At 45.6% G+C, this 132,863-nt stretch overlaps 1 protein-coding gene across 1 annotated transcript; it reads left to right on the forward strand.

Annotated features, from left to right (window-relative positions):
* The first annotated feature begins 26,296 nt into the window (after nucleotides 1-26,296).
* On the forward strand, nucleotides 26,297-102,213 carry LOC136617347 (oocyte zinc finger protein XlCOF22-like). Its single transcript, XM_066594250.1, has 9 exons — nucleotides 26,297-26,353; nucleotides 39,418-39,544; nucleotides 58,194-58,301; nucleotides 58,373-58,496; nucleotides 74,459-74,550; nucleotides 74,634-74,709; nucleotides 74,788-74,879; nucleotides 75,028-75,118; nucleotides 99,564-102,213. The coding sequence occupies exons 2-9, from the start codon at nucleotides 39,473-39,475 to the stop codon at nucleotides 100,790-100,792; spliced, it is 1,884 nt and encodes a 627-aa protein (XP_066450347.1). The 5' UTR covers nucleotides 26,297-26,353; nucleotides 39,418-39,472; the 3' UTR covers nucleotides 100,793-102,213.
* The last annotated feature ends 30,650 nt before the right edge of the window (nucleotides 102,214-132,863 follow it).

Here is a 132,863-nt window from a genome sequence, read left to right on the forward strand (position 1 = left end):
TGCTCGCACCTCATGTCTGGCCACTTGCGAAGACATACAACACAAGTCTCTGTTCCCACCAACATACAACAGGTAGTGCATACAACACGGACCCCAACCAGAGCTCACATGCATACCAATGGCAAACCATAGCCAGCCCAAGTGTCATCACTCCAGCGGAATAGGGAGAGTCAGCCACCATGCTGACATAGGGAGCAGTGTCAGGCATCTCCCATCTGACACACACATAGGACATTAAAAGTCTGAGGGACACCTGCCCAGGGATAGGAAGAAACCTGCAGGTCGCCGGCACCTGTGTGGTCACCATACCATACACTACACAATGCACGCACCCCAGAAACCGCAAGGATGGGAGGGACAGCAGGTGCCTAGACCGTCTTCAGGGGAGGAGAGAGGGACACTTCAAACAAGCATGCAACCACCAGCTCTGAGTGGGATAAACAGTGATACATAAGGTACTAAAATGACCAGCAGTCTCTCCCAAGAGTTTGCTGGTATTTATCTGCTGCAGACCAGGGGGATTGGCTGCAGGAGAATACCACACCCAGCCAGCTCAATTAACCTTTACCTGTGAAGGTGTGCACAAGGAAGCCTGTAGAACCGCAAGTTCCAGATACACAACCTTAACAACCAGTATTGGTGCAGAAGGGAAAAGTGTCTTCAGTTTCTCAAAAGTGACCTGCGTCTGTGAGGACCAGGAAAACGACTGTGCTTATTTTGTGAGGGAGGTGATAGGTAAGATGATCTTGGAGACCTCTTCTATTAATATTTTGTAGAAGTTTGCAAATCTGATAAGGCATTGTTCATCCTTTAAATTTCTCAGAATGGGCCAATCAGTGATGGCTTTAATCTTGCTTGGATCCATCTGTCCGGAGGGATGATATATCCCAGAAATTGCATCTGGGTTTGTTCAAACTGACATTTCTCCAGTTTGATATAGAGAATATTCTTTTGGAGTTGCTCCAAGACCAGCTGGATGTGCCTGTGATGTTTCTCCAAATGGTCAGAGAAGATAAGGATGTCATCAAGATACGCCACCACAAAATGATCCAACAGGTCTTGAAATACATCTGTTGCCTCCTTACCGGATGTGCGGCATTCACAAACAAAAGAATAAGCACAACTGTGCATAACATAGCAATCAAGCATGACTGTGCAACGTAAATACAAAAAGGAACTAAGTGAAAACCTTTCCCTACTAACCCCTACACCGGGAGGGAGCCATGCCTACTCGGCGGGCCGATCGCTTCCAACAGATGCAGACCCACACTCGCACCTAGGCCACTAATAAATCCCTATGAGGTAGGCCAGATACAAAAGGGAACAATAAACGGTAACCAGCAGGGGTACTTAGCTGAAGCAGCAACTGCAGGAAGCAACTGAAAATTGACCAGCACTGGGCAGGGCCACTCAGAGACCAGTGAGAACTGACATCACTCACCTGACACCACGCCCCTCAGCCCCAGGAAAGGGAGAGACACTGCTAAACCCTGGTCTGGTCTGAAAGCAAGGTGAAGGCTTCAGAATGACTGCAACAATATCGTTAATAAAGTATTAAAAGGTGGCAGGAGCATTGCAAAGGCTGAAAGGCATAACCAAATATTCAAAATGTCCATATCTCGTTCTAAAAGCGATTTTCCATTCATCCCTTGGATTGATCCGTATAATATTGTAAGGGCTTCTTAGATTCAGTTTGGTAAAGATTCTGCCAGAACTGAGTCTCTCCAGCAATTCCGGAATAAAGGGAAGATGGTAATGATTTTTAATCACAATTTTATTTAGTTTCCTGTAGTCAATACATGGCCGCAGGGTTGAGTCTTTTTTCTCTACAAAGAATATGGGTGCCCCAGCCAGGAAAAAAGAATGCCAAATCAAAACATTCTTTAAGTTTTTATCCAGGTATTCTCTGAGGACCTTCAATTCTTGTTCAGAAAGATTGTAGATTCTCCCAAACTGAATAATTGCTCCAGGGAGCAAGTCTACTGGACAATCATGAGCTGATAGGAGTGGTAGTTGGTCAGCTTTCTTATTGCAGACAACACTGAATAGCTGGTACTGAGATGGTAACTTTTCACAAGTCTGATGACAGTCCTCGCAGTCTTGCACATGTTTGGGGGTGGACGGCATCATCTGACAATTCTGACTACAATATTCTGAAGGGAAGGTAATAGTTGATTGAAGGACTATGAACAGAAAACCAAGGGATCCTGAGAAAACCCGGGAATTTCAGAGAAGAGATGAAATGAAAACTAATCATTTCTTGGTGATCAGGTTTAATGCAGATTTGCAGTTCGATTGTCTCCTGAGTGGCCCTGACGATAAAGGTGATCCATTCATAGTTTCCATCTCAATTGGCATGGGCTTAGTTCTGCTTGCAATGCTATTAGCAAGAGCGTGTTCTAAGTCCATGAAATTCCCTCCTGCTCCTGAATCTAGCATCGCAGAGCATAGTATTTTATGGTTCTCAATTAAGACCTCAATGGGAATGACAAAAGGGAGGGACGAAGGGTGCATCTCAGAGCCCTCTTGAGTTACAGGTGTAGTAGCTTGCATGGTGGTAACTGACTGTTTAGAAATGTCAGGGTTAGTTATTATCTTGACATTGGCAAAGGTCCCTAGCCCCCACAATAAAAGTGTAAGTTCTCAGTATGGCCCCTCTTTTTCTTTGCTGTGGAGAGAGGTTTGTGTATGATATCGATCTGCATTGGTTCAGGTGTGGTTTCTTACCTTTTCTGGATTTCTAATGCTGGTTAACTAAAGGAATAAGTAGGGTTGTTTCCAAAAACCTTTAGCTTCTTCTTTCATTGTTCAATAAGCCTCTGATCAATTCGAAAACATAGCTGAATGAAGTCTTCCAAATTACCAGAGGTCTCCACTCTGGAATACTCATCCTTAACACATTCTCTGTAGTTTTCCTTCTGCAGTGGTACAGCGATTTGGGTCATCAAAAACTTGATCCATGGCTGTAATGAAGGTGTTGAGATCATTGAGATGGTTACTACTGTTTTCCTCATATGGTGAGGCCTATGCAAGTGCTTCATCCGTCAGGAGGTTGACAATAAACAGCACCTTCTTTCTATCGCTGGTAAATTGAGAAGGTTTCATCTGAAAATAGATGCGACTTTGGTTCAGGAATCCTCGATACTAGTGGCAGTCACAACTGTACTTTGATGGTAGTGGTATGGGGATATCAGCATCGGAACTGTGCAACTCCAGTAGTTGTCTCTGTAAAATATCCACCTCTTTTTGCAAGGCTGTAACTTTCTTCTGATAGGTGAAAAAGAACTCTTGCAGTTCAGTGACCTATTTTTTCAGGGTACCTACTATGGGCTCCATGTTTGGGTGTGTTTATTTTGTCACGTTCTGCCACTAAATTACAGTCTCAGTTCGTAGCCAGCAAGGGCAGGCAATGTGGTCAGGCAAGCCGGCTTTTGGTACATGGAGATGGCGATGCAGTACAGTGGATTCAGTACACGGATAGGGCGATGCAGTGCAAAGGAGTTCACCAGAGACGTAGTCAGGAAACAAGCCAGTGGTAGGTACATTCCCTTCTTTCAGAGGGAGCAGGTATAGGAAGGAGCTGGTTTAAAGGCTGAGGGCTCAGCAGGTAGAGCTGCTGTCTGAAGTACAGGAACTCCTGGGTTCGAGTGTCTGAAAGCCGATGTCTTTGGATCCTACAACATTCCTGGCCGATCGGTGGGATTTAGAGGTTCTGAAAAGGGTGATTTCACCTTCTAATATCTTGTAGGTTGCAAGCCTGATTGGCTGGGAGAGAAGATCCACTTGGGCCCAAGAAGCAATTGCTTCAAAGTGAGAAAAAATTCTACCAGAGATTCAGTTTGTAACCTCGACGATAGGAACCTATTAGAGACACAGGAGTCATAGACGAGACAGTCGGTCAACTGAACAGCTGAGAATTTGAATTCTAAGGTAGGGGATCTGCTGCTTAGTACGGCAAAGTACATATATGTGTGTATCACTGGCATAGACATCGCATTTGTAATATGGCAGTGTAGTGTTGTTTTTGCTATATCGTTTCTGTGTCCTCTTTAATATCTTAGACAGATACAGAGGTCCTTGAGAGGGGGGTGTCCTTCGTCCCGACGACTCGGTATGATCCGTTCGTCTGGACGAAGGACGTCTCCCTCTTTCTCAGAAAATTGAGATGGAAAAAGTTTTTTGTCCAAAAAGATACAACACGCACTCAGGAATTGGGCCTGTCACTTGAAGATATAGAGGGGCTCGATATTCTTGAAGCCTTGGAGAATGAGAATCCCGGTATAGGTCCATTTACAGACCTAAAGCCCGCCAGCAAAGCGTCACCACCAAAATCTATTCCCCAGAACTAGATATGTTCGAAATGCTAGTCCTAAGAGATTTAAAAGCACTACAGATGAAATCCGCACAACCTTCCAACATGACCAAAAAAGAATTTCAGGCTCTGAATTCATTAAAAAACAACGCTAACCTTGTCATAAAACCTTCTGACAAAGGGGGAAACATCGTGCTAATGAACGTTTCCCAATATATACAAATGTGTCATGATATCCTAAAAGACACTAACACGTATGAGATCCTGAGAAAAGATCCTACTGTGGCATTCATGACTGATCTGAAAAATCTTTTGGCACATGCTAAGGACAGACAGCGAATCCGAATTTGAATTTATGTACAATAAATCACCCAGAGTCTCCACCTTCTACGCGCTTCCCAAGGTGCATAAGGGCATCAAACCCTTTAAGGGGAGGCCAATTGTTTCAGGTGTAAACAATCTCACACAAAACGCGAGCCTCTATCTGGATAAGATGTTAAGGCCCTTCGTGTCCCAATTACCATCTTATACAAGGGACACCATGGACCTTAGGCCCTTCGTGTCCCAATTACCATCTTATACAAGGGACACCATGGACCTTTTACGCCAGATCCAGAATATTCATGTTGAACCGGGCACCCTCATCGCGACCCTTGATGTGGAGGTGCTTTACAGCTCCATCCCACACAAGGGTGGATTGAAAGCCACGGAACATTTCCTCTCTCAAAGAGGCCTACAACTGTCGGATCACAATACTTTTGTCCTATCTTTGCTGGATTTCACTCTGTCACAGAATTTCTTCATATTCGATCGCGAGTACTTCCACCAGCTCAGGGGGACTGCGATGGGGACGCCCTGTGCCCCATCGTTTGCCAATCTCTACCTGGGCTGGTGGGAGGAAAGGATCGTCTTCTCAGATGCTTATCAACAGTGGACACAGTTCATCCTGTTCTGGATAAGATACATCGATGAGATCTTCATCCTCTGGACCGGTGACATACCCCAATTTGATCAGTTTGTGACACACCTCAATATCAATGACCTAAATCTAAGATTCACGTCGTCAATTGATGCCAAGGCAATTGAATTTCTGGACCTAACGATTAAAATTAACAATGATGGCGCAATCTCAACAAACTTATATCGCAAACCATCAGCCACCAACAATTTGCTATGTTGGGATAGCTTTCACCCTTTGAATTTGAAACAAGGCATACCAAAAGGCCAATATTTAAGATTAAAGGGGTTGTCCCGCGGCAGCAAGTGGGTCTATACACTTCTGTATGGCCATATTAATGCACTTTGTAATGTACATTGTGCATTAATTATGAGCCATACAGTTGCTGAGCGTCCTCGTCTCCATGGTGCCGACTAATTTTCGGCCTCCGATGGCCAAATTAGCCGCGCTTGCGCAGTCCGGGTCTTCTGCTTTCTTCAATGGAGCCTCTCGTGCAGGATGCAGGCTCCGTGTAGCTCCACCCCGTCACGTGCTGATTCCAGCCAATCAGGAGGCTGGAATCGGCAATGGACCGCACAGAAGAGCTGCGGTCCACGGAGGAAGAAGATCCCGGCGGCCATCTTCACCGGTAAGTATAGAAGTCACCGGAGCGCGGGGATTCAGGTAAGCGCTGTGCTGTTTTTTTTTTTAAGTCCCTGCATCGGGGTTGTCTCGCGCCGAACGGGGGGGGGGGGGGGGTTTGAAAAAAAAAAAAAAAACGTTTCGGCGCGGGACAACCCCTTTAAGGAGGAACTGCTCCGACCTGGCCTCTTATGACAATGAGAGTCACAAATTACACCAAAGATTTCAACAACGAAAATACCCAAAAAATCTGCTGGACCAATCCTTTCTATCTGTGAGACAGGAAAATCGTGAGTCTCTACTTACACCTCGTAAGCGTGAAACACAATCAATTACTAGGGTTATTGGCACTTTTGATACAGCAAGTAAAGAAGTACGCAACCTCTTGTCAAGGTATTGGGATATTTTATTAAAAGACAAAGACATAAATAAATGTATCGCTAAATCACCTTCCATCACTTACCGTCGTGGTATGAATCTACGCGATCATCTGATTAAGAGTCATTTTGTGAATAAGAGATCAGAGAACTGGCTAACGAAAAGCATTCCAGACGCTACATTTCCTTGTTCCAGATGTGCAGCCTGTTCATTTGTACTAAAATCCAATCAGTTCACGTCCACGACCACGAACCAAAGGTACATCATGAAGAATTTCATCAATTGCATTACTCGCAATATCGTTTATCTGATTACATGTTCGTGCCGCACACAATATGTTGGAAAAACCGTCCGCGAATTTAGAAGACGCATTCTGGAACATATCGGAAACATCAGAAGAAAGGAAAGTACCCCAGTGGCTGATCACGTCTGGGAATTCTATGACGGTGATCCAAGCTGCCTTAAAGGGGTTGTCCCGCGCCGAAACGGGTTTTTTTTTTTTCAATAGCCCCCCCGTTCGGCGCGAGACAAACCCGATGCAGGGGTTTAAAAAAAAAAACGGATAGTACTTACCCGAATCCCCGCGCTCCGGTGACTTCTTACTTACCTTGCGAAGATGGCCGCCGGGATCTTCACCCTCGGTGGACCGCAGGTCTTCTGTGCGGTCCATTGCCGATTCCAGCCTCCTGATTGGCTGGAATCGGCACACGTGACGGGGCGGAGCTACGAGGGGCCGCTCTCCGGCACGAGCGGCCCCATTCAGAAGGGAGAAGACCGGACTGCGCAAGCGCGTCTAATCGGGCGATTAGACGCTGAAAATTAGACGGCACCATGGAGACGAGGACGCTAGCAACAGAACAGGTAAGTGAATAACTTCTGTATGGCTCATAATTAATGCACGATGTACATTACAAAGTGCATTAATATGGCCATACAGAAGTGTATACCCAAACTTTGTTTCGCGGAACAACCCCTTTAAAGGAGATGTCCCGAGGCAGCAAGTGGGGTTATACACTTCTGTATGGCCATAATAATGCACTTTGTAATATACATTGTGCATTAATTATGAGCCATACAGAAGTTATCAAAAGTTTTTTACTTACCTGCTCCGTTGCTAGCGTCCTCGTTCCCATGGAGCCGACTAATTTTTGGCCTCCGATGGCCAAATTAGCCGCGCTTGCGCAGTCCGGGTCTTCTGCAGTCTTCTATGGAGCCGCTCGTGCCAGAGAGCGGCTCCGTGTAGCTCCGCCCCGTCACGTGCCGATTCCAGCCAATCAGGAGGCTGGAATCGGCAGTGGACCGCACAGAAGAGCTGCGGTCCACGGAGGCAGAGGATCCCGGCGGCCATCTTCAGAAGGTGAGTATGAAGACGCCGGACCGCCGGGATTCAGGTAAGCGCTGTGCGGGTGGTTTTTTTAACCCCTGCATCGGGGTTGTCTCGCGCCGAACGGGGGGGGGTTTAAAAAAAAAAAAACCCGTTTCGGCGCGGGACATCTCCTTTAAGTTTCAAGGTATAGAACTAGTGAGACGGGATGCAAGAGGCGGTAATATCGAACAGCTTCTTTTACAGAAGAAGGCTGGCTGGATATACTGCCTCGAAACCGTAAAACCTAAAGGACTGAACGATCACCTTGTGTTCAACTGCTTCCTATAAGTTCCGCTTAATAGGATTGGAAGACACATTGACGAAATACATGTCCAACTTTGAATTCCAACTATACGGCTCTATGTCCAGCACAATCAGCGACTGTCAATAACCTATCACGTAGTATGATTTTTAATTCCGTACGGCATCACCAACTAGGGATTTCATCCACACATGGTTAGGAGATACTTATGGGGTCAGTATATACTTGCCTATGCTGGGTATCGATATTCTGCCTATTCTTTCCCTGGTAGATGGGCCTCAACTACCCGGAACAGATGCTCTTTAGAGAAGTCTATCCCCATCTATTTTTCTTCTATTTTTGGTAGGGCATTCCCTCAACCAAGATGGCTACGGGCGTCTCATAATCAAGCGATCCGGTCTACAAGCTGCGCTGAACAGCCATCCCTATCATTTTTCTCTGTGGACTGCATTTCTACTACCCAAGCTAACTGGAGGGCATTCCCTTAATCAAGATGGCTGCGGGTGTACTGGTGTCACGTGACTGGCTTGGGACTATCAGCCGGCAGTAGACTATGATAATGATATTCCCTTATCCAAGATGGCCGTGGGCGTCCCAGAATCACATGACCACATGGGGACAATCCCACTGTCTAACCATTCCTAACCATGTTGTAATTCTTCATGTGAACTTCATTGTCACCAACTATGCCTCATAAGGGCATCCTATTCGCCTCCCCACAACACCTTTGACCCTATTTCTCTAATCCCCGAGACTCCCTTATGGCTCCGCCCCCTTACGAGTCTGACGCTTATGTCATCACGTTAGGGCGCATCTCACTATTGCCATAGCACAACAGCTCCTCCCACTGGCCCCACTAGCGCCTCCGCTACGTCACGCTTGGGGGCGTGACTGCATGCTTCATCAGCGCTAGTGCGATGTCCGGCAGGCATATTACCACATTCTGCCGCAGTTCTCCGGCGCGGCCGATTCACCCAATCAGCTGGCTGGAATCGGCACCACGTGACTACACAGCGTGCACGCGGATTGCCTGCAGCAGCCGTGTGCACTACACAGTACAGTTAAGCAGCCGTGCACTAAACACTCACGCGGAGGGGCGGGTCCACCTGCTCTATCAGAGCCGTTTCTACGACACAATAAGGGGCGGACTCACAGCCACGCTATACATGGGGGCGTGACTACTATTAAAGGAGATGTCCCGCGCCGAAACGGGTTTTTTTTTTTTTAAACCCCCCCCCCGTTCGGCGCGAGACAACCCCGATGCAGGGGTTAAAAAAACAAACAGCACAGCGCTTACCTGAATCCCGGCGGTCCGGCGTCTTCATACTCACCTGCTGAAGATGGCCGCCGGGATCCTCTGCATCCGTGGACCGCAGCTCTTCTGTGCGGTCCACTGCCGATTCCAGCCTCCTGATTGGCTGGAATCGGCACGTGACGGGGCGGAGCTACACGGAGCTACACGGAGCCCCATAGAGAAGAGGAGAAGACCCGGACTGCGCAAGCGCGGCTAATTTGGCCATCGGAGGGCGAAAATTAGTCGGCACCATGGAGACGAGGACGCCAGCAACGGAGCAGGTAAGTATAAAACTTTTTATAACTTCTGTATGGCTCATAATTAATGCACAATGTACATTACAAAGTGCATTAATATGGCCATACAGAAGTGTATAGACCCACTTGCTGCCTCGGGACATCTCCTTTAAGCCATAGACAGGGGCGCTCCTTCCATGTTGTAGGTCTAATAAGCCTTCTTTTATGAACGTATCTGTGTACAGAGCGATCGTCTGCGGCCATCTGAGTATGTACGTTCTACATTGACATTTGATGGTAACTGACAGAATCATTCACATGGATACTAAATAATTTGACAGCTCACTACGATGCGGTGATTGGTGGCAACCAGAACACTCCCCCGGAGGGGAGGGGTTCCAGATACTACTCATTATGCCCCTGCCTACCATCCAGGCCGGAGGCTCTGCTTCATGCTCTAATACTTGCTACAATAGACTCCTTGAGACTAACATCTATGGTCTTGGGCTGATGCAAGATTTGTAGAGCGACTAAAGATTGGATCTTACTGCTCGTCCTAATATAGCTTCATATTGCCCACTGAGGGTCTGACCAAACTCTGAGCCGATTAGCCATATTGTACACATCCATACCACTCTGAGATGTTTACAATTCAGGCTTCAGCCATATACATCTCCTTGTGCCACTTTCCACGCGTACCTTAGTGGCGAATTTGGCCAACAGAGTTTTTCTATTTACTAACTACATACACTCCCCTTGGAGGTATTAGAAACAAGAATTGTGCTGTTATCTAAGCCACAGGGCAGTGGGTCAAAGGTCCACATTTTGTCCTCTGCCCTAACAGCGATATATCCAGAGGCACTATTCCTCATGCACATCTTTGACCAAAATAATCAAAGGAATACTTACCTCTTACCCCTGGCTCACAATTACTGGGTCGTTCCCCATCAGTACTCTACACTGACATGATCTAAGGTTCAGTTTAGCCATTAGATATATGCTGATCCGATACATGATCTAGTAAGGACGACTAGACGGGCTATGTCATTAACCAACAATTGTCCAGTCTATACTATCAAAGAACCAACTAATAGACTTGTAACGGTTCCCTCTAATTCTTGAAGTGTTTGACACCATACTCCTGACAAACCGCTGCCATCCAGCGGAGAAACGTGTTGAGTCTAATACAACTAAAGTCAAAACAACAACTGTACTAAGTGATTACGCTCTGAGGAGGAAACTCTTGTAATAATAATAATAATAATAAAAACTAACGATTTAGCAACCCATATCATACAAACATCATATGCATTTTCCAAAAAGCTATTAGGCTCATCTCCAGAGCGATAGGACTGATTACAGCTCTGAGAGATATTACAAACAGAAATGCATCACTGTAAGTTTGTATGTCCAATATGGAGAGCTTCAATATTTAGAAACAGTTCTTATGAATAACTCCACATCGCTGTGTCAACAAACATATAATATATATCTTGACACCATTACGTGTGCAACAAAACCATACGATTACTATCAGGATCTACAGGACGACGCAGATACAACGTCCTTTATATCTCTGACACACAAGCCGTGTCCTGTGTTCAAATTGATGTCTTTATCGATTTCCCTATCCAGTGAGATATTGGAAATCAACTATTTGTTGTTGCCCTATTAGTGTCTTGGTTTTAGAATTTTACAATAAAGTTTGCATGTTTTAAGTAATCCTAACTGTGAAGGGCATTATAATTTAGATTCTGGGATTTTCCTGTCTCTGTGAAAAATAACTTAGACAGATATAAGCAGTGTTGAAAAAGGGTTATTGTATAGTTATTATTAACACTTTCTTCAGTGTACTCCCCCTCCCCTGCCACTCACAATCCTATGGGGAAAAAAAAGATATCCTGAAGGGAGGGGCTGTCAGCCTCAGAGTTGTGTAAGCATGTGTAATGTGTGAGCCTGTGAGGCTGATTGGGAAAACTGAAAATAGCACTGTTTGCTTAAGCTGAATAGAACTGTCCAGCGTATTGAGTTAATTGTGGTGTTCTATGTTTAAACACTAATGTAATATAAGACTATCATTTTTATGTAAAAAAAGATGTGTTTGACTCCCCATTCTTTGCCAGGTGTGTTCTCATTGCAATGAGGAACATCTGTTGTTTTTAGGTACTAACAAAGGCATTCTGTCTTTACAATGTGTCTGGTTGTTGGATATGTATTCTCTCTGGACCCCCTGTCACTGCAAACTGTCTTACCTTATTTCTATAACCTCACTCTAATCTTTGTCTCTATCCGAGTCATAACTAGGGAGGGGGGGGGGGTTAACCAGTCTAAATGTACTTTACAATGTATACATAAAATCTATAAAGAAAGGCATACTCAGGAGATTCTGCTGTACAATTAATCAGAGAAATGAGTATGTGAGAAAAGATTAAAGTGTCTCAGCAAGTGTATGATCAAGGTAACAAGGAAGGTGATTTGGACGGATGTTTATGTACAGTAATTAAGTTGTCTGCATATAAAGGATGGAAATTGAAAATCTGTGCCTTTTGCTGCACAAGACAATTATGATGTAATACTCGTTGGGTCAATGTGAATCTGTTACTTTTAGGGTGTATTTTTATGTGTATGCGAGTGTGAATGTGTTTTATATATGATTAGATGTGTACTGTCCCAGCATTTGATCTGCAGTGTGAAAGAAATACTTAACCCCTTAATGACATGGCCTTTTTGGGCTTACGGACGCAATGATTTTTGGCAGATTTTCTTCTCCATTTATCAAAAGTCATAACTTCTTTTTTTTTTCAGTCGACGCGGCTGTATAAGGGCTTGTTTTTTGTGTGGCGAACTGTCGTTTTTGTCGGTGCCACTTTTGGGTACGTTGACTATATTGTAAAACTTTTATTTTTTTTTATGATAGCAGGGAGAGAAAACGCATCAATTCTGCCATAGATTTTTTTTTTTACAGCGTTAATCATGCAGTATAAATGACACAATCATTTTTTCTGCGGGTCGGTACGGTTACAGCGATACCAAAATTCTTACATTTGTTTTAGGTTTTTCCACTTTTCTGCAATAAAAAACCCTTTTTTTGGAAATCTTTGGAAAGCTCTGTGAGGGCTTATTATTTGCGAGATAAGCTGTACTTTTTATTGGTACCATTTTGGGGTACATACGGCCTTTTTGATCACTTTTATTGCATTTTTAGGGAGGCAAAATGCTAAAAATTAACATTTTGCCTCGTTTGTTTAGCGTTTTTTTAACGCTTTTATCCGTGCACAATCAAAAGCATGTGCAACGTATTGTACGCGTCATTACGGACGCGACAATACCAAATATGTGGGGTTAAGGGTACCTAATATGAGAAAAGGGTTTTTTTAAATATTTTTTTTTTAAATTCATTTTTTTAAATCTTTTTTTTTTATACAACTTGTGTCCCTCTGGGGGACTTTGACCACAGTAATGCCCATCGCAGTGATAAGGCATGGCAGGGCTACTGCCCTGCATGCCTTATCGCTTATACAGCGATAATAGGCATTGGCAATACAGGATGCCAGTGTCTGGCATCCTGTTGCCATGGTGACAGGCTGGGCTCTCGCGATAACATCGCAAGAGCCAGCCGAAGACACAGAGGGAGCGCGCTCCCTCTGTGAACTCTTTCCCTGCCTCGATCTACTTAGATCGCGGCAGGGAAGGGGTTAACAGCGGGGGGGCACATCTCCGATGACCCCCCACTGTTGCAGCGGGACGCTGGCTGTGACTGACAGCCGGCTCCTGCTGCGGGATAGCGCGGGATAGCACAGGATCATATTCAATCCCGCGCTATCCCCAGGACGTAAGTTTACGCCCTGTTGCGGGAAGTACCCCGCTGCCAGGATGTAAACTTACGCCCTGGAGCGGGAATGGGTTAAACAGGTAGGCGAACTCCAAGGGGTGGAGCTAGGTGATGTAAGGAAAGGGAGGAAAGGAGAGCATGTAATGGCTTTATCCCCTTTAGGCCGCCTGTAGACGGGCGGAAATTCCGCGGCGGGATGCTCTAATTCTGTGCGTCACTCACCAGCCGCCGGCTCCACTCTGCGCATGCGCCAGCTGCCAGGCAACCGGCACATGAAGAGCCAGAGCTGCGGGAGCGGGTGAGTCCGCGGTGCTCTCTGCAGGCGCTCGGTTCGGGTCCTGCTGCGAGAATTCTCGCAACCGGATCTGGCCCGGTCATCTGCAGGCGGCCTTAATCTAGCAGAATATATTTGTGTGTGTTCTTTATGTGTATGCAACCCAAATATATATATATATATATATATATATATATATATATATATATATATATATATATATATATATAAAATGCATTTCATACATCAGCCTAGGCTTTTATATATATATATATATATATATATATATATATATATATATATATATATATATATAATAGCAGGGCATTGTCAGACTGACCTGCAGAGGGTGGTAGTCAGGCAGTCTGATACCTGCAAGAGGTAAAGAGAGGGTTAACAGGAAGTGGCTACAAAAGGGCCAGTTCCTGACAGTAATAGGGGAAGTTACAGTTTGGCAGTGCAAGACAGGCTGCAAGCTGAGGTCCAGCAAAGGCCCTGAGGTTGACAAGGACGACAACCCTAACCTCACACCCAGGTGGGGTGTTTATGGCAGTTGCATTGGACCAGCTGGGTTTCTCATCCTGTCTGACAGAGGAAGACGCCCTCCAGACGCCCAAAGAGGGGTTAGTGACAGGACCCTATGGGTTGTAAACCCTAAAAACGATATGGACTGTGTATGATGTTTTGATGTGCTGTGAATTAAGGCTGGCAGGAGGCAGGTCTAAAGAAAGTTCAGACTGCTGAGCATATTTTTGTGCTAGGTGCGCCCCTTCCTGACCATGTGGATGGCGATCCAGAGGCGAGTGAACCCCGACTTGTCACTATATATATATATATATATGAATATATCTACCTTCATAGGAAATAGCTAGCAGTTAAATAGTTAACTGGTTCAATATTGTACACTGGTGTGTGTGTTGGACTCTCTGCTGTAAACCCCTACACATGGTTCCCAGCACTGGCTCACAAGGGGAGGGGGGACTACTTATCATCTCCTACTGCATTCCTTTCGTCCAGGCAGGGATATTAATAAAGTCTATGCTACTTGGGTATATAGGAATTATGTGTTTAGTAGTGGCATACACCTGGGGCATTGACATATGTTAATCATAGTGTCACTACATACTAAGCCAATCATGAGTTGGGGGGGGGGCATGCATGTAATTGGTGCATCATGTTCAACTATATCTGTACCGTGATGTTAACAATAAACCAGAAGGGTATTAGAGAATGACTAACAATGGGCTCAAACTTAAAGACATCTCCCTGCATGCAAACGTCTCTTTATAACCAATTTGGAGCAGACCGATGAACTGTTCTGGAATATGATAATATTCCCATAACAACTGGCTTCTACTTATTTGAATATTATTGAATTAGGATGCTAAAATAAGATAATTATGTCCTTGACAAGCCCGAAAGGTATGTTATAAACAGAATTAAATTAATAACAAGGGTTTACTTAAAGTGTGTCACATTTAAAATTTGAGTAGATTTTTGATGTCAGAGACCTGCCCAGTCAATATATTAGGGGCAAACATACTTACAGCAATACAAGCAGTAATTGCATATACCCAAAATGTTATTAGGCCCTTAATAAATGTGTGCAATTCTTATGGTTGCAGATTGAAATGACAATTCTTAATCCTATTTGCATCAAATTTTTGCACAGGTCCCAGAGGTGTTATGAGCCCTCTTATTGTCACATAGTAACATAGTATGATAGACAGAATGGAGACAATGTCCATCTAGTTTAGCCTGTTTCCACCCCTCCTGGTTGATCCAGAGGAAGGCAAAAAAAAACAAACAATGAGGCAGAAGCCAATTTAGCCCATTGGGGGAAAAAAAAATCCTTCCAGACTACAAAATGGCAGTCAGAATAAGTCATGCTGCCAGATTCACTAAATATAAGAGCACCCTAATCTAACAATCATAATAGTTCTAAATACAGCATCATTCCTTTATTCTTCTTCTAAAAGGTAAAAGAGAAAACAAGGGGATCTGCTATCTTGGACCTAATTCTTACCAACAGGGAGGTAATGGTTGAGGAAAGTACGAGTGGCTGGGACCTTAGAAGGCAGTGATTATGCTATTCTTGAATTTTGGATAAAAAGGGGAGGAAGACCTGAGAAAACTCAGACCTCAAGGTTGGATTTCAGAATGGCAGATTTTAATGGACTCAGAAAGAGGAGAGAAAGAATCCAATGGCTGGATGTTCTTAAAGAAAGAAATGTCCAAGAAGGTTGGGAAATATTGCAAAATGAGATTCTCAAAGCACAATCGTTACCAATCCCTAAAAGAAGGAAGAATGGGAAGCATTTAAAGAGACCAGGATGGATGAACACAGAACTTGTACACATGTTAAAGAGGAAGAAAAATATGTTTATCAAATGGAAAGGGGAGGAATATCTAAAGAAGAATATAATGCGGTCTGCAAAAACTATAGGGAGAGTGTCAGAAAAGCTAAAGCTAATAATGAATTGTGGCTTGTAAGAGAGGCCAAAAGCAATAAAAAAGGATTTGGGGGGGTATGTCAAAAGCAAAAAAAATTCAAAGATGCTATAGGATGCTTACAGGACAAAAATTGGTTAAGAATGATGTGGAGAAGGTCGAACTTTTAAATTCCTATTTTGTATTTGTTTTCTCTCAGAAAGTAGATGGAACATCAGCTGATCCTCCCTGTGCTATTGGGGGAATAAAAGAATGCAGGCTATTTATAAGCAGAGAGACGGTGAGGGAACACTTAGCTTACTTAAAGGAGATGTCCCGCGCCGAAACGGGTTTTTTTTTTTTTCAACCCCCCCCCCGTTCGGCGCGAGACAACCCCGATGCAGGGAGGTAAAGAAAGCTCACCGGAGCGCTTACCTTAATCCCCGCGCTCCGGTGACTTCTCTACTCACCGCTGAAGATGGCCTCTTCCTCCGTGGACCGCAGCTCTTCTGTGCGGTCCACTGCCGATTCCAGCCTCCTGATTGGCTGGAATCGGCACGTGACGGGGCGGAGCTACACGGAGCTACACGGAGCCCCATAGAAGACTGCAGAAGACCCGGACTGCGCAAGCGCGGCTAATTTGGCCATCGGAGGGCGAAAATTAGTCGGCACCATGGAGACGAGGACGCCAGCAACGGAGCAGGTAAGTATAAAACTTTTTATAACTTCTGCATGGCTCATAATTAATGCACAATGTACATTACAAAGTGCATTATTATGGCCATACAGAAGTGTATAGACCCACTTGCTGCCTCGGGACAACCCCTTTAAATGAATTCAAGTCTCAAGGTCCAGATGAATTACATTCTAGGATACTAAAGGAAGCAGTGGAGGTAATTGCTGAACCACTCGCCATAATCTTTGAAAATTCCTTGTGAACAGAAGATTGGAAAAAGGTAAATGTTGTCCTCCCCATCTTCAAAAAAAGGGAAGAACGTGGATTCAGGAAACTACGGGCCTGTGAGCCTGACTTCTATACCAGGAAAGACCTACTGATCCTCCTTGACCTCTCTGCAGCATTCGACACTGTGGACCACAAACTTCTCCTCAGTATGCTTCCCTCCATTGGACTAAAGGACACTGCCCTCTCCTGGTTCTCCTCCTACCTATCCGACTCCTCCTTCAGTGTCTGCTTTGCTGGCTGTACCTGCCCTCTTCTTCCCCCTGCTGTTGGGGTCCCCCAGGGCTCGGTCCTCGGCCCCCTCCTCTTCTCTATCTACACAGCCCCTATTGGACAGACCATCAGGAGATTTGGTTTCCAGTACCATCTCTATGCTGATGATACCCAGCCATACACCTCCTCCCGGGACATCACAACAACATTCCTCCAGAACACCACCGACTGACTGTCTGTTGTCTTTAACACTATGTCCTCTCAAAAACGGACCTTCTTCTGTTTATGCCCTTTACTATCCGACCTCATCCTGACATCTCCATCTCAGTGTGTGGCGCTACCATAACTCCCAGACACCACGCCCACTGCCTTGGGGTCATATTCAATTCCACTCTCTCCTTCATCCCCTACATCCAATCTCTCGCCCGAACATGTCAGCTGCACCTCAAGAACATTGCTAGAATACGCACTTTTCTCATCGTGGACACGCTAAAAACGCTTACTGTTGCCCTCATCCACTGTCGGCTCGATTATTGCAATTTGCTGCTGATAGGCCTCCCCTGCTCCAGACTCTACCCTCTTCAATCCATCCTGAATGTGGCAGCCAGGCTCATCTTCCTGTCCAGCCGCTACTCGGACACCTCTGCCCTGTGCCAGTCACTGGACTGGCTGCCCGTTAAATACAGAATTCAATTTAAACTTACTACCCTCATCCACAAAGTTCTCCGCAGCACTGCCCTGCCCTACATTGCTTCCCTCATCTCAATTCACCACCCAGCTGCGCCCTCCACTCTGCTAATGAAATCAGACCGAGTGCCCCTTTAATTCGAACCTCTCATTCCCGCCTCCAAGACTTCTCAAGAGCAGCACCTGCCATCTGGAATGCGCTACCAAAAAATATCTGGGCAATCACTGACACACTAAACTTCAAGCATGCTCTAAAAACGCACATTTTCAGGGAGGCATACCATATCCCCTAAACCAAACCCCTCTGTACTCTGCCTGATACCATGCTCCCTGTCCGACAGACTGTAATCCCTGCTAGACGTTATCAACCGGCACCTGCAGTCATCTCGATTACGCGACTATAGGGCCTGACCATTGTCTGTGTGTATAGCATCCCTCACTCTCCACCTCCCCATACCGTGCACATCTCTAGCCCCTGTACCTTCTGTATCCCCCCATTATCTGTAGTATGTAAGCTCATTGGAGAAGGACCCTCACCCTGACTGTTTCCATCAATTGATTACTTTATGTAACCGTTGTCTTATTTTATTTCCCCTGTATTGTAAGCGCTGCGGAATATGTTGGCGCTATATAAATAAAGATTATTATTATTATCTTTGAACAAATTATTAAACAGCATATATACAAGTACTTGGATAAAAATTTAGTAATTAACCAGAGCCAGCATGGGTTTGTAACAAACAAGTCATGCCAGACTGATCTAATTTCCTTTTATGACAGAATCACCGAATGGATTGATCAGGGAAATGCAGTGGATATAGTATATCTTGACTTGACAAAGCTGGCAGTGATAGCCCAGCACACGGAGATCCCCGGGCTGGAGTTGGCAGCTAGGAGAGTGCCAGGTATAGACCAGGAAAACTGCAGTGGTAGCCCGACACACAGAGATCCCTGGGTTCGGAGGTGGCAGTGAGGAGAGTGTCAGGAATAGACCAGGAAGACTGCAGTAATAGCCCAGCACACAGAGATCCCCAGGCTGGAGGAGGCAGCTAGAAGAGTGCCAGGTATAGAACAGGAAGAACCCGACAGTAATAGCCCAGCACACAGAAATTCCCCGGGTCCGGAGGTGCAGCTAGGAGAGTGACAGTGTAAGGATTGTGGAAGTGGAACCACTTTCTCAACTTACAAGGTAAGTGATGATCCAGTCTAGCACGGTTAACAGCCGACCCCAGAGTGGAAGGTAAGATACCAGATGTACGAACGCCCTATGCAGGTAGAAACTAGGGAAGGTATCTTGCCCTGAACTAATAACCAGAATGGGAGACCCCTGTCTATAAGCAGAGCACTCGTCCCGATAAGGACGACCCCATGGTCTTCTTCTAGGCTCTGACTTATCTTGACGCCCATTTCTGCCAGACACTGAGGCAGAAGATTGTGTCTGAACAGTGTACCTAACAGCCAGGTATAGACCAGGAAGACTGCAGTGATAGCCCGGCAAGCAGAGATCCCCGAGGCTGGGGGTGGCAGCTGGGAGAGTGCCAGGTATAGAACAGGAAGAACCCGGCAGGGATAGCCCGACATCAGAGATTCCCAGGGCTGGAGGTAGCAGCTAGGAGAGTGCCGGGTATAGACCAGGAAGAACCCAACAGTGATAGCCCAACACACAAAGAGTCCCAGGTCTGGAGGTGGCAGCAAGGAGAGTACCAGGTATAGACGAGTAAGACTGCAGTGATAGCCCAGCACACAGAGATGCCCGAGTCTGGAGGTGGCTCTAGGAGAGTGCCAGGTATAGAATAGGAAGAACTCGGCAGTGATAGCCCAGTACACAGAAAACCCTCGGTCTAGAGGTAGCAGCTAGGAGAGTGCCAGCTATAGACCAGAAGACTGCAGTGATGGCTCAGCACACAGAGATCCCCGAGGCTGGAGGTGGCAGTCAGGAGAGTGCCAGGTATAGAACAAGAAGAACCTGGCTGTGATAGCCCGACACACAGAGATCCCCCGGTCCAGAGGTAGCAGCTAGTAGAGTGACAGCTATAGACCAGGAAGACTGCAGTGATGGTTCGGCACACAGAGATGCCCGTGGCTGGAGTTGGCAGCTAGGAGAGTGCCAGGTATAGACCAGGAAAACTGCAGTGGTAGCCCGACACACAGAGATCCCTGGGTTCGGAGGTGGCAGTGAGGAGAGTGTCAGGAATAGACCAGGAAGACTGCAGTAATAGCCCAGCACACAGAGATCCCCGGGCTGGAGGAGGCAGCTAGAAGAGTGCCAGGTATAGAACAGGAAGAACCCGACAGTAATAGCCCAGCACACAGAAATTCCCCGGGTCCGGAGGTGCAGCTAGGAGAGTGACAGTGTAAGGATTGTGGAAGTGGAACCACTTTCTCAACTTACAAGGTAAGTGATGATCCAGTCTAGCACGCTTAACAGCCGACCCCAGAGTGGAAGGTAAGATACCAGATGTATGAACGCCCTATGCAGGTAGAAACTAGGGAAGGTATCTTGCCCTGAACTAATAACCAGAATGGGAGACCCCTGTCTATAAGCAGAGCACTCGTCCCGATAAGGACGACCCCATGGTCTTCTTCTAGGCTCTGACTTATCTTGACGCCCATTTCTGCCAGACACTGAGGCAGAAGATTGTGTCTGAACAGTGTACCTAACAGCCAGGTATAGACCAGGAAGACTGCAGTGATAGCCCGGCAAGCAGAGATCCCCGAGGCTGGGGGTGGCAGCTGGGAGAGTGCCAGGTATAGAACAGGAAGAACCCGGCAGGGATAGCCCGACATCAGAGATTCCCAGGGCTGGAGGTAGCAGCTAGGAGAGTGCCGGGTATAGACCAGGAAGAACCCAACAGTGATAGCCCAACACACAAAGAGTCCCAGGTCTGGAGGTGGCAGCAAGGAGAGTACCAGGTATAGACGAGTAAGACTGCAGTGATAGCCCAGCACACAGAGATGCCCGAGTCTGGAGGTGGCTCTAGGAGAGTGCCAGGTATAGAATAGGAAGAACTCGGCAGTGATAGCCCAGTACACAGAAAACCCTCGGTCTAGAGGTAGCAGCTAGGAGAGTGCCAGCTATAGACCAGAAGACTGCAGTGATGGCTCAGCACACAGAGATCCCCGAGGCTGGAGGTGGCAGTCAGGAGAGTGCCAGGTATAGAACAAGAAGAACCTGGCTGTGATAGCCCGACACACAGAGATCCCCCGGTCCAGAGGTAGCAGCTAGTAGAGTGACAGCTATAGACCAGGAAGACTGCAGTGATGGCTTGGCACACAGAGATGCCCGTGGCTGGAGGTGGCAGCTAGGAGAGTGCCAGGTATAGACGAGGAAGACTGCAGTGATAGCCCATCACACAGAGATGCCCGAGTCTGGAGGTGGCTCTAGGAGAGTGCCAGGTATAGACCAGGAAGAACCCAGCAGTGATAGCCCGACACACAGAGAGTCCCGGCGTGGCCTGGCGGTGGCAGCTAGGAGAGTGCCAGGTATAGAATAGTAAGAACTTGGCAGTGATAGCCCAATACACAGAAAACCCCCGGTCTAGAGGTAGCAGCTAGGAGATTGCCAGCTATAGACCAGAAGACAGCAGTGATGGCTCGGCACACAGAGATCCTCGAGGCTGAAGGTGGCATCCAGGAGAGTGCCAGGTATAGAACAGGAAGAACCCGGCTGTGATAGCCCAACACACAGAGATCCCCAGGTCCAGAGGTGGCAGCTAGGAGAGTGCCAAGTATAGAATAGAAAGAACTCGGCAGTGATAGCCCAGCACACAGAGCTCCTCCAGTCTAGAGGTAGCAGCTAGGAGATTGCCAGCTATAGACCAGAAGACTGCAGTGATGGCTCGGCACACAGAGATCCTCGAGGCTGAAGGTGGCAGTCAGGAGAGTGCCAGGTGTAGAACAGGAAGAACCCGGCTGTGATAGCCCGACACACAGAGATCCGCAGGTCCAGAGATGGCAGCTAGGAGAGTGCCAGGTATAGAATAGAAAGAACTCGGCAGTGATAGCCCAGCACACAGAGATCCTCCGGTCCAGAGGTAGCAGCTAGGAGAGTGACAGCTATAGACCAGGAAGACTGCAGTGATGGCTCGGCACACAGAGATCCCCGGGGCTGGAGGTGGCAGCTAGGAGAGTGCCAGGTATAGATGAGGAAGACTGCAGTGATAGCCCAGCACACAGAGATGGCCGAGTCTGGAGGTGGCTCTAGGTGAGTGCCAGGTATAGACCAGTAAGAACCCAGCAGTGATAGCCCGACACACAGAGAGTCCCGGCGTGGCCTAGAGGTGGCAGCTAGGAGAGTGCCAGGTATAGAATAAGAAGAAGATCCCCCAGTGCAGAGGTAGCAGCTAGGAGAGTGACAGCTATAGACCAGGAAGACTGCAGTGATGGCTCGGCACACAGAGATCCCCGGGGCTGGAGCTGGCAGCTAGGAGAGTGCCAGGTATAGATGAGGAAGACTGCAGTGATAGCCCAGCACACAGAGATGGCTGAGTCTGGAGGTGGCTCTAGGTGAGTGCCAGGTATAGACCAGTAAGAACCCAGCAGTGATAGCCCGACACACAGAGAGTCCCGGCGTGGCCTAGAGGTGGCAGCTAGGAGAGTGCCAGGTATAGAATAGGAAGAAGATCCCCCAGTGCAGAGGTAGCAGCTAGGAGAGTGACAGCTATAGACCAGGAAGACTGCAGTGATGGCTCGGCACACAGAGATCCCCGGGGCTGGAGGTGGCAGCTAGGAGAGTGCCAAGTATAGAACAGGAAAACTGCAGTGATAGCCTGACAAACAGATCCCCGAGGCTGGACGTTGCAGCTAGGAGAGTGCCATGTATAGTCTAGGAAGAACCCGGCAGTGATAGCCCGGCCCACAGAGATCCCCACGACCAGAGGTGGCTGCTAGGAGAGAGTCAGGTATAGACCAGGAAGACTGCAGTGATAGTTCGACACACAGAGAGTCCCGGGGCTGGAGGTGCCAGCTTGGGTTAGATTACCTGAAGGAGGCAAATGTGGAGGATGTGATCTTACAGACTGATGATGATGGAAGTGATAGAAGAAGTTACAGACAGGATGTAAGTTGTAACACAAGTCCCGGGTCAGAGCTGGAGTGGATGGAAACCTAACGTTCTGTAGGTTCTGCAGGTATATTGACCATCACAGGGGAAAACGTGTATGGGAGGAGTCACTGGTCACATTATCAGCAGGCGCTCATCTGGTATTAGTGTATCTTGACTCCACCGGAAGCTAGGGGTTTGACAGGAGGAACGCCCCTGTCACACCCCTAGCTTCTGATAGGGTGAAGGGACAAGGTCCTATAAAAGAAGTAACCGGCAGCATGCATGGATGTAAGAAGCACAAAGACTTTTATTGCCCCATCACACAGACAATGACGTTTCGGCCGTAATGGCCTTCCTCAAGCTATTTACATCCATGCATGCTGCCGGTTACTTCTTTTATTGGATCACTACGTGGAGTCTATCTGGTTTGGACTCCGTCCTGGCTTTGCATTTCACCAGCCTGACCCTGAAGCGGGATTATCTGAGTGCTGCTAGTGGAACTTTTGCATATTTTGGGACGAAGGTCCTAGTCGCACAGTGTGGGTTTTTTACTGACAGTGCTGCAGGATTATGCTGAGGGTTACTATTCTGCTTAGCCTTACATTATGACATTGAAATGCTGGCATGTTACAGTGATAACGTGGCAGCATTTACATGTCATATGTTAAGCCTAAACAGAAAAGGAACTCTCCGCGTAAGCCTGCAGCGCTGCCATTAACGTGTGTGCTTGCTCGTGGGCGGCATTTCAGCCATCGCCTCATAGGCGGCCGGCGGCTCACCACTCAGTCCTGGCCGCAGGCTCCCGCTGCGTTTCACCGACAGCATCACTGCTCGCTGTGGCTCGCTCCCGCAAAACCACTGTGAGTACGGCCGGCCGCCGGCTCTCCGCTCACCTCCGGCGCCCGCATCACTGGTCCCTGGCTGCCGCTTCCGCCAAAGTCACTAGCCTGAAGTGGCGCTGCGCTTGTGCAGTCAGGGGGGGTACCGCCTTGTGGTCCGCTGGCAGGGAACCCACTTGCTGCTGGAGGTGCACGGCAGCAGCGGCGCCGGCCGCTGTATGGCTTCTCTGCAGATCTAAACACGCGTTCCAGGACCTGCTGCCGAGAACACTGTTCAGCCAATCAGCTGCAGGGGGCGTCACCCCCTGTCAATCTTGACTCCACCAGGAATTCCTGGTGGCGTCAAGATACACTAATACCCGCTCATCCTTCATCTATGTAAAAGAAACGCAATAACCTGGTAGACCTTCTGGCGGGGTGACATCACACAGCCGAGGGGTCTCTTGTATGATGTCACACAGCCAAGGGGTCTCTTGCATGATATTAGGAACTCGTGGTTTCCTATCTACAAGGTGTAGGAGATCACTGTTATTAATGTTATTATGGGCCTGCCCAACACCACCCTGGTTATTCGCAGTTGGTTTCTTCATAGCCCCTGCTTTGGGGTTAATGAGGAAACCCCATATATGTAATGGGGCCAGTATATAAGAGTGAAACCTGCCCACTCCGGGCAGATCTGGACCGCATAGGAAGTGAGCTTCTCCCAGCTTCCTAAATATTCCCTGCAGAAAGCCAAAGACCGGCCTCAGACTGTAACCAAGTAGGTATCAGATTTCAGCTGTACCTATAGTGGGGCTGAAATACCATTTTACTAAAACAGTTCGGCACTGAACGGAGTGTTACTTTTAGTTCCCTCAGCAGACCTGACACAATTAGCTCTGCTGCATCATTGCTGCTATCAGTTCTAGTTTTCCATACTTGGAGTAGTGTATTTCTAGTGCGGCCTGCTTGGCGATTGCTGGAGTCTGAAGCAACTTTGGCTGATCCTCTGTGGTTAGGTCATAGCCCCAGTCTGATTGTTCCTAGTTAGTATTATAGATAGGGATTGGTGAGCAGTTTAGGCACCAGTGGAAGATTAGGTGACCGACGGCCCACAGGGAGATTAGTGGTCCGGTCACACGGATAGGATGGACTAAGCTAGGGACTAGTATAGTGTGGTCAGGCACTAGTGGAAGGTTAGGTGACCGACGGCCCACAGGGAGATTAGTGGTCCAGTCACACGGATAGGATGGACTAAGCTAGGGACTAGTATAGTGTGGTCAGGCACTAGTGGAAGGTTAGGTGACCAACGGCCCACAGGGAGATTAGTGGTCCAGTCACACGGATAGGATGGACTAAGCTAGGGACTAGTATAGTGTGGTCAGGCACTAGTGGAAGGTTAGGTGACCGACGGCCCACAGGGAGATTAGTGGTACGGTCACACGGATAGGATGGACTAAGCTAGGGACTAGTATAGTGTGGTCAGGCACTAGTGGAAGGTTAGGTGACCAACGGCCCACAGGGAGATTAGTGGTCCGGTCACACCGATAGGGATTGGTGCATAGTTCAGACACCAGTGGAAGGTTAGGTGACCGACGGCCCACAGGGAGATTAGTGGTCCAGTCACACGGATAGGGATTGGTGGATAGTTCAGACACTAGTGGAAGGTTAGGTGACCGACGCCCAGAGGGAGATTAGTGGTCTGGTCACACGGATGGACTAAGCTAGGGACTAGCATAGTGCAGTCAGACACTAGTGGAAGGTTAGGTGACCGATGGCCCACAGGGAGATTAGTGGTCCGGTCACACAGATAGGGATTGGTGCATAGTTCAGGCACTAGTAGAAGGTTAGGTGACCGACGGCCCACAGGCAGATTAGTGGTTTGGTCACACGGATAGGATGGACTAAGCTAGGGACTAGTATAGTGTGGTCAGGCTTGTTCCTGGATTTAACTGCTGTATGGAATGGTTGGACTAGAAGAGCTGCTGCACTACTTATCATCCTTCCTATCCGGACCTCCATCAGATCGCTGTTCACACCCTGCAGATTTCTGTATCTACCATCAACCACAGAGGGGCCCCCTGCAATGGGACTCTTCTTCAGCTCTGAGGTCTGAGGTATCACGCATGGGATGCCATGTACATTTGTATATACACATACCCACATATATGGGGACTGCGGTTAGATGCTGCTAAAGTATTTGATGTACTATATATATATATATATATATCTGTTGTAACTCTGATCCCCATATTATACAGTGTTATTCCTTTACCGCCATCTTGGTATAATTCCGTGTTCGCAGACAAGTAGTATGTCACATGTATGTTATCCATATGTGTATGTACAGGGGATTCCCAGGAAGAGAACCTTGTCTCATTAAAGACTCTATACTGGGTGGAGGCACTGATTAAAAAAACTCAGTATTACGCCCAGTCTGCCAGTAAGCGAAGGTACCCGATCCCCCTGTCCCATACAGGTTGGCACCAGATACTCCTCCCCTCCCCCAACCAGGGTTACATAGTTATTATTATGTTTCTCTGACTGAGAAAGGACCTGGATGATGTCACTGTCATGTGATCAGTCACGTGCATGGGCGGAGTCAGGAGAGTCACATGACCAGCTATGCTCTGCTCAGTGTACGGCTGCTGGAGAGCCTGAAAGCAGGTAGGTGACTGCGGTGGGTAAGTGGCCATCCGACCCAGTGGAGTCAAATGTAATGAGTGCGATGCCATGTAGTCTGGGGGGTTATGTAGTAGAACCATCTGTGTGATGCCATGTAGTCTGGATGGGTTATGTAGTAGAACCGTCTGTGTGATGCCATGTAGTCTGGGAAGTTATGTAGTAAAACCCTCTGTGTGATGCCATGTAGTCCGGATGGTTATGTAGTAGAACCGTCTGTGTGATGCCATGTAGTCCGGATGGTTATGTAGTAGAACCGTCTGTGTGATGCCATGTAGTCTGGGGGGTTATGTAGTAGAATCGTCTGTGTGATGCCATGTAGTCCGGGGGGGTTATGTAGTAGAACCGTCTGTGTGATGCCATGTAGTCTGGATGGGTTATGTAGTAGAACCGTCTGTGTGATGCCATGTAGTCCGGATGGTTATGTAGTAAAACCCTCTGTGTGATGCCATGTAGTCTGGATGGTTATGTAGTAGAACCGTCTGTGTGATGCCCTGTAGTCCGGACGGTTATGTAGTAGAACCGTCTGTGTGATGCCATGTAGTCTGGATGGGTTATGTAGTAGAACAGTCTGTGTGATGCCATGTAGTCCGGATGGTTATGTAGTAGAACCGTCTGTGTGATGCCATGTAGTCCGGATGGGTTATGTAGTAGAACCGTCTGTGTGATGCCATGTAGTCCGGATGGTTATGTAGTAGAACAGTCTGTGGGATGCCATGTAGTCCGGATGGTTATGTAGTAGAACCGTCTGTGTGATGCCATGTAGTCTGGGGGGTTATGTAGTAGAACAGTCTGTGTAATGCCATGTAGTCCGGATGGGTAAAGTAGTAGAACCGTCTGTGTGATGCCATGTAGTCCCGATGGGTTATGTAGTAGAACCCTCTGTGTGATGCCATGTAGTCCGGATGGTTATGTAGTAGAACCGTCTGTGGGATGCCATGTAGTCCGGATGTGTTATGTAGTAGAACCGTCTGTGTGATGCCATGTAGTCCGGACGGTTATGTAGTAGAACCGTCTGTGTGATGCCATGTAGTCTGGATGGGTTATGTAGTAGAACAGTCTGTGTGATGCCATGTAGTCCGGATGGTTATGTAGTAGAACCGTCTGTGTGATGCCATGTAGTCCGGATGGGTTATGTAGTAGAACCGTCTGTGTGATGCCATGTAGTCCGGATGGTTATGTAGTAGAACAGTCTGTGGGATGCCATGTAGTCCGGATGGTTATGTAGTAGAACCGTCTGTGTGATGCCATGTAGTCTGGGGGGTTATGTAGTAGAACAGTCTGTGTAATGCCATGTAGTCCGGATGGGTAAAGTAGTAGAACCGTCTGTGTGATGCCATGTAGTCCCGATGGGTTATGTAGTAGAACCCTCTGTGTGATGCCATGTAGTCCGGATGGTTATGTAGTAGAACCGTCTGTGGGATGCCATGTAGTCCGGATGTGTTATGTAGTAGAACCGTCTGTGTGATGCCATGTAGTCCCGATGGGTTATGTAGTAGAACCCTCTGTGTGATGCCATGTAGTCCGGATGGTTATGTAGTAGAACCTTCTGTGTGATGCCATGTAGTCCGGGGGGGTTATGTAGTAGAACCGTCTGTGTGATGCCATGTAGTCTGGGGGGTTATGTAGTAGAACCGTCTGTGTGATGCCATGTAGTCTGGGGGGTTATGTAGTAGAACCGTCTGTGTGATGCCATGTAGTCTGGGGGGTTATGTAGTAGAACCGTCTGTGTGATGCCATGTAGTCTGGGGGGTTATGTAGTAGAACCGTCTGTGTGATGCCATGTAGTCCGGATGTGTTATGTAGTAGAACCGGCTGTGTGATGCCATGTAGTCTGGATGGGTTATGTAGTAGAACCGTCTGTGTGATGCCATGTAGTCTGGATGGGTTATGTAGTAGAACCCTCTGTGTGATGCCATGTAGTCCGGATGGGTTATGTAGTAGAACCCTCTGTGTGATGCCATGTAGTCCGGATGGGTTATGTAGTAGAACCCTCTGTGTGATGCCATGTAGTCCGGATGGGTTATGTAGTAGAACCGTCTGTGTGATGCCATGTAGTCCGGATGGTTATGTAGTAGAACCGTCTGTGTGATGCCATGTAGTCCGGATGGGTTATGTAGTAGAACCGTCTGTGTGATGCCATGTAGTCTGGATGGTTATGTAGTAGAACCGTCTGTGTGATGCCATGTAGTCCGGATGGGTTATGTAGTAGAACCGTCTGTGTGATGCCATGTAGTCTGGATGGTTATGTAGTAGAACCGTCTGTGTGATGCCATGTAGTCCGGATGGTTATGTAGTAGAACCGTCTGTGTGATGCCATGTAGTCCGGATGGGTTATGTAGTAGAACCGTCTGTGTGATGCCATGTAGTCTGGATGGGTTATGTAGTAGAACCGTCTGTGGGATGCCATGTAGTCTGGATGGGTTATGTAGTAGAACCGTCTGTGGGATGCCATGTAGTCTGGATGGGTTATGTAGTAGAACCGTCTGTGGGATGCCATGTAGTCTGGATGGGTTATGTAGTAGAACCGTCTGTGTGATGCCATGTAGTCCGGGGGGGTTATGTAGTAGATGTGTCTGTGGGATGGCATGTAGTCTGGATGGGTTATGTAGTAGAACCGTCTGTGGGATGGCATGTAGTCCGGGGGGATTATGTAGTAGAACCGTCTGTGTGATGCCATGTAGTCCGGATGGGTTATGTAGTAGAACCGTCTGTGGGATGGCATGTAGTCCGGGGGGTTATGTAGTAGAACCGTCTGTGGGATGGCATGTAGTCCGGGGGGGTTATGTAGTAGAACCGTCTGTGGGATGGCATGTAGTCTGGATGGTTATGTAGTAGAACCGTCTGTGTGATGCCATGTAGTCCGGATGGGTTATGTAGTAGAACCGTCTGTGTGATGCCATGTAGTCCGGGGGGGTTATGTAGTAGAACCGTCTGTGTGATGTTATGTAGTAGAACCGTCTGTGTGATGCCATGTAGTCCGGATGGTTATGTAGTAGAACCTTCTGTGTGATGCCATGTAGTCCGGGGGGGTTATGTAGTAGAACCGTCTGTGTGATGCCATGTAGTCTGGGGGGTTATGTAGTAGAACCGTCTGTGTGATGCCATGTAGTCTGGATGGTTATGTAGTAGAACCGTCTGCGTGATGCCATGTAGTCCGGATGGTTATGTAGTAGAACCGTCTGTGTGATGCCATGTAGTCCGGATGGTTATGTAGTAGAACCGTCTGTGTGATGCCATGTAGTCCGGATGGGTTATGTAGTAGAACCGTCTGTGTGATGCCATGTAGTCCGGATGGGTTATGTAGTAGAACCGTCTGTGTGATGCCATGTAGTCTGGATGGTTATGTAGTAGAACCGTCTGTGTGATGCCATGTAGTCCGGATGGGTTATGTAGTAGAACCGTCTGTGGGATGCCATGTAGTCTGGATGGGTTATGTAGTAGAACCGTCTGTGGGATGCCATGTAGTCTGGATGGGTTATGTAGTAGAACCGTCTGTGGGATGCCATGTAGTCTGGATGGGTTATGTAGTAGAACCGTCTGTGTGATGCCATGTAGTCCGGGGGGGTTATGTAGTAGATGTGTCTGTGGGATGGCATGTAGTCTGGATGGGTTATGTAGTAGAACCGTCTGTGGGATGGCATGTAGTCCGGGGGGATTATGTAGTAGAACCGTCTGTGTGATGCCATGTAGTCCGGATGGGTTATGTAGTAGAACCGTCTGTGGGATGGCATGTAGTCCGGGGGGATTATGTAGTAGAACCGTCTGTGTGATGCCATGTAGTCCGGATGGGTTATGTAGTAGAACCGTCTGTGGGATGGCATGTAGTCCGGGGGGTTATGTAGTAGAACCGTCTGTGTGATGCCATGTAGTCCGGATGGGTTATGTAGTAGAACCGTCTGTGGGATGGCATGTAGTCCGGGGGGTTATGTAGTAGAACCGTCTGTGGGATGGCATGTAGTCCGGGGGGGTTATGTAGTAGAACCGTCTGTGGGATGGCATGTAGTCTGGATGGTTATGTAGTAGAACCGTCTGTGTGATGCCATGTAGTCCGGATGGGTTATGTAGTAGAACCGTCTGTGTGATGCCATGTAGTCCGGATGGGTTATGTAGTAGAACCGTCTGTGTGATGCCATGTAGTCCGGATGGGTTATGTAGTAGAACCGTCTGTGTGATGCCATGTAGTCTGGGGGGTTATGTAGTAGAACTGTCTGTGTGATGCCATGTAGTTCTGGGGGGTTATGTAGTAGAACCGTCTGTGTGATGCCATGTAGTCCGGATGGATTATGTAGTAGAACCGTCTGTGTGATGCCATGTAGTCTGGGGGGTTATGTAGTAGAACCGTCTGTGTGATGCCATATAGTCCGGATGGTTATGTAGTAGAACCCTCTGTGTGATGCCATGTAGTCCGGATGGTTATGTAGTAGAACCCTCTGTGTGATGCCATGTAGTCTGGGGGGTTATGTAGTAGAACCGTCTGTGTGATGCCATGTAGTTCTGGGGGGTTATGTAGTAGAACCGTCTGTGTGATGCCATGTAGTCCGGATGGATTATGTAGTAGAACCGTCTGTGTGATGCCATGTAGTCTGGGGGGTTATGTAGTAGAACCGTCTGTGTGATGCCATATAGTCCGGATGGTTATGTAGTAGAACCGTCTGTGGGATGCCATATAGTCCGGATGGTTATGTAGTAGAACCGTCTGTGTGATGCCATGTAGTCCCGATGGGTTATGTAGTAGAACCCTCTGTGTGATGCCATGTAGTCCGGATGGTTATGTAGTAGAACCCTCTGTGTGATGCCATGTAGTCTGGGGGGTTATGTAGTAGAACCGTCTGTGTGATGCCATATAGTCCGGATGGTTATGTAGTAGAACCGTCTGTGTGATGCCATGTAGTCCGGATGGTTATGTAGTAGAACCGTCTGTGTGATGCCATGTAGTCCGGATGGGTTATGTAGTAGAACCATCTGTGTGATGCCATGTAGTCTGGGGGGTTATGTAGTAGAACCATCTGTGTGATGCCATGTAGTCTGGGGGGTTATGTAGTAGAACCATCTGTGTGATGCCATGTAGTCTGGGGGGTCATGTAGTAGAACCGTCTGTGTGATGCCATGTAGTCCGGGGGGGTTATGTAGTAGAACCGTCTGTGTGATGCCATGTAGTCTGGGGGGTTATGTAGTAGAACCCTCTGTGTGATGCCATGTAGTCCGGGAGGGTTATGTAGTAGAACGGTCTGTGGGATGCCATGTAGTCCGGATGGGTTATGTAGTAGAACCGTCTGTGTGATGCCATGTAGTCTAGATGGTTATGTAGTAGAACCGTCTGTGTGATGCCATGTAGTCCGGATGGTTATGTAGTAGAACCGTCTGATGCCATGTAGTCTGGATGGGTTATGTAGTAGAACCGTCTGTGTGATGCCATGTAGTCCGGGGGGGTTATGTAGTAGAACCGTCTGTGTGATGCCATGTAGTCCGGATGGTTATGTAGTAGAACAGTCTGTGTTATGCCATGTAGTCTGGATGGTTATGTAGTAGAACCCTCTGTGTGATGCCATGTAGTCTGGATGGTTATGTAGTAGAACAGTCTGTGTGATGCCATGTAGTCTGGATGGTAATGTAGTAGAACCGTTTGTGTGATGCCATGTAGTCTGGATGGTTATGTAGTAGAACCGTCTGTGTGATGCCATGTAGTCCGGATGGGTTATGTAGTGGAACCCTCTGTGTGATGCCATGTAGTCTGGATGGTTATGTAGTAGAACCGTCTGTGTGATGCCATGTAGTCCGGGGGGGTTATGTAGTAGATGTGTCTGTGTGATGCCATGTAGTCTGGATGGGTTATGTAGTAGAACCGTCTGTGTGATGCCATGTAGTCCGGATGGGTTATGTAGTAGAACCGTCTGTGTGATGCCATGTAGTCCGGATGGGTTATGTACCCTGTTTCCCTGAAAATAAGACAGCATGATTTTCCAGTATTTTTGAGGATGCAAAATGATTTTTCAGGCTTTTTGAGGATGCTTGAAATATAAGCCCTACTCCAAAATTAAGCCCTGCTAACAGTTAATTTAAAAAGTCAATTTAAATAGTATCCAGGCAGCTATACATGTAAAAAAGTTAAACCTTTTTGAACAAAAATTAATATAAGATACTGTCTTATTATCGGGGAAACACGGTAGTAGAACCGTCTGCATGATGCCATGTAGTCCGGATGGTTATGTAGTAGAACTGTCTGTGTGATGCCATGTAGTCCGGATGGTTATTTAGTAGAACAGTCTGTTTGATGCCATGTAGTCCGGATGGGTTATGTAGTAGAACAGTCTGTGTGATGCCATCTAGTCCGGATGGGTTATGTAGTAGAACCGTCTGTGTAATGCCATGTAGTCCGGATGGTTATGTAGTAGAACCGTCTGTGTGATGCCATGTAGTCCGGATGGGTTATGTAGTAGAACCGTCTGTGTGATGCCATGTAGTCCGGATGGGTTATGTAGTAGAACCGTCTGTGTGATGCCATGTAGTCCGGATGGGTTATGTAGTAGAACCCTCTGTGTGATGCCATGTAGTCCGGGGGGGTTATGTAGTAGAACCGTCTGTGTGATGCCATGTAGTCTGGGGGGTTATGTAGTAGAACCGTCTGTGTGATGCCATGTAGTCCGGATGGTTATGTAGTAGAACCGTCTGTGTGATGCCATGTAGTCCGGGGGGGTTATGTAGTAGAACCGTCTGTGTGATGCCATGTAGTCTGGATGGTTATGTAGTAGAACCCTCTGTGTGATGCCATGTAGTGTGGGGGGTTATGTAGTAGAACCGTCTGTGTGATGCCATGTAGTCCGGATGGTTATGTAGTAAAACAGTCTGTGTGATACCATGTAGTCTGGATGGGTTATGTAGTAGAACCGTATGTGTGATGCCATGTAGTCCGGGGGGGTTATGTAGTAGAACCGTCTGTGTGATGCCATGTAGTCCGGATGTGTTATGTAGTAGAACCGTCTGTGTGATGCCATGTAGTCCGGATGTGTTATGTAGTAGAACCGTCTGTGTGATGCCATGTAGTCCGGATGGGTTATGTAGTAGAACCGTCTGTGTGATGCCATGTAGTCCGGATGGGTTATGTAGTAGAACCGTCTGTGTGATGCCATGTAGTCCGGATGGGTTATGTAGTAGAACCCTCTGTGTGATGCCATGTAGTCCGGGGGGGTTATGTAGTAGAACCGTCTGTGTGATGCCATGTAGTCTGGGGGGTTATGTAGTAGAACCGTCTGTGTGATGCCATGTAGTCCGGATGGTTATGTAGTAGAACCGTCTGTGTGATGCCATGTAGTCCGGGGGGGTTATGTAGTAGAACCGTCTGTGTGATGCCATGTAGTCTGGATGGTTATGTAGTAGAACCCTCTGTGTGATGCCATGTAGTGTGGGGGGTTATGTAGTAGAACCGTCTGTGTGATGCCATGTAGTCCGGATGGTTATGTAGTAAAACAGTCTGTGTGATACCATGTAGTCTGGATGGGTTATGTAGTAGAACCGTATGTGTGATGCCATGTAGTCCGGGGGGGTTATGTAGTAGAACCGTCTGTGTGATGCCATGTAGTCCGGATGTGTTATGTAGTAGAACCGTCTGTGTGATGCCATGTAGTCCGGATGGGTTATGTAGTAGAACCGTCTGTGTGATGCCATGTAGTTCGGGGGGGTTATGTAGTAGAACAGTCTGTGTGATGCCATGTAGTTTGGATGGTTTTATAGTAGAACCGTCTGTGTGATGCCATGTAGTCCGGATGGGTTATGTAGTAGAACCGTCTGTGTGATGCCATGTAGTCCGGATGGGTTATGTAGTAGAACCGTCTGTGTGATGCCATGTAGTCCGGATGTGTTATGTAGTAGAACCGTCTGTGTGATGCCATGTAGTCCGGATGGGTTATGTAGTAGAACCGTCTGTGTGATGCCATGTAGTTCGGCGGGGTTATGTAGTAGAACAGTCTGTGTGATGCCATGTAGTTTGGATGGTTTTATAGTAGAACCGTCTGTGTGATGCCATGTAGTCCGGATGGGTTATGTAGTAGAACCCTCTGTGTGATGCCATGTAGTCCGGGGGGGTTATGTAGTAGAACCGTCTGTGTGATGCCATGTAGTCTGGGGGGTTATGTAGTAGAACCGTCTGTGTGATGCCATGTAGTCCGGATGGTTATGTAGTAGAACCGTCTGTGTGATGCCATGTAGTCCGGGGGGGTTATGTAGTAGAACCGTCTGTGTGATGCCATGTAGTCTGGATGGTTATGTAGTAGAACCCTCTGTGTGATGCCATGTAGTGTGGGGGGTTATGTAGTAGAACCGTCTGTGTGATGCCATGTAGTCCGGATGGTTATGTAGTAAAACAGTCTGTGTGATACCATGTAGTCTGGATGGGTTATGTAGTAGAACCGTATGTGTGATGCCATGTAGTCCGGGGGGGTTATGTAGTAGAACCGTCTGTGTGATGCCATGTAGTCCGGATGTGTTATGTAGTAGAACCGTCTGTGTGATGCCATGTAGTCCGGATGTGTTATGTAGTAGAACCGTCTGTGTGATGCCATGTAGTCCGGATGGGTTATGTAGTAGAACCGTCTGTGTGATGCCATGTAGTCCGGATGGGTTATGTAGTAGAACCGTCTGTGTGATGCCATGTAGTCCGGATGGGTTATGTAGTAGAACCCTCTGTGTGATGCCATGTAGTCCGGGGGGGTTATGTAGTAGAACCGTCTGTGTGATGCCATGTAGTCTGGGGGGTTATGTAGTAGAACCGTCTGTGTGATGCCATGTAGTCCGGGGGGATTATGTAGTAGAACCGTCTGTGTGATGCCATGTAGTCCGGATGTGTTATGTAGTAGAACCGTCTGTGTGATGCCATGTAGTCCGGATGGGTTATGTAGTAGAACCGTCTGTGTGATGCCATGTAGTCCGGGGGGGTTATGTAGTAGATGTGTCTGTGTGATGCCATGTAGTCTGGATGGGTTATGTAGTAGAACAGTCTGTGTAATGCCATGTAGACTGGATGGTTATGTAGTAGAACCGTCTGTGTGATGCCATGTAGTCTGGATGGGTTATGTAGTAGAACCGTCTGTGTGATGCCATGTGGTCTGGATGGGTTATGTAGTAGAACCGTCTGTCTGATGCCCTGTAGTCCGGACGGTTATATAGTAGAACGGTCTGTGTGATGCCATGTAGTCCGGTTGGGTTATGTAGTAGAACCGTCTGTGTGATGCCATGTAGTCCGGATGGGTTATGTAGTAGAACAGTCTGTGTGATGCCATGTAGTCCGGATGGGTTATGTAGTAGAACCGTCTGTGTGATGCCCTGTAGTCCAGGCGGGGTGTTATGTATAGAACCGTTGTGCTGGATCATATTTTCCTCCAGCAGGCTTCGGGGTATTATGTAGCTTCCAAATTGTATAGTGTGCACACATCATCGACCAGATCAGACACACGTGCTGGTCTAAAACTGGGAGAGTCTCTACCTAAATGTGTAGAGTCTCAGGCTTTTATTATAACACATGATAACCGCCCTTTAATGGGCGTACAACAGATTACATCAGTAACATATAAGATTCTCATTTGTCGGATCATATAGAATCTCCCGCCTCTCTGCCCACCCTTCCTCAAGTCTTCATGTAGCTTGGACTTTGTCCTAGCTGAAGGAATTTCTGTGTTCGTGACAAAGTCATTGTTTGAGAGGTCTCTGTGTTATTTAAGAAGTTTCTGTGTGGGGGCAGGGCTGGGGAAACATCCAAGATGAACACAAGCAATAACATATAACACTGTGATTTAACTCTTTCCTTATGCAGTAGAGTTCCACATTAGGCTGAAGTCATTACAATAGCATAATACATTTGGTTTAGACATTTTACACTGACTAATCATCATGTCTATCACACCGTCTGTGTGATACCATGTAGTCCGGGGGGGTTATGTAGTAGAACAGTCTGTGTGATGCCATGTAGTTTGGATGGTTATATAGTAGAACCGTCTGTGTGATGCCATGTAGTCTGGATGGTTATGTAGTAGAACCGTCTGTCTGATGCCATGTAGTCCGGATGTGTTATGTAGTAGAACCGTCTGTCTGATGCCATGTAGCCCGGGGGGGGGGGTTATGTAGTAGAACAGTCTGTGTGATACCCTGTAGTCCGGGGGGGTTATGTAGTAGGACCGGCTGTGTGATGCCATGTAGTCCGGATGGTTATGTAGTAGAACCGTCTGTGTGATGCCATGTAGTCCGGATGGGTTATGTAGTAGAACAGTCTGTGGGATGCCATGTAGTCTGGATGGTTATGTAGTAGAACCGTCTGTGTGATGCCATGTAGTCTGGATGGTTATATAGTAGAACCGTCTGTGTGATACCATGTAGTCCGGGAGGGTTATGTAGTAGAACAGTCTGTGTGATGCCATGTAGTTTAGATGGTTATATAGTAGAACCGTCTGTGTGATACCATGTAGTCCGGGGGGGTTATGTAGTAGAACAGTCTGTGTGATGCCATGTAGTCTGGATGGTTATGTAGTAGAACCGTCTGTGTGATGGCATGTAGTCTGGATGGTTATGTAGTAGAACCGTCTGTGTGATGCCATGTAGTCCGGATGGTTATGTAGTAGAACAGTCTGTGTGATGCCATGTAGTTTGGATGGTTATATGGTAGAACCGTCTGTGTGATGCCATGTAGTCTGGATGGTTATGTAGTAGAACAGTCTGTGGGATGCCATGTAGTCCGGATGGGTTATGTAGTAGAACCCTCTGTGTGATGCCATGTAGTCCGGATGGTTATGTAGTAGAACCGTCTGTGTGATGCCATGTAGTCTGGATGGGTTATGTAGTAGAACCCTCTGTCTGATGCCATGTAGTCCGGATGGTTATGTAGTAGATCCGTTTGTGTGATGCCATGTAGTCCTGATGGGTTATGTAGTAGAACCGTCTGTGTGATGCCATGTGGTCCGGATGGGTTATGTAGTAGAACCGTCTGTGTGATGCCATGTGGTCCGGATGGGTTATGTAGTAGACCCGACTGTGTGATGCCATGTAGTCCTTCCTAGGAGCACTCAGGTAGGTACTAGCTACAAGGTGAACCCATTGAAATTTCCTTGATTTCTGCTTTGATTACTGATTACATGCGGTCTGATTGTCTATAATGGATTTAGACTTACAATGTAACTAATAACGGGCATTGCTGCTGGCCTTGTACTTTATTGTAATCATTCCCTGTGCAGGGAGAAAAGGTAAGTGAACCCGTAGCAGTGATCCAGTGATCTTTGCCAACAAATTTCGTTTTTTCTGGTGCTGTAAATACAATTTTTTAACAAAATTGATAAGATATTTTGGATCATTTCACACATACTAGCTTTGGTATGAGCATGTATTCAATAATAGTTGCCAATCACTGATTGATTCCACCCACTGGATTCTGTAGCCCAAAATGTGTAGTAATTTACCTTCCTAAAGGCATTTTTTTTTTCTTCTCGCTGTATTTGGAAAGTTCTAACTCGTTTATTTTACCATTTATACCAAAATTTACGCTGAAAAGTATGGGAACGGGTTCCTCATTTTTTTAGATCGTTTTGATATATAATATGTATGGTTTTGGTTTACAGGGCGCATACGGCGTCGGCTTTGGGTTATTTTCTTTCTTATGTATATATTGCTGTATGTAAATATGTTTTTTACCATCTATGTCCCCCATGACGTCATATAAAACCTCCTGGGGGACATTCACGTGTATTTTATTTGACATTTTTTCACTGTAGCTGTGGTATCCATAGGAGTCACATCCATAGGAGCCCCCAGTTACAGGGAAAAACATCCGCTGTAGGGACATTAGTCACTGGCAGAGGTGATCAGGGTCTTCTGGGACCCCGCAGCTCTGCTATAGCAGTGAATCCCGGCGGTCACATGATCCCCGTGCTCCTGTAATGGAAGTTACACTTCTTTTTTCACTTTTCAGTACAAAACTCTCATTGAGCGCTGTGTACTTCAGGAAGGAGAAGACAAAAAGGGTTAAAAACCCCTCCTGCCTTCTCCTCTGGGTTATCAGCTGTCACTAACCGCTCACAACCCAGTCCTGTCTCTGATTGCAGAACAGGTGGCTTAAATCCCTGTCCTAATTTTACATATGGCTGGACTTTAAGCCCGGGACAAGGCGCCGTAAAATTTACTGTGCTTGGTCCTAAATGGGTTAATAGTACTTTGGAAGGGGGATCAGGGTTTCAATAATTGTTGTTTTTTATAGGGATTTATTCTTACATTATTTTATACTAGTTATTGTATTTCTGTGTCCTAGAATAGCTTTATTGTATTACTGGCGTATTTTTCCCCGTTTTCTATCTCTTTTTGCTCTTTTACCTACTCTTTATGCACTATAATTATTTTACACGCATTATCTGTTACCTGTTATCGTGTATCTCCAGCTATAACCAAGGAAGCCGTGCTACGCTGAGAAGCTGAGCTTACTGTATTGTACTGAACTTTATATTTCGGCCAGCTGCGCCTACACCAATCACACTTAACTAAAGCATCTTCTGAGATGACAGCGAGTGTACCCCCAAAAGCCTCCCCAGTATCAGGCATGTGTCAGGCCTTTATTGACTGAGAAATGGTTCATGTAATGCACCAAGTTAGGGTCTCATCGAGAGGATATGCCATGAATGTCTGATAGATGTCAGTCCCAGCTTTGGGGGTCCATCTATGTGGAGAGTGGGGGTCCTCCACCTGCCTGGTGAGGTGGCTGCCAGTACAGGGTGAATGAAGAGATGGCAGTGCTTATATGATGCCGTCTGTACTTAACAGCTGATTACTAGAGAGACCCACAGGTCTCTGGGCACTACTCCTTGCATTCTCCTTCACCTCACCAAGCTGGGTGTCCCATATTTCTCATAGGTATGCATTTCAGCAATGGTGCCACATTTATCCCAAATTTATGTAATTTCCTGTGGATGCACCATACATGTAAGTGTTGAGTCCCCTAACATGATGACGGCTCTGAGGAGTGGCTTCTCTCAATCACTGAGTTTCTGGATGTCACTAATCATCTTCTCCTTCTCTCATAGGGGCGTCTGCAGGGGTACATCTTCCATCGTCTATCTTCTGAATGACCCCTGAAGAATGGATGGGGCGGAGATGAGTGGAAGGATATTAGACGTCACCTGGGAGATCATCTACCTGCTGACTGGAGAGGTGAACTTTTCTCATTTTCTCTCTTTCTTATATTATTTACTAGTCAGGCAATCTGTAATGGGAAGAGTCCAGCATCTTGTATAAGAGCTTCCCAACCTTCCAACTGAATAGCAGAAAATGTAAAAATCAGCCATGAATAGTAATAATGTAGGATCAATGTGAACGGAAAGTAGGTCTATAGTTACGAGAAAGAAAGGGCTGAGAACAAGCAGGCCCATGGTTAGAGTGTGGCCGGGAGGAGAGGATATCTGCCATCCATATAGAGACATAGTAGATGATGGCAGGAGGAGAGCACATGGTCCATCTAGTCTGCCCTCTATATAAAGACATGGAAGATGATGGCAGGAGGAGAGCACATGGTCCATCTAGTCTGACCTCTATATAGTGACATAGTTGATGATGGCAGGAGGAGAGCACATGGTCCATCTAGTCTGATCTATATAGAGACATAGAAGATGCTGGCTGGAGGCGAGCACAAGATCCATCTAGTCTGCCCTCTATATAGTGACATAGAAGATGCTGGCTGGAGGCGAGCACAAGGTCCATCTAGTCTGCCCTCTATATAAAGACATGGAAGATGATGGCAGGAGGAGAGCACATGGTCCATCTAGTCTGCCCTCTATATAGTGACATAGAAGATGCTGGCTGGAGGAGAGCACATGATACATCTAGTCTGACCTCTATATAGAGACATAGAAGATGCTGGCTGGAGGCGAGCACAAGATCCATCTAGTCTGCCCTCTATATAGTGACATAGAAGATGCTGGCTGGAGGCGAGCACAAGGTCCATCTAGTCTGATATCTATATAGAGACATAGTAGATGATGGCAGGGGCAGAGCACATGGTCCATCTAGTCTGCCCTCTATATAGTGACATAGAAGATTATAACAGGAGGAGAGCACATGGTCCATCTAGTCTGACCTCTATTTGGTGACATAGAAGATGATGGCAGGGGGAGAGCACATGGTCCATCTAGTCTGCCCTCTATATAAAGACATGGAAGATGATGGCAGGAGGCGAGCACATGGTCCATCTAGTCTGATATCTATATAGAGACATAGAAGATGCTGGCTGGAGGAGAGCACATGGTCCATCTAGTCTGACCTCTATATAGAGACATAGAAGATGATGGTGTTAAGTCTGCAAATGACGTGCTGGATCTGCACCTGCAGACATGCACAATAATTGCTCACTGTGCAGCAGCCAAAACAAATCATGAAATAATAAACGGGAAGTCTTTCCCTAAATACGTACCGACGAGAGAGAAAGGGCGCTGCCTAACATGGCAGACTGATTGCTTCGATAGCTGCGGGCCTGCACTCATTCCTGGGACCTAAGTAGCCCTACTTGGCCAACAAAGTAAAGGACAAAACAAAATAAAACACTGCACTAAGCTGGTAGTAAAGCCTCAACACATTATTCCAGACTTTGGTTACATCTCTCAGTTTGTCCATTAGTCTGCGGATGATAGGCCAAAGAAAACGAGAGCTCAATACCCAACCGAGAGCAAACAAATGCCAGAATTTGAACACAAACTGGACCCCCTCGATCAGAGACCATATTAGCTGGTAAACCGTGTAATCTCACAATATGAGTGACGCACAATTTGGACAACGTTTTGGCATTGGGAAGACCAGGAAGCGCCACAAAATGGCACGTCTTGCTAAACTGATCTACCATCACCCAGATGACCATATTACCTTCAGAAAGAGGCAAGTCCACAATGAAATCCATCGACAAGTGAGTCCAAGGTTTACTGGGTATCTGCAAAGGCATCAACCTTCCTGCCGGAGAATTATGAGGCAACTTGGCACAAAGTCTTGGCACAAACCTCACAGGATGACGTAAAACTGAAAACATCACGTTGCAAAGATAGCCACTAAAACCTTTTCATGAGTAACTTCCGGGTATTATTGATTCCTGGATACCCAGCCAACACGGAATTGTGTACTTAAGATAGTACTTGCAGCCTCAAATGAACAGGAACAAACCGCTTTCCTAATGGCAACCCTGCCGGTGACAAGTCCTGTGCATTTTGGACCTGCTCCTCCAACTGCAGGGAAACCGCGGATTCCACTACCCCCTCTGAAAGAATGGGTGCGGGGAGGTTCATCTGAAATTACGGCAATGAAACTCCTAGAAAGAGCATCAGCTTTAACGTTTTTACTGCCCGGATGATATGTAATCAGAAAGTCGAAGCATAAAAAAAAAACCAATGACCACCGTGCCTGTTTTGGGTTAAGTATCTTGGCTGACTCCAGGTGGATTTAGGTTTTTGTGAACCATAAAAACAGTCACCTTCCAACAAGTGTTGCCATTCCTCAAACGCCCACTTAATCGCCAACAGTTCTTTGTCACCAATGTCATAATTGCGCTTGGCTGAAGAAAACTTTCGTGAAAAAAAGCGCAAGGTTGAAGATCTTGCACTGTATTAGTACCTTGGGATAGCACCGTACCTACAACCACTTGCGAGGCATCCACTACAAACGGTCTGGACGAGTCTGGCTGTACCAAAACCGAAGCTGTTGCAAAACACTTCTTCAATGCCTGAAAGGATTGTAACGCTCCTGAAGACCATTTAGAAGAAAAAACGCCCTTCCTTGTCATATCTGTCAATGGTTTAACCAAAACCGAAAATCCTTTGATAAACTTTCGATAATAATTTGCGAACCCCAAAAATGTTGGGGCGCCTTCACATTCTCAGGTAACACCAGGTGTCCATCCTGAAACTGAACTGGATCATATTTTCCTCCAGCAGGTTTCGAGGTATTCTGTAGCTTCCAAATTGTATAGTGTGCACACATCATCGACCAGATCAGACACAAGTTATCAGTCTCATATCCAAAATGGCTCTCTGGGCAGAAACACCCAGACAGCTCCTTTTATTGTAAAGCATAACACCTGCCCTTTAATGGGCGTGCAACAGATTACATCAGTAACATATAGGATTCTCATTTGTCGGATCATATAGAATCCCCCCTCCTTCCTGCCCACTTTCTCTCAAGTCCAATGTATAAGCAAGTCTTTGTCTTACAAACATGTGCCCAAAACTGAAACTGAAAGTAAGTATCTCTTTGTTGAAGAAGATTCTGTGTGGAGGATGGGGAAGGACTGGGAAAACACTCAAGATGAACACAAGCAATAACATATAACACTGTGATTTAACTATTTCCTTATGCAGCAGAGTTCCACATTAGGCTGAAGTCCCAAAACACACATCTTTTCACCATGCCATTGTCCAGCAATTACTATAATGAAATTATGCAGTCGTTAGCCTCTTAAAGAGTTAGTCACTACAGCTGCGTAATACATCTAGTTTAGTACAAATCGATAGACATTTTACACTGACTAATCATCATGTCTATCACAATCCCACCTTAAAATGTCTATCCTCTAACTCTCCATCTAATTTTCACAGTTCTCTGCGCGTGAGCCTATAATCGGAGCGAGTTGAAGGTTCGATTTAGGGTCTTCAAGGGGGTGTAGGACTTGTCCACTCCTTCTGGGGATGCATCCAGCGAACTCATTGTGGGAGCGGCTTTTCCAGCATCAGTTTCACAGGTCTCTCTGACACAGGGGATAACACAGCAGACTGGAACGAAAAAGATAATCAGTTCACATACAACAGCGACGCCCGTCTGTGCCAGGATCCTTTACCACCCGCTCATCCGTGGCGAGTACTGGTCCCAAAGGTTAGCTCTTTTTAGTTAGTGCGGTCAGCTTCTTTAATGGCAACTGCGTCTTTACCCGCGGGTCACGTGTCGTCTGGGATGTAGGTACAACAAGTCTGCCCTATCATCTTACAGACACTCCCCTTTTTAGCTAAAATCATATCTAAGGCCATTCTATTTTGAAAAGTCATAGTCGAGGTAGGTCCTATTGGTCGACTAGTCCCTATAAGGCGTCTCTAGTATAATTTATAAACCACTGCTTATTATAATAAACATAATTAATCCAGTCAACATTTATTTTACCATAATGATCAGAAAAATGGACTCAAATCTAGTTTTAACTTGGTCTCTAATTTTTAAAACTCGTCAGGTACCAAGGCGTCTGTAGTATAATTTATAAACCACTGCTAATTATAATAAACATAATTAATCCAGTCAACATTTATTTTACCATAATGATCAGAAAAATGGACTCTAATCTAGTTTTAACTTGGTCTCTAATTTTTAAAACTCGTCAGGTACCTCCCTTGGCTATCCTATGACGTCAATGTACACGTGTAGATCAAAACTACCACCAGGAGTCTCTCTTCTCGCACTAGTATAATGTTACAATACTAGTAGTGTGCACAGGTACGCACGGCCTGGGACTCCGTAATCTTCACCCACACCAATGTCCCTCCTGGAGATAGCCCAGATGGTGGGCACGTCCAGGCCGCCGACACTGACCCTACACTACCTAGTGACAAGACTGGAAGGAACCTCCGTACCTATGCGGAAAACAAAGATAGACCAACATGACAGGATAACCACAAAACACAGACTGAGTTGGATCGAGATAAATTAACTATTGGGGGTAACCTCATTATCCTCAATGCTGTCTGACAGGATGTGGAGGAGCATAAGGGCTTTACTAAGGCACACTCCCCTGTCCAATTACCCTCCAGGCGGGTCCTCTACCTCATGTCTCCACAAAGCCAGTAAACGTCTCCTAAGGACTGGACCTGATTCTGCATCTATTCCCCTCCTATCGTACCGTAGGAGGAGCAATATCTGTTAGTGAGTTCCCCAAAAATCTCCCTCCACCCTGCCCGTTTGCATGGCAGGTGTAGTTTCCAGGGTAGTCAGTAATACTCTCTCCGGTGCAAAACACTTAAGTAGTTATAGAGTATTCCTTTTTCCACTTCTCACAAGCAGTGTAATTAGTGGAAATGTTCGTGAAGAGACTAAGAAACCACTCTTCAGCATCTACCGGGAGATTTAGGGGGACCATCCCCGAGTGTAAGTCGGGCACTACCGCACACGCAACAGTTAGACTTGTTGCTCCTGTTAGCATTGTACCTCATCAACTCCAACCAGAGATTCTGGACAGAGTAGCCAGTCGCTACTGTCAAGGTGTCCACAAAGGTAGGGTCGGCTATGATCATCATGTTCGTCAAGGTCTTTATCTTACGGCGGAGGGGGTTAATTATGGGCACGGGACTAAGTGAAGGCTTCCATTCGGGTGCATCTACCATACCCCTTATTTTGAACTTCCCTAAGGGATCTGTCCTCCCGTCCCCCGGTATGTCCCCAGACTGTAAGTCCCCCCCCCCCGTCTTGGATCTCCCATGGTTAGTGTAAAAACCGCATTAAAACCAAGCAACATACTAAGTTCAGCCTTCCAATACCTGCTGTCCTTATTATTCTCAAGGAGGGTTATACGACTAATTAGGGATTTCCCGCTCTTATCTTTCTTATTTAAGGCACTTCGCGGTTTATAGGACTAGTCTGTTCCTGTGTTCCATCCCACTAATCCCCAATAACGGCAGTCTTCTCCCCAGACGTTATCAGTGGCGCAAACCTATTGTATTCCCCGGGTATATAAGTCATATAACCAGCCGGACTGGGCTGAAACTGGCCTGCGGTGAGATCTTGCGCCTAGACACGGGACCACAGTACAATAGTCGAAGGAATATGCGGCTACTTGAACATTGACCGAGTTATACCAGAAGGTAACCATACCCTCATATTCTTCCGACTAAGGATTACAGTTGCCACCCTCCTCTCTCACTAGCCCTAACCAGAGTAACGTCCTCGGCACAACTAAGACTGGTCTCCCGGATCTGAGGCTTTCTTACAGTATGAAGCGTGGATCCATGTAAGTCTTTCGGCTAGTTTCACAGCTGTGGCAGTAGACAGAAGCACCTGGTAGGGGCCATCAAATCGGGGCTTAAGAGGGTGCTTCCTGAGGAACTTCTTGACGCACACCCAATCCCCAGGCTGCAAGATATGTGTCCCAGTGTCTGCCTTTGAGTCTGAAAGAGAACACCTGTGCATAGGCTTTGGTTAGTGCTTTTACAATGGAAATCACATACTTAGTCAACACATCAGACTGCAATTGTAACTGCTGAGGATAGTGGCAACCTAGCCTTGGGGCTAGCCCAAACAATCTCGTAGGGAGATAATGCATGATCCCCCCCTGGGTTCATATCTAACACTGTATAAGGCTATTGGATGACAGTCTTTTCAGAGTGGCGTCATTTTAAGTATCTTACTTTTTAGCGTGCCACTACGTCTCTCCACCTTTCCACTACTCTAAAGATGGTACAGTATGTAAAAGGCCTGGGATACACCCAGAGCAGACATGACATGTTACATTCACCTGCGAAGTTTATACCTCTGTCTGACTCTGAATCACTTCTGGTACCCCATATTCACAGTTTACCTCGTTCATGAGCTTCTTTGCGGTTACCTACTTGTTTGTCTTGGTAACCGGGTCGGCCTCCTACCTGCAAAGACATCAACAACAACCAGCACGTATTCATACTTCCCAACAAGTGGGAGCTGAACGTAGTCAATTTGCAATCCCTGAAATGGGTAGAGTGGTCCCGGCAAGTGTGATGTGGCAAATTTACTTCTGCCCTGACACACCTATGGCATAGATCATGCTAAACTGGACAAATGATGCAGCAGCTACAGAGAACCCAGAAGTCGCCCGTCCTCTTTCAAGCGTCGACATCATTGCTGCTTTACTAGGTGGGTCTTTCCGTCCATCAGCTGGGCCATCATGGGATACAGGAACTGTGGTGGGCAAGTGCTGTTGACTGTTCACCATACGCTGTCCTGTTTCTGCTGCTCCCATATTAGTCCATTTATTCTTTCCTTCCTTGCTGGCTTGTAACTGTAAAAGTCTTTAGCATATCAAAGTCCAAATTTTGTCAATGTCCAAAGTTTTTACCACTGACTCATGCTGTCAGTATCGTTCTTCTTTCTTCCACGGCTTGAGGGCCGCTGCCTTTGCTGTGCTGTAGGCGAGGGTGTCGTCTCTCGCTTCTCCAGTGTAGGAATCGGTGCGAACTCTCAACTTTGTCAGGTAGAAGTAGGGCCTCCATGAGACTCTGCACCGCTGCACCATTCTCAATTGGTTGTCCTGCTAAGGTAAAAACTGTCTGGCCTTCCATATTGGGCCGTAATCATGACCAAATGCATACCAGGAGTCAGTGTAAAGGGTTGTCGTCTTACCTCTCGCCACTCTACTCGCCTCAGTGAGGGCCTTCAGTTCCACTTCTTGTGCTGAGACATGCGGATGCAGAGCTTCTGCTTCTAGGACATCTTGTTGTGTGACCACTGCATATCCGATGTGGAGTCGTCAATCCTCACCCTGGTACCATCTGCAAAAAGCTCAACATATGCGTTATCAACAGAGGTTCCGGTAACTGTTTGCATACCTGCAGTTTACTGTATTAGTACTAAATAATCGTGTTGATATTCTATTTCATGTGGCTCGGAATCTTGTAGCACAAAATCATTTATTTCCTTTTTAAAAAAAAACAATAGCTGATCTACAACACCTAGATCATCTATGACCCAGATCACCTATGCCTCCCCCCCTTTTGAACCGGAATACTCAATGGAAAAAAAGTAATCGCGTTCAAACTAGTACAACGTTGAAAAAGGAAACCAAGAGGCACAAAAACAAGCACTTTGTAGGTCAAGGTGACATTGTACGCAGCGAAGTCTGAGCGAAAATTTCCTTTAGATTTTTTTTCAGGTCGCAGTTAGCATTTTTAACACAAGGGGGCGCAACACAAGTAAAATTTTACGTCACCCAGTGTAATAGTATTTCAGGGAACGTCCAGCGTTTAACTTTCACTCTCCTGTCGGAATATAATTATAGCTTCAGTGTTGACTGACACTAGACTATACAAAAGACTTAAGGAAAAAACTAAAGAATACGGATGAATTAACATCCTACTCTGGGCAATTTAGTCCCTCTTTCTCACATAAAAAGTAAAATTACTTCATCAAATTGCGTGAAAAAGTTTGCTGGGTGACTATAGGGAAATTATTCCATCTGTAGGAGCCTTCCGTAACATCATCTGTCTGAACATCCATTGGAGAAGCGGGCAGTGGAAAACAGAGCCCCTGGGAACACACCATGAGAGAGCGTCCCCTTTCATGGATCCCTGGCCTCTGTCCCCCATGCATCAACTCCAATCTTCCATGCACTATAAACCAGCTTAGTCATCTACTATGTCCCAAGCTGCATCTTCACAAAGGTTTGTTTCCCTGAACTTATCACACTTCTAAAGTGGCCACATCTTGGAGTGTAACAAAGTCCGGTCAAACAAAACCTTACTTCAGACAATCATGAGGTTAGCACTGAATACAGTGGCATTGGGGAATGTAGGCCTCCCAAGTGCAGCAAAATGGCCGCCAGAGGCAGAAAGGGGCGGGGCTACAAATCTCCCAGGTGAGGCAAGATGGCTGCTGGAGGAAGGGGCGGGGCCAGGGGCGGCAGCACTTCCAGGTGAGGCAAAATGGCCGCTGGAGGAGGAAGGGGCGGGGCCAGGTCCTGTCCCGGATGGGGAGGGACCGGAAGTAACATCACACACCCTGAAAGTGAGCACATGGGGGGGAAGTAATTTCAGGGTGGGGGCAGAGCTCACCACCCTTGCAGTAGAAACATTGCAAGTGCGGCCGCCATTATAGGGAGGGGCTGTAGTCAACACAAAGGCATTACAGTGTTCATAATACAGGCAATACACATCTTCCACTATACTTTCTCATCTTGAATCGCTTTCCTACATTTATACCTCCTCCTAGCAATCTAAAAACACCTTTCTTTCTGCTTATCTGTCCATAACCCAACTTTTCTTTCTGCAACTTTTCCTGATCCTTTTCTTTGTAAAACGTTTCTACATGTTTTGCATATTCCAAAACATCCTGCACTGATCCCGTATTCTATTCTGCCTGCTTATTCTATCCTATTTGAAGTTTCTGGACACAGTAGTGTTCCTCTTGTAAAATCTGCTTTCTTCAAATCCTTCCAATATAACCCCTCTTTCCCACTCAGATCACAATGCACATTAATTCTATAACACCGAACAGACGGTACAGACGGGATTACTGGAGAATATCCACAACGGCTCAAGGTATATGGCTCGCCTACCTTCGCCACAGCCCACCCTCCACTAGTAATCCCCAACAGCACTCCCTGCACACAGTTGGGACAGGACATTTAGCTATACACAGAGACTGACGATTATATTCACTGACCAAAGACCTCAATAATATCCGGAGACGTCAGCCGTCACACCACGGCTATAATTCCCGCGTATATACCTTTCCACATATGAGAACATAACACGCTCAATCATACAGGTGCATACGCGTATCATAAAATTTCCTAACCTCACACTAGTTACCTAGGAGTAAGTGTCTCTGACGTGCTCCCTCAGACTTAAACAGCCAAGTCCGCCCTTTTGACACATTAACCCTCACAGAATTTGTCTCTTGGTCTTGTATACACAATCTTTAACCGTCTCAGACATATCCTACCCAGCATACAGAATACCCCTTAGGCAGGTTAAAACGGTGGTTTTCGGGTAGACAGATCTATATTACCTGCCTTTCGGTGATTTATTACTCTGGCCGTAGAGGCAGACAGATAAACCGACAGAAGTCATCACGGAGATAGATTAACATAAAGCAATCTTACCGTGTTCTGTAGATTTTCGGGCCCATGAGTTCTGCGTGTTATCTGCCAGTCTCTGTATCTTTCCAGAATAAAAAAAAATCACACATCTACCCGCCCACCCAGGGACGCCAAATTGAACTGGATCATATTTTCCTCCGGCAGGTTTCGAGGTATTCTGTAGCTTCCAAATTGTATAGTGTGCACACATCATCGACCAGATCAGACACAAGTTATCAGTCTCATATCCAAAATGGCTCTCTGGGCAGAAACACCCAGACAGCCCCTTTTATTGTAAAGCATAACACCTGCCCTTGAATGGGCGTGCAACAGATTACCTCAGTAACATATAGGATTTTATCTCATTTGTCGGATCATATAGAATCCCCCCCCCCCCTCCTTCCTGCCCACTTTCTCTCAAGTCCAATGTATAAGCAAGTCTTTGTCTTACAAACATGTGCTCAAAACTGAAACTGAAAGTAAGTATCTCTTTGTTGAAGAAGATTCTGTGGGGAGGATGGGGAAGGACTGGGAAAACACTCAAGATGAACACAAGCAATAACATATAACACTGTGATTTAACTATTTCCTTATGCAGCAGAGTTCCACATTAGGCTGAAGTCCCAAAACACACATCTTTTCACCATGCCATTGTCCAGCAATTACTATAATGAAATTATGCAGTCGTTAGCCTCTTAAAGAGTTAGTCACTACAGCTGCGTAATACATCTAGTTTAGTACAAATCGATAGACATTTTACACTGACTAATCATCATGTCTATCACAAAACCTCTCGGGGTAATAATGTGTCCCAGAAAGGCGATCTCCTAAACGGAAAAAACACATTTTCCCTTTTTGCAAACAAACAGTTATCACGTAAAGCCTGAAGGACCTGACGAACATGAACAATGTGTGTCTCAAAATCTGACAAAAAGATTAAAATATCGTCAAAATATACTAGGACAAAGTGGCCAATAAATTCATACAGGACTTCATTAATGAAAGACTGAAAAACTGCGGGCGCATTTGTTAACCCAAATGGCATCATCAAACTTTCAAAATGCCCCTCTGGATTGTTAAATGCTGTTTTCCATGAATCGCCCTTCTTGATCTAAATTAGGTTATATGCACTTCGTAGATCCAATTGGCCAAATTCAACTTGGCAAACAGATCAGGAATGAGAGGCAATGGATACGGATTACGCTTAGTGATCTTGTTTTTAGCTCTCTGAAATCCAGACAGGGTTGCATCACTTTTCGTAACAAAGAAAAACCCAGCGGCTAACGGAGAGTTTGAGGGACGAATGTGTCTTTTTTTTTTTTTTCTTTAGACTGTCCTGAATATAACCCTTTACAGACTGTCTCTCAGGCGCGGTTAGGCTGTACATGCGACTTTTGGACAATTTATAGTCCGGAATGAGTTCAATAGAACAGTCCCCTGCTCTGTGAGGCGGTAGTTTGTCTGCCCCTTCTTGTGAAAACACATCAGCAGGGACAGACCAATCATCAGGTAACTCTGCTTGTACAAAACACACTTCTACCGAAATACAGCACTCATTACAGTAGGGGCTCCACTTAACAACGTCTTCCTTCTCCCAATCTACCACAGGATTATGCAACCGCAGCCAGGGCAAACCCAAGACTATTCGTGCCGGAAGGGATTCCATTACATACAAGTTGATAACTTCAGTGTGAAATAATCCAATTTTTTTGACAAGGGTTTGGAACACAAAACCTCAGACGCCTCTGGGACAACAGAGCGGCATCAATAGCGGAGACGTGGATGGGGTAATCCAGAGGTTTTACCTCTAACCCACACTGCTTGACTGTCTCTTGGTGGATAAGATTGACACCAGCTCCACAATCCAAGAAGATCGAGATTGGATCAATACCACCATCAGTGAGTATCTCAGCGGGAAGAACCAGCCTGGAGGATGACATCCAAGCAATCAGTGGACCTAGAGGAGTCTTCCCTCTATCCTCCAGACTACCTAGTTTTTTTGGCTGGGAGTTATGACGAGGACAATTTAGCAGGAAATGTCCCGTCTGGTTGCAGTGGAAACGCCACCCTCTGCCTTGACCCCTTTTCCTCCTATGGGCATTGCCAACCAATGAACCCAGTTGCAAGGGTTCCTCCCCATCCATAGGCCGGGAAGCAAGGATATGGGAAAGATCCTCATGCCTTTCCTTAATCCGTCTTCCTACTCTAATGGCTAAAGACGTTGGCGCATCAAGGCTCTGAGGCACGGGATACACCAGCAAAAGGTCCTTAATCTTATCCACTATGCTGCGATAAAAGTGACTTTGCAACACAGGGTCGTGCCAATTAGTTTCTGTCTCCCAGCGGTGAAATTTGGCGCAGAACTCCCCAATAGGAGAATCTCCCTGATGCAAGCCTCTGAGCTTCCCCTCTGCCACTGAGACCCTATCAGGGTCGTCATAGATTAAAGCCAAGGCCTCAAAAATCTGATCTCTGCGGTGCCTGGGGGGGGGCACCCTGTAACCTGAAATAATGATTCCCACCCTCTTGAGCTCGCCACCAGAGGAAAGGGGGCGAACCTGAAATAAAGTTTGCAGGGCTCTTTGAAGCAAACAACTTTTATCCTATCACCAGAAACGATCCGGAAGGTCGATCTTAGGCTCCATAATCGAAGACCCAAGGATGAGTTGCTGCTGTTTGATTTCAGCAACTTCCAGTGTCGGCACCCTCAGCTGACTAGATAACACCTCAACGGGATTCATCCTCACAAAGGTGAACAATATCCCACAAAGTATGTATGGCTTTGTATTCTGTTACATCTGCAAATGACATGGTGGACCTACATCTGCAAACATGCACAATAATTGCTCACCGTGCAGCTGCCAAAACAAATCATGAAATAATAAACAGGAAGTCTTTCCCTAAATATGTACCGACGAGGGAGAGGGTCCTACCTAACACGGCAGACTAATCGCGTCGATCGATGCGGGCCTGCACTCGTTCCTGGGACCTAAGTAACCCTACTTGGCCAACAAAATAAAGGACACAACAAAATAAAACACTGCACTAAGCTGGTAGTAAAGCCACAGCACACGGATCTGTCCGGAGCAAGGAAACAACGCTGTCCACGGGAGCCACTAACTGCCAGCTTAGACAGTGAGCAAACTGACAATACACAGCACCTTAGCTCAGTATCCAGCCCAGGGAGATGGCCAGCTAATACCCACAGATGTGAGCACATTACGTCACACCTACAGAGCTTAGAAGGTGCACCACCATAACTAAAACCCGTACTGGACTTCATCAATCCGGCAGCAATCTCAGCACTGCTGCAACAGATGGCATGGGGAGTGCACATGGTCCATCTAGTCTTACCTCCATATAGAGATATAGTAGATGATGGCAGGAGAAGAGCACCTAGTCTGCCATCTATATAGAGAAATTAGAAGATGATGGCAGGGGAGAGCACATGATTCATCTAGTCTAATGTCTATATAGAGACCTAGAGGATGATGGCAGGAGGAGAGCACATAGTCTATCTAGTCTGATATCTACTGTTTTCCCCCCAAAATAAGCCCTACCCCTATTTTTGGACTTGGAAGGGCTTGAAATGTAAGCCCTTTCCAGAAAATAAGCCCTATCAAGTTGAAAAAAAATTAAACTTCAATACTCACCTAACTGGCGGCGTCTGAGTTTCTCTCCAGTCCCCGGGGCTGCGGCAGGCTACCATGTCCTCTGCACTGACACAGAGCTCTCCTTCTGGTGGCGGGACTTTGAATACCCTGCCTCCAGCAAGCGTGTGCTGTGATTGGATCGAGTGCCAGCCAATTGGATCCGGCGCTCAATCATTCACAGCCATTTAGTGAATGACATCACTGAATGGCTATGATTGGCTCATCGAGCACCGACTCTGGCTGAGCCACAGCGCTTGTGAGCCAGTCACAGCACTCGCTTGCTGGAGGCGGGGTATTCAAAGCCCCGTCACTAGAAGGAGAGTTCTGGTTGAACGCCGAGGACACTGCCACATTGCCGGCGGAGATCAGCACCAGGTACTCAGATGCCCCGAACCATGGGAGTATAAGCCCTAAATAATGTACCATGGTACATGTAACAGGAATCTGTTGTTGTTCGGGTGACACCAGTACTCCTTTCTGGGTCTCTCAGGATGGAATGCCGAAGAAATAAATGATACAAGCTACCGGACTCGTAATAGTAAAACTTGAAGCTCTCGGGTTTACGAAGCTGTTTCACAAGTACAATTACAATGTACACTTGTAGATCGCAGTGATGCAGAGGTTTCAATACAATGGAGATAACAGTACTGCTGAAATTGTGAAGGAAGGACTTCAAAGTTCTCTCACTTTTCTTACTTTCACTGACTTGAGACAAGTCCTCACTAGCTTGATTTAACTGACTGTGAGCAGGGGGGGGGATGAAGGGAGATTTAAGGTGATCTATAGAGCGCTGTATATTGGGGCTTCACCGGGTATATTGAAACTCACTGTTACAGTGGATGATCAACCTCCGAGATTTCTTCTCCCTACTATCACGGAAGCACCATGGGATGATGAAGGGGAACTCCTTTCTCTCTCCTGTCTGGATCTCCTCCTCTGCCAACACGACTGACTGCACTCTCTGACACTCTGACTGTCTGGAAGCCTCTAACTGCTCACTCACTGCTGCTTTTATCTTCTCTTCTCATTCCTGCACTTTTCCTCCTCCAACTCTGCATAGGGACTTATGTTGCCGTTTTCCCGCCCTTGGACTATGCACCAATGGCTATGAAAGCTGACTGCCAGGCAGTAGGGCACCATCTGATGTCAGAGCTAAACTGTAGGCTTAGTAGAAAAAAGGGGAGAAACGGGATTTCTTCTACGGATGGCACCTTCTATGTCCAAGGACAGCACATAGACAGGTAGCAGCAATAAAGTGGCAGCATCAGTGATCAAGACTCACCTAGTCGAAACATCGCCATTTTTGTGGAGCAATAAACCTCTTTTTTGCTTATTACACCACTGATGCTGCCACTTTATTGCTGCTAACGGAACATACCTGAGGCTGAAGCTGCATTTTTCCTCACTGGAACCTCTGCATGTGCTGTGCATTACTAAGGAGTGCTACGGGACTTTCTCTATATGATATTGATGACAGCACATAGACATGTGTGACAGGACAGGTGTTGTGTAAGACCTGCTAGCCCCCCCCCCCCCCTCCCACACACACACACACACACACTTAAAAACACAGCTGCCCTCGGCTGTACTGAGCTGCGAGGAGCGGAAAGGTGTGCCTACCAGGTATTTATGACAGTACATGGTTTTAGAGTTTTGTACACTTACACATTATTTTAGTAGTCTCGTTGGATTAGGACAGAATCCTGGCTCCCAGCTATCTATGGGGCACTACATAGTTCTTCTCCCCACAGGCACAGCGAAAAATGCATAAACATTTAATGCAAATAAGACCTGAAAGAAATGTACCTTAAGGTAGGTCAGCTGTTAGGAATGGAACAATCACAGCATGACATGACTTTAGAGTCCTGTACAAAGTTTGCATGTATACACTGGAAGAAAAACATGCAGTAGTAACAACCCCTTGATTCCTAGCAAACCTTCTGTTTGGTGGTGGAATGGCACAGAGGATGTGCGAGAGTCCATGGAAACATGTAAAGTCCACAATGTAATACAAGCATCCCTGAAAAGGGGGTAAAGTAAGCATGAGCATAAACAACAAACAAAAACTGGTAATCTTCAAGTATTCTCTTGAGGCACATGACTTAAGCGTTGCAATAACTTATAAACTTGAGAACTTTAGGACACACTGAGTAGTCTCTCAGGGCACTGAGCTTGGTTGCAGCAAATGTTGCAATAAATAAGGTATTTTCTGAATCCATGGGATTAATAAAATGACGTTTATATAACAAAGTCTATTCAAGTAATCTTGGAGGTGGTTGACCACGTGGATCTGGTAGATCTTCTGAGGATGGTGGGCAATGTTGGTAATCTTAACATTGGTGATAATACTGGTGAAGTTAGTACAGAGCTGGATGGAGTAATTGAAGTAGAAGAGCTTGATGTTGAAGGATTTGGTGATGTTCCTGGAGCATTAGATGATGGTGGTTGATATACTAGGTGGGAAAAGGTTTTGATACCAAAGCAATTGATTTTCTAAGGTAAATGGAGAAAGATATTCTGTGACTGGTTAGGGATTAGATTTGGTGATTTCCTCTTCTTGGTCTGATTCGATTTCCTCTGTTCCAGAGTCTGTAGATGAAGCTGGTTGGGCAAGGCAAATTTTAAGGTGATTGCAGTGGACGACTTGGATCTTTTCTTCAGGATGGGCGATGCGGTAGAGTCCATTTTCTGGGGATATTTCAGTGATGACTGTATAGGGGGTAAGTTCCCATCTGGTGCCTAACTTTCCACTACTATGTTCCTTTCTTAACCAGACTTGGTCTCCAATTTGTAGATCTGATGTGTGGGCTTTCTTGTCAAAATCACGGGCTTGTTTCTCTCTTACTCCTAAGTGTGTGTCAATGATTTCTTGGGCTTCCTTGAGTCCTCTTTGGTGGTCTTGTATCCAGTGTGTTTTGGGCAATGTGTTTTTGTCATCTGCTACTTGAATCCTTAATTTGAGGTCTGCGGGCAACTTTCCTTGACGGCCAATGTGGGCTGCTGTTGTAGGTGTAGATAAATTTGGGCAGTAGAGTGGGCAAATAAGCTTTCTGTTTGGGTAGAATGGTTCTGAGTAATTCTAGGAGGGTTTGGTTTGCTTTCTCGCAAAGTCCATTTCCCTGGGGGTGATTAAGTGGTGGCTTGAAGTTTTTTGCAGTTATAGGTGGCACATAATTCTTGAAAAAGTTGTGATTCAAAGGCTGGTCCTCTATTTGATAAGATTTGGTCAGGGCATCCATAATAGAGGATGAAATGCTTCCACACAATGGCGGCTGTGGTTCTGGTGGTCAGATCTTTTACGGGAATGGAGATGGTGACTTTGGTGTAATGGTCAATCAAAGTAAGTGTAGGTGGGGTGTAGCATGGCTTTTATTCATTGTGGGCTTTTCTCTTTCTTTCACATACTGTGCATTCCTGGCACCACTTTTTGACATAGTTTCTCATGCCGATCCAGTTCACCGAAGGTCCGACTGTCTTGTTGAAGCAAGAACCATTTTTTTTTTAGTGTCCGCATTTTCTGATGAAGAGTTTGGCAGCTTGGCAGTTTTGTTGGACTTGATGCAAGGTGAAGTCTGGCATTTCAGTGCCCTCCCATGTGTCGTCTTCAGGGGAATTGTCTATTGATGTAGGTAGTCTAGAGAGAGCGTCAGCGTTTGTATTGGTTTTTCCAGTGGTTTTTTCATTTGACTTGGAAGGGGAAGTTGGCTACATGGGACAACCATCTCTGTTCTAACTTAAGCTCCTGGTTTGGCTGAGTTTAAGTGGGCAACTGGATTGTTATCTGTGTAAGCGGTAAAGGTTGCGGCAGCTAGTTAATCTTTAAACTTTTCCATGATGGCCCAGATTAATGCGAGTGGTTCTAATTTAAAGGAAATGTAATTCTGGTCATTTCTTTCAGCACCTTTTAATGAGCGGCTGGCATATTCAACTACCCTCTCTTTGCCTTCTTGCACCTGGCTTTCGAAGCTGGTGTCTGTATAGAGATTAACCCCTTAATGACATGGCCTATTTTGGACTTAAGGACACAACGATTTTTGCCGGATTTTCTTCTCCATTTATCAAAAGTCATAACTTTTTTATTTTTCCGTTGACGCGGCCGTATAAGGGCTTGTTTTTTGCGTGGCGAACTGTAGTTTTTATCGGTGCCACTTTTGGGTATGTTGACTATATTGTAAAACTTTTATTTAATTTTTTTTTTATGATCGCAGGGAGAGAAAACGCATCAATTCTGCCATAGATTTTTTTTTTTTTTTACCGCGTCAATCATGCAGCATAAATGACACAATCTATTTTTTCTGCGGGTCGGTACGGTTACAACGATACTAAAATTCTTACCTTTTTTTAGGTTTTTCCACTTTTCTGCAATGAAAACCCTTTTTTTGGAAATCTTTATTTTTTTATTTTTTTCTAAATCGCTGCATTCAAAGTCCTGTAACTTTTTTTTATTTTTTTATGTACAGAGCTCTATGAGGGCTTATCTTTTGCAAGACGAGCTGTAGTTTTTATTGGTACCATTTTGTCTCAGTTTTTTAGCGCTTTTTTTTACGCTTTTTTCTTTGCACAGTCAAAAGCATGTGCAGCTTATTGTACGCGTCGTTATGGACACAATAGCAAATATGTGGGGTTTTAATTTTTTTAACCTTTTTATATGCTAATATGAGAAAAAGCATAAAAAGGTTTTTTGTTTTTTTTTACATTTTTTTTTTTTTTTTAATTCATTTTTTAAATCTTTTTTAACACTTTGTGTCCCCCTGGGGGACTTACAACACTGCCCTGATGATCGCTGTGATAAGGCATGGGAGGGCTACTGCCCTGCCATGCCTTATCGCTTATGCAGCGATCTCAGGCACTGGCAACACAGGACGCCAGTGTCTGGCGTCCTGTTGCCATGGCAACAGGCCGGGTTCTCTGCGATTATATCGCGCTCCCTCTGTGTGAACTCTTCCCATACCGCAATCTGCATAGATCGCGGTAGGGAAGGGGTTAACAGCGCGGGGGGGGGCGCATCTCCGATGCACCCCTGCTGTTGCAGCGGGACACCGGCTGTGACTGGCTGTAAGTTTACACCCTGGTGCGGGAAGTACCCCGCTGCCAGGACGCTCCTCTCTACTGGTGGTCTGTAGGGGGCGTCCTGAGCCCGGTCACCTTGTGTACCCCCATCCACTGCTTCCAACACCTCCTGACAGTCTGGTCAAAATGGCCGATGGGGGACAATTCATCGATACGACCATCCAGCTCCTCACATCCCAATAATGCGTCCCCTCTCAGACTCTGGTAACGGATGGTTTTTGTAAAGAAAAAATAATAAAATATAGAGTACAAATCGGCCTCATTTTGTTCAGTTCTAAGTGTCTCTCCCCACCTACAGGAGTGCACAGCAGTGAAAAAGACAGCGACTCCCATCATCCATCCACACTCCCTGATCCAGAAGCTTCTAGAACTCACCAACAAGATGACGGAGCTGCTGACAGGAGAGGTGACTGCGGGGAATGTGGGGGGACATTCTAGCGGGGGGCTCTGACTGATGACTGGATATTGTGTTGTCAGGTTCCTATAAGGTGTCAGGATGTGGCCGTCTATTTCTCCATGGAGGAGTGGGAGTATGTAGAGGGCCGGCGGGATGTGTACGCGGCCGCCATGATGGAAGATCACCCCCCTCTTATATCATCTGGTAAGCTAACACTATCATAGAATCCTAGACTGTTAGCATTCGAAGGGTCCTCCAGGGTCATCGGGTCCAACCCCCTGCTCAATGCAGGATTCACTAAATCATCCCAGACAGATGTCTATCTGGCCTCTGAACACTTCCATTGAAGGAGAACTCCCCACCTCCCGTGGTAACCTGTTCCACTCATTGATCCCCCTCACTGTGTAATATCTAATCTGTGTCTCCTCCCTCTCAGTTTCATCCCATTGCTTCTAGTCTTTCCTTGTACAGATGAGAATAGGGCTGATCCTTCTGCACTGTGACAGCCCTTCAGATATTTGTAGACAGCTATTAAGTCTCCTCAGCCTTCTCTTCTACAAGCTAAACATTCCCAGATCGTTTTACCGTTCCTCATAGGACATGATTTGCAGACCGCTCACCATCCTGGTAACTCTTCTTTGTCTATGTCTTTTTTAAGGTGAGGTGCCCAGAACTGGACCCAGTATTCCAGATGAGGTCTGACTAAGGAAGAGTGGAGGGGGATAATGACCTCACGTGATCTAGACTCTATGCTTCTCTTAATACATCTCAGAATTGTGTGTTGCCTTTTTGGCTGCTGCATCACATTGTTGACTCATGTTCAGTCTATGGTCTATTAGTATACCCAAGTCTTTTTCACATGTGCTGCTGAATTCCTCATATTCTGTATGTGCTTTTTTAATTTTTCTTGCCCAGATGTAGGACTTTGCATTTCTCCTTGTTAAATAACATTCTGTTAGTCGCTGCCCACCGGTCAAGCTTTTCTAGATCTTTTTCAATACTCTCTCTCTTCTCTAGTGTTAGCTATCCCTCCTAGCTTTGTGTCGTCAGCAAATTTGATCAGTTTCCCCTTAATCCCCTCTACATCATTTATAAAAAGTTTGACCAACACTGGGCCCAGGACAGATTCTTGTGGTGCTCCATTTGACACATTCTTTCACTTGGATGGGCAGCCTTTTATGACCACTCTTGGAGTACAATAACTCAGCCAATTGTGAATCCACCTAACAGTTGCCTTGTCAATCCCAGATTTGGGTTTTTTGTTTTTTTTTAATAAGTATGGTATGAAATACTTGGTCAAATGCTCTACTAAAGTCAAGATATACTATATCCACCACATTTCCTGATCAACCCAGTCGGTGATTCTCTCATAGAAGGATATTAGATTTGTCTGGCATGACTTGTTTTGTTACAAACCCATGCTGGCTCTGGTTAATTACTTCATTTTCATCCAATTACTTGATTACATGCTGTGTAATAATCTGTTCAAAGATCTTTCCTGGTATAGAAGTCAGGCTCACATGCGTGTAGTTTCCTGGATCCACCTTCTTCCCTTTTTTGAAGATGGGGACAAGATTTGCCCTTCTCGAATCTTCTGGGACTTTTCCTGTTCTCCAGGAATTGTCAAAGATTATGGCGAGTGGTTCAGTCATTACCTCTGCTGCTTCCTTTAGTATCCTAGGATGTAACTCATCTGGACCTTGAGACATGAATTCATGTAAATTAGCTAAGTGTTCCCTCACCATCTCTCTGCTTACAGATAGTCTGCATTCTTTTATTCCCCCAATAGCACAGGGAAGATCAGTTAATGTTCCATCTACTTTCTGAGAGAAAACAGATACAAAATAGGAATTTAAAAGTTCTTCCTTCTGACCATCATTCTTAACCAATTCGCCATTTTCTTCCTGCAAGCATCCAATAGCATCTTTGACTTTTCTTTTGCTTTCGACATACCCCCAAAATTCTTTTTTTTATTGCTTTTCGCCTCTGTTGCAAGCCTCAATTCATTATTAGCTTTAGCTTTTCTGACCCTTGCCCTACAGTTTCTGCAGACCGCATTATATATTTCTTTAGATCTTCCCCCTCTTTCCATTTGATAAACATATTTTTCTTCCTCTATAACATGTGTACAAGTTCTGTGTTCATCCATCCTGGTCTCTTTAAACGCTTCCCATTCTTCCTTCTTTTATGTTTCAACGGTTTTTATTGAAATAAAATCTTAAGGGTGGCAACACTCTGCCGCAATTTCCCCACGCAGGGGGGTAAAGTCTTGACAATGCAGTACAGAGTCCTTGGCCTGTTTTTAACATATACTATAGATAACAATTAACAAAACTAAAATATTTATTCAGTTTGCAAAGATAGGGTTACATCATGGTGTTATGAGTCTCACATGTTTTTATTAGAATGATAGGGGGGTGAGGGGGTAAAACAGATCTCGATGTCCTCCAGCTCTGGTCATGACTGAGAGAATCATTATTTTTTATTAGATATCTTTGCCACCTTCATAGTGGATATTTTTAGATTAGTGAATATAACTAGATGGAACTAGCAGGATCTTCCACTTATGTTCTCATGTGGTTGTATAGATTAGGGATGTTGATGTGCGTTATCCAGGGATTCCATATCTTCTCGAATTGGGGGGTTGTGTCTTGCCGGATGGCAACAAGCTTTTCGTTTACGAAAATCTTTCTTCCTGCTTTTAGGGATTGGTAACGATTGTGCTTTGAGAATCTCATTTCACAATATTTCCCAACCTTCTTGGACATTTCTGTCCTTAAGAACACCCAGCCATTGGATTCTTCTTCTTTCTGAGTTCAGTAAAATCTGCCTTTCTGAAATCCATCCTTGAGGTCTGAGTCTTCTCAGGTCTTCCTCCCCTTGTTATCCAACATCCAAGGATATCCTGATCACTGCCGCCTAAGGTCCCGGCCACCCTTACTTCCTCAACTGTTCCCTCCCTGTTGGTAAGAATTCAGTCCAAGATAGCAGATCCCCTTGTTTCCTCTTCTACCTTCTGGAAGATAAACTTGTCACCAAGAGCGGATCAGAATCTGTTGGATCCATTACTTTTACCTGAGAGATTCCCAACAAATGTCTGGATGGGTAAAATCTCCCATGATCACTATGTTGGGCTTCTTTGAGAGCTTGGCCATCTGATGTAGCTAGAGCTCCTCCATATCTTCTGCTTGTCCAGGCGGCCTATAGTAAATGCCTACAATGGTGTCCATTCTGTTGTTCTCTCCTTGTATTCTTACCCAAACAGTTTCTACAGAACTCCCAGCTCTGAAGCTTGAATCTCAGTGTAGATGAATGTACTCCTAACATATGTTAGGGAATTCAATGTTCCGTCAATATGCTGTGAGGCTCCAAATCAAAGATGGTTATGGCGGCCGCCGTGAGAAAGCAATAGACACAGGCATCACGGTCGTGTCTTAGAGCAATCTGTTTTTATTGTGTACATTGCCTTATTCTTATACAGAAAATAGTAGGCGTATCAGTAGGCTAGTGTTACAGAGGTTGACCTGTTTTACTGGTACATAATTTTGTCTTCTCTATAAACAATGCTTTATTTGTTTGTATGTAGACATCGTGTCTGGTATCCTGATTATCATCACACTCTACATTCTAATCACATGCCCTACCTAGACAGCAGTAAGAAACAAAGCATTCCATACAACCTTTTGATCAGTGTAACGAGATAAACAAGCTCTTGGAGACATGATGGACATTTAAGATTACACCTCTACTTAATGTAATTAAGTACTAATCTAAATGTACAAGCATTTAGCAGAGCTTTTCATAGGACACAGAATAGAGTGTACAATTTAGGCCTACAGCCTCCAGAAATGTATATCAAAGATACATACATATATAAATTAATATGTTCATAACCCTCACACATACAACACAGTCCTGTAGGTTGTGCCATGCATCCTTCTTGGATCAGACTTGTTCTCATTGAGATCTGTGAGGAGAAGTCATCACCTTGATGTGTTTGCCATGTCCATGAACAGTTTCTGACAAAATGCAAACAGATGGGCAGCTGCACACTCCAATCAAACCACGAAGTGGGGGAGCCTCAAAGAGGTTAATGCAAAGACTTCGATGCTGGGTCCAGACTTATTGACCCCGGAAGGACATAATTACCAGTTAATGTATTGTGGTGAAGTCGGCACTCCAGGACTTTTCTTAAGTAGATAAAAATAATCTTTATTCCTCATCTACTTAAGAAAAGTCCTGGAGTGCTGACTTCATCACAATACATTAACATGAACAGTTTCTGCACATTACCCTGCTGAGCGCACGGCCCTTACGACAGGAGCGCCTGATGCTGCTTGTATTGGTCACATCCTCTTATGCGGCCCCAGAGATGTGAGTGGGAAAGGGATCAAAGTTCTCAGGGACTCAGAGATTATTTCCTGCCGGATGTTAGCAATTTTCACTTTGAAATAAGGGGCTCGTTTTTCAGCGCTGCAGTCTATCACAGGTCTAAGAAGGGAGTGAAAGGCGTTCTATTGGATAGTGAGGAGCCGAGAGGTGACAGAATTGTTTTGTTCGGTGAAGGGCAAGGTTGTAAGTTCAGAGTATGAGGAAATGTGCCGACGTCTAATATTCCCCATTGCTGAAGGAAACATGCTTGAGGTGTGTGACTAGGTGGAGTCTGCCTCGGAATGGTTGGAGCTTGGGCACCTTTGAGGCTTTTGGTACAATGTTTGGCAGATCAGATCAGTGAGAGTGATGACTATAAGGAGTGTTAACAGACTTATGTGTGTGATCGTTCGGAGAGTCCTGGGAGATACTGAATAAATCAGAGCTGAAAGAAAACCAAGTCAAGTATATTGTTGTCTTTGTGTGTGGAAGAAGCTGTAAGTTGTGAGCAGCCTAAGGGGGAAGTTGGTGATAGAAGTTGAGAAGGAGATTGGGGGTCAGTGGAAATGTTAAAAGCCCACTCTGCAAAAAAACCTTTTTAAATCGCTGCCCCTCTCACTGGATTGTTTGTAACTCTGCAGGTCTTCTGTGTATTGTGGCAGTTTTCATGCTTTGCAGCTCCCTGCCTAATACTTATTAGGCATCATCTTGAGATTTTTTAGATTTACTTTCACATCTGTCCCATGATGCATTAGCTACAGGCAGTACCATTTCTGCCTGCTGAGGGACAGGAGTTTATATATTCACCTAAATAACTAAATAATGGATGAAAAAAAGTGTTGCCAAAGTGGCCCTTTGAAGTCACTCAGAATGAGAATGGGAATTTCACAAGCTGGAAAGTGGGTGAGCCAAGCAACAAAATAATCCAGAACCAAGACAGAAGGGTACAGGGGGTGGTAGACAACTTCCACTGACACGGACACTGAATGGAAGAGTCTGAGTGTGGACCTCCAAAATGGGAAATAATCCGGAACGTGTGTTGCGGAGAGAGAACGACGCCTACTCCACCGCCAAGCCTGAAAGTGTAGGCGGCCGTACGTTCGAGCAACGGAAGTGGTTTCTGTGAGGCCCAGCAGCTTGAGAGCTTTTGTAGCGCCGAAGTTATGACTGGCAGGGATTTTACTGCATGGTGACTGACCGTTCCAGAGCACAGAAGGTGCACAGCGAATGTTAATGAGATTTAAAAGTTTTCTTTATGAGGCAGATGGGAAGAGGCAGCTAGTAGAAATAGAAGGTGGATCGGGGTTAGGGGAAATGTCCCTGCAGTTAGTAGTGGCTCAGCAGATGGCGAAAGCAACTTTTATGTTTCTCAGTGGAATCAGATGGTTTGAGGAGGTTTGCGAAATTGAAAAGTACATGTGAGCAGTGAACGGACAAGGGAAGGAGTGAGGGGGCGGATGTGGGCAGAATATTACCTGGGGAAAGGGAAGATGGCCATGCTTTGTGGGCCAGCCTCAGATGAAAAAGAGCAGTTCTGGAAACCTCGATTCCATCCAAACAGGTTGGTGAACTTCCAATCCCCTGCTAATCAGCTAATTGAGGGGCTGCGCCGGGCCTCTGGCATTGTTTACCAGCCTCGGCTCCACACAGTTGGTAGTGTGTTGATCCTTCCCTAAGGTGGTCGCCCTAAGGGAAGCCAGTCTGTTCTGGGACCTCTTTCTCCAGATGAGATGCGGCCGGGGGGAGGATTCTTGGTGACAGCCATTCTCATTGATTCAGCAAACCTAGCTTATGTCATCAGGCGGGGAAACACATGACTAATTCCTGTCTACTGCCCATCTGAAGGCATCGCAGTATGTAAATGCAGATTACCTCAGTGGGTAGAGGTGAAGTTGGTGGTAATGGTCTTCAAGCAGGTATCTCCTCTTGGGGACACCTTTTCTGGTTGCCTCTGGGTCAGACAAGAAGTGCTGCAGATTTTTCCTGATAGTGGACACACTTTCTTCAGCCTCTATTGTCTGCTATGCGGAGTAACAGCCACCACAAAGGGGGAATGCGCAAGGTCATTCTAGGTCATTTAAGAGGTTTTTGTCCTAGAGTGTCAAACGCGCTTTCACAGAGAACCACATCAGCCAAAGGCCAGTTGTGATTGTAAGACTGTATAGTAAGGGCTTGTTCACACATTTTTATGCAGCATATTATGCACGCAATTTTTGTGCACTTAATACGCAGTGCACAAAAACTGCATTTTCGTCCGAGCAGGCTCGGGGGGGCAGCAGGGGGGAGAGGGAGATCTCTCTTCCCCCTAACCACACACACACACACACACACACACACACACACAACCCCTCGAGCCTTCTCGGACGAGAATGCAGTTATTCGAGAAGAGCGATGCTCGCTCGAGTAACTGCCTTATCTGAGCGTGCTCGCTCATCTCTACTAAGAACCTATATAGATTTCAACGGGTTTTGTTCACATGAGCATTTATTTTCACAGGCTGTGTGAAAGTTAACTCTATAGAATTCCTTCCCCGTGGAATCTCGGATCACTCACCAATCCGTATGACTCTTAAAAACCTAAGCTTGACTATACATAAAAGACTCAAAATACACCCATTCTGGCTCTCGCTGTTCGGCCCCAATGACCGCATACCGGACCAGATTCAAATCTATTATGAGGCACACTCAGACAAGACGCTAGTATGGGAGGCATTTAAGGCCTACCTCAGGGGATGTTTCAGATCCTCAATCTCCTTTATAAAAAGAGCCATCTCACGAGGAGAATTATTAGCAGAACAATGCCAGCAGCTAGAGAGAGAATATATCGCAGACCCAACAGACATCAAAAAAGACAGATGGCTCCAGACGGGCAGGAACTACTTAATATACCTAAAAGAAAAGGCCCAGAGGAACCTTTTCTACACCCGACAATCCTTTTTTGAACTGGGAAATCAATCCAGCAAACTATTAGCCTGGATGGCCCGGCAAGAAACTGCATCCCAGATCGTATTAAGAGTCAAAACAGACCAAGGAGTAACACTCACTGACCCAAAAGAGATCTTGAATAGATTTCAACAATACTACAACGATCTATACCAAACACAGACCGACTACCCTCCCGAGGACTTGGAACTCTACTTAATGGACATATTCCCAGAACTGCAAGACGACCATAAGTCCCTACTAGACTCTCCCATAACAATCGAGGAAATTGAGGAAGCAATAAACGACATGGCAAAAAACAAAACCCCGGGTCCGGATGGTCTACCGATAGAAGTCTATCAACAATACAAAAAAGAAATTATACCGCACCTACTTTCCCTATACGAACACATATTCGATAAAAAACAGCTCCCAGAATCAATGTTAGAAACCACAATAGTTCTCATCCTAAAGCCAGAAAAAAAACCCAGAAGATTGTAGTTCGTATAGGCCTATTTCATTACTGAACACAGACTATAAAATCCTCACTAAAATACTGGCCTCACACCTAAACCAAGCTATAAAAGACATCATTCACCCAGACCAAACAGGCTTTATCCCCAGAATGTCCACGTCAGATAACATTAGAAGAACGCAAGTGATTATGCAGGTGGGGTGGAGGTGGAGATCGGACTGGGCCCTGGCCTCATTAGACGCAGCCAAGGCATTCGACTCAGTTGAATGGCCATACTTGATGAAGACTTTACAGAGGTTTGGATTCGGGGATGCATTCGTTAGATGGATCTCTATTTTATACAAGGCACCGCCGGCTAGGGTGGCGGTGAATGGCCTGACCTCCATCGCCTTCCCGCTTCACAGGGGGACCCGACAGGGCTGCCCGCTCTCTCCCCTCCTGTTTGCAATCGCCATAGAGCCCCTGGCCTTGAGAATCCGACAGCACGCCTCGTATAGAGGTGTCCAGGTGGGACCCAGGGAAGACAGGATAGGGTTATACGCAGATGACATAATATTATACATGTCAGACCCCAAGAATACCCTACCATTAACCATCACCCTAATAAACCAATTTGGAAATTTTTCAGGCCTTCGTATAAATTGGCAGAAATCCGCATATATGCCTTTAAGACCGGAGGGATGGCAGACGGGGGAAGTATTCTGTAACCTACAGGTCACCCCCCAATTTAAATACCTCGGGATCCATATAACCAGAGACCATACACTAAGTCTCGACCTAAACATCACCCCCTTACTGACAACCCTACAACTAAAACTGAAATCCTGGAGCTCTCTGCCACTGTCAGTAGCAGGCAGAATAAATCTCATAAAAATGATAATACTCCCCAAGTACTTGTACTGCCTAGAACACGCAGAAACAACAATACCACAGAAATTCTTCAAAAAAACTAACTCCCTAATAATATCATTCATTTGGGGGAACGCCAGAGCCAAACTCCGAATGGACACACTACAGCGACCTAAAGAAATGGCAGGAATGGCACTACCAGACTTTAAACTCTATTATTTAGCGGGACAGGTCAGATATATCCGCCACTGGCTGTCGGGCTCTTCCCTCCCCAACTCCGAGCACCACTTGATGTTCTTCCTCTTGGACACATCTCTTTGGATTCTCCTGGAGAAACCAGGATTGTTGAGCAAGCAGATGCTACCCATCCACAGGCTGGCGACTAATGTATGGCAGGCATGTAAGCTACTGACCAAACGAAATGGCACCCCTCTGGAGACCCCTTTATGGGACAATAGAGCATTACCACACCTGGTGAACTTACCAGACAAACAATTCTGGACAAACCTAGGAATCCCTACCTTAGAACACCTATACACCGACCAAGTACTAATTTCATTTGAGCAACTACAACAGCTATACCAAATTCCAAGAACGGGCTTTTACAGGTACCTACAACTTAGACATGCCTTAACAGCACAATTCCCAGAACCCAGACAACCCTTCTTTCAGTACCCATTAATAGGTATATTATGCACCCAGGGACCCAAAGGACTGATATCGGCATTATACACCCACCTGTTACAATCTAAGATCCCCGAAACACCAATGATAGTGGAGGAGAGATGGAGAGAGCTCATTCCCGCTCTCACCAGTGAGGACTGGGGGACAGCGATGTCCACGTACACCGCAGTGTCACCAGCAGCAAACAACAAACTGACACAATTATATATACTGCATCAGTGCTATCTGACGCCGATCAGACTGCACAAAATGAAAAGGATACCCACAAACCAATGTCATAGATGCAAAGCCCCCAATGCAAACTTCAACCATCTAATATGGAGTTGCCCTAACATCTACACATACTGGGGAGAAGTCACAGAATTCTTAACTCAATTGATGGGTATACCCGTACCACAAGACCCAGCAGTATGCCTACTGGGCATCCTAGATGAGCAGTGGCAATACCACGACAGAATATTCCTCACTAAGACACTATTCTACGCCCACAAGGCAATAGCTTTGCGTTGGATGGATAGACGCCCCCCGACACTCTCAAAATGGCAGAATATAGTTAATGCTATACTACCATATGAAAAAAATAGTATACAAAAATAGAAAATGCCCCGACAAGTTTGATATGGTGTGGGAAAGATGGTGCGGATCAGCAAGTACAATATCCACGCAAGACAGATTCCAAAACCTACTGAGAGCAATCGCACCTAGAACAAGCCGGTAAACCACGGAGGAGTTATGGCCCTCCACTGACGCCATGAGCTAATAGGAGGCCACAATATACCCAATACCAACATGTGTTAATGTAACGTATTTGAATGTAATTACAGAACCATAAGAGTCTATGATGTAACCAAAGATGTTTATTCATGTAATGTACGGATTATAAACTGTTCAATAAAACGAGTTTAAAAAAAAAAAAAGGAAGGAAAATGTTTATCAAATGGAAAGAGGAGGGAATATCTAAAGAAGAATATTTTGTATCTGTTTTTTCTCAGAAAGTAGATTTAACATCAACTGATCTTCCCTATGCTATTGGGGAAATAAAAGCATGCAGGCTATCTATAAGCAGAGAGATGGTGAGGGAACACCATTGTTTGAATTCATGTCTCTGGGTCCAAATGAATGACATCCTAGGATACTAAAGGAAGCAGCAGAGGTAATTGCTGAACCACTCGACTTAATCTTTGATAATTCCTGGTGAACAGGAGAAGTCCCAGAAGATTGTAAAAGTGCGAATGTTGTCCCTATCTTCAAAAAAGGGAAGAAGGTGGATCCAGGAAACTACAGGCCGGTGAGCCTGACTTCTATACCGGGAAAGATCTTTGAGCAAATTATAAAACAGCATGTTTGCAAGTACTTGGATGGGAATGGAGTAATTAACCAGAGCCGGCATGGGTTTGTAACAAACAAGTCATGGCAGACAAATCTAATTTCCTTCTATGACAGAATCACCGACTGGGTTGATCAGGGAAATGCGGTGAATAAAGTATATCTTGACTTTAGTAAAGCATTTGACAAAGTATCTCATACCATACTTATTGAAAAAAAAGACCAAATCTGGGATTGATAAGGCAACTGTTAGGTGGATTCACAACTGTCTGAGTGATCGTAGTCAAAGAGTAGCCATAAATGGCTGCACATCCAAGTGGAAGAATGTATCAAGTGGGGTACCACAAGGCTCTGTCCTAGGACCAGTGTTGGTCAACATTGTTATAAATGATCCGGAGGAGGGAAGTGATGGGAAACTGATCAAATTGTCTGACGACCCGAAGCTGGTTTCAAAAAGATCTAGAAAAGCTTCAACAGTGGGCGGCGACTAACAGAATGGTATTTAACAAGGAGAAATACAAAGTCCTACATCTGGGCAAGAAAAATGAAAAAAACACATACAGAATGGGAGGAATTGGGCTAAGCAGCAGCACATGTGAAAAAGACTTGGTTATACTAATAGATCATAGACTGAACATGAGTCAACAATGTGATGCAGCAGCCAAAAAGGCAAACACAATTCTGGGATGTATTAAGAGAAGCATAGAGTCTAGATCAAGTGATGTCATTGTCCCCCTCTACTCTTCCTTAGTCAGACCTCATCTGGAATACTGGGTCCAGTTCTGGGCACCCCACTTTAAAAAGACAGACAAACTGAAGCAAGTTTAGAGAAGCGTTACCAAGATGGTGAGCAGTCTGCAAATCATGTCCTATGAGGAATGGTTAAAGGATCTGGGAATGTTTAGCTTGCAGAAGAGAAGGCTGAGAGGAGACTTAATAGTGGTCTACAAATATCTGAAGGGCTGTCACAGTGCAGAGGGATCAGCCCTATTCTCATCTGTACAAGGAAAGACTAGAAGCAATGGGATGAAACCGAAAGGGAAGAGACAGATTAGATGCGGAATATGTTGGCGCTATACAAATAAAGATTATTAATATTATTATATTAGACAGTGAGGGGGGATCAATGAGTGGGAACAGGTGGGCACAGGAGGTGGTGAGTTCTCCTTCAATAGAAGTATACAAACAAAGGCTGGACAAATTTCTGTCTGGGATGCTTTAGTGATCCTGCACTGAGCAGGGGGTTGGACCCGATGACCCTAAAGGTCCCTTCCAACTCTACCATTCTATGACAACACACACACACACACACACACACGCACAGAGCTCTCTATGGAAGTGCATGCACACAGCGGACTTCTCAGCAGGCTGTGCACGCACACACTGCTCTCTATTGGAGTGCACACGCAAAGTGGACTTGTCTCAGCAGACTGTGCAAGTACACACTGCCTTCTATGGGAGTGCAAGTGCACAACAGACTTGTCTCAGCAGACTGCGCACGCACACACTGCTCTCTATCGGAGTGCATGTAGAAATTAGTCCACTGGCCCCAACTTCCCTGGTTGGTAGCGCAGAAACAGGGAGCCAGAGGTGTATAAAAAAAAGCACATCCCCGGAATCCTGGGGACCTGCTGTATGAGTAGCAGGTGGGGACTGGTTCCCTTGAAAACCTCAGAGGTGTCAGTTGAAGTGAATTTCATTATCTAAGATTTAAGAAGGTGGGATATGTCGGGCAGCTGGCTGACCTACAAATCCAGCATGCTTGCTCATTTAATGTGGCCTGCCTGCTGTATACTAAACCAGCAGCTGCCGGGATATACTGAGGTTGGAAATCAATGGAACCCCAGCCTGCAATTACAAGAAAAGCTCCCATTGAACCGCTCTGACCCTGGTGTATCCCAGCAGGCACTGCCTGGATAACCTGATCTCGCCTGCCGATCTAGCATAGTCAGCAATGGCTGCTGCCAGAATGGAGCTACAGGTGGGGTGAGTGGAATACTTGTAGGGATGCTGCCTGGAAAAGAGGCCAATAGCCACAAGTGTGGCCAGTATTAGGGCTCGTTTACACAGGTTTAAGCAGATGTCGATCATATCCACGCAACCAAAAATAACTTGCTTACAACCGCACTTTTCAGCTGTTCCTGCGTGTTTTTATGTGCACAAATGCACTGCGTATTTGTGCACGCAAAAAAAGAATGCAGACAGGGTCCCTGAAATGGTGCGCAATTACGTAGTGAATATGCCCACCCACTCACTTCAATGGCTTATTCCGGTGCATAATATGACCAAAATGGGTCAGGCCGCGATTGAAACACCATGTGAAAAAACACGCTCAAGTCAATGAACCCGATGAAATCGATGGTTTCCATTCACTGCGTATTGCGCACGTAATATGCTCATGTGAACGAGCCCTTGCTATACAATTACAATTGGCCCTTTTGAAGGTAGCTCGAAGGCTGATGTTTGACCCCCTGCTTTAGATGTAAAGGCCGCCCCCTTGTTACACTTCTGCATTTAAGTAGATGATGGGAAAGATCTATGTGATAAGTAGGGATCTGCTAGATTTATTAGGTCGCCCCTCATGCATCTTTTTTTTTTTTTTTAACTGAATAACCCCAATTTTGATGACCTCTCTGGGTATTGTAGTCCACCCATTCCATTTATTACTTTAGTTGCCCCTTTGTACCCGCTTAAGCTCTTATATGTCCTTCTTGAGTACCGGTGCCCAAAACAGGTCTGTTCTTCATACCCAGCCTGTCTTCAGGAAGCGGGGTGCAGCTGAAACAATAGTATCAGCTGAATCCCGCTGTGAATTCCTGATAACTGATCGCTGATGGTCAGCATGCTGAAAGATCAGCGATGGCCTATGAAAACTGCACAATGTCAGTGCAGTTACACACAATGATTATTGCTCAAAAGATGGCTTGGAGCAAAAACCTTGTGTCTAAAAGGGCCTTAAATCCTTAATTAGTCCACAGATCAGAGTGTAAGAGTTTTACTGTCTTTACATTAATGTTAATTCAGAGATCAAGTACCCTCCCTGCCTCTGGATTGAGTGCCCCCCACTGTCTGTGCACTGGATGCTCTTTACCTCTGGATTGAGTGCCTCCCACTATCTCTGGACTGGGTGCCCTCTGTACCTCTGGATTGTGTGCCTCTCACTATCTCTGGACCGGGCGCTCTCTCTATCTCTGGATTTAATGCCCCCCACTACTTCTGGACCAGCTGCCCTCTCTATATCTGGATTGAGTGCCCCCCACTGTCTGTGTACTGGATGCTCTTTACCTCTGGATTTAGTGCCTCCCACTATCTCTAGACCGAGTGGCCCCCACTATCTCTGGACCGGGCGCCCTCTCTACATCTGGATTTAATGCCCCCCATTACTTCTGGACCGGCTGCCCTCTATATCTCTGGATTGAGTGCCCCCACTGTCTGTGTACTGGATGCTCTTTACCTCTGGATTGAGTGCCTTCCACTATCTCTAGACCGAGTGGCCCCCACTATCTCTGGACCGGGCGCCCTCTCTACCTCTGGATTTAATGCCCCCCACTACTTCTGGACCGGCTGCCCTCTGTATCTCTGGATTGAGTGCCCCCCACTGTCTGTGTACTGGATGCTCTTTACCTCTGGATTGAGTGCCTTCCACTATCTCTAGACCGAGTGGCCCCCACTATCTCTGGACCGGGTGCCCTCTCTACCTCTGGATTTAATGCCCCCCACTACTTCTGGACCGGCTGCCCTCTCTACCTTTTGGACCGGGTGCCCTCTCTATCTCTGAATTGAGTGCAGCCCACTGTCTGTGTACTGGATGCTATCTTTACCTCTGGATTGAGTGCCTCCCACTATCTCTGGATCAGGTGCCCTTCCTATCCCTGGCCCGAGTGCCCCTTCTCTACCTCTGGACTGGGTGCCCTCCCACTATCTCTGGATTGAGGGACCCCCACTACCTCTGGATTGAGGGACCCCCACTATCTCTTGCCCAGGGTCTCTTTCTACTTCTGTACCGGCTGCCCTCTTTTTTTATTTGCCTCTGGATTGAGTGCCCCCAGCTATCTCTGGACCGGCTGCCCTCTTTACTTCTGGATTGAGTCCCCCCACTACCTCTGGACTGAGTGCCTTCTCTACCTCTGGACCCGGGTGCTCTTTCTACTTCTGAAGTGAGTGCACCTTACTATCTCTGCACTAGGTGCCCTTTCTAACTCTGGATTGAGTGCCCACCCTCCCCCGCTACCTCTGGACAGGGTGCCCTCTCTACCTTTGGACCGGGTGTTCTTCCTACACCTGGATTGAGTGCCCCCTGCTATCTCTGGACCGGGTGCCCTTTCTACCTCTTGATTGAGTGCCCCCCCACTATTTCTGGACCGGGTGCCCTCTGTACCCCTGGATTGAGTGCCCTCCACTATCTCTAGACCGAGTGGCCCCCACCATCTCTGGACTGGGTGCCCACTGTACATCTGGATTTAATGCCTCCCAGTATCTCTGGACCGGGTGCCTTCTCTATCTCTAGATTGAGTGCCCTCTCTACCTCTGGATTTAATGCCCCCAACTACCTCTGGACCAGCTGCCCTCTCTACCTCTGGACCGGCTGCCCTCTCTATCTCTGGATTGAGTGCCCTCTCTACCTTTGGATTTAATGCCCCCCACTACCTCTGGACCGGCTGCCCTCTCTATCTCTGGATTGAGTGCCCTCTCTACCTCTGGATTTAATGCCCCCCACTACCTCTGGACCGGCTGCCCTCTCTATCTCTGGATTGAGTGCCCTCTCTACCTCTGGATTTAATGCCCCCCACTACCTCTGGACCGGGTGCCTTCTCTACCTCTGGATTGAGTGAAAATTTCAGTCCTCTGTTCAAAGTATCAAACATGTTTGTAAATTTGTTTTCTGTGGCGATGAGACCTAATCTGTGCACCCACACAGACCCTTGTGGTGTCCCACTAGTAACTTTGAGCCATTCTGAGTATGTAGTTACACTAGATTGTAGATGCAAGGCCTGGCAGTGCAGGTCTTTCCTCTCTTGCAGGCTGCTCTGAACCTTATTGAATAGTGTCCTAACTACTTAAATTCAGCTCTTCCTCCTACTTTGCATGGAAACATGGGATTTTCAGAAACCTCATTTGCAGCATGAATATCATCAGGAAGTTGGTGATATGCAGAAGATTATTTTGTCGTGATTAGAGATGAGCGAGCGTACTCCCTAAGGGCAAATACTTGAGCGAGTATTGCCTTTTGCGAGTACCTGCCCGCTCGTCTCAAAAGATTTGGGTGCCGACGGGAGAGGCGGGGGAGAGTGGGGAGGAACGGGGGGGGAGATCTCTCTCTCCCCCACACTTCCCCCTGCTCACTCCCGCAACTCACCGCTCATCCCCGCCGGCACCCGAATCTTTTGAGACGAGTGGGCAGGTAATCGCAAAAGGCAATATTCGCTCAAGTATTTGCCCTTAGGGAGTACGCTCGTTTATCTCTAGTGCTGATACACCTAGAAGTGAGTGATATATAGCTATACAGGAGGTTACGTATCCATCACTGTGTGTCTCCACAGATGGAGCCAGGAGGAGAAACCCACCAGAGAGATGTCCCCATGCTCCGGATTCCCAGGACCATTCAGAGGAAGATGTCCCGGGGAACCACCAGGTAGATAACGCTGACGTCTCACCAGGATCTGACCATAAAGTGATGGAACCAAAGAGCATTTTACATTCTTCTTCTCTGTTTAGGGTGATAATCTGATGGACATTAAGGTTGAGGTTATAGACGAAGCAGAAGAGCCGGATATAAGGGCAGATCAGCAGTGTAAGGAGGGGAGACTGTTATTGGGGGTCACCTAGATACACCCGTCATCTCCTATTCCATCACTGTGTGTCTCCACAGATGGAGCCGGGAGGACAAACCCACCAGAGAGATGTCCCCGTCCTCCGTATTCCCAGGACCGCCCAGAGGAAGATGTGGCGGGGAACCAGCAGGTAGATGGTGCTGAGCTCTTTGCTCCATCTTTATATAGGGGGTGGAGCTCTTTCCTCTATATAGAGCTTGGTGTTCTTCTGCGGACATAGATTTCGGCGGTCGGTTAGATTTCCATATTGTACTGAATTATTCCATATGACACATCAGGGTGAAGATGATATTAAAGTGGAGGTAGAAGAAGAGAGGATGAGGGGCGATCACCCGTGGCAGAGTGAAGTGGAGGAGGACGTTTATGCAGGTAGGTGATGATTAATTGATTTTACGTTGTCTATGTATTATATACTCAACCGTCAAAGTATTAAAAACTGCATCTGGGTTTGTTAAGCCTTTAGGTGTCTCACAGGAATTAAAGGAAAGTGTTGGATAAATTTAAAAGCATCTTTTGAAGATATTTAATATTAATCCCTTTTTCTGTAGCAAAACAGAAGATAAGAAATACAACTTAGTATTTATTATCTAGTATTTAGAAATGTCCTATATATGGCCCTCGTGTGTCATATGACTAAAAGGATTTAGAAAAGGAGGGGGGCCCTGTGGAATTTGGTGGCTCTTTTTTATGAGATGTTTTTCATGCACCAATTAAGGTTTAGGCCTCATGCCCACGGCTGGGTCGGATTGTGGTCTCATGCCCACGGCCGGGTCGGATTATAGCCTCCTGCCCACGGCCGGGTCGGATTATAGCCTCCTGCCCACGGCCGGGTCGGATTATGGCCTCCTGCCCACGGCCGGGTCGGATTATGGCCTCCTGCCCACGGCCGGGTCGGATTCCGACTGCAAAATATCATGGTGCAGTGCATGACGCGCCGGCACTGGGCTGTGACGCGGATTCTTGCGGTACTTCGGCTGTGTTCACAGTGGACGTATCGCGGGACGGACGGCTTCTATTGACTGCTATGGAAGCCGTCTGTGCGACTTTCCGCACAAGATAGAACATGCTGCAATTCTCCCCCGCGAACGGAAAATCGCACAAAATTGACATCCGCACGTGGGCAAGGGAGAATCATTTACCATAGCATGTCTATGGACGGTTATTGCTGCGACAGGGTCTGGCCGTGAATTTTGCAGCACTAATCCGTGAGTGGGCATTTGCCCTTCCAAAGGCCTTGTGGTGCAAAAAACTAAAGAAACGCCTCTCAGTAAGACTTGATATTGTATCTAGGGAATATTCAGGTGTTCGACAAGCATTACAATGCCTTGCAAAATTATTCACTTCCTTGGTACTTTTCCTGCTTCTATAGGCCTCGGGGGCAGATAGAATTCCTTAAAGGACAATAAAGGGGAGATATTACTATACTGGGTGACCTGAACATGCATGATGTGGATTGGGGTGTCTCCAGTGCATCTCTAAAACAGCGTGTTAGGTCATCAACCACAGGGGAAAACATTCTGCATTTAGGACTTGCTAATGGGCATCTGGTGTCTGAGGATAAGGAGCAAGAGAGTTTGGGTTCCAGCGACCACCAATGTTTGACATAACAGACTTGGAGCAATCCTTTACTACAACCCAAGTATAAGGCCTCATGTGCACGGGGAGATTCGGGCCCGTGCGGATTCTCCATGCAGAATCCCACAGAGGGTCCCTCCTTTCCCACAGACATGAGACCTGAAAAAAACAATTTTCTTACCTGTCTGGACGCTGCGGATCTTCTTTCTTCGGCCCAGCGGTTGTGCTCAGCATGCCGTCAGCGTGCGTGCGCCGTGCACTCTTTTTTTTTTTTTTTTTTTTTTTTTTGAGCTCCTGCTCTTCCGCGCCGGACAGCAGAAATTCAGCTGCGGGTGTGCTGCGGATCCAGACAGCTTCCATAGGCTTCAATAGAAGCCTGTGGGAGCCGTCTGCACGGGAGACCCGCACTAAAATGGAGCATGCTGCGGGTGTTTTCCCGCACATGCAATCCGCGCCTCAGGGAAAAATGACATCCGCAGGTATTTAATTACCTGCAGGTGTCCAATGCATCCCTATGGGGTGCGGATTACACGTGCGGGTTGTAAGGGGGGCCTTTGAACAGACCGTTCAGCTGATGCTGTCTGCTTCCGAATTAGCTTTAGATATCAGTACTCATAGACGACGCAGATGGACAACCACATATGACATGCGATGCCAAGAAGCGAAGTGAAGTGTTTATTGAAACATCTTGGTATATAGAGAAATTAATTCATACAGGATTTAATCACTGCGCATGTCCAAGGTCGCTGGACATCTGGAGAAGACAATTAATAATACGTCTTTCAAAGACACCCGGTTTCCCAGGACAGTACATCAACATATTATGATCAGTTTATCAAAGTAAAAAGTATTCAAGGATACTTTCCCAGAAGGGAAGAAAAAGGGAGGATAGATTAGAACTCGTGTGAGAACAAGAACAGAAAGAAATACAGAAAGATAATATTTCAGACAGAGAAATAAAACTTATTTTTCTCTTCTTTATTCATTGCAAAGGGGAAAACTAGAATTAACCTCTCACATTCCCCCATTTGGACATCGGGTCCACCATCATGCTAGGTACGTTCACCCGAGTGGTGCCAGATCCTGCCAGATTCCCTAGAGTCATGTGGTGGTCCCGAAGTCCATCTGGGTTAAAGTTTAGCAAAAGCCTTTTCACTACAACGTGTGATACAAGACATGATTACCTTTAAAGCAACATATATGACGAGCAAAATCATCACTACTTGAAGTATACTTTGTAGGATTCCCATAAACCAACCTCCTAAACCAGAGAACCAATTGGCAGGGTTCAAAGAACTAAATGTGTTACCCCACCAGCTATCCCTGGTTTCTGAGTTTTCATTTGTCCATGTAAGTAATTCTTTCGGCGGAACAGGAACAGCCAGGAAAGGAAGACTAGTGGCACCAGGTGCGTGTGTGCAAGTCCAACAGTCCTTCACCTGTGAGGGGTTTAGTCCATCTACCAGTATTTGGTGGTGTCTAACAAAGTGGTTCTGGGCATTGTGTCCAAGCTTAACTTCCTCATATGGGGGTAAAGTATGGAGTGAGGAGTCCAAAAGGTCCCAAAAGCAACAGTTCCTTCAACTTTCACCGAAGTAGGTGTGGTCAGCAGGACTTGATAGGGCCCCTCAAATCTGGGCCCTAGGGATTTCCGGACACGCCTCTTTACGACCACCCAGTCTCCAAGTTGCAGGGAGTGAGATCCCTCTAAGTTGTCTGGGTCTGGAATGGAAGAAAAAACTAGATTCTGAGTTACTTTTAGTTGGTCACACAGGTGCTTTATGTATCCAGCTACTGTGTCATAGCCCTGCTGTAGGGCCTGTGGATGATACAGCCCCAATCTTGGCACAGAGCCAAACAAAACCTCATAAGGGGACAGACCTGTCTTTCTGTTTGGTGTGGTACGGACTGAATACAGTGCTATGGGCAAACATTCTGGCCATGGTTTCTTTGTCTCAGCCATGGCTTTCTAGATTTTTAACTTGAGCGTACCATTTAGTCTCTCCACCTTGCCTGAACTCTGCGGGTGGTATGGGGTGTAAAACGCTTGTTCCACCCCAAGGGCTGACATCACCTCTCGCATCACTTCACCTGTAAAATGTGTACCTCTATCACTCTCAATTGTCTCTGGTACCCCGAATCTACATGCAAGTTCTGACACAAGTTTAGTCGCTGTGCATTGTGCGGTGGCTTTGGACAGGTCCACGCACACAAGGACGTACTCATACCTGCCTGATTTGGGAAGCTGGATGTAATCGATTTGTAATATCTGAAAAGGATACAGTGGTCTGGGTGTGCACTTCCAGGGGGTCCTCACCACTTGACCTGGATTGTGCAGGGTGCACACTTCACATGCCTTCACATATGCCTTCGCGAACCTGTTGAACCCTGGAGCATACCATACCTTGTCCACAACAGAAACCATGGCATTCCGAGAGGCATGCACTTTCCCGTGAGCTAGAACGGCGAGGTAGGGGTAGGCAGCCGCTGGTAAACACACTCTGTCTCCCAATTTCCATACATCATCTACGTACCTGGCTCCTGCCTTGGTCCACTGCTCCACTTCATCCTGTAGGACGCCAAATCCCACATCAACAAGAGTGGTGGGACCAAGATCCATTCTTACAGCACACGGGGTCTTGCGTCCTGTTCAGAAGAGCTGCAGCCTCGGCTGCCCTATCCGCTCTATCATTCCCCTTGCTTTCTGATGACAGCCCCTGCGTGTGTGCTTTAACCTTTATTATGGCCACCTGTTCCGGAAACATGATGACCTGCATTAATCTACCTACTGATACATCATTCTTAATGGGCTTGCCTTGTGCCGTGAGAAAGCTCCTGGACCGCCAGATGGGTCCATAATCGTGTGCAATACCAAAGGCGTACCTGGAATCAGTGGAGATGTTAGCAGTGGTACCTTTTGCAATCGTACAGGCCTCAGTTAGAGCACGGAGCTCAGCCTCCTGCGCTGACATGTGTGGCGGCAGTGGTTTTTGTACAAGTATCTCATTCAGTGTGACTACAAAACCTGTTACAAACCTTCCTTCGTCATTCAGGTATCTGGATCCATCCACAAACAGCTCAAACTGGGGGTTCTGCAGGGGCTTGTCTGTGACATGCGCGAACCCAGCCGTTTCCTGGGCCATAAGGGCCACACAGTCATGCTGGCTTTCGGTGTCAAATGCCTCCTGCTCGTCAGTCAGGGAGTTGTAAAACAACTGATCCCCTGTACTTACTCCCCCATTTGAATCTACGTCACCTAATGGAAGTAAGGTGGCTGGATTCAAGGTGGTGCACCTTTTGGAATGAGATGTTCGAGGAGGAATGCACTGCGAGTTCCATTTTTATCTGTCTGGCAAGAGACAGATGACGACTGCTTACCTGAGTCAGGATACCATGTATGTCATGTGGGGTGTAGATCACCATGGTGTGATCTAGGACAACGTCAGAACTTTTGTCCAGTAGTGCCTGGACTGCTAGAACCGCTCGGACGCATGATGGAGACCCTCTAGCCACCGCGTCAAGATGGGCACTGTAGTATGCTACAGGTCGCTTTTTGTCACCATGCATTTGTCAGTACAGCGGTGGCGTGTCCCGCCATCTCAGTGACGTACATTTGGAAAGGTTTTTCATAGTCTGGCAGCCCCAGTGCGGGTGCACTGGTTTATCTGTACTTTCAGCTGATGGAAGGCTGACTCGGCCTGCGGGGTCAGGGCAAATCGCCGTGAACCCAAACAGTCATACAGAGGCTGCATGGTCATGGAGGCAGAGCTTATCCATGGCCGACAGTGTGAGACCAGTCCCAAGAAGGTACGCAACTGGGCATGGGAGGTGGGAAGTTGCATGTCACTTACCACCTTCGTGCGCTCCGGCGTCAGGTGTTTAGTACCTGGACCTAGGCAGTGGCCCAGGAACACTACGTGGGACTTGCAGAACTGAAGTTTGTCTTTGCTGGCTTTGCAGCCATTCTACTCTGATGGAGGAAACACAAAAGGCTTAGTGATGCATTGAGGCAACTATTTGGGTCAGGAGCACATAAAAGTAAGTCATCAACATATTACAAGAGGGTGGTGCCCTCGGGAATTGGCCAGGCGTCTAATACCAGCTTCATGCATCTGGTGAACTGGTTTTGGGCTATTCTGAGCCCCTTGTGGCAGCACTGTCCAATAGTACTGCTTTCCTCTGAAGGTAAATGCAAACAAATACTGACAGTCTGGCTTGCCCTTTATACCCTTTTTCTTGACGGGGAACAAAGGGGTATTGGCTGGGGAGACACATTCTTTGAGGGCTTTAAGTTGGCATAAAGAAGAGACGGTGTCTGCAATGGCATCTTCCTGGGCATGTGCCAGGGGGTACTGACGGACCAAGGGGGCTTTTTCCCCTTCCTTTAGGTAGACCATTACTGGTGTGACTGACAGTCTGCCGAGGTCCGTCTGACTGGTAGTCCAAAGGCTTCGAAGGAACGACACTAAGAGCTTGTTCCTCTGCGTGCGTAAGAGTGAGGACAGGGAGAGATGTTGCTAGGTCTGCTGCCATCCGACAGAAGGTCGGGTGACTTTCAGACCTGGGGTGTATACGAGCCTCACCGGACGGGTGAAGTTCGATACAACATCCCAAGGGTCCCATCACGTCGGTTTCCAATATGCTTTCAGGACTTTCCAGCACAAGGAAGCGCGTGAGGCATCGCGACCCTTTAGCGTCTTTTCTTTACTGGAAAAAGAGGGATGTTTGCTGGAGAATGTATCTAACACAAATCCCCCATCTGAACCAAGTCTCCCACTTGTTCCCCAATCAGCATTTTTCTTGTGGGAAACTAAAGGGATACTGTTTGACCCAGGGGTGTGTATCCTGGCTTCAGATTTACCATCATAGGGGGTATATTCAATTTCCCTATGTCTGTCTTGGAGGTGGCTTACTATTTGTCAGGACCTGTGGAAAGCTGAGTTTCTGCAGTAGCTGTCAAGACAAATACATGAGCCGGATCCACCAAGAGAGCAGTTAGTTTACAAAACTCTTCTGAACTGTCACCTGAGGTCTCAACCCGTAGCGATCCATCTGGTGAGAATTTGATGGATGCAGATAAAGCTTGTAAGATATCAGTACAAATAACAGAGACATGAATTACAACAAGGCAGAATAATCCACAAACATCTATCCACATTGGAATATGATATTCTTTAAGCAAATTCATTATTATTCTGATCCTGCCTGCAATGTCTCATCAAATTTGAGAAAAAAAACTTTTCCTAACTGCCCAAGCTTCTCACCCCTCCTTTGTAGACAAGAGAGGGATGAAACATTACGTACTTTTACATCATCTAGCTCCACCCCTTCGATACTGGCCGTTTGCGTGTTTCTCCTACAGAACATTCTCTCAGAGACAGTACAGTACTAACAGCATTTAGCAGTGATACAGACGTCCAACCAATCACAGAACTGACATTTACCCAAAAAGCAAAAAAAAAAAAATATACCTTAAAATCCCTATATGTTTTCTATTTTTAAAACCGTATAATTCACGTAATTCATTACAAGTTTCTTATTTCATTAACGTCTGTCTTCCTTCTATGACCCTGAATTTTATCTTTCTATAAAACAGAACAATAGCTAAAATTTTAGAAAGCAGCCAGAACATTCAGACTTTAAACAGCATTAATCATTAGTAATGACAAGAGGTATATTTCTCTGAGGATATGAAACACAGACGGCAGGGAATAGTTAAACACATAGAAAAGACAACATGCTAAGCGCTTCTAACAGCGCAACATTTTCCGCATTTTTAACCCTTGTATTCTTACAAGCCCCCACAGATGTGAGTGGGGTGTAACTTTCTTACACTTGTATGAAGGAGACTAAGATGTACAACAAAGATTAGATTACATAACATCAAGACATACAAGACAAACAATAATGGTTATTTGTCACATAATTGTCCACAGATTCTGCATGAACGTGCTTTATGTCACAGAGGAACACAGACTAAAAGGATTCCCTTTCTCTGATAACCCATTACTGCCGTATCTACACTTGCCTCAATCCATCTGTCTAACATACTTTTATCCAACCTTTTGACTATCTCTGAATCTTTCCCAAACTTGCTGGTCTAAGACTCCATTCTCCCAAAGTTTTAAACACCTGCTTTTCTCAACAACTTGCTACATTCTCTCCCCACGGCTAACTTGCTTTCTCTGTCTTTTGCTATTTCTCTAGCTGTTTTCCATATACTCCTTGCCCTGTACGTTTCCCATATTGTCTGTTCTTAGAGCCCTCTTATCCCTTCCCTGACTCTATTTTTCCTCTTTTACAAAAGATGATTTCCCCAGGAGTTACTATTTAAAGTTAGTCCTGTTCTACCTAGGCTTCTCGCAACCCAAAAGTTGTACCTGTATAGAGGCCAGTAGCGGGATTCCAGGGCTCACTACTGCCCCTTTAGACACTTTCTGCAAACCTGTTCCTTTTTCTAAACTGGCGTCTCTGATATCTTTCATGCTTTTTCCCGTACTATTGCCAGAACTCATAGTTAAAGATTCCCTCCTATCTGTCTATATATTTTATAGGCTTGCCTACAGATGTCTTTCCCTTCCCCTTCTCGTATTCTCTCGATGGGTGTCAGATAAGTCTTAGACTGGTCGGACCCCATTTTGACTATTGGACTTACCGCTTGATTTACCACTAGCACACAGTGTTGAGGATGCACACAGCTTTCTCTGGTAAATCTGGCGGTCACACAGACCTTTTAGTCCCTTCTGCCAGGTCCGCGGCTGGCAGGACACTTATGGACTTACCTGTTTTTACCTCAATCACGCAGTATAAGGATGCACACAGCTTCCTTCGGGTAAATCAGGCGGTCACACAGACCTTTTTTTAGTCCCCTTCTGCCAAGTTTGCAACTGGCAGGACACTTATTTGTCACACTGACCTTTTTACGGGGATAGGGGGGACCACGGCTTGCCTTTATACGCGGCTTTAGTAACCTTGTAACAAATTACAGCCAACATTATGAGTTCGGCAGTTAAAGCACAACAGAAAGCACAACAGAAAACTATCAGCTCAATACTTTCAGCAGACAGCATGGCAATGTACACACAAGGGTTCTTCCGTCTATCACGGTTACTAAGAACACCGTAAAATTACAGGCAGAAGCATCTATAAACATGCAGCGACTCACCTCCTGTCAACACGGGACTGAGGTCAGGGGAGCCCAGAGCAGGAGTGGCAAGTCAAGGGCTTACCTTACACCGGTGTTTTGTAGATCTGGGGTCCCGTGGCCTCTGGTCCGGCTGGTCGGCAGGTAGGGTCGTGAGGTATCGGCTGCAGGTAAGGATTTAGCTCCTGCCCCACGTTGGGCGCCAAGTAATGTTAGGGGGGGTCTTTGAACAGATCGTTCAACTGATGGTGTCTGCTTCCGAATTAGCTTTAGATATGAGTACTCATAGACGACGCAGATGGACAACCACATATGACATGCGATGCCAAGAAGCGAAGTGAAGTGTTTATTGAAACATCTTGGTATATATAGAAATTAATTCATACAGGATTTAATCACTGCGCATGTCCAAGGTCGCTGGACATCTGGAGAAGACAATTAATAATACGTCTTTCAAAGACACCCGGTTTCCCAGGACCGTACATCAACATAATATGATCAGTTTATCAAAGTAAAAAGTATTCAAGGATACTTTCCCAGAAGGGAAGAAAAAGGGAGGATAGATAAGAACTTGTGTGAGAGAAGGGGAGGATAGATAAGAACTCGTGTGAGAACAAGAACAGAAAGAAATACAGAAAGATAATATTTCAGACAGAGAAATTAAGCTTATTTTTCTCTTATTTATTCATTGCAAAGGGGAAAACTAGAATTAACCCCTCACAGGGTGATCAGCTGCGGATGTTTCCCCGTGGACATGAGACATGACTAGCTTCCAGTACAGGGGGAATAAAACCACAGAGTGATGCCCAGCGGACACCATTAAAATAGCAATCTTAACAGCAGCTAAACGTTCCGTCACACAAGCTAATAAAAGTAAGAGAAGCCATTTCAGACGCTCTTCCATGAAGCCTCGTTCTATGACATGTACAGTTATTAGTGTCCTATATACAGATCCCTCCATCTCCTCTGTATAGTATAGAGATCCCTCCATCTCCTCTGTATAGTATACAGCTTATAGTGTCCTATATACAGATCCTTCCATCTCCTCTGTATAGTATATGGCTTATAGTGTCCTATATACAGATCCTCCTGTCTCCTCTGTATAGTATACGGCTTATAGTGTCCTATATACAGATCCCTCCATCTCCTATGTATAGTATATGGCTTATAGTGTCCTATATGCAGATCCCTCCATCTCCCCAGTATAGTATATGGCTTATAGTGTCCTGTATACAGATCCTCCCATCTCCTCTGTATAGTATATGGCTTACAGGGTCCTATATACAGATCCCTCCATCTCCTCTGTATAGTATAGAGATCCCTCCATCTCCTCTGTATAGTATACAGCTTATAGTGTCCTGTATACAGATCCTTCCATCTCCTCTGTATAGTATATGGCTTATAGTGTCCTGTATACAGACCCTCCCATCTCCTCTGTATAGTATACGGCTTATAGTGTCCTATATACAGATCCCTCCGTCTCCTCGATATATAGTATATGGCTTATAGTGTCCTATATACAGATCCTCCTGTCTCCTCTGTATAGTATACGGCTTATAGTGCCCTATATCCAGATCCTCCCATCTCCTCTGTATAGTATATAGCTTATAGTGTCCTATATACATATCCCTCCATCTCCTCTGTATAGTATACGACTTACAGTGTCCTATATACAGATCCCTCCATCTCCCCTGTATAGTATATGGCTTATAGTGTCCTATATACAGATACCTCCATCTCCTCTGTATAGTATACAGCTTATAGTGTCCTATATACAGATCCCTCCATCTCCTCTGGATAGTATACGGCTTATAGTGTCCTATATACAGATCCCCCCATCTCCTCTGTATAGTATATGGCTTATAGTGTCCTAAATACAGATCCCTCCATCTCCTCTGTATGGTATACGGCTTATAGTGTCCTATATACAGATCCCCCCATCTCCCCTGTATAGTATACGGCTTATAGTGTCCTATATACAGATCCCTCCATCTCCTCTGTATAGTATATGGCTTATAGTGTCCTATATACAGACCCCCCCATCTCCTCTGTATAGTATACGGCTTATAGTGTCCTATATACATATCCCTCCATCTCCTCTGTATAGTATATGGCTTATAGTGTCCTATATACAGATCCCTCAATCTCCTCTGTATAGTATATGGCTTATAGTGTCCTATATACAGATCCCTCCATCTCCTCTGGATAGTATACGGCTTATAGTGTCCTATATACAGATCCCCCCATCTCCTCTGTATAGTATATGGCTTATAGTGTCCTAAATACAGATCCCTCCATCTCCTCTGTATGGTATACGGCTTATAGTGTCCTATATACAGATCCCTCCCATCTCCTCTGTATAGTATATGGCTTATAGTGTCCTAAATACAGATCCTTCCATCCCCTCTGTATAGTATATGGCTTATAGTGTCCTATATACAGACCCCCCCATCTCCTCTGTATAGTATACGGCTTATAGTGTCCTATATACATATCCCTCCATCTCCTCTGTATAGTATATGGCTTATAGTGTCCTATATACAGATCCCTCCATCTCCTCTGTATAGTATACGGCTTATTGTGTCCTATAGACAACCCCTCCCCATCTCCTCTGTATAGTATACGGCTTATAGTGTCCTATATACAGACCCCCCCCATCTCCTCTGTATAGTATACGGCTTATAGTGTCCTATATACATATCCCTCCATCTCCCCTGTATAGTATATGGCTTATAGTGTCCTATATACAGATCCCTCCATCTCCTCTGGATAGTATACGGCTTATAGTGTCCTATATACAGATCCCTCCATCTCCTCTGTATAGTATACGGCTTATAGTGTCCTATATACAGATCCCTCCATCTCCTCTGTATAGTATACGGCTTATAGTGTCCTATATACAGATCCCTCCATCTCCCCTGTATAGTATACGGCTTATAGTGTCCTATATACAGATCCCTCCATCTCCTCTGTATAGTATACAGCTTATAGTGTCCTATATACAGATCCCTCCATCCCCTGTATAGTATACGGCTTATAGTGTCCTATATACAGATCCCCCCATCTCCTCTGTATAGTATATGGCTTATAGTGTCCTATATACAGATCCCTCCATCTCCTTTGTATAGTATACGGCTTATAGTGTCCTATATACAGATCCCTCCATCTCCTCTGTATAGTATACAGCTTATAGTGTCCTATATACAGATCCCTCCATCTCCTCTGTATAGTATACGGCTTATAGTGTCCTATATACAGATCCCTCCATCTCCTCTGTATAGTATACGGCTTATAGTGTCCTATATACAGATCCCTCCATCTCCTCTGTATAGTATACGGCTTATAGTTTCCTTTATACAGATCCCCCCCATCTCCTCTGTATAGTATATGGCTTATAGTGTCCTATATACAGATCCCCCCCATCTCCTCTGTATAGTATATGGCTTATAGTGTCCTATATACAGATCCCTCCATCTCCTATGTATAGTATACGGCTTATTGTGTCCTATATACAGATCCCTCCATCTCCTCTGTATAGTATACGGCTTATAGTGTCCTATATACAGATCCCTCCATCTCCTCTGTATAGTATACGGCTTATAGTGTCCTATATACAGACCCCCCCCCCCATCTCCTCTGTATAGTATACGGCTTATAGTGTCCTATATACAGATCCCTCCATCTCCTCTGTATAGTATACGGCTTATAGTGTCCTATATACAGATCCCTCCATCTCCTCTGTATAGTATACGGCTTATAGTGTCCTATATACAGATCCCTCCATCTCCTCTGTATAGTATACAGCTTATAGTTTCCTTTATGCAGATCCCTCCATCTCCTCTGTATAGTATATGGCTTATAGTGTCCTATATACAGATCCCTCCATCTCCCCTGTATAGTATACGGCTTATAGTGTCCTATATACAGATCCCTCCATCTCCCCTGTATAGTATACGGCTTATAGTGTCCTATATACAGATCCCCCCCATCTCCTCTGTATAGTATACGGCTTATAGTGTCCTATATACAGATCCCTCCATCTCCCCTGTATAGTATACGGCTTATAGTGTCCTATATACAGATCCCCCCATCCCCTCTGTATAGTATATGGCTTATAGTGTCCTATATACAGATCCCCCCATCTCCTCTGTATAGTATACGGCTTATAGTGTCCTATATACAGATCCCCCCCCCATCTCCTCTGTATAGTATATGGCTTATAGTGTCCTATATACAGATCCCTTCATCTCCTCTGTATAGTATATGGCTTATAGTGTCCTATATACAGATCCCTCAATCTCCTCTGTATAGTATATGGCTTATAGTGTCCTATATACAGATCCCTCCATCTCCTCTGGATAGTATACGGCTTATAGTGTCCTATATACAGATCCCCCCATCTCCTCTGTATAGTATATGGCGTATAGTGTCCTATATACAGATCCCTCCATCTCCTCTGTATGGTATACGGCTTATAGTGTCCTATATACATATCCCCCCATCTCCTCTGTATGGTATACGGCTTATAGTGTCCTATATACAGATCCCCCCATCTCCTCTGTATAGTATATGGCTTATAGTGTCCTATATACAGATCCCTCCATCTCCTCTGTATAGTATATGGCTTAAAGTGTCCTATATACAGATCCCTCCATCTCCTCTGTATAGTATATGGCTTATAGTGTCCTATATACAGATCCTCCTGTCTCCTCTGTATAGTATACGGCTTATAGTGTCCTATATACAGATCCCTCCATCTCCTCTGTATAGTATACAGCTTATAGTGTCCTATATACAGATCCCTCCATCTCCTCTGTATAGTATATGGCTTATAGTGTCCTATATACATATCCCCCCATCTCCTCTGTATGGTATACGGCTTATAGTGTCCTATATACAGATCCCCCCATCTCCTCTGTATAGTATATGGCTTATAGTGTCCTATATACAGACCCCCCCATCTCCTCTGTATAGTATACGGCTTATAGTGTCCTATATACATATCCCTCAATCTCCTCTGTATAGTATATGGCTTATAGTGTCCTATATACAGATCCCCCCATCTCCTCTGTATAGTATATGGCTTATAGTGTCCTATATACAGATCCCCCCATCTCCTCTGTATAGTATATGGCGTATAGTGTCCTATATACAGATCCCTCCATCTCCTCTGTATGGTATACGGCTTATAGTGTCCTATATACATATCCCCCCATCTCCTCTGTATGGTATACAGCTTATAGTGTCCTATATACATATCCCTCAATCTCCTCTGTATAGTATATGGCTTATAGTGTCCTATATACAGATCCCTCCATCTCCTCTGTATAGTATATGGCTTAAAGTGTCCTATATACAGATCCCTCCATCTCCTCTGTATAGTATATGGCTTATAGTGTCCTATATACAGATCCTCCTGTCTCCTCTGTATAGTATACGGCTTATAGTGTCCTATATACAGATCCCTCCATCTCCTCTGTATAGTATACAGCTTATAGTGTCCTATATACAGATCCCTCCATCTCCTCTGTATAGTATATGGCTTATAGTGTCCTATATACATATCCCCCCATCTCCTCTGTATGGTATACGGCTTATAGTGTCCTATATACAGATCCCCCCATCTCCTCTGTATAGTATATGGCTTATAGTGTCCTATATACAGACCCCCCCATCTCCTCTGTATAGTATACGGCTTATAGTGTCCTATATACATATCCCTCAATCTCCTCTGTATAGTATATGGCTTATAGTGTCCTATATACAGATCCCCCCATCTCCTCTGTATAGTATATGGCTTATAGTGTCCTATATACAGATCCCCCCCATCTCCTCTGTATAGTATATGGCTTATAGTGTCCTATATACAGATCCCTCCATCTCCCCTGTATAGTATACGGCTTATAGTGTCCTATATACAGATCCCTCCATCTCCCCTGTATAGTATACGGCTTATAGTGTCCTATATACAGATCCCTCCATCTCCTCTGTATAGTATATGGCTTAAAGTGTCCTATATACAGATCCCACCATCTCCTCTGTCTAGTATATGGCTTATAGTGTCCTATATACAGATCCTTCCATCTCCCCTGTATAGTATACGGCTTATAGTGTCCTATATACAGATCCTTCCATCTCCCCTGTATAGTATACGGCTTATAGTGTCCTATATACAGATCCCTCCATCTCCTCTGTATAGTATACGGCTTATAGTGTCCTATATACAGATCCCTTCATCTCCTCTGTATAGTATATGGCTTATAGAGTCCTATATACAGATCCCTCCATCTCCTCTGTATAGTATACGGCTTATAGTGTCCTATATACAGATCCCTCCATCTCCTCTGTATAGTATATAGCTTATAGAGTCCTGTATACAGATCCCTCCATCTCCTCTGTATAGTATATGGCTTATAGTGTCCTATTAACAGATCCCCCCCATCTCCTCTGTATAGTATATAGCTTATAGAGTCCTATATACAGATCCCTCCATCTCCTCTGTATAGTATACGGCTTATAGTGTCCTATATACAGATCCCTTCATCTCCTCTGTATAGTATATGGCTTATAGAGTCCTATATACAGATCCCTCCATCTCCTCTGTATAGTATACGGCTTATAGTGTCCTATATACAGATCCCCCCATCTCCTCTGTATAGTATACGGCTTATAGTGTCCTATATACAGATCCCTCCATCTCCTCTGTATAGTATATGGCTTATAGTGTCCTATATACAGATCCCCCCATCTCCTCTATATAGTATACGGCTTATAGTGTCCTATATACAGATCCTTCCATCTCCTCTTATAGTATATGGCTTATAGTGTCCTATATACAGATCCCCCCATCTCCTCTTATAGTATATGGCTTATAGTGTCCTATATACAGATCCCTCCATCTCCTCTTATAGTATATGGCTTATAGTGTCCTATATACAGATCCCTCCATCTCCTCTGTATAGTATACGGCTTATAGTGTCCTATATACAGATCCCACCATCTCCCCTGTATAGTATACGGCTTATAGTGTCCTATATACAGATCCCTCCATCTCCCCTGTATAGTTTATGGCTTATAGTGTCCTATATACAGATCCCCCATCTCCTCTGTATAGTATATGGCTTATAGTGTCCTATATACAGATCCCTCCATCTCCTCTGTATAGTATATAGCTTATAGTGTCCTATATACTGATCCCTCCATCTCCTCTGTATAGTATATGGCTTATAGTGTCCTATATACAGATCCCTCCATCTCCTCTGTATAGTATACGGCTTATAGTGTCCTATATACAGATCCCTCCATCTCCTCTGTATAGTATATGGCTTATAGTGTCCTATATACAGATCCCTCCATCTCCTCTGTATAGTATATGGCTTATAGTGTCCTATATACAGATCCCTCCATCTCCTCTGTATAGTATACGGCTTATAGTGTCCTATATACAGATCCCTCCATCTCCTCTGTATAGTATACGGCTTATAGTGTCCTATATACAGATCCCTCCATCTCCTCTGTATAGTATACGGCTTATAGTGTCCTATATACAGATCCCTCCATCTCCTCTGTATAGTATATGGCTTACAGTGTCCTATATACAGATCCCCCCATCTCCTCTGTATAGTATACGGCTTATAGTGTCCTATATACAGATCCCTTCATCTCCTCTGTATAGTATATGGCTTATAGTGTCCTATATACAGATCCCTCCATCTCCTCTGTATAGTATATGGCTTATAGTGTCCTATATACAGATCCCTCCATCTCCTCTGTATAGTATACGGCTTATAGTGTCCTATATACAGATCCCTCCATCTCCTCTGTATAGTATACGGCTTATAGTGTCCTATATACAGATCCCACCATCTCCCCTGTATAGTATACGGCTTATAGTGTCCTATATACAGATCCCTCCATCTCCTCTGTATAGTATATGGCTTATAGTGTCCTATATACAGATCCCTCCATCTCCTCTGTATAGTATATGGCTTACAGTGTCCTATATACAGATCCCCCCATCTCCTCTGTATAGTATACGGCTTATAGTGTCCTATATACAGATCCCTTCATCTCCTCTGTATAGTATATGGCTTATAGTGTCCTATATACAGATCCCTCCATCTCCTCTGTATAGTATATGGCTTATAGTGTCCTTAATACAGATCCCTCCATCTCCTCTGTATAGTATACGGCTTATAGTGTCCTATATACAGATCCCTCCATCTCCTCTGTATAGTATACGGCTTATAGTGTCCTATATACAGATCCCTCCATCTCCTCTGTATAGTATATGGCTTATAGTGTCCTATATACAGATCCCCCCATCTCCTCTGTATAGTATACGGCTTATAGTGTCCTATATACAGATCCCTCCATCTCCTCTGTATAGTATACAGCTTATAGTGTCCTATATACAGATCCCTCCATCTCCTCTGTATAGTATATGGCTTATAGTGTCCTATATACAGATCCCTTCATCTCCTCTGTATAGTATACAGCTTATAGTGTCCTATATACAGATCCCTCCATCTCCTCTGTATAGTATATGGCTTACAGTGTCCTATATACAGATCCCCCCATCTCCTCTGTATAGTATACGGCTTATAGTGTCCTATATACAGATCCCCCCATCTCCTCTGTATAGTATACGGCTTATAGTGTCCTATATACAGATCCCTCCATCTCCTCTGTATAGTATACGGCTTATAGTGTCCTATATACAGATCCCCCCCATCTCCTCTTATAGTATATGGCTTATAGTGTCCTATATACAGATCCCCCCATCTCCTCTTATAGTATATGGCTTATAGTGTCCTATATACAGATCCCCCCATCTCCTCTGTATAGTATACGGCTTATAGTATCCTATATACAGATCCCCCCATCTCCTCTGTTTAGTATACGGCTTATAGTGTCCTATATACAGATCCCTCCATCTCCTCTGTATAGTATATGGCTTATAGTGTCCTATATACAGATCCCTCCATCTCCTCTGTATAGTATACGGCTTATAGTGTCCTATATACAGATCCCCCCATCTGCTCTGTATAGTATACGGCTTATAGTGTCCTATATACAGATCCCTCCATCTCCTCTGTATAGTATACGGCTTATAGTGTCCTATATACAGATCCCCCCATCTGCTCTGTATAGTATACGGCTTATAGTGTCCTATATACAGATCCCTCCATCTCTCTGTATAGTATATGGCTTATAGTGTCCTATATACAGATCCCCCCATCTGCTCTGTATAGTATACGGCTTATAGTGTCCTATATACAGATCCCCCCCATCTCCTCTTATAGTATATGGCTTATAGTGTCCTATATACAGATCCCCCCATCTCCTCTTATAGTATATGGCTTATAGTGTCCTATATACAGATCCCTCCATCTCCTCTGTATTGTATATGGCTTATAGTGTCCTATATACAGATCTCCCCATCTCCTCTGTATAGTATATGGCTTATAGTGACCTGTATACAGATCCCTCCATCTCCTCTGTATAGTATACGGCTTATAGTGTCCTATATACAGACCCCCCCCATCTCCTCTGTATAGTATATGGCTTATAGTGTCCTTAATACAGATCCCTCCATCTCCTCTGTATAGTTAACGGCTTATAGTGTCCTATATACAGATCCCTCCATCTCCTCTGTATAGTATATGGCTTATAGTGTCCTATATACAGACCCCCCCATCTCCTCTGTATAGTATATGGCTTATAGTGTCCTATATACAGATCCCTCCATCTCCTCTATATAGTATATGGCTTATAGTGTCCTATATACAGATCCCTCCATCTCCTCTGTATAGTATACGGCTTATAGTGTCCTATATACAGATCCCTCCATCTCCTCTATATAGTATATGGCTTATAGTGTCCTATATACAGATCCCTCCATCTCCTCTGTATAGTATACGGCTTATAGTGTCCTATATACAGATCCCTCCATCTCCTCTGTATAGTATACGGCTTATAGTGTCCTATATACAGATCCCTCCATCTCCTCTGTATAGTATACGGCTTATAGTGTCCTATATACAGATCCCTCCATCTCCTCTGTATAGTATACGGCTTATAGTGTCCTATATACAGATCCCTCCATCTCCTCTGTATAGTATACGGCTTATAGTGTCCTATATACAGATACCTCCATCTCCTCTGTATAGTATAGTCAAGTGACAACCAAGGCCAGGCTTCTTATTAAACAAATATCACAACTTGGGTCACTCTCAAGGCCAACGAACTATGGATCCCTTTGGTAGGAGAAATGGAAAAAGACATTATAATCTGGGGCCGAGAGCTGGGAAAAATTAAAAAAGGCTCTAGTAGTACAGGGAGCAATGGACTTTGATGCCCCACTAATACTTGATATTAACAGGTTGCAAGAGCGAGATGAACGTATGCCCCATGAATTGGGCTCTACGTAGTGAAGAAAGTTCTGAGTCAAAATCCCTTCCAGTAGCTTGGCAGAGAACTCTGAAGCAGTGACCAATCTAAGGGATGCTGCTGGGCCTGTGAACCAGCCTAGGAGCAGGTCGTATAGGAGTGCCCCTCTCCTGGTCATGAAGTCTTGCTGCTCTTGCCAGTTGACACCAGCTAAGAACTGAGAAGGGCTACCATAGTGATAGTCAGCATTGAAAAGAGGGGTCAAAACCTCGTGTATGCATCAGTCAGGACAAGTGCTAGTTCGTATGGTGAAGGTCACCAAGCACAATGTGAACCTTGCAGCAAGAGATCGAATACACATATTCCCCATTAGAGGTGATTAGGATCCACTAGAATCTCACCAGTGGATCGTCCTTGCAGATACTCATGCTATTATCCCCTCTTATCACTCGGAGCAGACTTGCTCTTTGATTTCCACAGATGTGGTTCTTTTTTTTGTTTTCCTTCAAAAAGAGTGAGAAGATGAGCACTTCCTTATCGAATAACCTCTCTTCACCTGACTGCATGTTTATTGACCCCAGGAGCCAGATTTTAACAGCCTTCAAATTACAGTGTCAAGTCGCAGAAACACTCGCAGTACACAAACCGTTGTCTGTTCCACTACATCCTAGGGATGATCCACGGACTGTGCCTCTTAGCCTATACAGACCTTATTGTGGTCTCCCTGAATTCAGCCTGAGATGTGTGCTTCGTCTCAGGGCAGGCTATCGTGTGCTAGCACAACTGCGCTATTAGATATACTGAGGGTGCCATATTGGGTGTGGTTGGTATGAACTCGGAGAACCCACCACAAAAAGTGTTCCATAAGCTGACTCTGCTTTATTATTTAGTTCAACAGTTTAAATATTATTTTGAGAAACAACATCCTACAATCAGCACGTAAAAAAAAAGATAAAATTGGTCAGCACTTTCCAATAGAAGTCTATAGGTGCACGTTAAACCACGGCTGCACCATACAATAGAAGCAGAAAGCAAAGAATGGCAGCAGCACACAAACTCCATTTACTACCAGAGGTAAACATACCTGTAATAAGTACTCCAACCACATTACATAATGCAGGTTCTTGGTATATCATTTGATCAAACCACATTGGCCCGTCTACCAACGTCCAGGTGACCAAGCTGTCAGATGGGTCCTAGCGCTAATACTAGGTGGTCTAATCATAACCAGAGAGATGGGTACCCACATCTCGGAACTAAGTCTATGAATAACACCAGGGAGGGTAGGATATCATTTCTATGGTCCAATAGGAGGGACAGAAGGTAAATGGGCAGGCGTGCCCTTCCCTGGTTTTATCATTCCCCACTCGAATGTGCTCCATGATTGTCAATTCCGTCCGGTGTGCATTTTGGGCCATGTATAAAGTCCTTGACAAGCCGGTGCATATTGCTGTACGAGATGTGAGCACGTTGCCCATTTGGAAGCCCAGATCCTGGATCTAAATGAGCATCTGGCAACACTGAGATACATTGACAATAGGGACAGGAGTTTGCTGCTCACTGAGGTGGATGGTAGTTCGGAGCAGGCAGCTAGCTGGGTGACAGGATAGAGGGAAGAGATCCGGGGAGGTTACTCCTGAACTGTCACACCCCAACAAGTTTGCAAAGTTGGCAGATGAGGGTGGATGCCATTATGGGGTCCGCAGCACGACATGCCCTCTGCCCACCAGGGGGATGACTGCTCCAGTGAGAAGGGGAGTGCAGGGCAGGTTAGGCACGTCCTGGTAGTAAGGGACTTAATTATTAGGGGGACAGAAAGGTCAGTCTGCCACAAAGATCGGGATCTCCTGTTCCTGTACTGTATGCCAGTGAAGCCTAAATTTGAAAAGAGTCTTAGCTGGTCCGGACGTTGTCCTGTGTGGCAGGGAGAAGGCAAAGCATTTAATAGTGAACTCCACTTCATTCCTCCTGAGCTGCTGCTCATCACGTTGTCCATCTGTTCTGCTGGCTGTTGAAAATGGGATGTGGCGAGAAAACCTGTGACCCGAGTGGGCACTGGTGTACTCCATTAGCTGGATCTGATTGGTCGAAAGAGCCAGCACGGGGAAGCAAAGATGAGCGGTAATTTGGTAAGTAATCTCCACCGCTTCCGGACCCCTGTGCCTACTTGCACTGTGCATACGAGTTCAGACTTTACGACACACTAAAAAATTGACAGTGTTTTTACCTGCCAGACGCTATGGATGGCAATAGAAGGACACTCCTTCTAAATGGACTCCCCTTGAATTCATGGACAGTTGGAGACCCAGCACAGCACACTATATACACAATCTCAGTCACATAAGTGGCGATATGATAAATGACTGTTTATTATATGGCCACTTAGCTGGTGAAGATAAGAATGGGTGCCAGGCTGTGAGCTTTCCTCCATCATATAACTGAGTCCCCCTCTAGCTTTCCCATCTTCTTCTTTGCAGACAGATATGTACTAGTCATATTTTCCAGCTTTGCTACATCCCCACAGGCAAAAGATTAATTTGACCACATTAGGAACTGCTGGAAAGACAGAACAGCCCAGAAAGTGGAAAATAACGCAGCCCTGTTTAATTCAACAGAACTAGAGAATCCGGATGGTGCCCATTTAAAGTATTTGTAGAAAGCCCCTTTAATTTGCATTAAAGTGCTGATCAATTGGTTTTGGGTTAGGGATTGCAGAGGAAGGGTCTGAATGCCAGACAAGGGTTGTGCTTTTCAGAGTTTCGCGTTTTCTCCTGTCTAGGTTCATGAAATGTACTTCACTGAAAAGAGACTAAAATATAACTTTAATTCGTACAATTTAAAAATCTTCTTCCCAATCTCAGTGAGGTTTTCTTGAGTAACCACAGAAGGTGAAGTGTATGCTGCTAATGCTTCCTTTTCTATAAATGGCCGTTCTAGATACACCAATTCTATATTGGGATGGTCGTCAGAGTATGATGATGGATATACAGGCGTATACCTATCTGCAATAAATCTTTCTATATGGCTGGGCGATAGTCTAGGTGTCAGACCAGAGACCTCCCTTAGTTAATCAGACCCAACAGGTTTCAGCCAAAATACTGCTATCCAGGAGCAGAGGCACAATGACCCACATATGGTGGGAATGCCATCCAGTGGCCGACCTCTGGGAAAAGGTAACTAAACTTTATAACCATATCAACCACTCAGAGGTAACCATGTCTCCAAGAATGGCCCTGCTCTCACTGTTCCCAGGCAACATAAAAACTTCTAAATCAAGCATCCTAAAATATTTCATAATAGCAGTGAGAAGACTTATCCCAAGGTTCTGGCGATCCTCAACTATCCCAACCAGGGGCATGTGGGTCGAGGAACTCCATACCCTCATGAGATATGACGAATTGGGGGCTGACGACCCGAAATCCTGGGAAACCTACTATAGGACGTGGCAACCATGGGTCGCGTTTAGAGACTCAGACGACCTTAAAGGTTGGATAGATCACGGATCAGTCGGCCAACCCCCTACTCGGGCTAGCGACTAGAGGTAACTGCCCGGGAACGCCTCCTGACCCTGATTCCACCCACTCTACCCTTCCCACACATCCTTATCTTCTGCCCCCTAATGGATAGTGTCTTCCCTCCCCCCAAACGTCTACGTGAGTGTCCGTGTTTAGTTGAGTTAAGCCTACCTGATTGGAAAAGAGGACCCCCCTCTACAATCCCAAACGAGTTCGAGATCAACACCCAGACTTGAATTCCACATAAAGCTAGAGGAGAGGAGAGGATGATGTTTGTTGAAGTAATTACCGCTTTACTCCCGTCAGCCGATGGAATTTCTCAGGGTGGACTCGCTCTACTCCCAGAACACCCCTCTTTTTTCTCCCCTCTCGTCCTCACAGATCCCTCTAAAGCTTATCACCATTCCGCGCAATGCTTAAGTTACACAACTACATGCCAGACTTATATACAATAAAAACTTATTTGAACCAAAATATGAGGGGGGCCCCCTCAGGAGGCGCTCGGGACCAGGGCACGGTGCTACCCGGAGCTGGGCCCTACCGCCTCAAACCATGCCCAAACTGGTGCCAAAGTCCTACCGCCCACAGCACCCTCATCTAACCCTACTCCCTCTCCCCCCCCCCCCCCCTTTTTTTTTTTTTTTTTTTTTTCCTGAACCCCCGTTATTTTTTTTTTTTAGTTAGGTTTATGTTGTAGTATAAGATTATTAACCTTGGACAGTATAACCTTCCCAAGTAGGAAAAGAGACGCATAGTCGACGTTTTAGAAGTGTAAAGAATTTATTTACTTTTGTCAAGACAACTGAGTGCCATTTCAAACTGCTAGCAAATGACTGACAAATGTTTATATTGTTGAAACTATGCGAATAAAATACTTTTGAACGAAAAAAAAAAAAAATACTGCTATCCTCAGGGCTCCCTATTTACTACAGCCGTTATTACGAAATTAGGAAATATGTACTGCCATATGAGAACTCCCTTGATGTACTTATTTTATATAGGAGGTCTGTGGCTTATAGGGTTAATATTCTGTCCAGAATGATCTTAATGGCCCTTTGCTTTTATTTATCAAGGTTTATAGGACAGCCGGTTTATAATAGATGACGACTAGCTATATATGTGGAAGTGCTCAGGTCACATGGGACTATAACTGTATATTCAAAAGAGACCCCTCTGGGTTTATTAAGGGGCTAAAGCCACTGGGGTTGCTTCTATGAGGGCTATCTAGACACATTATCAGAGCCATTAAGCATGGTCCTGTTGTGGCACCATATGCTTGCCAAATCTTGTATACTCGTCGCTGTATCCTTATGCAATCACTGTTGCGACTATTAAATCCTTCTTTTCTAAACAGACTTTCTTATTGGTTCTCAACGTCTATCATAACGCATGGGGGGGGGGGGTTAACACATTTAATAGCTTGGAAGGTTAGGCAGTTACTATTTCCCATATGATGTTCATCTAGATGTTTTGCCAATGGTTTATCACGTTTGTTTGTGATATCGCCTACATGATCTTATATCCTTCATCTACATTGGTGGGGGCTCTTGCCAACATAGTTTTTAAGGTATGTTGCTAAATAGATGCCCACCGCTTTGCAATTCCCTGCACTTTTGAACTTGTCACCTATTTTGATGTACGGACAAGCAGTGCGCTCTCCACATCTGTAGTTTTCCTTTATTTGTCATTGGATATCTGGCTAGATTTCTCACTAAATGACTGCAGACCAGTCTATCTTGGAGATTTATTCCCATTTTATATGTAATTTTGGGGTTTTCTGAAATATATATTATACAAGAGAAGGAAGCATTATCAGCAAATGGCTATTTACCTTCTGTGGTAAAAACAAAACACGGAGCTTGGGCAGAGTATTTTTTAATTTGTAAGAATAAAAGTTTTCTATTTTAATCTGTTTTTCAGTGAAGTATGTTTAATACAGAAGAAGGAACTCATTTTATATCTTCAGTGATCTTTCGGTTCAGTGATTACTGTGTAGAGAATAATCCTGGACTTTGCAACTAATAACTTCTAAGTGTTATACAGCGAAATTGATGGTAAATCTGCATGTAATGTGCAGATTTTGCTGCAGAACTACTGCAAAAAATCCAAACTGTGTGGCAGTAATATAAATGTTGTCTATCTTTTGTGGTTTAAAACAAATCCTGAAATCCATTTTTATTCCTGACAGACAATCCCGGTGAGACATCTGAGGGAAACATCCTGTTATCAGTAAATTACAAGGTAGAAGATGAAGATATCGTGCAGCGCTCTTCAGGAGAAAAGCTCATTCCCATTAATGTACCTCCAGGACTGCACAGTACAGATCCATCATATAATTCACCTACTCATGAGGAACCTTCTCCGACCCAATCACAGAGTGTTACCACAAGTGTGGGTCAGGATGAGGGGAAAAGGTTCCAATGCAGTGAATGTGGAAAACTGTTTACAAACAACTCAAATCTTTATACACACCAAAGGAGTCACACAGGAGAGAAGCCATATTCATGTTTGGAATGTGGGAAATGTTTTACCTCAAAATCACATCTTGTTAGACATGAGAGAATTCACACAGGGGAGAAGCCGCATTCATGTTTAGAATGTGGGAAATGTTTTATTACTAAAGCCAAACTTAGGGATCATCAAAGAATTCACACAGGGGAGAGACCGTTTACTTGTTCTGAATGTGGGAAATGTTTTACACAAAAATCACATCTTGTTATACATGAGAGGAGTCACACAGGAGAGAAGCCATATGCATGTTCTCTTTGTGGGAAATGTTTTATAAATACATCGAGTCTTGCTGTACATGAGAGAAGTCACACAGGAGAGAAGCCGTATGCATGTTCACTATGTGGAAAATGTTTTACTGATAAATCACATCTAGTTAGACATCAAAGAAGTCACACAGGAGAGAAGCCGTATTCATGTTCACTATGTGGGAAGTGCTTTACAGATAAATCAAGCGTTGTTATACATAAAAGAAGCCACACAGGAGAGAAGCCATATTCATGTTCAGAATGTGGGAAATGCTTTACACATAAATCACATCGTGTTAGACATGAGAGAAGTCACGCAAGAGAGAAGCCATATTCATGTTTAGAATGTGGGAAACATTTTACAAATAAATCACATCTTATTAGACATCAGAGGAGTCACACAGGAGAGAAGCCATATTCATGTTCAGTATGTGGGAAATGCTTTACAGATAAATCAAGTCTTGTTACTCATCAGAGGATTCACACAGGAGAGAAGCCGTATTCATGTTCAGTATGTGGAAAGTGCTTTACAGATAAATCAAGTCTTGTTAAACATCAGAGAATTCACACAGGAGAGAAGCCGTATTCATGTTCAGAATGTGGGAAATGTTTTATTACTAAAGGCAAACTTCGGGATCATCAGAAAATTCACATAGGGTAGCAGCCATTTTAATGTTCTATATGTGAAAAATGTTACAAAAACTTTTTTTTTTCCAAGAAAACCAAATTTTTAAACACTTGAGAAAATTCAGACTTGTTTGGAAAGAGAGAAATCTATAAATGTAAAAAAGATTTTTACCTTTTAGTTATTCACATAGAATAAACAGCCAATAAAATTAGATTTTTTTGTTGGTTGAAATTAGCCCAGATCTGTTAAACACCAAAACTCCACTTAACTAAGGCCAGCTGTGATCCTGGCCTTCCATAGACTATTGCACTTGTGTTTTCATATAAGAGTGATAGTCGCTCAGAGAATGGAGGCGGATGAACGTCTGCCTGTTTACACACCCTGATAGTTGCTTGTGTTATGGAAATAAATATCATATTCCATGTACTCCACTGCCTGCTCCAAATTGGTTATAAGATGTTGCATGCATACAAATGTATCTGAGTCTGATTCAATGTTGGTCATTCTCTAGTACACTTCTGGTTTATTCACATCATAACGGTACAGATATACTTGAACATGACACATCAATACACATGTATACCCCCAACATCATAATAACTCATGATTGGCTTAGTATGTAATGACTCTATGATTAACATATGTGAATACCCCAGGTGTATGCCGCTACCAAACACGTCACCTCTAACTAGATGGGAACAAACCACACTTATACTGTGTTCATTATCCAAATAGCTTTTCCTTATCAGTGTATGAGATCCTAGTGTTCCCCCCAGCAGTGGGGAAGTGTAATTCAATATTCTGCTTGCACATTCCAGGGTATAGTATTGAGCTAGTTACCCATTTAACTGCTAGCTATGTCCTATGAAGGTACCGTAGATATATGAATATATATTACACCTGTTTGCCTAGGCAGACATAAGAAACATATGTATTATAACACTTGGTTTTTGGCGTTGAATGGTGGCAGAGCGCGCTGGAGATTGCTTTGGCTTCCCGCCTCCATTCACAGTAAGCTACATTTGTAGATAAATGACAGCCTGTTTGCTTGAACCAATCATCGTTTGAGTTTTATGCCTGCAGAAAGTGAACAACAAATGAGGTATTCGTTATTCAGTTGCTGCTGGCATCTTCACTGAATAATTATCGCTTACTGTAAAAGGGCCCTAACAGATTACAGGCAGACAAGCTTGTGAGAGGACCTCCTCGTTTAGCTGGCTACCCGAATCCATCTGAATCAAAACCCCATTGGACTGTAAAGAAATGGTAATGAATGTAAACCTGCAACAGGATGTCAAGCAGGCTACTCCTTAGCACCACACCATGGACTGAGAACAATGTCAGGGTGGGACAAAGGACATACAATTCAAAGATATCCCTGGCATAATCGGTCTCTTTAGTAACTCCAGTATGGTTTTTCATGTGTTGTCACAATAAAATCCAACAGGACGGAATCCGATGTGTAAGACAACAATTCGTCAATGTTAAAAGAACACAAAGTGGAAGTACAATTAACAAAGTGTGTCATAGCCAATCCGAGGCTGACCACCCTGTAAAAATGTCTTACCAACGATGACCAGCATCGGTCTGTATTTTTGTTGCTATAGATAGTAGACCTTTAGAAGTTATAATTATCTGTTTCTCAGATTCGTCATTTGTTGGAGTTTTTCAAGGTGTTTTGTATCCTTTATCAATATGATATTATTTAATGATAATGAGATGTGAGACAATTGCAATATATCTGGGTGCCGGTGCGGAGCTACAACTCGCTCTGCATCAGCTAGGAACGTATATGTCTCATCTATCCATTAATAAATCTAACAGCGCCAAACATTTTTCACCGCAGCAGAAGAATCAAGTAGAGTTTCTGAATGCCTTCACAGATATGATTCTAAAATGTAACTTTTATTCGCTATGTTTAAAAATTAGAAGGCTAAAAGACGAACAAACAAATATGCGGCTGTATTTTCAAACCACCCTTGGATCTCCTTAAATATATGTATATTAGGGTATCGATCCAGAAGCAGATTCCCTTATATGGGAGTCTAGGTAGATGTAATAGGTCTTTATAACAGTTTCTAAGAAGGAGATCATTAAAAATTGGAAAAACAGTAAATCTCAGAAAGAGAAAAAAATGATAGTGTGTCAAGGGGGTACCAGTCCCAATATACAAACAGGTAATAGCCAAAACATAACTCTGATATTGTGAATACAAAGAAAATATCTTGGAAAAAAAATTTTTTTGGTTCCTTGGTTCGACGCGTTTCAGCCATTTGACCGGCTCATCAGGAACCTATTGTGAATCAGATATGATATAAGTTAAAGTGCAAAACACCTGCACTAAGATGGAGCAAAACGATAGTAAAACTGTACGCGTATGAGATATTAGACTGGAAACCTTTAAATAAAGGTATCTCCACTAGAGATGAGCAAGTATACTCGCTAAGGCACATTACTCGAGCGAGTAGTGCCTTAGCCGAGTATCTCCCCGCTCGTCTCTAAAGATTCGGGGGGCGGGGGCGAGCAGGGAGGAACGGAGGGGAGATCTCTCTCCTCCCCCCCCCCCCCCCCCGCTCCCCGCCGCAACTCACCTGTCACCCGCACCGGCCCCCGAATCTTTAGAGACGAGCGGGGAGATACTCGGCTAAGACACTATTCGCTCGAGTAATGTGCCTTAGCAAGTATACTCGCTCATCTCTAATCTTCACTACTTGACCCTATTGAGCAGGCTTGGTGGCCCTAGACTGGAGGCATCAGTCTACCATTAAGGCTGGGGCTTTGCTGCTTGCCCTTTTTTTTTTTTTTTTGTTGCTTTGCTTTTGGTGCATCCCACCATAATTTTTACATGGAGTAGCCTTTATTATCGCATCATAGTTGGACGTTCCTTTGGAAAATAGCTTCTATAGGCAGGTTCCTTTATCAGATAGACCTTCTCTTATATTAGCTATATTGTGATTGGGGACAAGATTCTGTCTCATCTAAGAGGAAGTCTTAGGGACACCAAGCCTGCTCAATAGGGTCAAGTAGTGGAGATACCTTTTATTTAAAGGTTTCCAGGCTAATATAGGCTTTATGGGCCCCCTCAAGCTCCTGGGCCCAGGTGCAACCGCATCCCCTATAGTTACGCCTCTGTCTGTAGATTTACTGCCTGAGCCACATCTGCTGTTATTATTTATTGTCATCAATGTTCAGAAGAGCTGAGCAGGGTTGTACTAGTATGGTAGTGGGGAGATAGGGTTGTATAGTAACACCCCATACCAGAACGTGTACATACCTGGAGAGAGAAGCCTCTGACCAGAAGTGACGTCAGATGCCAGAAGCGAACCGGGAGCAGGGCGGAAGGGGACATCGGAGTGGCACAGCAGCCGGTGCCAGGAGACCGAGGGAGCCGCTGGAGGATTGCCCGCTGAAGGATCCGTTCAGCGGGCAGGGGTAGCGGAGCAGGCCCTGGAGTGGCATCAGGCCAGAGAGTGTGACCGCAGCGAGAGCGGTCCCGATGCTTAGCCTGAAGGTAATGTCATCGGCTGCTGAAGAGGAGTCTGCTGCTGCTAAGCGCTGATAAGTATATTCTGTGTGTGTAAGCGTCTGTGTATGAGTGCCCGTCTGTAAGCATCTATGTGTGAGTGCCCGGGTGTGAGTGCGGTGTAAGTGAAGCAGAATTGGGTGACTGAGTGAACGAAAGCAGTAAGTGTGTGAGCGGTTTAAAAAAAAAAAGGGTGAGCAGTTGTGAACGGGCAAAGGCGTGTGAGCGATAACGAACAGGCATTTGAAGTGTGATCTAATCTTCACTACTTCCATAAGTAAACTGTAACTCCCCATTAGAATGAGCTCCATGCTCCTGACAATTCCATCCAGTGTGTTACTTGTGCAATGGATGCGGTCCTTGATCAGCCGATCGAGGGTGCATACTGTTGTGCGATGAGCATGTATCGTGCACATTTGGAAGCCCAAGTCCTGGATTTAAATGCAACTGGCAACACAGATCCATTGACAACATGTAAAAGAGGCGGGACGGATGGCAGTATGGAAGAGCAGGGGGAGCAGGCAGCTAATTGGGTGACAGGAGCAGAGATAGAGGGAAGAGAACCAGGGAGGCCAGTCCTGAACTGGCACAATCCCAGAAGTCTGTAAAGTTGGCAGATGAGGTGAATGCCATTACAGAGCCAGCACGACATGCCCTCTGAACGCCAGGGAGATGACTGCTCCAGTGAGATGGGGAGCGCAGGGCAGGCTAGACAGGTCCTAGTGGTGGGGGACTCAATTATAAGGGGGACAGATAGGGCAATCTGCCACAAAGACTGGGATTGTCGAACGGTGTGTTGTCTTCCTGGCACTTGAGTTTGACACATTGCAGATCGGATTGACAGATTACTGGGAGGGGTTGGTGTGAGGATCCAGCGGTCATGATGCCCATCGGCACCAATGAACAAATTAAAAGGTCAATGGAGGGCCCTCAAAAACTATTTCAGGGATCTAGGGTCCAAGCTTAGGGTGAGGACCTCCAAGGTAGTTTTCTCGGAAATGCTGCTTGCACCACAGTCTACACTAAAAAAGGCAGCAGGATCTTATGGAGGTAAACAAGTGGCTGCAGAGTTGGTGTAAGAAGAAGAGGTTTGGGTTTCTGGAGAATTGGGCTGACTTTGCTGTCAGCGACAGGCTCTACCGTAGGGACAGGCTCCATCTTAGCGAGGAGGGTGTAGCTGTGCTGGGGGAGAAGTTGACTAGAAGGCTGGAGGAGTGTTTAAACTAGGGACTGTGGGGGAGGGCAAAAAGAGAAGCAGGGGGGGGGGGTAGACAGTGTAGATAGTGACCTGGGACCAAGTAATGGGAATGGGGGTCGAGCAGGGGGTGAGGTTAGTACAGTTAGAACTGACAGAATAGCTGATAGTACCATTAGTAGCAAAATGAATATAAAGATAAACAACCACCATATAAATTGTATGGCAACTAATGCAAGAAGTCTGGTAAAATGGGTGAGCTTAAGTGAGTATGACTGATGAAAATTACAACATAGTGGGAATAACGGAAACATGGCTTGATAATAAGTGTGATTCGGTGGTGAATTTGCAGGGTTACAATCTCTTCAGAAGAGACCATGGGGAACAGAAAGGGGGAGGGGTATGTCTGTATGTTAAATCCTACCTAATGCTGAGGCTACGAGAAGATATAGGGGCAGGAGCTAAAAGCGTGCAATCTCTGTGGGTAGAAATGCAGGGAAAAAGAAAAAGAAAATCCTGATAGAGGTTTTTTATAGGCCACCAAAGGTAAAAGAAGAAATGGAAATCTTATAATTAAGGCAAATAGAAGAGGTGTCAAACCGCAATGAAGTAATAATTATGGGGGACTTTAATTATGTTGATATAACATGGGAAGGCGAAACCTGCAAATCTCACAAGGGTGATAAGTTCCTGAGAACAATTAAAGATAACTACCTTACCCAACTTGTACGGGAGCCAACTAGAGGGAGGGCCAGTCTGGACCTTTTAACTAACAAACCGGACCAAATCATAGGGGTGCAGGTTGAGTGACACTTGGGAAATTGTGACCTCAATATAATTAATTTCCAGCTGTCATTTAACAAGAAGCCTTATCAGGGACCGACAAAAAACCTAAACTTTAGTAAAGCAAAATTTGATCAGCTTAGAACTGCTATCGGTAACATTAATTGGGACAGTGTCCTCAAAAATAGCAGCAGAGATGACAAATGGGAGAAGTTTAAAAACATCCTAATCACCTCATGTGAGCAGTTCATACCCTTCAAAAATAAAAGAACTACAAGTAGAAGGAAACCAATGTGGCTCGACAAGACTGTAAGGGGGGGGGCAATAAACGAAAAAAAGAAAGCGTTTAAACTACTGAAACAAGAAGGCAGCGAAGAAGCGCTAAAATCATACAGGAAAAAAAACCATATGTGAAGAGAAGAACAAAATTGCTAAGGAGGAGGCAGAAAGACTGATCGCCAAAGAGAGCAAAAACAACCCAAAACTATTCTTCAACTATATTAACAGCAAAAGGATTTGCACTGAGAGCGCTGGCCCTTTAACAAATAATGAAGGAGAAACCAAAGAAGACGATGGGGGAAAGGCAAATCTATTAAATAGTTTATTTTCTAGTGTATTCACAAATGAAAATGAAATGGCACACAAGATGCAGGTGAATAAAACAAACCCCCGCTAAATATTACCTGCGTAACACAGGAGGAAGTGTAGAGCCGATTAAAGAGGATTAAAAATCGATAAATCGCCAGACCCAGATTGAATACACCCAGGGTTCTAAGGGAACTAAGTGATGTGATAGCTAGGCCACTATTTATTATATTTAAAGACACTATAGAGACCGGGGTTGTACCACTGGATTGGCGCATTGCCAATGTGGTTCCAATGTACAAAAAGGGGTCCAAAAGAGAGCCTGGTAACTACAGGCCAGTAAGACTCACTTCAATAATTGGAAAAATATTTCAGGGGTTTCTGAGAGACGCCATCCTAGAATACCTCAGGGAAAACAACAGTATAACCCCTCATCAGCATGGGTTCATGAGGGGTCAATTATGTCAGACCAATTTGGTCAGCTTCTGCGATGAAGTAAGTTTTAGGCTGGACCTTGGAGAGTCTATTGATCTTGTATATCTTGAATTCTCTAAAGCATTTGACACCGTGCCACATAATTGGCTGATATATAAAATGAGACAGCTTGGATTGGGTGAAACCGTGTGCATCTGGGTAAAGAACTGGCTCAGAGATAGAAAGCAGAGGGGGGTAATAAATGGTTCGTACAATGATTGCGCCACCATTGCTTGTGGGGGGCCACAGGGCTTAGTACTGGGCCCCATTCTGTTCAATATATTTATCAATGACCTGATAGAGGGGCTGCACAGTAACATATCAGTATTTGCAGATGACACCAAATTATACAAGATAATTAATACAAAGGAAGATAATGTATGGCTCTAAAAGGACCGAGATAAGTCGGGGGCTTGGGCAGAAAAATGGCAAATGAAGTTCAATGTTGATAAATGTAAGGTTCTGCACATGGGCAGGAGAAACGGGTGTCACCAATATACAGTAAATGGGTACTGCTAGGGAAAAGTGATATGGAAAAAGACCTGGGGGTACTAGTGGACTGCAGACTTAACTTGAGCAACCAATGCCAGTCAGTTGCTGCAAAAGCAAATAAAGTCTTGGGGTGCAGTAAAAGAGGTATAGGGGCAAAGGATGAGAACATTATTCTCCCACTATGTAAGGCACTTGTCAGGCCCCACATGGAATACAGCGTACAGTTCTGGACTCCGCTGCTCAGGAAGGATGTTGCAGCGCTTGAGCGGGTTCAAAAAAAGGCAGCTAAAGTAATAAATGGAATGAGAGGACTGGAATATCCAGAGAGGCACCAAAACTGGGATTATTCACCCTGGAAAGAAGACGGTTAAGGGGCGACCAAATAACTATGTATAAATCCATGAGGGGACGATACAAGGATCTTTCCCATGATCTGTTTATACCAAGGACTGCAACGGTAACAAGAGGGCATCCGCTACGTCTAGAGGAAAGCAGGTCTCATCACCAACACAGAAGGGGGTTCTTTACTGTAAGAACAGTGAGATCGTGGAACTCTCTGCCTGAGCACGTGGTGATGGCAGGATCCATTGAGGAGGTTCAGAGGGACTAGTTGTTTTTCTAGAGCGCTATGATATTACAGGATATAGACATTAGGTGACTAGAGGGGTTGATGTTCTCAAATGTTGATCCAGGGATTACTCTGGCTGCCATTGTAGAGTCAGGAAGGACTTGCCTTCCTCTGGACCAACAAGAAAGGGGTTGAAACAGGCTGAACTAGATGGACATTGTCTTCATTCAGCCTAACGTACTACGTTAGCTCTTGGACTAATACTGGAGTTGTATATATTATTTGAGCAGTGATTAATGACTTGCTCATAGCCTTTTTTAGGCACTTGTATATATTGCTCATAATAGCCTCATTAAAGGGGTTGTCCCGAGGCAGCAAGTGGGTCTATACACTTCTGCATGGCCATAATAATGCACTTTGTAATGTACATTGTGCATTAATTATGAGCCATACAGAAGTTATAAAAAGTTTTATACTTACCTGCTCCGTTGCTGGCGTCCTCGTCTCCATGGTGCCGACTAATTTTCGCCCTCCAATGGCCAAATTAGCCGCGCTTGCGCAGTCCGGGTCTTCTTCTTTTCTGAATGGGGCTCCGTGTAGCTCCGTGTAGCTCCGCCCCGTCACGTGCCGATTCCAGCCAATCAGGAGGCTGGAATCGGCAATGGACCGCACAGAAGCCCTGCGGTCCATGAAGACAGAGGATCCCGGCGGCCATCTTCAGCAGGTGAGTATGAAGACGCCGGACCGCCGGGATTCAGGTAAGCGCTGTGCGGGTGGTTTTTTTAACCCCTGCATCGGGGTTGTCTCGCGCCGAACGGGGGGGGGGGGGTTTAAAAAAAAAAAAAACCCGTTTCGGCGCGGGACAACCCCTTTAATAACAGCCATGTGTTTTGTGATCTGGCTTGCAACAAAACATGGGTACTTGTGATATTTGGACCTGCAATTGTGGGTCAGTTCCCTTTATCTGGGCGTATCTTCTTATGTGTTCCCATGGACCTTCATCTACCTTATATATAGGTCCTATTCCGGGGAAAGTGACACTGGACAATATACAGGTGGTGTTACTTTCACACGTCCAATTCCCCGGATATCACATATGTAATGTAAGCTGTTTTAACACTACTCCCCGTTACAATGCATCTCCTTCCTTTGTTGCCATTATTAGGACAATCATTCTGCTTATTTTACAAAGGATATAATGACGCATATAATTACTCTCCTGTGCCAGTCCCTCTCTTGCAATAACTAGCGTGAACCTAGTTTGTTTGCCCTTCAAGCTTCCCTGCAGTGGTTGTTGTTAGCATTACTTGGTAGTACTTGTATCGTAGTTCCAGAGATTTTCTTACACACCTCTTTAACCCCTTAAGGACATGGCCTATTTTGGACTTAAAGACGCAATGATTTTTGGCAGATTTTTATCTCCATTTTTCAAAAGTCATAACTTTTTTATTTTTCTATCGATGCGGCCGTATAAGGGAGGAATTAGACTAAGCAGCACATGTGAAAAAGACTTGGGTGTACTAATACATCATATACTGAACATGAGTCAACAATGTGATGCAGCAGCCAAAAAGGCAAACACAATTCTGGGATGTATTAGGAGAAGCATTTCCTTGGAGAAGGTCCTTGCCTGGCCTGTTTTGTTCATCTGGTAGAATCTCTGCTTTACAAACTTCATGACATTGATTTAAAATAAGCAATGGGGTCTCCCTTGGTGTGATATTTGATAACCGTACTGCTTTTTCTTGGAGGAGTTGGAGGTAAATGCTTGAGTGTTTTGTTCACCTGGTAGAATTTGTTCTTGTAAAATTTATTACATTGCTTTTAATACAAGCGGCACACCTGCTATCTTCCTTGGCGCAATATGTGACCCAGGAGACCTCATGTGGGCCTTATTTTGTTTTCAGTGACATCTGTGTGCTGCAATTGACCCCCTACACCACTGTATTTTATTTTAACCAATTTTTGGTAGGAGCACAGTCTTACATACATTTGTGGCTGTATTCCCATGCAATTTGAGGGGCTTTGGCTGCATTGAGGACCTTCAGGAGTGCAAATTAGTAAAACCAATTTTTACTCCAATTGACTTTAATGAACTCTGAACATATGAGTAGATAAATTTGAATTCTACTCCAAAATAAGACCTCTGGAGACCAGATTGAATCACTTCCTCACCTCAAAATGACAACTAGTGTTATTGCAGACACTACCACAAAGTCTTTTCAATTAGTTGCCCACACTGCTGACTTATCGAACTTCACCATAAGTCCTTATGGTAAAGTCTTGGTTAGGGATATTGCCTGAACAGCAAATTACGTTCTTTATCCATCCATGATCAGTTTGTTTTTGATCTAGATATCAAGAAGATCCTAGAAAAATCAGCGTATAAAAATATAAAAGATTTTCCAGTTGAGAAATTGCAGAGAAAGAAAAGGGTCTTTTTTTAAGATCCTGCCAGCTTGAACAAGGGAATCAGAAAGGCAAAGGCAAGACTGGGAGATAACAAGGGAAAGAATTTCCTGTGTAATCAAAATCAAAATGACTACTTTTCTTCCAGACAGTGATAGTCAGTCAGGTGGGAGACATAATAACATTAAATTCATGGATGACCAACATTATAAGAAAAGGTTACCAAACAAAGTTTGAGTCTCCTCTCCTTCAAAACAATATCCTCACCAAACTTTCCCTTATGGATCTTCAACTTCTTCAGTTAGGCGTCCAGAACTTGATTTGTGTGAGGGCTGTTGTCCTGGTTCCCTTGAATGAACATTCCCAGTCAAAATACTGTGTAAAATATTGCTAATTAAATTAAAAACCCGACAAGTTTGTAAAATATATAAGGTTCAAACGGTTTAAAATGAAAACCGTAAAATCAGAAGTAAAGCTGATAAACAAAGAAGCCCTAATAGCCACAATCGATTTAAGAAATGCTTATTATCATGTACTCATTTACCAGTTGTCTCAAACATTTCTAAAGGTTTAAAGTAACTACAGACAGGATAATTTGCCATTTTCAGTTTGTCTGCCTTCATTTTGGAATCCCAACGGCACCACGCTCCTTTACAAGGAAAATGATGGAGGTGGTAGTGGCACTGAGGGGAAAGTCAATTATAATAGTCGCCTAGCTAGATTTACATACTAGTGGTTGCAGAATCTGAACTCCAAATTGCTAGATCACCTACAAACCGCCATGGATTTACTTTAGCCCTTAGGTTGACTAATTGATCTCTAACAGAGTCCCAGAAACATGTTCATCAACAAAACAATTGTTCTTACTTCCAGTAAGCAAAAGACCAAGTCCATCCAGGATCAGATTTGTGAGTTACTCAAAATCCAAGCATGGGCACAATTCCACTAAAGAGCTCTTTAAAATTGAATTCTATCAAAATGGGACATAAGGGTTGCTGTGTTAGAAAAAACTCTTTTCTTAACACCAAAAAATGAGATTCTCAAATTTCAGAATATTGTACATGATTTGGTGAAACCTGCAACAAAGTTTCTCTTACAGGACCGACATGTTCTCATATACTGACAATACCACAGTAGTAGCCTTCATTCAATAGCAGAGCAAATTAATACACAGTCCCCTCCCATCTCTGGCAAGAAAGATTTTCTCCTGGGCCATTAAGTCCGAGCCCTGATGGCAATCCATCTAGAGTCCTCTAAATGTTTTGGCCGACCTGCTAAGTCACCAATCAGTAGATCCTTGGGAGTGGTTCTTGAGCCCTTTGGTATTCCAGACTGTATTAGCAAGATCGGGAATCCGTCAGATAGTTGCTATTAGCTGTTTAGTTGTTAATGACCCACGGCCACCCTAAAGGCAAGCTCTCTCCATCTTTTTTCACTTTTGCACTGCTTCTTTCAGTTCTTTGATATCCATGCCAGTATTAGCTATGACAGTGTTATTTTATAGTGTTCTTTGTCAGCCAGGTTTTCTTTTGCACTCCAGAGTGCTCTTCTTACTACCTCACAGGAAGGTTCTCCTGAGCATCCTCAAATTAAAAAACAACACATATTGAGGAAAAGATTGGTCAATCTTTAATTGTACACAATGTCTTAGTAGATGCACATATGGCTTTGAAGGAGGAAGTCTGTTGGTTGTAAGATAAAATTGTTAATTTGTAAGACAGGTCATGACTAGAGATGAGCGAACGTACTCGTTTAGGGCAATTACTCGATCGAGCATCGCTTTTTTCGAGTAACTGCCTACTCGGGCGAAAAGATTCGGGGGGCGCCGGGTGGAGCGGGGGTAGCAGTGGGGAACAGGGGGGAGCTCTCTCTCCTGCCCCCACTCCCCCCTGCAACCCCCCATTCACCCCCGGCGCCCCCCCGAATCTTTTCGCCCGAATGCAGTTACTCGAAAAAAGCGATGCTCGATCGAGTAATTGCCCTAAACGAATACGTTCGCTCATCTCTAGTCACAACAAAATAATATTAAATTGCAAGGCATCTCAAGGGCTGTGTTCTTCCAGTATCTCTTCCAGTTCTGGTTAAAGCTGTTTCAAACCCTACTGCCATCAATCTCAGCTTTAGATTTGGCATGGGATAAGGCTCACACTATTTCTAAGGCAAAATCTACTTCGAAGGATGCTCCATACAATGTTTTAGCGCATATCCACTTTTATCAGACTAAGAACGAGCTTGTTGCAGATAGTAGGAAAGGGTAAACTCCCAGCTCCCTGTGACTCTACCTCCATGTACCCAAAGCTATCGCCTGCAACCTTACAACTTCAAGAGAAAGTTTAATGCTGTTAAAGTCGCTTTACAAGCAGCCAATACTAAGTACAAATAGGAATTTTCTAGTAAACTCATCAATCGCAATTGTACCTCTTACATTGCCACAACAGTGGAAGAAGCCCTATCATTTTGAAAAAGATGGAACCTTCTTACTGATCTGACTAAATCACCTCCTATTCTCAAGTCCCCCACTCATATACCACAGGAATGGACCACTGTGGCTAAGGCCGCTCATCATTCATAGATATTTTATTACAATATGACTTGCTCTATAGCACTTGGGGTTATATTTTCTTTCTAGCTTTTTCTATAGGTTTCCTTCCCCCGATACTCACCACTAGTGCGTCAGTCGCCTGGAGAACATTACGTTATACTCAAATGATTAGTCCAAGATTTCTTCTTGCACAACTTTCTGATTTCTCTTATAATTTGTTTTTTTTCCCCTCTTTTTTATCTACCTTACATACATGTTCTATTACTACGAATGAGATAATTATGATGACAGCTGAACATCTGTTTTTCCCCAATGCCATTTAATATAACCTTCTTAAACATGAAGGGTTTGAACAGCCCTGTCTCGATTCTCTCTACAGTGTCCAAAATACCTATTTTTCAGCTACCTCACGGTCCACCATGCACTCTCTTCAGTGAGTAATGTAACCCAGGTCTTCCCAAAAGTGGCTTAGATTTTTTATTAACAAGTGTAACGAGAGTCATATCCACTTTTTACATGTTTTTCTCCAACTCCTCTTAATTTCAATCCTTGCAAATGTTGACCTGGGAACAAGATTTCAGCAGTTTTCTCTAAAGGAATGGTCTTTGGCAATCCCATGGACCAAAAAGATACCAGACAGAATCAAACAACGGGAGGCCTTTCAAAAAATCTTCTTGCAATAGTACTTAAATAGAGATGAGCGAACGTACTCGTCTGAGCTTGATGCTCGGGCGAATATTAGGGTGTTCAGGATGCTCTTAACGAGCACCACGCGGTGTTCGGGTTACTTTCACTTTCATCTCTGAGACGTTAGCTCGCTTTTCTGGCCAATTGAAAGACAGGGAAGGCATTACAACTTCCCCCTGTGACGTTCAAGCCCTATACCACCCTCCTGCTGTGAGTGGCTGGTGAGATCAGATGTCACCCGAGTATAAAAATCGGCCCCTCCCGCGGCTCGCCTCAGATGCGTTGTGAGTTAGCTGAGGGAAAGTGCTGTTGTGTTGGAGCTGCTGTAGGGAGAGTGTTAGGAGTGAGTGTAGGCTTCAAGAACCCCAACGGTCCTTCTTAGGGCCACATCTATCCGTGTGCAGTACTGTGGAGGCTGCTGTTAGCAGTGTTGGCCATTTTTTTTTTTTTTCAAAATCGGCTGTGCAGAGCATTGCGCCCTGCAGTAATACTACAGGGACAGAAGTGGTGGTTAGGCAGGGAGGGTGTTAGGAGTGAGCGTAGGCTTCAAGAACCCCAACGGTCCTTCTTAGGGCCACATCTAACCGTGTGCAGTACTGTGCAGGCTGCTGTTAACAGTGTTGCATTTTTTTTTTTTTCAAAATCGGCTGTGCAGAGCATTGCGCCCTGCAGTAATACTACAGGGACAGAATTGTGTAGGCAGGGCCAGAAGACATATATTATTGATTGAATATAGTCAGTGGGCCTTTTCTTTAAAAAAAAAAGAGGGAAACATTCTATTTGGCCTGCCTCTGACAGTCCTCAGCGTTCTGGGTACGTGTGTGGTGGGTGGAGAACATAAAGAAATCATACGCAGCCAGCTACGTTTAACAGCAGGCTTGCGCCAATTTATTTCCTGCCTGGGAAAAATCACCGCTCTGCTGCACTTCATATAACACTGCAGTTCTGTGGAACACATTTCTTATCTGATTGAATATAGTCAGTGGGCCTTCCCTTTAAAAAAAAAAAGGGAAACATTCTATTTGGCCTGCAGGCTTGCGCCAATTTATTTCCTGCCTGGGAAAAATCACCGCTCTGCTGCACTTCATATAACACTGCAGTTCTGTGGAACACATTTCTTATCTGATTGAATATAGTCAGTGGGCCTTCCCTTTAAAAAAAAAAGGGAAACATTCTATTTGGCCTGCCTCTGACAGTCCTCAGCGTTCTGGGTACGTGTGTGGTGGGTGGAGAACGTAAAGAAATCATACGCAGCCAGCTACGTTTAACAGCAGGCTTGCGCCAATTTATTTCCTGCCTGGGAAAAATCACCGCTCTGCCGCACTTCATATAACACTGCAGTTCTGTGGAACACATTTCTTATCTGATTGAATATAGTCAGTGGGCCTTCCCTTTAAAAAAAAAAGGGAAACATTCTATTTGGCCTGCAGGCTTGCGCCAATTTATTTCCTGGCTGGGAAATCACTCATAATACAGCATGCTGAGGGGTAGGGGTAGGCCTAGAGGACGTGGACGTGGCCGAGGACGCGTAGGCCCAAGTGAGGGTGTGGGCACAGGCCGAGCTCCTGATCAAGGTGTATCGCAGCCGACTGCTGCGCGATTAGGAGAGAGGCACGTTTCTGGCGTCCCCACATTCATCGCCCAATTATTGGGTCCACGCGGGAGACCTTTATTAGAAAATGAGCAGTGTGAGCAGATCCTGTCGTGGATGGCAGAAAGTGCTTCGAGCAAGCTATCATCCACCCACAGTTCTGCGCCGTCCAGTGCTGCAAATCCGAATCCTCTGGCTGCTGCTCCTCCTTCCTCCCAGCCTCCTCACTCCACTACAATGACACATGCTCAGGAGCGGGAAGACTCCCAGGAACTGTTCTCGGGCCCCTGCTCAGATTGGGCAGCAGTGGTTCCTCTCCCACCAGAGGAGTTTATCGTCACTGATGCCCAACCATTGGAAAGTTCCCGGGGTCCGGGGGATGAGGCTGGGGACTTCCGGCAACTGTCTCAAGACCTTTCAGTGGGTGAGGAGGACGATGACGATGAGACACAGTTGTCTTGCAGTGAGGTAGTGGTAAGGGCAGTAAGTGCGAGGGAGGAGCGCACAGAGGATTCGGAGGAAGAGCAGCAGGACGATGAGGTGACTGACCCCACCTGGTGTGCAACGCCTACTCAGGACAGGTCTTCAGAGGGGGAGGCAAGGGCAGCAGCAGGGCAGGTTGCAAGAGGCAGTGCGGTGTCCAGGGGTAGAGGCAGGGCCAGACCGAATAATCCACCAACTGTTTCCCAAAGCGCACCCTCGCGCCATGCCACCCTGCAGAGGCCGAGGTGCTCTAAGGTCTGGCAGTTTTTTACAGAGACGCCTAACGACCGACGAACAGTGGTGTGCAACCTTTGTCGCGCCAAGATCAGCCGGGGAGCCACCACCAACAGCCTCACCACCACCAGCATGCGCAGACATATGATGGCCAAGCACCCCACAAGGTGGGACGAAGGCCGTTCACCGCCTCCGGTTTGCACCGCTGCCTCTCCCCCTGTGCCCCAACCTGCCACTGAGATCCAACCCCCCTCTCAGGACACAGGCACTACCGTCTCCTGGCCTGCACCCACACCCTCACCTCCGCTGTCCTCGGCCCCATCCAGCAATGTCTCGCACCGCACCGTCCAGCCGTCGCTAGCGCAAGTGTTTGAGCGCAAGCGCAAGTACGCCGCCACGCACCCGCACGCTCAAGCGTTAACCGTCCACATAGCCTAATTTATCAGCCTGGAGATGCTGCCGTATAGGGTTGTGGAAACGGAGTCCTTCAAAAGTATGATGGCGGCGGCCCCGTGCTACTCAGTTCCCAGTCGCCACTACTTTTCCCGATGTGCCATCCCAGCCCTGCACGACCACGTCTCCCGCAACATTGTACGCGCCCTCACCAATGCGGTTAGTGCCAAGGTCCACTTAACAACGGACACGTGGACAAGCACAGCGGGCAGGGCCACTACATCTCCCTGACGGCACATTGGGTGAATTTAGTGGAGGCTGGGACAGAGTCAGAGCCTGGGACCGCTCACGTCCTACCCACCCCCAGAATTGCGGGCCCCAGCTCGGTGGTGGTATCTTCGGCGGTGTATGCTTCCTCCACTAAAGCACCCCCTCCTCCTCCTCCTTCTCCTCAACCTCTGCCTCGCAATCTAGATGTGTCAGCAGCAGCAGGACGTCGCCAGCAGTCGGTGTCGCGCGGCGTGGCAGCACAGCGGTGGGCAAGCGTCAGCAGGCCGTGCTGAAACTACTCAGCTTAGGAGATAAGAGGCACATGGCCCACGAACTGCTGCGGGGTCTAACAGAGCAGACCGACCGTTGGCTTGCGCCGCTGAGCCTCCAACCGGGCATGGTCGTGTGTGACAACGGCCGTAACTTGGCGGCGGCTCTGCAGCTCGGCAGCCTCACGCACGTGCCATGCCTGGCCCACGTCTTTAATTTGGTGGTTCAGCGCTTTCTGAAAAGCTACCCACGCTTGTCAGACCTGCTCGTAAAGGTGCGCCGGCTCTGCGCACATTTCCGCAAGTCCCACACGGACGCTGCCACCCTGCGCACCCTGCAACATCGCTTTAATCTGCCAGTGCACCGACTGCTGTGCGACGTGCCCACACGGTGGAACTCTACGCTCCACATGTTGGCCAGGCTCTATGAGCAGCGTAGAGCTATAGTGGAATACCAACTCCAACATGGGCGGCGCAGTGGGAGTCAGCCTCCTCAATTATTTTCAGAAGAGTGGACCTGGTTGGCAGACATCTGCCAGGTCCTTGGAAAGTTTGAGGAGTCTACCCAGGTGGTGAGCGGCGATGCTGCAATCATTAGCGTCACCATTCCTCTGCTATGCCTCTTGAGAAGTTCCTTGCAAAGCATAAAGGCAAATGCTTTGCGCTCGGAAACGGAGGCGGGGGAAGACAGGATGTCGCTGGATAGTCAGAGCACCCTCCTGTCTATATCTCAGCGCGTTGAGGAGGAGGAGGAGGAGCATGAGGAGGATGAGGAGGAGGGGGAAGAGACAGCTTGGCCCACTGCTGACGGTACCCATGCTGCTTGCCTGTCATCCTTTCAGCGTGTATGGCCTGAGGAGGAGGAGGCGGAGGAGGAGGAGGAGGATCCTGAAAGTGATCTTCCTAGTGAAGACAGCCATGTGTTGCGTACAGGTACCCTGGCACACATGGCTGACTTCATGTTAGGATGCCTTTCTCGTAACCCTCGCGTTGCACGCATTCTGGCCACTACGGATTACTGGGTGTGCACACTGCTCGACCCACGGTATAAGGAGAACCTTTCCACTCTCATTCCCGAAGAGGAAAGGGGTTCGAGAGTGTTGCTATACCACAGGACCCTGGCGGACAAGCTGATGGTCAAATTCCCATCCGACAGCGCTAGTGGCAGAAGGCGCAGTTCCGAGGGCCAGGTAGCAGGGGAGGTGCGGAGATCGAGCAGCATGTTCAGCACAGGCAGTGCAACACTCTTTATAGCTCCCCACCAAGACTGTGTCACCGCTCCCCAGTCAAGGCTGAGTCGGCGGGAGCACTGTAAAAGGATGGTGAGGGAGTACGTAGCCGATCGCACGACCATCCTCCGTGACGCCTCTGCCCCCTACAACTACTGGGTGTCGCAGCTGGACACGTGGCCTGAACTCGCGCTGTATGCCCTGGAGGTGCTTGCTTGTCCTGCGGCTAGCGTCTTGTCAGAGAGGGTGTTTAGTGCGGCTGGGGGAATCATCACAGATAAGCGTACCCGCCTGTCAACCGACAGTGCCGACAGGCTTACACTCATCAAGATGAACAAAGCCTGGATTTCCCCACACTTCTCTTCTCCAGCAGCGGACAGCAGCGATACCTAAGCAATACGTAGGCTGCACCCGCGGATGGAAGCATCGTTCTGTATCACCATCCAAAACGGTGACATTTCTGCTTCATCAATCTGTGTATAATATTCCTCCTCCTCCTCCTGCTCCTCCTCCTGAAACCTCACGTAATCACACCGAACGGGCAATTTTTCTTAGGGCCACAAGGCTCAGTCATATAATTTTTCCAAACAATTTTTATACGTTTCAATGCTCTTTCAAGCGATGAAACTTTAACTTGAACCAATTTTTCGTTAAACTGGGCTGCCTCCAGGCCTAGTTACCGCTTAAGCCACATTAACCTAAGCGATTAATGGGTTTCACCTGCCATCTTGGTTGGGCATGGCCAATTTTTTCTGAGGTACATTAGTACTGTTGCTACACCAATTTTTTTGGGCCCTCACCTACAGTGTAATCATTGTAATTTCTATGTTCTTCGCCTGCACTCATGGTACAGAAAGGTGTGTGGGGTTGGCCTACACTTTTGCTACATAAATGTAACTGGGGCCTTGTCTATACTGCAGCTACTGAAATGTGAAAGAGACTGTTATCTCCCTAAACTGCTGCAATGGGAATTGTTACTGGGGCCTGTCTTGAGTGCTACTATTACTGAAATGGAACTAAGACTGCACTCCTCCTATACTGCTGCTTCAGAATTGTTACTGGGGCCTGTCTTGAGTGCTACTATTACTGAAATGGAACTAAGACTGCGCTCCCCCTATACTGCTGCTAGTGATATGTTAGTGGGGCCTGTCCCTAATACTACCGCTGCAAAGGTTAATAATTCTGGGCTCTGCCTATACCGCAGCTAATGGTATGTCACTGGGGTGTGGAAACAGAGGCTTCACAAAGACATGATGGCGGCGAGGCCATTTCCCACCAACGCTGTTACTGTTAAGGTGCATATAACCACGGACACGTGGAGAGGACACATAGTGCCTCCAAAACATCCCCCTCCTCCTCCAACAATGAAAACATTCTTGGTAAATACCTTTGCATTGGTCCGTCTGGTGGCAGTCCAAGAATTTCACCTTTAACGACACAAGAGAGCACCACCACCATCCCCCCGCCACGGACCACTTAATCATGGCCACATTCCGAAAACCAATTACATAAAACCGCGCTACTAGGTCCGCAGTCACCACCACATTACCACCAACGAGGTTACTGTTAAGGTACATATTACCAGTCTGACTGGGGCATGCAGTGTGGGCCAAAGCCCACCTGTATTGTATCTGACGTTAGCTCTGCTGAGTAGGGCACTGCAATGGGATATATTTATGTACCACCGGTGGGTTCCTGGCACCCACCCATGCTGAAGGTGCACACGGAGTTTAACCTACATCTGTCCACTTGTAAAGAACCCCAGTCAGACTGGGGCATGCAGTGTGGGCCGAAGCCCACCTTCATTAAGCACGACATTACTACCTCAGCTGTGTTGGGCAATGCAATGGGATATATTTATGTACCGCCGGTGGCTTCCTGGCACCTACCCATGCTGTAGGTGCACATGGAGTTTAACCTACATCTGTCCACTTCTAAAGAACCCCAGTCTGACTGGGGCATGCAGTGTGGGCCGAAGCCCACCTGCATTAAGCACGACATTACTACCTCAGCTGTGTTGGGCACTGCAATGGGATATATTTATTTACCGCCGGTGGGTTCCAGTGAGCCACCCATGCTGTAGGTGCACACGGAGTTTAACCTACATCTGTCCACTTGTAAAGAACCCCAGTCAGACTGGGGCATGCAGTGTGGGCCGAAGCCCACCTGCATTAAGCACGACATTACTACCTCAGCTGTGATGGGCAATGCAATGGGATACATTTATGTACAGCGGGTGGGTTCCAGGGAGCCACCCATGCTGTGGGTGCACACGGAATTCCCATTGCGGAGTTGTACCTGCCTGTGACTATTTATAAAAAACCGCGGTCTGACTGGGGCGTGCAGACACCTTGACAGAATGAATAGTGTGTGGCACATAGGTTCCCCATTGCTATGCCCACGTCTGCAGCTCCAGATGGAGGTGGCACAGGATTGGATTTCTCATTGCTTCTGTACAGCATTGTGGGCTGTCGCCCCGCCCCTTTTAAAGAGGGTCGCTGCCTAGCCGTGCCAACCCTCTGCAGTGTGTGCCTGCTTTTCCTGTGGCAGACGCACTTATAAATAGACATGAGGGTGGCGTGGCATGAGGGCAGCTAAAGGCTGGGCAGGGACAGTTTGGTGTGCGCTGTGGACACTGGGTCTTGGGGGGTGGGCAGCATGTAACCCAGGAGAAGTGGCAGCGGAGTGTCATGCAGGCAGTTATTGTGCTTTGTTGGAGGTAGTGTGGTGCTTAGCTAAGGTATGCCATGCTAATGAGGGCTTTTCAGAAGTAAAAGTTGTTGGGAGGGGGGGGGGGGGGCCACTCTTGCCGGTATTGTGGCTTAATAGTGGGATCTGTGAACTTGAGATGCAGCCCAACATGTAGCCCCTCACCTGCCCTATCCGTTGCTGTGTCGTTCCCATCACTTTCTTGAATTGCCCCGATTTTCACACATGAAAAATGCTCGGGTCGCCCATTGACTTCAATGGGGTTCGTTACTCGAAACGAACCCTCGAGCATCGCGATAAATTCGTCCCGAGTAACGAGCACCCGAGCATTTTGGTGCTCGCTCATCTCTATACTTAAACCTTGCTAAACTTGCAAGAATAACAGTTTCCCACTCAGAACGTTGTTCAAAGGGATGTAGTCATAAGGGTCTTATTTTCACACGTGGGGGACTTCAATCATGCTAGTCATATATAAGGTGACTTCTCTTTCTATCTGCCTTGATTCGACTCTAGCCTTGTGTTTTTTAAACGCTATCTTCCTCCTGACTTCTTGGCAGTTATTTACCATATCCTCTTGGCTGCCAAAGCTGTTATCGCAAGAAAGTGGCAATCCTCCTTCCATTTGAAAAATCATGAATGCAGTTTTGCATACCCAACACTTAGAACAGCTCTATATACACATATATGCTGCATAAATTCTGGACCTAAATTTGGCTACCTTGGACACTAGTTTGGGCTATACAGTCCAAATTATTCTGTTTGCCTTTTTGGGTGAATTGCACTTTATTTCATTTTTCCTGTATTTTTTTAACCAGGTAGATGCCACCTTCAAATTTTGTCTTCTATTTTCACTTGCTTACTCATTAAACATTAGTCTTGTTCAACTTTTCCTCATGTAACACAAGTATATCAGAGCAATATCTGATGTCTGCAATATTCAAGCTATTTTCTTTTGCTTACAATTATGATCAGATATTTGATTTGTATTTTTCGTATTGATGTTATTTTCTGGTTTATACTATTTTTAATTAAAAAATTAATTGAGAAACCCAACACTTATCTCGGGCCAATTTCAGAAATACGACATATTAATGTACATACTAATAAGAGTTATACAATATAAAGGGAACATATTCAGAGTTACCCAGAGATCAGCTGGGTAATAAAATAAAAGAATACATTCAGGAGAACACTCTCCTATCTATTACAACAGAGGTTACATCGTCCTTAGAGGAGAAGTTTACAGTAGAAGAGGTGGTGGAGGTTATCAAGGCAACCCCGGCAGGAAAAAGTCCAGACGGGTACACTCCCCGCTTTTACAATTCTTTTGGGGAACAGCTAATACCCTTCCTTACAAAGGTATTCAATAGTATATTTCCATCCTCTCCATTCCCAGACCAGTCGTTATCTGCACTTATCACAGTTATACCAAAACCGGGAAAGGATCTATCTATATGTGCTAGTTATAACCCAATCTCATTAATTAACATAGATGTCAAGATATTCTCTAAATGTATAGCAAATAGATTAGGTCCTATTCTTCCATCTTTGATACATGGAGATCAGGTGGGTTTTTGGGGGTCGGGAGGCGAGGGGCAACACCAATAAGACGGTCCTCCTGGTAAAAAATGGAAAGGAACAATAGTAGGATAGGTTTTAGAACACTTACGAGACCTGGGGGGGAGACCATAGTAGAATAGGTTTTAGAAAACTTACGAGACCTAGGGGGGATGGAGGGGCAGGACTACCTGACCTTAGGATTTATCATTTGGCCTCCGTAGTAATGCGCTTGTTTGACTGGCATTTCCACAGGGGGTCCAAACAATGGGTGAGTCTAGAGGAGCGTTTGTTGGAAACAAAAGTGGAGGGTTTGCCATGGCTAGCTCAAACCAAATACCTACATTTCAAGACTTCACTTACTCCATTCGAGACACTATTTACTAAGAGAGCACCCCCACCTAGATGCCTGTCAAAAATTTACCACGAATTGATGGGGAATACCCTTGACTGGGACCCCACCTTTATGAACAGCTGGGAACATCACCTAGGATGTTTGATTGAGCCCGGGGAGTGGGAGAGGGCCTTCTTCCTGTCCCACAAGCTGTCCGTGTGGCCTGTAAAGCACAAAAAAAGAATTATAAAATAATGATGAGGTGGTACAGATATCCAGAGATGTTGCATCATATCTTTCTCATAATCTCTCCGGATTGCTGGAGATGTGGCAGAGAAATAGGAACCATGCTGCATATTTGGTGGAATTGTCCTAGCATTCTGCCCTTTTGGGGTATGGTGTTCTCTGCTTACAAGAAAATTACTAAAAGTTCTATTACTCCCTTCCGGCAGATAGCGCTCCTGTCTATGCTACCTGGTTCAGAGTCTGCTATCAAAAGGGATCTGCTACGTTTCTTTTTAAGAGCTGCACGCTCAGTTATACCAAGATATTGGAAAATGCAAAAGATTCTGACAACAGTGGAGTGGATACAGGAGGTTAATGTGTTGATGACTATGGAGGAGTTGGTGGTGGAGGAGAGTGATAGTCGGGAGTAGTTTATAGGCATTTGGAGTCCCTGGATGCACTTCCAGAAATCTCTGGAATGTGGAAGATCGATTGGAAACCTGCAGACCGCAGTCTAGGATCGGTTTTCCTTTCAAAGTATCAATGCTTCATGGTGATAAGCATGTATTTTCTCTTCTGTATGTACTTAAAGGGGTTGTCCCGCGAAAGCAAGTGGGGTTCAGCACTTCTGTATGGCCATATTAATGCACTTTGTAATGTACATCGTGCATTATTTATGAGCCATACAGAAGTTATTCACTTACCTGTTCCGTTGCTAGCGTCCTCGTCTCCATGGTGCCGTCTAATTTCAGCGTCTAATCGCCCGATTAGACGCGCTTGCGCAGTCCGGTCTTCTCCCTGGTGAATGGGGCTGCTCGTGCCGGAGAGCTGGTCCTCGTAGCTCCGCCCCGTCACGTGTGCCGATTCCAGCCAATCAGGAGGCTGGAATCGGCAATGGACCGCACAGAGCCCACGGTGCACCATGGGAGAAGACCCGCGGTGCATCGTGGGTGAAGATCCCGGCGGCCATCTTGCTAAGGTAAGGAAGAAGTCGCCGCAGCGTGGGGATTCGGGTAAGTACTAAACGTTTTTTTCTTTTAACACATGCATTGGGTTTGTCTCGCGCCGAACGGGGGGCCTATTGAAAAAAATGATGTGTGTATAGTGTGTATATGAGGGCTCCTTCTCCCACCCCTCCCTTCTTTCTCTTTTTTTTTTGAATAGGTTAAGTATGGTAGCCGTACTAAGAGCTATGATTCAGATACATACAACATTTGGTTCAGTTGATAGACAAGGATACTGATGGCAGGTTATTAGCATCATCAGAATTTATCACTGTCCTTACTTACCTGATTCTGCTCAGTTGTAATAAGTGGTTTATTTAATGATTGATATTTGCAATAGCAACGATTGTAAATGTTTAGTTTCTGTTCTGTAAAAACTAAAATGCTCAATAAAAATTGATTAAGCATAAAAAGTTAATTGAGAATATAAAGACCCTTTGGCTATTAGCCTAGAAATCATTCCACTGAAAAAGGGCCTATCAGAAGAGTCATTCAGACTCTTCTATGTAGCTGAAGCATTCAACTTCAAAAAGTGGCCGCAAAAAGTCTGGAAAAAACTCATATCCTTGGCAGGAAGCTTCAGGATAGATCTAGAAGAGCCAGATATCCCTCTCATACTTGAATTAATACAAGATGATCTGCACATGGCTCTTGCCCCAAGTGCACCAGGGGTAGAAGTCACAGCTCTGAGTGCCTTGTAAATACTAGACTCTTCGAGGTTAGCTGGATCTCTACAGTCATGGTCAAAAGTTTTGAGCCTGACAACAATTTTGGTTTGCTGCTTCTATTTTTTATAGTGGCAATTTACATTAAAGGGGTTGTCCCGCGGCAGCAAGTGGGTCTATACACTTCTGTATGGCCATAATAATGCACTTTGTAATGTACATTGTGCATTAATTATGAGCCATACAGAAGTTATAAAAAGTTTTATACTTACCTGCTCCGTTGCTGGCGTCCTCGTCTCCATGGTGCCGACTAATTTTCGGCCTCCGATGGCCAAATTAGCCGCGCTTGCGCAGTCCGGGTCTTCTGCAGTCTTCTATGGGGCCGCTCGTGTAGAATGCCGGCTCTGTGTAGCTCCGCCCCGTCACGTGCCGATTCCAGCCAATCAGGAGGCTGGAATCGGCAATGGACCGCACAGAAGCCCTGCGGTCCACAGAGACAGAGGATCCCGGCGGCCATCTTCAGCAGGTAAGTATGAAGACGCCGGACCGCCGGGATTCAGGTAAGCGCTGTGCGGGTTGTTTTTTTAACCCCTGCATCGGGGTTGTCTCGCGCCGAACGGGGGGGGGGGGGGGTTAAAAAAAAAATAAAAAAACGTTTCGGCGCGGGACAACCCCTTTAACTTCAGATTGTTATGAACATTGATCAGATGAATTGCAATCATTTGCAAAGTCGTTCCTTGCCATTAAAAGTTACTTAATCACAAAACCCTCATTTGCAGTGAATTTCAGCTTTGCCACAAAATGACCTACTAACCTATTCTCAGTGATGTCCAGCAAGTACCAGGACCATCTCCTAAATAGGATTCAGCCATGGCATTGGTTTAACACCAGTGCAACGCTTGCTTAGGAATAGTAGTATGCACAGTGAGATTAAGACTTTTGGAGGCTGGCTTAGTGTCAAGAAAAGCAACAAATAAGCCTCTTCTCCAAGAAAAACATCAATGACAGATTGACATCATGCCTGAAGTACAGGGATTGGACTGCAGAGGACTGGGGTAAAGTTATTTTCTCTGATGAAGTCCCATTAAACAGTTTGAGACATCTGGAAAAATGATTGTACAGAGAAGAAAAGTGAGCACTGCCATGAGTCTTGTATCATGCCAACAGTAAAGCATCCTGAGTGGGCTCACTCACAGCCTAAGAGCACTGCCGTGAATAAGGAATGGGATCTAAACATCCTCCAAGAGCAATTGTGCCCAATGATCCAAGAGCAATTTGGTGATGAGCAATGCTTTTTCCAGCATGATGTAGCACCATGTTACATGGTAAAATGATAGCTAAGTGGCTTGGTGGACAAAACATTGACATTTTTGGTCCATGGCCAGGAAACTCCACTGTCAATTTTATTGAGAAGCTGTAGTGAATCCTCAAAAAGCGGGTGGAAAAAACAAAACCACAGAAATTGTGATAAACTGCAAGCACTGATTAGATGAGAATGGGTTGTCATCAGTCAGGATTTGGCCTAGAAGCGGATATCTAGCATGCCAGGGTGAATTGCATAAAAAATTGCAAAAAAAAAAGGGTTAGTAATGTAAATATTGAGTCTTTGCCTAAACTTGATATATTTGTCAATAAAAGTTAAAACAATTTATGAAATTCTTCTAATTGTACTTCAGTAACTATAGAAACATCTTACTAAAAGATCTAAAGACACTGACAGAGGAAACTTTGTGAAAACTAAAATATGTGCTTGTCTCAAAGTTTTTGGTCACAACTATAGATTCTTGAGGGCTTCTGTAGGATTAAAACCTAATATTAAAAAATAAATTCCTCTCTGCAATCTCAATTTTGCACTTTCAGGATTCTCATCACCTTTTGAACAAGAGATTCCATTTCCATAAGATTTTTTACTTTAAAGACTATTTTTCTAGTTGACATTACTTCTGCTAAAACAGTGTGATACAGGCCCTATCTATTCAGGAGCCTTTCCTCTGTGTTCTGGACAATAAACTTATTTTCAGATTCGACCCTAATTCCATGCCCAAAGTTGTGACCTCTTCCCACAGATCATAAGGTATAATCATTCCCTCCTTTAGTAACAAACCAAAGAATGATCAACATAAAATGCTATAATGTCAGAGGAACAGTACTACATTATATAGATTCCACTATAGATGGTGGCAAACTAAATAAGTTCTTATCAATTACAAAAAACTTTTGGCAGCTTTTTTACTCTTGTTATATTTCTCGCTGGATCCATATGGCCATTTCATTTGAACATTCTGCTATGGACAGACCAATTCCGGAAGATCTTAAAGCTCACTCAACCAGAGGAATATCAGCTCCATGGGCTGAAAGAGCATTGGCCTCAGTTGAATAGATTTGTAGGGCAGCAACATGGAAAAACATCCACACTTTCTCTAAATACTATAGATGTGTTGGCCAGTGAAGATATTTCTCATGGATGCAAAATCCTTTTCCTCTCAGGTGGTGCGGTTATGGAGACAGCTAGGGAAGTGAGGCATTAGATTCACCACTAGAGATGAGCGAGCCTACTCAGCCACGCCCCTTTTTCGCCCGAGCACCGCGATTTTCGAGTATTTCCGTACTCGGGCGAAAAGATTCAGGGGGCGCCGTGGGTGAGTGGGGGGTTGCAGCGGGGAGTGGGGGGGAGAGGGAGAGAGAGAGGGCTCCCCCGTGTTCCCCGCCGCCACGCCTCCCCCCGCCCCCACGGCGCCCCCCGAATCTTTTCACCCGAGTACTGAAGTACTCGAAAATCGCGGTGCTCGATCGAGTAAATACTCGAAACGAGTAGATTCGCTCATCTCTATTCACCACTAATCCGGTTTCCTGAAAGTCTGCATGACAGCACTCGAATATTCCTACCTGTTCATTTGAAGCAGACTTTTGTTCTTATTTCCTCTAGATTGTACCAGTAGTGTAGCGTCTACATATCTCGTCAAATGCCCACTTCCGATGCCCACAGTGACAGGTGCTCTACCCCTTTTATAGCTTAATGACCATGCCCCTTGCACCTTTGTTAGTGTGACAGCCACCCCCTTCTCGAGGCTGGATCGGCACCCACATTAGCATATGTTATTATGCTGCTCCCTTCAGTCCCTCCTAAAATAGCATGTCATAGCAGAAATCCCAGCTCTATGACGTATCATGCTACTTCGTGTTTTATCCCCGACAGATTGTATCATGAGTATAAGATGCAGTTCAAATGACATCTGGATTTTACGACGGCTATATTGCGTTTTACAAAGTTTGTCACTAATCTATGTTTCTTTTAAAATCCCCGGTGTAGAGCTATTTTATAAGACATACCTCTAGCAAGATGCTAAAGTATAAATAAACAATAATGACTGCAGAGTGAACTAGTTGTGTCTTGTATTTGCTTTTTTGGATACGTGTATCACAGTTTCTTTTCAAAAAAGCTATAAAGTCCTTTGGAAATATCTCGCTGGTCGACGATAAGCTGTACCTGTCAAAAAAATAAGGCTTTCTTATAATCACACGAGACGATTAATATTCAATGACAGCCTCGCTGTCAAGAATCATCCGTATTAACAATGTATGCAGCCATCTTTTGAGACACAATATATCATGGTGTCAGGGTAATTCTGCGTACAGCACCAATCAGGCCCACCCCAATGCCTCGTTGCCGGTGGTAAAGAAAAAACACCACACATGGAGGCCTGGGTATAGTTCTTCACACGGGGAGTAACTGCGTGCTTTATTGCAGGTTACATGCTGTTTTACAACCCTTGCTGTGTCACTAGGAATGTGTGACTGTCTTATTGTCCTATTGGCTCAAATCCACCGCATATCCATATATGTAATGTCCGCATATCCATATATGTAATGTCCGCAGTTCCGCCTGAGGAAGGGTTAATCATTTAGGCAATTAAGTTAATCATTATCCAGGTGAGACACTTCCAGTTTCCAGTCTTTTTGCAAGGAGTTAAGTAGTCAGGCATTCTGTCCTTCTTGTTGGCTTCAGATTACAGCTCTCTGTTCTCGCAAAACTCTGGTGTAATATCTACTCAATTATCATTAAGGTCCATATTAAGTTTTCTTCCATTACAGTATTGCATAGTATTGGCACACGTAAAAAAAAGGAAGGACATATAGCTATATAATCTTCTACCTACATACACACATATCTCCCTCTCAAACCCCCCTAAAAACTTAATATGGAGATCAAGCACCAAGCCTCGCACTCTCCCTCGGTCGCTCCTCCTTTCCGTCAGGGCTTTCCCACTGCCCGCAAGTCCCTACACCTAGGAGCAGAGTTCCCTACCTTACCGAGAAGGAGGCCATGAATTCCCTGGGCTTGTCTTCCGGGTATCCATACCCTCCATCTGTACCAGTTGACACACCGCAGAGTGCCCCCTCGATAGGAACTATGGCCTATCTACTCAATTATCATTAAGGTCCATATTAAGTTCTTTTCCATTACAGTATTGCATAGTATTAGCACACATATAAAAAAGGAAGGACATATAGCAATTAGACATGAGCGAGCACCAAAATGCTCGGGTGCTCGTTGCTCGAGTCGAACTTTCCACGATACTCGAGAGTTCGTTTTGAGTGACAAGCCCCATTGAAGTCAATGGGCGACTCGAGCGTTTTTGTATATGACCCATGCTCCGCTAAGGTTTTCATTTGTGAAAATCTGGAAAACTTACGAAAGTGATGGAAACGACACAGAAACGGATAGGGCAGGCAAGGGGCAACATGCAGGGCTGCATCTCAGGTTCCCAGGTCTCACTATTAAGCCACAATAGCGGCAAGAGTGCCCCCCCCCCAACAATTTTTACTTCGGACAAACCCACATTAGCAAGGCACACCTTAGCTAAGCACCACACTACCTCCAACCAAGCACAATCACTGCCTGCGGGACACACCGCTGCCTCTTCTCCTGGGTTACATGCTGCCCAACCCCCCCACACGACCCTGCGTCCGCAGCGCACACAAAAGTGTCCCTGCGCAGCCTTCAGCTGCCCTCATGCCACACGCTGGCTTCATAGCCACACCACCCTCATATCTATTTATAAGTGCGTCTGCGATGAGGAGGAACAGGAGGCACACACTGCAGAGGGTTGGCAGGGCCAGGTAGCGACCCTCTTTAAAAGGGGGGGGGGGGGTGACAGCCCACAATGCAGTTGAGAATCAATGAGAAATTGACGTTCGATCTTCATTCCAATCCTGTGCCACCTCCGTCAGGAGCTGCAAACATGGGCATAAAGGGGACTCAGCTGCCAGCCCAGCACTTCTACACATCTCCACAATGCAGCAATACTCGGTGTGGTAAGTATGTGAGTGGGCCCAAGGTCAGCCTCTGTCCCAGAAAACACCTTGTGTGGCTCAAGGTGCTGCGAGTGACATAGCAATGGGGAATCCATGTGTCCACACACTACTCATTCTGTTTGGGTGTCGGATACCTCATCGACAATGCAAGAGGTAAACCATTTGCCCTCTGCACCCTACCCGAGTCTGTCAGTGTTTTGGGGACAGACAGGTAAAACACCTCAATGGGAAGTCTGTGTGCACCCACAGCATGGGTGGCTAGCAGGAACCCACAGACGGTACATAAAGAAATCCCATTGCAGTGCCCTGGATAGCTGTGATAACGGGAGAGAAAATACATGTTGGCTTCGGCCTACACTTCATGCCCTAGTCAGTCTGGGTTTTTTTCATAGTGCCAGGCAGGTACAACTCCGCTATGGGAAGTCTGTGTGCACCCACAGCATGGGTGGGTCCCAGGAACCCACAGACAGTACATAAAGAAATCCCATTGCAGTGCCCCGGATAGCTGAGGTAACGTGAGAGAAAATACATGTTGGCTTCGGCCCACACTCCATGCCCTAGTCAGTCAGCGGTTTTTGGGGGGCCAGATAGGTAGAACACCGCGATGGGAAAAGTTAATGCACCCATAGAATGCACAGACCCCTGTAATATTCCTGTAGCAAAGGTATAAGCTGACCCCTGTAACAGTTATGTTGCAGAAGTCTAGGGAGACCCCAGTAAGATTTCTGTAGTAACAGTATAGACAGACCCCAGTAACATTTCAGTAGCAGAAATAGAGGCAGACCCCAGTAACATTTACGTGGCAGAAGTATAGGCAGTCCCCAGTAACATTTTAGTAGCAGCAGTACTGGCAGACCCCTGTAACATTTCTGTAGCAGCAGTATAGGCAGACCCCTGTAACATTTCTGTAGCAGACGTGTAGGCAGACCCCTGTAACATTTCAGTAGCAGCAGTATAGGCAGAGCCCAGTGACATTTCTGTAGTAACAGTATAGGCAGACCCCAGTAACATTTATGTAGCAGCAGTATAGGCAGACCCCTGTAACATTTGTGTAGCAGCAGTATAGGCAGATCCCTGTAACATTTCAGTATCAGCAGTATAGGCAGAGCCCAGTATTAGTAACATTTTTGTAGTAACAGTATACGCAGACCCCAGTAACATTTCTGTAGTAACAGTATAGGCAGACCCCAGTAACATTTCTGCAGCTGAAGTAAAGGGAGACCCCTGTAACATTAATGCAGTTATGCTCCTCTCCTTTGGCCCAAACAAGTTTCTCAGATAACTGTGGTAACACGAGAGAAAATACATGATGCGCATTGCTGATCCCCTGACCCCAAGCAGGAGGAGGAGGTGGCCTTACAAGGCCAAGAAACCATGACCAGGGCCCGCTGTAGCCTGTGTGGGAAGCACGTTAGCGGGCCCAGGGTCAGGCTCGGTTCCAAGCCTCCACCTTTGTGACCCAAGGTGCCCTGAGTTACATAGCAACGGAAAATCTATGTGTCGCAATATAGATAGCTCAACACTGGAAGGGGCAGTCTTTGAGTCCCTTGGCCTAGCCTATGCTGTAAGTGCACAAAGATGGTATTACACAGAAAGAAATCGGAGTGCCCAACCATGGGAGAGTTTCGACCCACCAAGCAACTTGGCCTCGGCAAGCAATTCTGGTCTAGTCAGTCACTGTATTATTTGTGCCACATAGGTAAAACACTGCGATGGGAAGACTTGGTGCACACATAGTATAGACAGACCCCTGTAACATTCCTGTAGCAAAGGTATAAACAGACCCCAGGAACATTTCTGTAGCAGCAGTATAGGCAGAACCCTGTAACATTTTTGTAGCTGCAGTATAGGCAGACCCCAATACCATTTCTGTAGCAGCAGTATAGGCAGACCCCTGTAACATTTATGTAGAAGCATAGGCAGACCCCCAGTACCATTTCTGTAGTGGAAGTATAGGCAGACCCCTGTAACATTTCTGTAGCAGCAGTATTAGCAGACCCCTGTAACATTTATGTAGCAGAAGCATATGCAGACCCCAGTACCGTTTTTGTAGCAGCAGTATAGGCAGACCCCAGTACCATTTCTGTAGCAGCAGTATAGGCAGACCCCTGTAACATTTATGTAGAAGCATAGGCAGACCCCCAGTACCATTTCTGTAGTGGAAGTATAGGCAGACCCCTGTAACATTTCTGTAGCAGCAGTATAGGCAGACTCCTGGAACATTTACGTGGCAGAAGTATAGGCAGACCCCAGTACCATTTTTGTAGCAGCAGTATAGGCTGTCAGGAAGGAGGAGCAGCAGCCAGAGGATTCAGAGTTTCAGCAGTGGACTGCGTAGTGCCCGATACACTGCTGGTTCCTTTTTCTGCCATCCACGACAGGACCTGCTCACACTGCTCTGTTTGTAATAAAGGTCTACCACGTGGACCCATAAATTGTGATATGAAGCTGGGGACCCCAGAAACTTGCCTCTCTCCTAATCCCGCAGCAGCCGGCTGGGATTCACCTGGACCAGGAACTCGCCCTGTGCCCACACCCTCACTTGGAACTCCGCATCCTCGCCCACC

The sequence above is a fragment of the Eleutherodactylus coqui genome, chromosome 1, assembly GCF_035609145.1.
Source record: "Eleutherodactylus coqui strain aEleCoq1 chromosome 1, aEleCoq1.hap1, whole genome shotgun sequence".
NCBI lineage: Eukaryota > Metazoa > Chordata > Amphibia > Anura > Eleutherodactylidae > Eleutherodactylus > Eleutherodactylus coqui.

Bases quoted from the DNA above. Each gene is read 5' to 3' on its own strand.
- LOC136617347 (XM_066594250.1), top strand. From the start codon at position 39,473: ATGGATGGGGCGGAGATGAGTGGAAGGATATTAGACGTCACCTGGGAG. The intron at 74,551-74,633 runs GTAGATAACGCT...TTCTCTGTTTAG, and splicing joins ATGTCCCGGGGAACCACCAG to GGTGATAATCTGATGGACAT. The intron at 74,710-74,787 runs GTAAGGAGGGGA...GTGTCTCCACAG, and splicing joins TATAAGGGCAGATCAGCAGT to ATGGAGCCGGGAGGACAAAC.